The sequence below is a fragment of the Pholcus phalangioides genome, unplaced genomic scaffold (genome assembly GCF_987345545.1).
Source record: "Pholcus phalangioides strain wild (caught in Gottingen) unplaced genomic scaffold, Ppha-v1.0 ptg000003l_1, whole genome shotgun sequence".
Classification (NCBI taxonomy): Eukaryota; Metazoa; Arthropoda; class Arachnida; order Araneae; family Pholcidae; genus Pholcus; species Pholcus phalangioides.
Window position 1 is genome coordinate 33082288 of NW_028301596.1, and position 110817 is coordinate 33193104.

Below are 110817 nucleotides of genomic sequence, written 5' to 3' on the forward strand. Positions count from 1 at the left end.
TAATCGAAAAGATTATTCTATATATTCACCAAGATATCAGAAAAGAAAGGATTTGCCCAAGTAAATAATGGAGAAGGATTTGGTCACTCAGGGCACGGTCGCACAGAGCACGTCACCTTTAAGGTAGTGTCCCTGCTCTGTCCCAAGGGGGGTGGACGGAGACATCACCAATATCTTGGACAAGGGAGTAGCAGGGGGGGGGGGGGAGTTGAGGTTCTGGTCCGCCCCGGAATGTGAAAAAATGACCGAAAAAAGGGAAAAAGATGGCCAAATCTATTTTAATCACTTTGGTCCCCCCCCCCCGAATGAAATTTCTTGCTACGCCCCTGATTTTGGAGACGCTAATCAATGATCGTGAACACACAATCACTACATAGGGTGTCCTGTAAGTGCTTAGCACGGCCGGAAATTCGGTAAAACAGTTTTTCCGCATATTTAACGCTGTTCTTTTTCCTCCTTTTCCTCCTTTTTCGAATTTGAATATCTCTATGAATATTACACTTAGAAACATGTATTTTTTTTTGCGTTAGGGGAGGGACCGGGCAACAACTGTCTATGTAATTGGAAGTTAAGTCTAATTGGAGTACGGGGGGGGACCGTATAAAAATTTAGATTTTTCATTTTCTTGCACACTGTATTTTCATTCTCAAAACCGGTACGGGGTAATTTGTGAACACCTGTTGAGCATTTTTTAAACTGGCATCATACCACTACGACGGACGGTTGATGAGGTAAAGGCCGTGCTAGCACTTACAGGCCACCCTGTATAAACTTTTCTTCTCTATTATCAGTAAACGGTACTTACAAAGCCTTCTAGAACTAGTATTTAGGAGGCTTTGGTACTTATCGGTATAGGAGTACGCAGAATTTTATAAAAGGGGGGGGGGTTTCAATTTTTTTTTCTTCTCAGGGAGGGGGTTTACGTTTTTCCCTGCACTATAATCTCGGCTTGGGGAGGGCATTAGAACCACCCCCCCCCCGTTTGCGCACGCCAATGCTTATCGGTATGTGTGAAAAATACAATTTATATTATTAAACACTCACTATAGATAGGTAAAAAAAGGGGATTTGTTGTTATCGTACAGATTAACTCGAATGTATATTTTTAAAAACGAGGATTTAGAGGAACAAAATACTGTGCTGTAGAAAGCAGTAGTCCCAAACAAACAAGTGGGGGGGGGGGTCACCTTGAGATTTTCCAGAGCATTCTTTTGTCCCTTGTGGTACAGGTTACAGGTGAGGAATGTTTTTGTATTCCATAAGGGGAGGGGGAGCTAGATTATATGGCCTTTTTTATTTCGGTTGGGATGGTTCACTCTTTTTTCCCCCTATACGCTACGAGCGCTCTTTTTTTGTACCTCCAAGGAAGAAGGATACACACAATTGATTTTGGTTACTGATGTAAAGCGAAAGTGGGGGGGGGGGCATATATGCACTTAAATTCAGAATCATTTCTTCAGTGAAAAAGCTTTGATCTATCGATTTATACCAAACGGACCTTGAAGAAATAGCATCTAATCCACTTCAAAAATGTTACGTATTTGGACTGGAGCCATCTATAGAATGCCATGAATCCACTGCGGCTTTCAAATACTTCTCGATTTTACTATGTATTTTTACGAGTACAGATTAAATTACTGTCTAATCGCGCCATAATATCAAGTGATCAAATTGCTATGTGATTTGCCATAAATACAGTGAAACTCGGTTATAACGATCTTGGTTATCACAGCACTTCAAGTATAGGTACACTTTAATATCATACACATCCTGCAGCAGGGTCCCTGGCCAGACTTTTTAATGGTCTCCTTCTCTACAGTGAATTTATAGCGTGAAAAAAAAAAAAAAAATGACGAGACTCATCTCGGATCCCCAGGGCTAGAGCCGTGTCAGCCCTAACCTTGTGGGGAAGGGCGGTGCCCGGCCCAGTTTGGCTGATTCCATATTCTTATCCAACTCTCGAAGCAATTGAAAACAAATAGGGACTGCGTGTGGGACCTTAACACTTAAACGACCGCTCACGAGATTTCTCGTGTTTCAATGTTGAGATATGCTGAATATTTTAATTACTCTCAAATCTCCAACATATGGAGTTAAACATCGTTAAAGCCAAAATATCTACTCCAAGGTTCCCATACCAGGAGCTGGGGCGTAGGTGCTCCAGGCCCTGCAGAAGTAAGAATAAGAATTATTTTTTTGCCTTTATTTTACCAATTACTGGGGGGGGGTACACAAAAATGTACCCTTCTCTTATCAGAGTACAGTCTTGTTTCTGGTATTACGACCCCAGACCATGTGTGTTCTCCATGGCTTCCACATCCTGAAGCAAGGCCTCCAGGCTGGAGCTTTGGTGGGCCTCCATACCATACTTTTCACGGGCCCTTCTATAGTGAATTTATAACATGATAAAACAAAAAGTAATGGTGATTGTTCCGGGACAAATTGCTGGAATCCTGTCAGCCTCACCCTTGTGGGGGGGGGATACTGTTCCCTCCTCAAGTTTTCTCAAGATCTTCGTCGTCTTAAGAGAGTGATAGCACTGGTGTGTGATGTGAGAATTTTTATTATTAAAAAATTTGAAAATTTATGTGCCTGAACAGAAGCCTAGGCTGCCGTCCGGGTGCACCGCATCCCTCGAAGTCTTATTTATCCTAAAACCTAAAACCTCGGACAAATCGGCACGATTTCGTGGTCCGACGAATGCCATTATAACCGAATTCGACTATTATTCAAAAATGCTGAAAAAAAAAGTATAAGATGAGATAAGCACTTTTTTATCTTTCAACACCGAAAAAGTAAAAGGAAGAAAACAAAAAAAATATGGAGGAGTCATTTTCTTTTCGAAACGTGAACTTTCATATGGGATTTTTCTTTTCTTTGCGATGGCAGCAGATAATAATCTTGGGTCGCTCATATAATAATACAATCACTGACAACCTGTTACGCCAAAAAATAAGAAAATACAGATAAAAGAAAAAATGTATAGATATTGTATTATTATTATTATTGGGGGAAACTAAAGGTCCAAATGCAAGAGGAAAAAATATTTAAAAAAAAAAGCGTCGTTCATTTAATGAATACGCATGCGCGTGTATGCAGAGCTATACGTGAGACAAAGCTATACGCAGCCAGACAGGTGAGCTCACTTGCCCTGCCGAGCGTTGACGGAGGAGGAGGTGTTGTTTTTCCTCTTTTTCTTTCCACGCCGGTGTTTGTCGGTAGATAACCATTGGCAACGACTGATTCATCTGTGTTTGTGAGTTATGAGTCTTGTGAAAAGATCTTCCAGAAGATTCCCAATGACCACTGCCATCGCATTTCCGAACTGAAAAAAAGATTTGTGAAGTGACTCCTTTTTTTTTGAATTGATATTGTTTTTTTGTGATATTCCAACGTTGGAAATCATGGGCTGTCTTGGATGTTCCCTCGCTGCTTCGACTCTCACAGCTGTTGTGCTGGGACTGGTGAGTGTTTATCATGGACTTCTTCTTTTTAAGATTATGTTCATTTCTTCTAATTCAGCGTTTCTTTACTTTTTTTTCTCCCGTGACCCTCTCTGGACCATATTTCTTTCTCGTGGCTTCCACCATCATCAAGGAACGAGATTCTTCCTATTCGTTAACTTGATTTTTTTTTTGAGTAAATTTATTGAATGAAGTTCTTTTGATAAATAAGATCGACCTCCTGATCCCTAGGCTAGGAAGTTTAGTAAGCTTTTATGTTTTGAGGGGTCTATGCATGGCCGTCTCAACATCATAGGCTCCGGGCAAAATGATTTTCTGGGGCCTTGTGCTTTTCCTTTTAAACTGTGCACTGTCCAGGCCATAGGCGCCGGAACCTAGGAACTGAGGCCATTTGAGTCCTCAATAAATTTTGTAAAAGGGCTGAGCCGCCGCCCCTTCCCAATAATTCCTGAAAAACACAATGCAATACACCTTCCCTCTCTTGCATATGTGCTCGAGTCCCGTATATACGGAGCGAATAGCAAGTTTCAGCCCCCTCAATATGTTTTCTTCATGTTGGCGCTTCTGGTCCAGGCACTGTCAACAATTGACAATTTTAGTCATTGTCCCGTTTAAAGCAGGGCTTCACAAATCATGTTTTTGTTCACAAAGCATGGTTTTTGTTGAAGAACACGGACATTGGTCCTAAATAATGTTTTTTTGATTACTCCGGGACTAAATAACTTTTTCATGTTAAAAAACGTCCTGAAATGGAATTAGAAAATGTTGTGTCATCCTTAGGCTCCAATTTAGTGATGACACATTGAAAATTTTTTTGGTGCCCATACCGATTTTCTAGTCGCCATGACAACCTGACGCCTGGGATTTGTCGCACCCAGGTTTAAAGGGCCCGTACTTAGCTGGAGAAGTAACAGCTTGCATATTTACATACCTAGTCTCAAAAATCGTTGTTGCAGATCTAATTATGAGCTCCTTCCCCCAACCCCCCCCCCCCCCGCAACTCGGATACAACGTCACGGGCTATGTAGTAAAATCTAGTCTATGTTCTACACGGGATTCTTTCTAAAAATAATCACGCCATCATATACAGAAGTCCGTTACAACGAGTACGGCTTATAATTACAATCTCGATATAACGAGTTATTTGCTGGTGATTGTCAAAGAGCTAATGTTAAAAAAAATCTGTTTATAGCGAGAAGTCCGTTATAACGACAAATTTTTCCCGTGACTGTGAGCTGTCGTTACAACGGACTTCTACTGTATCAAGCTTTATTTCTTCACATGAGGGTTTTGCTCCCATAGCTTGTGGCTCTTGACTACTTGCCATAGCCCAACTTGCGTTTGATTTTAAACCATGCCCCTTATAATATCCCAGGACCGCGGGGGACTGTTTTTTTAAATAGAATAGGTATACGTTACAGTAAATGTGATAAATGAAATTATGCATACTTACCAGGCATTTTGGTAGGTTTGAAAATTTCCCTAACTTTATCACTTAACTTATTACCGGCGATTATGTGTGTGTAGTACCTACACAATCGTCGTTGGTAACTTTAATAAGTACATGCTAAAAAGTATCACTTTTCTACCGGTGATTATGCATAATACCCAAGTGTCACGTCGTTGCCAAACAAACATGATGTACAAAACAAACATGATATACTATACATGATAAATGATATATGCATTGTACATTATATCGGGGTCCGACTATTTATCACACATACTACATATACTCATTTTGATTTTTTCCCCTATTTATCAAATTCCCAAATTACATTAGGGTATTATGCATAATCACAGATAAAGGCGATAAATTTCAAGTATGTATTCATAAAATTTACCAACGACACTTGGTTATTATGTTAATTATGCGTAATCACCAATAGAAGTGATAATGTTTTAATTGTTTATCAAATTTACCAACGACGTTTGGTTATTACGCATATTTGCCGGCAAAAGTGATAAATTTATGAAACTTACCGAAATGATTGGTAAGTATCCATAACAACCGGTTATTATGGTTCATAATAACCGATTTATCACAATCATTATTACATATGCCCGAAACATACTGCAGAACAATCTGGAATAATTTTAAGAAAAGTGTAGAAAACACTATTATATATGGGAATTTTTATTGCAGAATATTTCCAGTAAGCCAAGGGCTCGTTGCAGAACAGTGAAAAACATTCTCGGCATCCATCGCAAATTGTTTTTATCAATGCTTTCGCGTAGGCTTTCACAGCTGGCGTCAAATTCAAAACAAGGACTTTTGACACGGTCCGTTTGACCGTGGTCTTCTAATCATTTCTAACGTTTCACCCGCAGTTGTGGTGGCGTCTTCAGAGTATTTTCACTTCTGAAGATGCGTGCCACAGCTGCGGGTGAAACGATAGAAATTATTAGAAGACACCGACCAAACAGCCCGGTTTGGTTTTTAGCAAAAACAGAGAGCTTGCAATGCTGATCCATGACCTTACCGATATTGCCTATTCTATCATATTTCATAAATTGGCTGCATTTACCGGCGTTGATAACGACCGAATCTGTGAAATAAGAGCAAAAACCTCTGCGAAAAAAAACCCATGACATTGTTAAACAAAAACATCTGTAAAATATTAGGGATGAAACAGATGTATGGAAAACACACAACGATGACGTTTCCTTGGCGTAATATATATCCAATTTTTTTTCCTCCTACAAGTTCTATGACGTAATAACATTATCGCTTTACGGTTAACGTGCGAGCAACAAGTATTTGACGTAGGTTTGAAGTACATTACCACAGGAATTATATTGATAAATATTATGTAACACTAAGCCATGTTTTAACATAGAAAAAGTGTTCATTACTCACACTTTCGCGAGACGTCAACAAAGTTACCTCAACATCCAGGGCCACCTTAACGTGGTCGAGTTTTTGGTCCTCTGAGTGGAATGGTTAACGGAAATTTCGCCTGCCCTAACCGTGTGAGTGACACAGTGTGTGGCTGAGTGACCATATGGGTGACTGTATGAGTGGCCAATTGAAGGGGTGAGTGACCATATGGGTGACTGTATGAGTGATCAAGTTAATGACCGTATGAGTGGACAATTGAAAGGGTGAGTGACCGTATGAGTGAATGGCTAAGTGAGTATGTGAGTGACTGCATTAGTAAATGACCATGTGAGTGGTTGAGTAATTGTATGAGTGCCGGAGGGAGTATGCTCACTCATACGGTTACTCAATCACTCACAGTCACTCACTTGATCATTCATATGGTCACTCAATTGGTCACTTATGTGATCATTCACGCACCCATACAATCACTTACTTGGTCACTCATACGTAAAACCCCTTGGTCACTGATGCGGCCACTCATCCAATCACGTGGTCACTCACATAATCAGTCATTTACTTGGTGACTCATACGGTCAAGGCAGGCGAAATTTCCGGGAGGAAGATACGTATTAGGGACGAAATGTCTGAGGCGCAATTTCCAGATTCCGAGTCGAATATAGGCGTAAATTTTTATTTTAGATGCTTATATATACTGTTTAAACATTTTTCTATCATCAAAAGGACCCTTTGGCCCACCCGGAAAGACGCCGCTGCCGTCACCCAATGCTATTCATGTATAAAAATATGGAATTTAGCCACTGTTGTGTAATCACGACGAATATCGAGCTACCGTCACCTGTCTACGCACACAAAGGAAAAAAAAAAGAACCACAATCTGGTCTATTTTTGTGTTTCCAGCTGCGCCCTGGAATGAGTCAGAGAGATGCATTCAAGTTGTACATAACCCATTCAAAATATTATTATTACTCTCTGTTTTCTTTTTATCTGCAATTTGAATGAGTTGATTCTCCCGAGAGGGAAAAAATAGAAAAGGGTGCAACTCTTTTTAGACAGTCAATAGAGGAATCGAAATGTAGTCCCGAAGGAACGCTTCTATGGAGAAATCTTTTAAGAAAAGTCAGTTTGAATGGCCGGTTTTCTTGCTGTTTCTATCTAATCCACCCATTCTGGTTGAAAATCTGGTCACTAGAGTGGCGTCTTGATTCGTTCAGGATGTTTCAGCCCCCCACGATAATTCAGCGCATTCCCAAACAAGTTTTTGTGTGCAATTAGTGGCATGTTAACGGGTACGCGAAATGGTGGAAGAATTTCTATTAATTATGAAGTCATTTCTTTTTCATCAATGTTCCAAAATGTCTTTTTTCTTCCGTTAATTCTTGAAATTCTTAAATGTTTCAACTAATTCTGAATTTTTATTAATTTTCAAATGATTTTTTATAATTATTTCTTTTACTTAATTTTGAAATTCTCTTCCTTTGAATTCTTAGTTTTTTTTCATGCTTTTTCACTCCTATGTCTTTCATTGATGCCTAAATTTTTTTAATAATTCTGGAATTATTTCTCATTCATTCCTAAATTCTTTCAATAGTTTTGAAAATCGATCATTGAATCACCCATAAATTCTAAAAAAATAATTTTCTCGAAGATTCTTAATGCTTTCATTAATTCCGAACTTATTTCTGCTATCAATTATGAACAATAATTTCTTTTATCAATTATGAACAATAATTTCTGCTATCAATTATGAACAATAATTTCTTTTATCAATTATGAACAATAATTTCTTTTATCAATTATGAACTTATTTCTTTTATCAATTATGAACTTATTTCTTTTATCAATTATGAACTTATTTCTTTTATCAATTATGAACTTATTTCTTTTATCAATTATGAACTTATTTCTTTTATCAATTATGAACTTATTTCTTTTATCAATTATGAACTTATTTCTTTTATTAATTATGAACTTATTTCTTTCATTAATTCTAAAACTATTTCACGAGAATTCCGTAATCATATTTCATGTATTAATTCCTAAATTTTTCTCTTTTATTAACTTCTAAATTTTTTCTTCCATCAGTTCTCAAGCCATTTCTTTCATTAATTCTGAATTCTCGTTCCCCTCTGAATTTTCATCATTGGCGAAATCCCTTCTTTCGTGAATCCTAAAATTATTACTTTATAAATATTTTTTTACTCATTTTTTTTCATTCCTTTCATTTATTCGTACATTTTTTAATTGAATCTAGAATTCTTCCTCTCATTAATTTCTAATTTTTGCTATTAATTCTTGAGTTTTTCGTGTCACTTATTCCTAAATTTTTTATTTATTCCGAAAATTTTCCTCTCTTATGAGATTAAATTTTTTTCAATAAATCTAAAACTCTCTCTTACTCATTTCTGATTTTTAAAATTTTTCCAAACTAATTCTGAGTTAATTCATCTGATTAATTTATAAATTTTTTTCATTAATTCTGAAGATTAATTATTATACCATGAAAACAAAAACTATTTCTTTCATTGATTCTTGAATGTTTCCATTAATTCTGAAATTATTTCTTTCATCGATTCATAAATTTTTCCTTTCACGAATTCATAATTTTTTTCCTTTCATCAATTTTTCAAATTATTTCTTTCATTATTTCCGAATTCTTATCATTTCTGAGTTTTTATCATTGGCACAAAAGCATTTCACTCATTAGTTCTGAATTTTCTTTTTTTTTTCCCCAATAAGGTTAACTATGGTTTAACTAAGGTTTAACTCCTGAAATTATACTTGTTTTTAATTTTTAATTATTTCTTTCGTGAGTTCTGAATTTTCGTTATTTCTAAAACTATTTAACCTTCATTAAAATTATGGAACTCTGATATTTCTAATATTATTTTGATATAAAATTATACGATTTATTTCTAATTGCTATTAAAATTATTTATTTCTAATAATCTTTCTTCCATTTCTTCTGTAATTTTTTATTGCTCAAATTATTTCTTTCATTGATTCCAAAATTTTATTTTTCAAATTATTTCTTTCATTATTTTTCAAATTATTTCTTTCATTATTATTCAAATTATTTCTTTCATTATTTTTCAAATTATTTCTTTCATTATTATTCAAATTATTTCTTTCATTATTTTTCAAATTATTTCTTTCATTAATTTCCAAATGTTGTTATTTTTCAAATTATTTCTTTCATTATTTTTCAAATTATTTCTTTCATTATTTCTGAAAATGTTTAATTTTTAAAACTTTTTAATTTCTAAAATTATTTTTTTCACTATTTTTTATTCATTGCGCTCAATTTGTTTTTGGAGGAATATGGATCAGCGTGTTTCAAAAGGCTATTATTTTCCAGCATTTCTGTACATTCAGTAATTATGCACGCCTTCTTTTAGGTGCCGACCTTTTCCTCCAAAAATATTCGAACTAGGCCGTATTTGAAATGGATTAAAAGTGCTTGAAGACGGAAGTTTCACTCAATTGATTGCCGATGAGACGCACTAATAGAAATCCCAAATACAGGACAGCATGGGTGGTCGCGCATTCTTATGTAAATCAGGCAATATTTCTCGCATGGTCAGAAAGGTGTTCGTTCCTCATATCGTCCAAAAACATCGTTCTTTGGAATTGTTGACAGAATATTTCTCCTGTTTACGAGACATTTCTGTAGACACTCGAGGAATATTTGCGCCTTGAAATACTTACCCGGGTGTCTGTTTTTAGATGTGACGTCCTTTAACGACCGTTCATCGGATGAGCCGCTTGACTTATTTACAATAATCGTTGGAATGCTACTAAACGATGAAACGACACGCTTTTTTTAATCCCCTCCTCCTCATCTTTCTCCCTTAATTATGTGACTCCTGAACCAGAAATGGTTTTTGAAACGATAAGTACAAATTATCTTATAAGCTGGTACGTTCATACCGTTCCGTCAAAAACAAGATAATCCGTTGAAAAAAAATGATAACTTTTTTTTTATTTACCAAACATGACCGAATATGGGAACCGCGTAATGCGCTTGAAATTGCACCGAACGTAGTAATATGACTGATTCTCAATTACTGTGTAACACTGCTTCATGGTGTCGCACAATAGCCTTGAAAACATGGGAGGAATTCCACGAAACATCTCATTCTCAAGTGTGAGAATTTGTGCCCATATATCTCTTTCAGACCAGAGCATTCATTTTTTGGAATTCACAAGATGTTTTTGCATTTTTGCATATAATTGCATACTAAACAAAAACATTAAAACCATAATGCAAATATTGTTATTACATGTTTTTTCAAAATTAATTATAAATAATTTTTGTGAAAAGTAAATATATATAATTTTGTGGGAAGCAAAACAGTCTAGTTAGTTTTGTACAAAACAATGGAATTTCAAATTAGTTTCGGTAATTTGTATTTTGTGAAGGGTCCGAATTCAGAACTTCGTTAAGGGTCCATTTTTCATATTCAGAATTTTGTGAAGGGTCCGGAAAATGGACCCGAAGTTTCGCTAGACCCTTGAAATGGTACAAGAAATTTCTAATTCGAAACTTAAATTAGTTCATAATTTAAAATTAGTTCATAACTGCACAAGTAGAAGAATAATCAATGATCAATAATCTATAGTAAAACCTCCCTATAACGGCCATCTCCCAATAGCGACCACATTTTCACGGTCCCATTAGTGGCCGTTCTTGGGAGGTTTTACTGTATATTATTGATCATTGATCTGAGATTATTCTTGTGCTTGTGCAGTTATGAACTAATTGCGAATTAGAAATTTCTTGTACCATTTCAGGGATTAAGAGATTATAGCACATGAAAAGACGATCCATTCTGTAACTGATTATGATAGTTATATAATTGATTATTTTAAAACTTGATTAGGAATATATTTTGATAATACAAATTTGATAATTTATTAGATTAATCGATCTACAGCACTATTATGACATCCTAAAATTCGGGCTTGCAGTGCTCAAGTAGAACACAACAAGTGAGAAAAACTGATATGGGCCAAGACGGTGTGTACCAGCAACCCCAAATGGCTCTTTGTTTACACTGGACTTTCAACTAGACCCTCTTTTCCAGGGCGTTCCTAAGTTCAATCCGATAGCTGAAGACATAGGCGCTGATATACATTCTTGTTAAAAAAAATATTGACATATTCCCTCTCCAAAAATTAATGCCCTGGACATTTCTCTATTCCTATATACGAGCATAATTTTTTAGATTTTTTTTAATTTCTCCACAATCTTCTTTTAATACCACGACTCAACTCACCGGTTGAAGATGGCTGGATGGACCTGCAAAAGATAGGCTACTATCATTAATTCTCATTTTATCTAATTTCTTGCCAATCTTGTCATTCTTTTAATTTCCCACCAATTTTGCCATTTTTATTTCTTGCCAATTTTTATTTCTTTCCATTCTAGACTTCTTTTATTTCCTGTCAATTTTGCCAATCTTGCCAGTTTTTGATTTCTTGTCAATCTTGCCATTTTTTTTCATTTCTCCCCAATCTTCTTTTAATACCACGGCTCACCAGTTGAAGATGGCTGGATTAATAGACACCGAACTGTGACAATGCAACCTGCAACAGATACTATCATTAATTCTCATTTTATCTAATTTCTTGCCAATCTTGTGATTTTTTTAAATTTCCCACCAATTTTGCCATTTTTTTTATTTCTTGCCCATCTTGCCAATTTTCATTTCTTGCCATTCTAGACTTTTTTTACTTCCTGTCAATTTTGCCGTTTTTAAATTTTTTGCCAATTTTGCCAGTTGTTTTCATTTCTCCCCCAATTTTCTTTTAATACCACGGCTCCCCGGTTGAAGATGGCTGGATTAATAGACACCGAATTCGTTTGAGGTACTTTCAATAACAGTATTCATCGGTAAAATGGCCCTCGAAAAAAGAAGAAACAATTTGTGTAAGTGTATAAAGGGGGGTCATCCCTCCAAACAACATTTTCAGGGTCGTTCCTACGTGGATTTTTTCATTCAATTTCTCGTTATTTTTTTTGTTACATAACACGATTTTGGCGGAGGAAAGATTTTAGTCTGTCTTTTCTGTGACATTTTTTTTCCCCCTGGGAGAAATAAAACAAAAACAATCTACCATTGTTCTTCAGACGTCGCTTTTTTTTCTTCTCTTCCTCATGGTGGAAAAATGAAGAAAAATCATGTGGTGCCATCATCTACGGGCATTATCATGAGTAGCTACTTGTATGCCTATAACTTCAGATTTCTCAAGTACTAGTTATTTTGAAAAAAAAAAACAGTTTTCTTTTTTCATTTTCCTCTCAGTTGCGTAGATATGACGTGATTACGTGTGCGAGTCCTTATTTTTTCTTCTTTTTTACGCTAATGGAAACTATGCTATGAGAATTTCGTGAAATTCGAGTATATATATATATATATATATATATATATATATATATATATATATATATATATATAATTATTGTTTTTTCCCCTTAAAATTCAATTTCAAGTACATAATTTAGCAGACAGAGAGCCATTTATCATTCTTTCCTGAATAAATACACACCTTCCCCCTAAATGACATGCTGTGGTTAAATTTTAATCCATTAGAGGAGATTCTTAATTTTCAATCTGCAGGGAAAAGCGACCTGGAAAATCAAAGGAAATGCAGTCTACGGCACTTAGTGTGATCTCATTGGGACTCGGGGTTTCTGATAACATTAAACAAATGATATCTATATCCAAAAGTTCTGTTTACAATTACAGTGACCCTACATCCCGTTTGGTCAAACTAGAGATGTAAAATTCTCGAGAAAAATTTTAAGGAGAATTTTCTTGAGAATATTCTCTCTCATAGAGGGGAATATTCTCTGGAAGGACTATTATTATAAATAACTTGAGAATATTCTTATTATTATTGATGAGAATATTCTTATTATTATTGATGAGTATATTCTTATTATTATTGATGAGAATATTCTTATTATTATTGATGAGAATATTCTCCTGTTATTTATAATATATATAATGTCCTTGAAAATATTCTTTGGAAGGACTATTTTCACAAATTACTGGGGAATATACTCATCGAAAATAACAAGAATTATTCTGAAGTTATTTGTAACAGTCCTTCCCGAAAATATTCTCGAGTATTCTCCTCGATGAGGATATTCTTCAATTATTTATAATAGTAGTCCTTCCAGAGAGTATTCTCAAGAATATTTGTAATAACGTGTTATAATAAATAATTTCTATGAATAACTTGAGAATAATTCTTATTATTTTCGATAAGAATATTCTCTAGTAATTTATAATAGGAGTCCTTTGAGAATATCATTGAGAATGTTCTCTGTCCCCGTCAAGAAGACGGGAACATTGAAGTTTGCAGCCCACAATATTAAAGTTTAAAAGCAAGAAAAAATGAAACACGCATGGCTGTATTGCACAACTTGCAAAAAAATGTGAGTGATACAGAATTCAAGTGTATGTACGTTGAAGAAAACAATAGTTCAGTCCTTTGTCAATCAACTGTGGTTTAATGTCTTTTGTTGTGAACTTATTTCTGAAAATTTATCTAATTTTGAAATAATTTTTTAAAGTTTTAATCTAAATGTTTCTAAAATCTTTATAACCGAACTTTTAAAACCTCTCAGACCTGGAGAATATTCTGACAATATTCTCGTTCTCTGAGAATATTCTCACCTCACATCTCTAGGTCAAACGGGACGAATGGTAAAAGGGTATTGGTTAAAAATGGGACAACTGTTTTTCTTTCCCACATTATTGGTTCCAAAGTGTTCGATCGTTTCCATTTTTTTTTAAAATTGTATTCTAAAACGGGACTTCTTTTTCCCTCTCCCCTTTTAGCTAGGCATTCTGCATTTCTGTTATTCAGGCATTATGAGGAGTTAAAATGGAACCGTCTAAAATGTTTCTTACAAGTTACGATATTTTTTTTAATGTACATAATATATTTCGTAGATAGATCCATTGAGAAAGTCTCCGGAGCGGGGGGGGGGGGGAAAGAATTAATTTGGTCAATTGAAAGAAACTGATCAAGAACTGCAGGAAAGCGCTTTTTGTTTTCGTCATACATTTGCCTTCACACATAGGAAGGCCATTGCAAAGGCAACTCCACACGTTGAATCACAGCGAATACTATATAGTGATTACGACATTGAGTACAGAAATGTTTGTCAGTAATAGGGGGGTAAATAGGGGGTTTTTTCCTGTAAACGATGATTTACAGGAAAAAAATTATGTTTGCTTAAACCTTTGCTTCATAATGCGGGGAAAAAAACTTTCGACGGAAAAAGACAACATTATCCGAATTCTCGATAACTGTAAACGGGTTTTCCCCATGTTAATTGAGTAATTGAGTAATGAGGTCTAAAAAATCCACTCAGTCAAACTGGACTCGAAAGTCATTGCTACTTTAAGGGGGTTGGTGTACGATCTTGGCTTCCCATATTTTCCTATGGGAAAAATCTCCTTCCTTTAACAATGGTTTCTCGACTGCAACAATCATTTCGGGATTGACACTGTTCCCAAATAACACACGGAAAAGGGAAAGACAATTTACTAATATTACCGACACATACGCGTCAAATCTCCAAGTGTGGAGAAAATCCGGCCTGCTACTAGTACACGGAGAGGTCCACTGCATAATTTAAAAATTAAACACACCTATAATGTTAGACATTATACAGTTGGACAAAGTGATGCATGTTTTCATAAACCAATACCGTATTTCCTGTTGTTATCGGTCTACAAATGCGGCTGATGCGGCTAACATTTCAATAGTAGAGAATATACGGAAATTTTTCGATATACAGTATTTACATTCACTGATGCTTAAATTTAAGCCCGGAAATTACTCTCGTATTTTATTCGGGACGCTTCAGTTGAGTAGTGGCGTATGAGACATCGTGCGAGAGTGGAACTTTTCCACGAGGTAATTGAAAAAAATTTCCATGTAATGATGACCAAAGTGCACGAATCACATTGATTTGCATTGCAAATCACCGATACGATTCCATGACAATAGACAGAGGGAAAAAGTTACACACACACACACACACACAGAAGGAAAAAAAATGAAAACAGCAGAAACCTGTCTGAAAAGAGTTTTCATCGAATTTTCATCCAATTTCTATGGAAATGAATCTTCCAAAAGCAAAGAAAAAGCAAGAAATTGATCATTTTTTGAGGGTCGGTGACCGAAACCACGAATCGAAAAAAAAAAAATTCACTTTTTTTTTTATTGCTCTGGAAAGACTAAAATCAATTCATTTAGTCGCGTTCAACGAATGCGTGTGTTTACGGATGACTTCGTTTTTTTTCTCACCAAATTATTCATGGAATGCTTAAGTTTTCGCAAAAGAAGACGAAACGTGTTTCATTTCACCATCAATCCATCACGAATTACTGGAAAAGCTACCGCGTTAGCATTACACATGATGGATTATTACTGAAGTACGCCCTTCAAATTTTGAGTCTCCATATTCTCTTCATTTTTTTCCCCTTTTCTTTTCCATGATAGGGGTTCGCTCTGTTAAGAGATGCAATACAGTGAAAACCTCTGACAGGGCCACTTTTTTTGTGTGACCCAGCATTTTCCCCCCGTATAAATTAGAAAAGGGACTGTGTACGTTCAGGAGTTCTTAACTTTTTAGCCACGCCCTAAAATAAACAATATGATCAATTTTGCTACGCATTCAACTGTTTTCTGTTTCAAAATTTAGTGAAGCCAGTGACGCAATAAGTGCATTTATAACAAGACTGTAAGCGGATTTCTACGACCCATCTCGGAAGCCATGTGACCCAAATTTGGATCGCGATTCAAAGGTTAAAAACACTCGCATTAATTCCCCTCTATTCCAGGGTTCCTTAGAAAGGAAATGGTAGTCCTCTCAAAGAGGATTTTAAGGTTTTAATATGAAGTATACCCCCCCCCCCCCCAAAGCAGAATGGTTGGCGTTGTTCTGCAACGAACCTTCAACTGACTGGAAATGTTCTGCGATAAAAATTCTCATGTCGACGATTACGGCATATTCTGCTTCTATATCATTAGATGGACGCACTGCTCGCAAAACCTGTCATCAAATCCGCGGGTTAATTGCACTGGGACCCCCCCCCCCCTCCATAAGATGGTTAGTTGCACCGGCGAGGGGGTAGATAATTTTCACCGAAAGTTATTCTCTTATCTATAGTAAATGCTATTGGAAGTAGTGTGTATTTAGGGTGAACATAAGTCCCGTTTGTCCCGGGAAAATCCCGTATTTTTACGTATTTTCAACAAAGCCTATTCGAATTTTTATTCCGTCGAAGTTATTCTTCAACTCGTAAATTGTTGATAATTACAAATATATATAAGTAATGATATTCATCTCACATACCTGCCATGTTTACGAACGTTTCATTTCGTGGAATTCATGGGAATTCTCTGTAATTTGCAATAGTGCTTCATTTCCCGCTATAACCAAGGAGGTTATTGTTCCCCCTCTGCACTTCTAATGTAGTTAATTTAATGTAATAATGTAGTTTTCCAACCTCCTTTGCCAGCGCCAGTCCTAAACCTGGTATAAAGCGTGAAGAAAAATGATGCGTAGAGGCGGGAGGCATCTATCAACAATCGGCAACAGCAGGAAAGGGAGGGGGGGGGGGTGGAGGGCGTCTAGTGAAATTCGGACATGGATAACAAGAGTGAAGCAGTGCAATTCGGTAGCCACGTCTACTTTACAATGCATTGAACATTGAAGGACCGGACGCACCCCGCTTCCCATCTCAAGGAGATATCAAAGCGTTCTCGAAAGATGGGTGCATCCGGAATTTTATTAAATATGTATATATATATATATATATATATATAAATTTGTGTAACAGAATAACAAGTCCAATTACAGAAGTATAAATCAACGGAATAATTATGATAAATCGTGATCTAAGAATCGAAATCTAAATTGATATTATAATGTCCTTGGCACGTCCGGACTCGATAATCAAATTCCGTTGGTGGCGGTCCGTCCGCGTTCGTTGGATGTCACTAGTCGTGTAGGCCGTACAACGACGAATCGATGTCATGTTTGCGTCACATGCATGGTCCAAGTGTCCAAGTCAGCCAATGTTCGGACACCCAGATGTTTTAGCTCATTCTAGGCAGACATTCCTGTTCCATAAGCATCCTACGTCTTAATTCTCCTGGGCAATTAGGAGATTTTCATCATTCCCGAAGCTACATCAGCGGTAAAAATCCCCACAAAATAGTTTTTCCTGCCCTTTTTCTTAAAATTCTTCCAGCACTGCAGTAGAACTAATTCTCTCTGTGACGTACGTCGAAGATTTCGGCATGTTCTGCTTTTGGGGGTGTCCGAGATCTGAAGAGAATTGCATCCTTTAGTTTCTTGTATTAGCCTGAGATTTTCATCCGTTAATAATGAGTCTTGTGTTTGATTTAGAGCTTATCTAGTATGCGGCTTTTCTCATAGGCTGAGTTTGGGAGAAACATAATTGGGCATGCTTCAAGAAGCATGGGGAAAAAATGTTTTCTTCCCTCATGGCGTTTGACACCAGTCCGTGCTGCTAGAGCTCCGTGAAATAGTAGGCTGACTCATCCGCCGCATTTGAGTGAAAGCGTGACGTCAGTATCATCACCATATCTTATCTCTGTTCTCTATCTTGCTTTTCTTCAACAATTCTGAGCGCTAAGAAGGTGCAGCGCTCAAAAATGGACGGTCTCCGCTTTCCGTTATAGGTGCGTTATGTGCGGCCATTATATCGGGGTGGGGGGCAAGGAGGCCAAAACATTGATTCACTGCAATTAGTGTTTTTCGATTTTCCAACTTTAAGGCATGAATGCGTTAGACCTGATCCTGATACATTTTGGGAAGTAAATCGGCAGTGATTCGCATTAGGGTGGGGCTCAATCGAATATTTTATCAGGAAGATTCAAAGTAAATTAAAATTATTTCTGCAGAATATTAGGCATCATGTAAATAGTCCCATAAATTCGGAAAGTGAAAGGACGTGGGTTCGATTCCCCGCAGGGGCCGCTGAATTTTCTCTCTTTCCAAAATATATCTTCGCAACAGCCAGTTGTTAAAAACCTTCGTATGGTAGCGGAGAGTGACGTCATCCTTGTATAAGTAGCCATCTGGTGGCAGCGTCAGCAGTTGTGAGCTTGGCCTGAGTCTGGTCCGGCCGTCCATCTACGGTCCCTTTCAGTGTACACGAGCTCCAAGGAAAGATTGAAAGATTCGGTGCCTCTGTAGTCTAGTGGTCTAGGGCGTGGGTTCGATTCCCCGCAGGGACCGCTGAATTTTCTCTCTTTCCAAAATATATCTTCGCAACAGCCAGTTGTTGAAAACCTTCGAATTCGTAAATAGATTAAAAGCTCATGAAAATGTAAGGAATTTGTATATTTAAATGTGGTTTGCGATTATTCTCAACGAAGGCGGATTTTTTTCGTATTAAAAAGAAATCTGGTTCAGATTTTTGTTGATAGAGAGTGCTGTAAACCAGTCCGACAGGAGTGACTGAACTTGAAACTTTCTTCAATCTATCCTGTGTCCGAAACGCTCATAAACCTTCAGCCGGTGATTCATGGTCGAGGTAAAACAACTGCACCAACAGTGTGCGTTATCCACCAATGCCAACATCACAATGAAATGAATCCTTATGTTTGCGGCAGTTTCAGGAAAATTCACAGAAATAGTAATCGCACACTATTTTTTATAGGACTCTGATTCTCTCATATTTTCAGTGATTTGCTTTCGTGCAGATCCCTCTACCGACAAAAATTCCTTTACGAAAAAAAAAAAAGTTCACTTACAGACAATTTTTCATCGTAAACTGAACGTTTGTAAGAAACGATTCATTAGTTGGAAAAAAAAAACGTCTTCTGTTAGTGCATTTAATATTATTATTTTCAATTCGCGTAGATGGTGGTGGGCGATGAACGACCGGGGGAACCAGTTTCGTGAGGAAGTTTCCATACCAAATGGGGAGAATAATGCGTGCGAATGTATATAGAGTACGCCATGCACGAATGAGGTTCCGAGTATAAAATCGTTTTCAATTAAGAGTTTAATGATAGATCATCAAACTAAAAATTCACGAGGAAAGAAATGAGTTATATAGGAAGCGTGTTTGTGTGTTGTGTGTGATTGCGGAATGGAAGTATGATTTGATGATGCTACGCTTGGTGGTTGAAGGAAAAAAAAAAAGGCGTTTTTCTCCTCTCATTAGTTTACTTAATAGCACCATAAGAGAAATATACATCAAATGAAATAATGGTAATAAACCAGTTTATATGACTGATGCTATCAGCGGTTGCGGACGTGATGCTCTTCTATGATACGATCGAAAAATGGTGGAATACAAAATGGATTTTTCCTCCAAGCATGTGTGTTGATGTGCTGGGTAGCTGCTGAGTAGAGTAACATCACGCGTGCCTACGTCGATCAGGGATCAGATTCATTGGAGTACATCATCGATGTTCAGTTTGATAGCAAAAATGTGTTTTCTTTAAAAAAAAAAATGTTCAAGATTATTTATACTGGAGGAATAGTTCGCATGATTATGACAGTGAAACCTCGTTACGACGACACTCGATATAATGATAAATCACTCTACAACGATGTTTTTTTAAATCTTGTTTGGAAATGCCTGTACTGTAGTTCTCAATGTTTCCAAGCCCGCGGCCCGGTTTCATTCATTTTTGTGAGTCGAAGTCCCGGTCAAACACACGACCAACGGAAAATGAATGAGGAAAAATAAAACGGCTAATCACTATCGGCAGCCCGGTATGAATGATATCAGGTACCGGTCCGCGGCCCGCGGTTGGGAAACACTGCTCTAATATGTTAAATCGCTGCTTCTCGACTGTCTTTCTACCACGATATTTTTTCGTGGTCCACAGAGTATCGTTTTATATCGAGGTTTCACCGTATAAATAATTGCAAAGACTGAAGCAAAAACTACCAAGTGTTGGTATTTATGCAATGTTATATAACGACATAATCAAAGTTATAATTACCATAATACTATCTCGAATCGAGTATAAGTTAGTACAAATATTACATTTTCACTGGGGAAAAAAATATAGAAGTTATTTACTTTCCATATAAGCACGAATACACTATGTTACCAAAAGTATTGAAACCACCTTTTGGTGACTGACTGTGCTCGAGTGTTCGGAGTCCGCTTGTTTTTCCATTTTGAAAGGACTTGAAAAATAAGAAGAAAGAGAAATCAACCAGATGGTTAAAAGACTCATACTATCTATCCTAGCCTACCACCACAGAGCACTGAGACGATTTACTACCATTTTATATCCGCAGAAGTGATTGTTGGAATTAATTATATGGAAAATATAACTTTGCGGTGTTCTTCCCGTGATCTTGTGGTGCTGCCATCTGGCTTGCGTATTGTGAAGTGAAAATTGCAGTTGCCTGAATTTTTGTGTTATTTAAGTATCGTGTTGAAGGTCTGCTCTCAGCTGAGAGATTTTTTCGAATGGGAGTCAGACTTACAATCGCACCTCGAAGTTGGAAATCGAATCACTGTTGAACCCTACATAGTATAAGGAATATTTGTTCCCTGAAATTTCCTTGTGCGAAGCGCGGCTGGCTCTAAATCGGGATTCGAGGCTCAATTGTGCAATGATGATACCCTGGTTTTTCATCCTAAATTTTTTTTCCCCTTAGGATTTCGGATAACAAATGTTGTAGCTGATATGGAAACCAATAGTGGGCTTGACTATGTATTGCATTTTCTTTAATACAGTTCTCTCTTCCAATAGGCTCGAATACTTTCGGGAAGTTTATATGCATAGAAGAAACATCTGATATGCACCGTAAAAGCTTCTTATTTCGTTCTAAAAAACATCAGGTCCTCCCACACTAATATTACGATTCTAGTTTTCGACAGATTATTATGTATAGTCGCTCGGAATCCAATAAAAAAAGGCTACATATTTTACAAAAAAAAAAAAAAGAGAGGAAGAAATATCTCTTCATGCGTAGGAATCCCTCCATTACGTCTTGTCTGCTTATCTGTACATGCAAAGGTGTTTATTATAACAAAGGATTGCGTGAGTGGTGATTGATAATGAAATATTCAAAGGGAAACAACAAAAAAAAAAAAAAACAAAGACGGCATTAGGTCAGCCTTGAGGAAAACAGGTCATTTGAAGACAGGAAAGTTGACTTTTTTTTTCTTTTACTTCATCTTATTAAAATGAAATAGTTATTTTGTGCGTTGAGTTTCTTTAAATCTCATTCCAAATGTTTCTAAATTTCGCTTCGCGGAAATGTGCATCGTATTCGTCTGAAGGTCGGTCCCGTGCTCCAAATTGTGAATCGCTCCACCGCGAGAGTGATTGACTTGCATGCACATGCCCATGAGCAGAATGTCTAGATACGATGGGAAAAAAAAAGGCGTGGTATCAAGGCTAAATCCGACCATTTTCAGATGTTTGCCATGGGCTAATAGTGAAGGTTATGTAGTAAGTCACGATACTGTTTTCTGTTATTGGCCATTGTGAAGTACTCCGAACGAATTCGATTTAATAGATAGATGAAGGCTGTGGAGAAAATAAACCTAATCCATAGCTGCCTCAATGACCTAAAAACTATATATTTTTTTCATTTAAATATCTCAGTGAATGCATTTCTTGTGAATTTGATCTTAAAACGACTCGCGTGTTGAATATTGAGTATTTTCCATACTACATCTGAATGAATGATGAGGTACCTCGGATTATTGGTATTTCGTTGAATGGAGACTATTAAGATACACGTTAATGCAAGACTAAATTTCAGTGATGGAGCCCATAGTAAAGGAAGATATCTTGGTTAACAACGAATGGTTCCTAAATAACGACACGAAACTGAACCTGAGTAAAAACCAAATATATTCATTTCAGCCGAATGGGAAATGAAAATTTCTATTACGAACTAAAATCACATTCAGCAAACAGTACTCATCAAAGTTGTAATTACGAATTTTTTCAACAAATGGCCGCTGCGACGATGAATTTAAGAAAGAGAGAAAATTCAACTGCCCTTGCGGGCAATCGAACCCCCGTTCTTTTCTCACTTGCCGGATGAGCGCACTACAGAGGCAAAGATTCTCAATCTTTCTTTTCGTTGCGTGCTCACCCGGAGGACATGGGTTCGGTTCCCCTCAAGGGTAGTTGAATTTTCTCTCTTTCCTAAATTAATCTTCGCATCAGCCAGCTGTACCTTCGTATGGATGGCGAAGAGTGGCATCATCCTTGGAAAAGTTATAACTGCCCTACTTTAGATAAAGTCTCATCGTGGAAATAAATACCTCATAATTCATGTTGATTAAAATTTGAAATGAAAAATCCATATTCCACACATCTAACTAAAAACTCAAATATTTTCTATATTAGCATTCTAGGTGCTTCAGGGAGCACCGTGGTGCTCGCGAGCAACGGGTTGAAGATGCCTGCTATAGTATATTAAATCACGATTTTTCAACGATGATCACCTCAGAGAGAGAGAGAGAGAGAATTGAGATCCAATATATATATTAAACATTTCAAATATTGAAGCTTATTTTAGATATGAATTTTATTGCAGATTTTTAGAACTCGTATTTTTTTCTTGGCGGGTCTGAAAATCACTTTTTTTATGTGCATCATTTTCACATTTTGCGTAACACATGAACCCGCTTCGGTTGTTGTCTGGTCGTATTTCCATTCTGATATTTTTTGTTTTTTCTCCAACTTAAAATACTGTTTTACATTACATACATTTATGTTTATATTACTATGTTTATTTTTGATATATCATAGAAAAATTTCCGGTCGGAAATCTAATTCTTCCGATTTTTTGTATCTTCATCGAAAAATCCCTAAAAAAGTCTTCAAATTGAGTTATGTTTGAATGGAAAATCCCTTAGGAAATACTCTTTCAGTCCTTGCAATTTCAGGCTGACCCCGTTTTCTCGGGGAAAATATGGTGAATCAGGATTTTAAGTATGACAAATTGGTAGTTGTCGCCAAATATGATACCAAACGCAAGCAAAGTGGCTAATTATAACTACGGAATTATTAACGAATTCATTGGGCCGGTTCTATAAGAATCACTCTATATAAACTTCTGTGCGCAGACATGCACACACGTTGACATGCTTTTCTCTTCTATACTAGAAGAAAACTCACCTAAAAACACCGGATTACTAGGCGAGACGGACTAGAGCACGACGGATTATCGAGAGTCAACCGAACATGGAATACAAAAGAAAATGATAATGGTAATTTGTAAAATATAAAATATCCACCGGAGCGAACCATCTCGTTTAACACCTTATAGGTAAGCAAGTTAAGAATTGCTAATTTCTGGGGTAGAAGCCAGCATCAGTTTTATTGGGTTGAGCTCACTCGCTATGGAGGATCAGGTGAAAATATTGAAAATATAAAATTTTGCTGTGTGCTGGAATACTGCATATACACAATTTGGGACCACCCGTGCCATCTCGCTTAGCACCTTCATTTCGGTTAACATTATACGACGGCATGAGTACGCACGCGTGTTGTAGACATGAAATGCTTAAAGATTGAAAAGAAAAATATTTATATATGTGTATGGGGGAGAGGGTCACTCTCATCAGATTGGACAAAGAAAAAAAAAAATTGGATCGTGGCTGAAGAAAGGTTAAGAACCCCTGTCATATACTATTTTACGGTACCCACCAGTTGAAAAAACGATTGCTTCAGAGTGAGATGAGAAAACGTATAAAAATGAGAGAGTTGTCGCTTCTCTCTCATACCGAATTTATTTTATTGATGGGAACGCACGCATTCGCAATACCAACTTATACTGGATATATACATGCATATCACATCGCAAACAGCACACGCGTGCGAATTCCTCATAAAAGTCCGATGACCTTCGAAAGGAGCAGAAAATTTTCATGTTTGCCCTTGGAACAACCCTTTTGCCTTTTTTTTTTGTTAAAAAAAAGCTTTTACCCCCCTTCTAATTCATCAAGAGGAAGAGCCCAGTGTGTAAATAAAAACCGAATAGAAAATGCAATTTTTTTTATATTTTAGTTCGTCTCTCTCTCTCATGTGGTTACAAGAAATACTTACATGGACTGGTGCTAGGTGTTGGAGGTGGTGCATTTACCTCTGAGTGTTGTTGTGGGAGATAGAGAGATAGAGATCTATGATTTTTTTCAATATATTTTCCGGTTCGGCGATCTCATTCATTTCTGTAACTTCGGATGGATCTTTGAGAGGGGATTATGTGTTTGCCGCTGATGTTTCTTTTATATATATCTTCGGGGCTTTTCTAATATTTTTATTTATTTATTTCGTCTAATAATTCCCACCATTTTCCGAAGACATTTCAGAACGTCACGAATGAACTCGGATCATTCACCCGGTGAAAGTTGGATTTTACTCCGATTTTGTTTGACCTGGTTGTGACCAGGATCATATTTGCATATAACAGAGACTTTACAGCGTCCTGTTGCCATAGTGACTAAAAAATTGATATTGATGCCTGTGAATTTTATATGAAAGACTACTAAGACTACTGAACTGAAGTTCAAAGATAACACAATTTTTTTACATTTATGTTAGCATACCTGCTAAAAAAAAGAAAACAAAAAAAACGCTCAATAAGTCAGAAACAAATCTACAGTTTTAGACTGATAGTAGCCAAATTTTGCAAGGAACAGCACCCGGATTTACCGATAGGCTACTTTAAAAGTCCGTCAGAAGTGGGCAAATGCCCGAAATGCGCAGCAAAAAAAAAAATCTTGCAACAATGGTTTTTCTACAATGACTTTTAGAATGTTTACTTTGTTTACCGTGGTTCCCAAACAATGCGTTTCAGATATGTTTACTACCTTACAATGGTTTGTAACTTCTTTAATGCTATCAGTCTATAGAAAAATTCCGGGCAGCACCGGGTGTTATAGTTAGAATTTGCATGTAACCGGGACTATAGAAAAATCACCGGCGTTATGATGCCGTAATCCGGGGCACAGCGCCCGTTTCTCGTAAGCGTAAACGAGGCATTTGCCCATTGCCCACAAATTTTATGGGTTCCCAAAACTCTGAACTTAAGAGTTTGGTTCTGCACATTTACTTCCTCATCTTCTTGAATTTTTCCTGATGTAGATGCAAAGTTGCAAATATAATAGCATATTGAATTTGTTTTAATAGCAATTAGGCCTATGCTACTCCGTAACTATGCCCCAAAGAAAGGAAATTTCATGGAAATATAAGGAAATTTCATGATAAAGGAATTCCAGGTTTTTGCATTGTTCCCATGTAAATTTATCTGGAGAGATTAAGGTGTTTCGTTTAAACGAGATTTTCGCTATAACGGATACGTTAAAATGGGATTCAACTATGTATATAGAAAATTTCTATCTCCACCGTCCTGCCTATGCCAATAACAAATTTTTCACTGTGCTCGTGGTGCTGTTCCAAATCTAATGATTAAGAGACTGGCACTATAGACTGGCACTCGACACGTTTTCAAACCGATGATAATGGCCCGCACTCTCCTAAAGGATTCACACCCTTGATTTTTATAGGACTACTCTGATTTGCTTATTTCCAGTGATTTGCTTTCGCGCAGCGTCCCTCTATCGACAAAGATTTGAACTATTCTTTTCAATATAGAAAAAAAATACCCCTTTTTCATGAGGATAACTTTTTTCGCAAACCGCATTAAAATAAATCAATTCCTTCAATTTTTTTTATGAATTTTTAAACTTTTTGAGAATTTACGGGACACCCTGTTTTATGGTTCCGTAGTAAAGTCCTCACGCTTCTAAATCTAGAAAGCCTAATTCTACCAAAATGTCGTCTGTACTGTATATTATGATGAATGCATACGCGTAATGTCAACAGGAAACTGCAAATCACTCGAGGCAGAGCAGTTAAGTTCCACTTATCAGTTTATTTACTCGCGGAGAAATAATTTTATTTACACGCAACAACATGGAGCCATACGCCATTGAAAATGTAGGAACCGCACTCGAAAATAATGTCTGCTTGCCATTAGTATTTTTGTTTGAAAAATTGTATTTGTTCGAGAGATATTTCAGTCTGCGGCAGGCAGACGGGATCTCATAGATATAAAAGATAAACATGAGATAAACAGACATGCGTCGAATAAATATCCAGCGGATTCACATATTATGGGGTAATGATCGATGTGATGTTTGCGTGAAGTTGAATCAAAATGATTTTCGAGAAATGTCTAGGGCTATATTTCAAATTAAATGCGGAGGATGATTATTTTTGTTTGGATTTTTATTTCAATTTATTAAACACGTCTGAATTTGTTTTTTTTAAATATGCATTTATCTTTTTTAGTCTCGTTGGAATTATTATAACAGTTTGTTTCCCTTTATCTTTTTCTCCCTTTCTTTCTATAACCCGAATTTCGAATGTATGTAGTATATATTTTCTATATATACTCGCCATGAGTTTACTATATGTACTCGACACCCTTTAAGTGGCATTGACTATATATCTCGTCTCCTTAAAGGCTTCTTATTTTAGCATCGACGAGCCTAGCTATTTTGTAAAGAGGATTTGTGGATGGAACACTTTTCCCTATGTCCCTGACTTACAGTTGCTGAAAATCAAGAGAACGCCTGTTCAATTGGAAAGAAGATGTGGCATTCTATGGGGGGGGGGGGGGTTCAGTGATTTCTGATGTGCTGCTTAAAGAGTTAATCAAGCAATCATGTCTTAATTAACATGTGTTTGTTAACAATTGATTTTTGGAGCAAATCCTTAATCTGATAATAGCTTTTCAGACCATTTTTTTGTCCCTTTCTTTCTAACAATGGCTTTTAAGACCACACTTCTGTCCCTTTCTTTTTAAGAATGACTTTTCAGACCATTTTTCTGTCCCTTTCTTTCTAACAATGGCTTTTAAGACCACACTTCTGTCCCTTTCTTTTTAAGAATGACTTTTAAGACCACATTTCTGTCCCTTTCTTTCTAACAATGGCTTTTAAAACCAGTCTTCTGTCTCTTTTTTTCTGAAAATGGCTTTCAAGACAATTTTGTCTCTTTCTCTTTGTTTGGTTCCCGATTGGGAACCATCGGGGGAATGTGTAAATAAATTACGTAAAAATAAAAATTGTAATTAATTTTATGTGCAAATATAATATTGTGTTATGATTTGACGAAAATTGTGCTTGAGACGACATCTGTCGACAGGAGTATGGTATGTAGATGGTATTGTTATCGCATCACATTTATTAGTACCGGACATAATGTCCTTCACTATTCGAGAAAATTTTTGATGATAGATGGCTGTAGTTTCTGCTGGTATAAATGGGGGTCCATGCACCAATATTTCTGGGGATCCACGACTGAAAGTCGGGGAGGGAAGGAGAGTCCATGGCACAAACACCAGGATTTCCGAGAAATCCACGACTAAAAGTATTTGAGAACCGCTGCGCTCTATAACAATGGTTTGCCTCTTTCTAACAATGGTTTGCCTCTTTCTAACAATGGTTTGCCTCTTTCTAACAATGGTTTGCCTCTTTCTAACAATGGTTTGCCTCTTTCTAACAATGGTTTGCCTCTTTCTAACAATGGTTTGCCTCTTTCTAACAATGGTTTGCCTCTTTCTAACAATGGTGTATTTCTGTCTCTAACAATGGTGTTTAGAGATTTCCTAACAATTTTTCAAGTTAATGTAACGCAAATATGTTTCTGGTGATTGAAATAATTTCTTAATTTTTAAAATATTCGAATTTTTTTTTCTAAAAACCTCTAAATGGAAAATAATCCTAAATTAGTCCATAATAATTTCCTTATACGAATAAGATTTTCTCGGGATGATCCCCCCAGTAGATTTTCCCGATATTGCTCACACCAAATTAGAAGCTAAAACATTGCGATTCCAGTGAATCGGTGTCCCTAATACTAGAGACAGCAGTAAAATATGCATTTTCATGTAGCTTTCCACGTAGAATATAAAGACCATCTTATTGTGTTCGAAGTCAAATATAAATAACGAGAAAATTGGACCAAGAAAACCGAAGAAAAAAAGATAGGTATGATGGTTGATCTTATTTTTCGAGACGTGGGCCTATACTTACTCTCTTTTGTTTTCAAATAGTTGTGGGCCGGGCCAGCAGTGAATGGGTTTTTCGTGGTCTGGAAAAAAAAAAAGTGAAAGTAGGAAAGTGGATCAAATCCACTTTTTACCTTTCGTTTTATATAAAGGCTATTTATTTACTTATTCATTCTTTTTTATTTTTGACCCATGCCTGCTGTTATTTCATAGGGACACATTCCCACGATTCCTTTTGATCTCTATCTTCGTGGGCGAAAATGATCGGTTATTTACGTCCAGGAAGAGATTTCATGGTTTTAAATGTGAATTTTTTTTTTTAATCTACGAATAATCGTGAGATGAAAAACCTGCTGTGATTTCTATTTACTGTCGATGCTGCTTTTAACGTTTTTCAAGAAACCGTAACTAAAAACATTATAAGACACAGTTTTACACCGACCATAGCTTCTTTTTTATGTCCTTTTTAATTTATTAACAAACATTACGGTATACACACAGATTTAATAAGAAGTAATTATTTTTTATAACAAACTATAACAGTCTGCTAGATGGCTTTTTCTCAGCCCAAGATATCGAGGAAACATTTTATTTTCTGGATATTATGCTGAGGTGAACTCGGAAAGAAAAGTCCCAGAGGAGATAAGATGTGACTGTTGGATCATCATTGCTTTGAAAATCTCTGTTCTAGAGCGTCAGGTTTTTTTTCTGGGTCCTTCGAAAATTAACCCTGGAAAGGTTTCTTCTGTATTTCAGTAATTTTTGATGTACTGCCAACTGGCAGTGTTGTCATCTCAAAAAATAATTTTGAGGAGTAATTTCACTTTTCTCTGAAATTTTAAGGGGTTGTTTTGTAAAAAGAGGGTGTGACGGGGGTCGGTGGTATGTATACGAAGAGATGAGCATGGTGAATTCGTTTATTCTTCAATACAGAACACCTCTACGTTAACATACAAAACCGACAACTCTTCGCCATGAAGGTTAAAATCGAACTCTCTCTAGAATGCCTTCGTCTCTCGATAAAAACTTAATCCTTAAGTACTACTGTACGTCCTTGTCAAAAGATTGCCTGTTACAAGGGGTATTTTTTTTTAAATGAACACAGAGGGAAAATAACTCTGTTAAAAAAATCTCTTAAAATTTGAAGGAGTGTTTTCACTCCTCAGTGGAATTTAGAGTAAAATTGAATTTTGATGCGTGAATCATGCGTCCAGTATTGCAAGCCCTGCTGCCAACGATTTCAGACACTTCCCATGAAATTTTGTGAACAATATATTGGACAATTCATATACAGTAGGACAATATAGAAGACCAGATGACTTTTCTTTGCGAGTTCAACTCGGCATAATATCCGGAAAATATCTGTGTCCTTAATTAATATAGTATGTATTGCATGAATATGGCTGGAAAAGCATTTTGCAAAAGTAAATAAAAAAAGACAACAAAAACAATGGATCTAATTTTGCATCGAAATTCAAAATGGACAAAATAATTGTGGGGCAATTAAAATTCTGGCCATAATTGTTAATTACCCCATGGTAGTCATGTCCCCATGTAGTCACGGGTTACATTACAAACATTTCAAGAAACATTGAACGTTCCATTAAATTTACTAGTAATAAGTGTTGTATACACAGTGAGTATAATTAAAGTTCCCGTATTCTGAGTAGTTTTTCTCAAAAACTGCTTATCTGAATACAACCAAATTTTTAGAATATCTTAATGAGACCAGGAGAGAGATATGTATGAAATAAAAAAATTCAATTTTCGACCACCAGGTGAAAAAGTGGCGCTTTTTATTGAATTTTACTTTTTCCCGTGGACAATATAGCGTATTCAGTTTCAATGGAATACGTCCTCCAGAACGGGCACTATATAGGTTTTAGTAGTTTCAGTATACTGACACTGCACAGACCAATGTAGCACCCGTTAGTATACAGACACTATTTCAACTTATGTAGCGCCCGTTTTGGAGGACGTATTCTATTGAAACGTGGTATGTATACGCTATATGGGCCATAGGGAAAAAGAAAATTAAATAAAAAGCTCCACTTTTTTCACCTGGTGGTCGAAAATTAAGCTATTTTTTTATTTTATAAATTTCTCTGCCATGGTCTCATTAAGATATACTAAACATTTGGCTGTATTCGAATTAGCAGTTTTTGAGAAAAACTACTTAGAGTACGGGAACTTTCATTGTAATCACCCTGTATATAATTTTGATTTTATTTGATTTTAATTAACAAGAAATCTTACTTTACTTTGAACTTTTTTTGTGACAACCAATATACGTGCGATCTTTGATCTCCTTGGTTGTTTCTCTTTACATGTTTATATATTATACTGTACAAAAAAAAATGAAAAAGATAAATTAATTCATAAATAAGGATATTCTTTATTGTTATTCTACAAGACATTGAAAATTGAGTGATGTATATATATATATATATAATAGTATTTTTTGGGTATTTTCCTTCCTGGAAACGGTATGAAAATTTCACATCTGAATGGAAAATCTTTTTTTTACTGGATTTAATAGTGAAATTCGTAAGCAAAATATCAAAAATGTTCAGAAAAACGTGGAAATTGTACATTGAGCCACCCATTGTTTCAACCATAACCAAAAAAAAAAAAGAGAGAAGAGAATGTTTCTTTTACAATTTTTCTTACTCTTCCCTTCTTTTTTTGTTTCTTTCCTTGGAAGAAACACGAATCTCTACCACAATTTTGTCGGAGAAAATTGAGGAAAAAGGTAGAAAGCTAGAGACTAGGGAAGAAAAACAGTGTGCGTGTGTGTGCTTATGATTCCAAGGGTCACTTGCTGACCTAGCTGTGGAAGAAGATGATGATAATGATGACGAAGCTTCTTTTTTCTTTTCTTAAAATATTTTTTAATAGTATATACTGTATCTATAAAAAAAACCACTTTCCCTTGATAAATGGCTGTGATAAAATAGCTTTACCCTGGTTGGTTGGTTGGTTTCTTCTTTTAAAAATTTCTGTCATGTGTATTTTGTAGAATGCGGAAGGGACGGATAGTAACGATGGCTTCCAAAGCAATTTTAAAAATAATAAATTATGGGTGTTTGGATCCTATTTTTCCGTACCTTCGTCACGTTTAGTTTTTTCTCTTCTTCTTTTTCCATTTTTTAAAATTTGTTTGGAAAATGCTTTCGCAAAATATCTATCATTGGCTTCTTGAAAGTTATTGTACTTTTGACACATTTTTTGTCTTAATGATAAAAATTTCATGACGATGATCTTGGAAATGGATTTTGAAAATGTTCTAGTCAAAAATATTGTCAAAAATTAGTTAATTAAAATTGTTTTTAATTTAGTGATTTGGTGGAAGAGTTTCGAAAATTTGAGATAAGTGATGAAATTTGTTTCAAGATGATCTGCCTCACAGGAGCTTTTCTACTCTATGAATTTTTTGATGGATTTTTATACATTACCAATGTTTTGATGAAGTTTTCTACATCACACCTTTTTCAAAGGACTTTTCCGCATCACAAATTTTTTGATGGCTTTTTCTTCATTACGTATTTTTTAATGGGTTTTTCTACATTACGTATTATTTGATGGTTTTCTATGTTACGAATTTTTTGAGATATGTATCTATATCTTTCATTTCTTTTGATGCATTTTTCTGCATTACATATTTCATGATGGATAGCACAAATGGCTTCCAAAGCAATTTTAAAAATAATAAATTATGGGTGTTTTCGGATACTGCGTGTCTTACCTTCGTTACGTTTAGTCTTTTTCCTTTTCCAATTTTTTTAAAGTTTGTTGTGGAAAATGCCTTCAGAAATTCTACGTTCTCGAAATAGATATCATTATATTCGTCGGCTTCTTGAAAGTCATTGTGTTTTTGACTGTTTATTCCAAATGATGGATTTTTTGGTAACTTTGAATTTGGAAATGGTCACAGATTTTGAAAATGTTCGAGCCAAAAATTAAAATTAATTGAAATTGTTTTTAATTTAATGATTTGGTGGAAGAATAAATGTAAAAAAAACCGAGTAAATGATATAATTTGTTTTATGCACCTTGCTGGAGTTTTTCTTCTTTATGAACTTTTTGATGTTGAATGTTTTGATGGAGCTTTTTCAACAACGCATGTTTTTGAAAAATTTTCCTACGTCAGTTTTTGAAAACTTTTCTACGTTACATATTTTTTGACGGTGTGTTCTATATCACGTATTTTTTCATGGATTTTTCAGCATTAAATATTTTAGATAAATTTTTCTAAATCACATTTTTTTATCGATTTTTCTATGCGGAGAAAACATAAAGTGAATGTTTTAATGCATTTTTCCTATTTCCGATGAGCTTTTCAGTACATAGAAAAAAAAAATCATTATGATCGATCATTGATCATTTTTGTTCTACCACTGTCATTTTCTGAACACGAGGGCTACTTAAACCGACACCTACAATTTATTTTCGATTCCGAAAGGCAGCCTTTTTTTTAATACTCACCGAGAGGTTGGCGCTCTAACCCCTGGATGTGGGACTCCCGGCGGTAGTAATCTTTTTCTGTGATCATATGTCGCCGTTTCTGCTGTACCCCCTGGAAAAAATGCCCATTATGAGATAATATTTATTATGCATTTGCGGGTTATAGAAATAGGAATGAGTATTTACAGAAATTGAGTAAAGTAACTGCACAAATAACTTTTATTTAACGACTTGTTTATTTTCCTATGCAACAAACATTTTACTCTGGCACGATCATTCATTTTCGTTATCGTATTTTCCTGCGTATAATCTGCAGATGCGAATTTTGCTACTTTGAGAGGAAAAATAACATCGTACGGTCCGCAGCGACGTATAAATTCTCATGCGAAAATTTCATTCACATCAATAATTAAATCTTGAGGAATTTAAAGGGTCGTTATTCATGTTTTTATTGGATAAATGTTGATTTCTATACTCACAACAATACATCATCTATAAATCTTTGAAAAGAATTTTTTTTCCTTTACAAATTAATTTCGAAAAAATATATTTATTTCTATTCTAACCTCATAAAAACCTTCTGATAAGAGACGCAGTGGGAAATAATTCGCACTAAGAAATTTCCGATGTTTTAACACATAATTTCCACGGATAAAACGCAAGAAAATACAGTATATCAAATGCTTTGCACTGGAAATGATTTTTCTGCAACAAAATTTTGGGAGAGAAAAAAAAGAAAAGAAAAGACATCGTTATATGTGAAGACTCGACGTACAATCAAACAAAATACATTTACGGTGAACACCAGAAGGCACCATAACAATTACCGTCCGTCCCTATTATGTTCGTTTCAATAGGATTTACAATCGATCAGACCTAGGAGACGTGCATCGAATTGTAATGAGTAACTCAAATAATGCACCGTGTTCCATGAATGACACCAACGCAGATTTTCCGAAGTATCTCATACAAATAGGAATTATAATGATGTTGCATGATTTTGCTTCTTTTTTTCGTGTATGTTTACTAATTGATCGAAGACAAGAGAAGAAAACAGGGGTCGATATTTCGTATTGAAATTTATTCACGGAGCGATAAAGAACCTTCTTTTTCAAATGCAGATGTTGAGGTTCGAGGAACGAATCCCAAACGATATTTCACCATTCGTTCTGTGTTTATGTCCCGAAGAGAATAAACAAGCTGGTATTTTGTCACGTCAAACTGATGAAGGGCGGGGATATATTCAGTTGATTCTAATTAACCAGAGCAGGCTATGAAAGATTTCTTTTGCTTGTATTTTTCTCTCTCTCCCTGTAAATATGTTGCATGCCTTGAGCTAAACCGGTAGAATGTCTGTATGACAAGGACAGCTCTTATTCCGAGTTAGTATATCGTACGAAGAGTTCAGATCTTGTATATCTACTGAAGACCCATTTTGTTATGGCAATAGGAATGAATACCAAGGGCAATAAAAAAATTTTGGTAAAGGTAATCGTATCAAATTTTCACACATGTGCACACAGAGGCGGATTTATAGTTTTCCAGTTGTGGGCCTACACAAATTCTGACGCCCTTCTCCCATTAGGTCTAAATTTCTTGATCACTCATTTCCCAAATTTTCCGCCCAGAGCAATAGTCCACTAAGCCGCCGCCCCCCGCCCCGTAAATACGATTTTGTTTCTAAGTCTTTTTTTTGTGGTCACTCACATGCTTGCACACTTTCTTGGGGCATGCTTTTCGTCACTCACTAACTTGCTCTCTCACTCTGTAAGCCTGAATGCGCCCGAGTTCCACGGTGGTAAGATGCTCGTCTATCACAGTGAAGGTTGCCGTTAGGTCTCAGGTTCGAACCGCGGGAAAAAAATGGATATTTTCCTCCAACGAGCTTGAGGTGACCACCAACTGTGCGCCTTCATTTCCAAACCAACTCGTTAACGGCAGTAAACTGAAGTATTAGCGATATGGCTGGAGTTTGTGAAGTAGTGGTAGTCAGTCTTTTGATCACTCACTGATTTGGTCCATCACTCTCGAGGTCATTTACATGGTCGCGCACTGTTTTGGTCACTGACATGCTTGCGCAAGCTCTAGATCACTCTTTTGTTTGCTCACGGACCTGGTCCTCGCTGTCTTTGTTACTCTTGGTTCGCTCAACAACCTGGTCTTTTACGCTCTAGGTCACTCTCATGCTTGCAAACTCTCTTGATCACTCGTTTGTTAACCAACTGACCTAATCTTTCGCAGTCTAGCCAGAGACTTTCATGATTCTATCGCCTGTTGGTTATAAAACATTTTCCTCAAATTTGCCACCCCGCCCGACTTGCCGCATTGATATATAGCCTGGAAGCTCCCCCTCCCTCGTAAATACGGCTCTCACTCACAAATATAAGTAGCCCCGGTGAATATTTTCTTGCACACCATTGTCAAAATCAGGAGTTGATGCTATAAATAATTTTTGATGATCAATGTTGCATGTGCTATGTCACTGCCTTCTTGCATTTAAAAACATAATTGATGTCTACTTAGTCTGGCGCCTGCTATCTGAGCTAAATTCGGCCATTAGTTCAACATTGAGTATCAACGGATATATATCAACCGGTCATTGTTGCACGCAAGCCTCCCCGCAAGGAGAAATTCATCATGAGAAAAAGAAAATGCCTTTTTTTTATAAGATGAAAACAGGGGCCTCAGCAAATCCCGACCACTATTTATTTACTTACGTGTCGTCCCAGTATACTTGCCACCATAGTGTTTTCTCGTCTCTACGAGCTGCCAAGATTTAGAGATCACTTTGACAATCACGTATTCTGTGACTGTTCCTACGAAGAAGGGAGAGATATGCTGTGGGACTTCGTGCAAGTATTTGATAATTTCTCGTGCGCACGTTAAAAGGCTGGGTAAAAAAACACAATAACAAGCGAGACCTCAAAGCTTCGATGGCCCGAATCACATACGAAATTGATCCTTGCTGCAATATTTTGACATTGAACTTGGGAACTGGTTTAAATCTTCATCGCTGGGGGCTACGATGAACGGGTCTTCCTGCTTGTCACAGGATGTATATATATATTTTTTCATCAACTTGAAATAACAAGATCTTGTCCTGCATGTGCCAAATCGAGTCTTCAGTTTTCGGGGGCACACGAAAGCACGCGGGTAATTAACTCCCATCATTACATTTTATTTTTTTTGAAGCTTCCCAACCTCCAGGCGAAATTTCAGAAGAAATGTCTCTTGTCTTCATTCTTAAATTGCGCTCCACCCACAGCAAGAAGAAAAAGTTCTTAACCGGAGGCAGCTTTCTTTCATTGTATGTAATCATTTGGATTCGCTCGGTCGAGCAGTGAGCGTGTGTGCGCGCTCGCCCCATTCAAAATCTTCACCCCGCTTTCTCGAAATTCGTGGATGGCGAACGTTCCCGTCACCCGTGTTCAGTGGCGTGACGCCTCCTAAACGTCATTTTAAATACTGTCACGTGTTCGGTTCGTCGGAAGTGCGATTTTTTTAATTCTTTTTTTTTTTTTTGTTACGTTACTTTTCATGCTCGTGGGCAATGAATGACATTGTTGTTTTTCCAATGGGTGGGTAGAGGAAACGATTGTCTATCGAAATTCTTCATGATCAGTGGCGTAGCGTGAATCAACGCATATTCACGTGCACGTATAATATCTATCCCTTTGTAATCCCACTGGGGATCAGGCATCTTCAACTTGTTGTTCGCGGTGACCGTGGTGCTCATTGAAGCACCCAAGAATGCCTTTAGTGCTCGCGAAGCCCTTAAAATTTCATAAATTTGTCCTTGTATCAAACTGATATTGATAAACTTTCCGATTCATAAACTTTGATCAACATTCCGATTGCATTTGAAATGGGAGCCTACGAAACTCTGTCGGACGTATTTTAATTTGTTTCAAGTTCAGCGGGTCGTAGAAGCCAATTGGAAAGTAGTAAAATGAGAGTTTTGTGGTTCACATAAAAGCTTTATCACATGTACACGAACATATTGCCATTATTATTATATAGTATTACTACTACTACTTCCCCGCTTAGTTACGCTGCTGATTGTTAACGGAGGAAAAACAGGAACACAAAATACAAGAGCGCGATTCAGAAAATGACGTAACGTTACTGATGTGTGTTTACTTTTTATTATGTTATTTTTACGAAATCCTTGTTCGTAGAAAAATTTCGTGGCCGAAGTGTTGCTGTTGTTTGTTCCTGCTCGTCTCCGTGACCTGCATTCGGCCCCGCTCATCTTTTGCGCAGGGATGTTCGAAAAATTGCGAAATTAATAAAACAAAATATGTTGCTTGTGTTTTCTGTGTGGCGTTTTGTTACGCCGCCGTGAACGTTCCTTTTGAGAGATAGCACAGAGTCCGGCCTTGACATCAAGGTGTGGGCAGCACCATTAGCTCTTCTTTGTGGTTTTCTTCGCAGTCATTTCATTGGAAATTTGATTTACCAATAGCATCATTGAATTGAGCACAAGAGCTTAAATTTCAAGTTTAATGAAATGTTTTCTTCCGATGAGGCATCTCATCGTTTGAATCATAGCCCTCAATTAGGCACAACGTTAATGTCGGTTATTTAGGCAATTAATAACATTATTCGTTTGGGAAGGAAGATGTAATCACACTGCCTCAAAGTTCGAAATTTATGAATGGTATGTGTTTACGAGACTACACTAGGTTTTCCGAACAACAGTCTTAGAAAAAAAAAAAATGCTCTCAGCACTTTTCTAAGCCAAGCCGTATGACAGCCACATTCAAGCTATTGCTCACGAGCACCATTGTGCTCCGCTAAAGCACCAAGAGTGTTTAATGCTCGTGTCCGATTGCTCGTGATCGCGAGCACTTGATCAACTCTTCAATTAAACAACCTGTAAAAATTGCAGTCAAGAATTAAAACTGTACAGATTTCAGGCACATGTATGCTAACGTTGCCGTAAAGGCGCTCTTCTTTTGATGATGAGTATAGGCAGTGCTCGCTACTGAAGAAAGAAAAGGTTGAAGATCTCTGCAGTATATATATATAAGTAGGCTCCTATTAATTATGGGAGAGGGAATGGGATGAACCGAGACGTGTGGTAAGCTTACCTATGTTCAGTGAAACTTCGATATAACGATGCCCTTTGGGCTAAGAAAAAATATCGTTGTAGAGATATTATCGCGTTATATAGAGAGGTAGTATTGCCATCAATCACCACCAAATTTATGCGGTTACTGGCATCTCTTCTGAATTGGCGCGTTGCGTGTGTATTAGTATTACTACAAAATACATCTACAAGTATTTATTCGCGACAAAAGATTATAATTGATTTATTGATTGATAAAATTCAGTTAGTTGTTTCACACTGTAAAGTGGTTTATTGAGTGGCCCGCGGCACATTCTCAGATCATTTAAGTGACCAGCGGCATATTTACAGATCAATTGTGTAACCCCCGGCACATTTAAAAATCACTTCAGCAGCCCGCGACACGCTTTCAAACGGACAAAGTGGCCCACACTTTTCCAAAAGTTTAGCACCCTTGATTGATAAGGGCAACACCTTTAACTGTTTTGGAAATACTGACATAGATCGTTGATGTCAATACAATTCCATGTTCATAGAACACACTGCCACGTTCGCAACTGAATTAACTCACGACTAATTGGGGACTTAATGAAATATTTTGCAATTGTCCACCATTAGAAATCAAGCTCTCCACAGAAGTGGTTCCCCCCACCTTAATAGTGATAAAATAATGTGGGAAAAAAATCCCATACTCCTTGAAAGGTGAACTTTATCGGGAGGCGCACCTTCCAAGAGATTTCGCTGTAATTATAAGAAATGTCACACAGAGTATTTGATGAAAAAATTGGCATTCTTTGCATTTTCGTAAGCACTTTCTGGATGTAAATTTATTTGGTGGTAATCTTTCCTTACTGAAGTATCATATATATATGTTTTTCAAGACGAAGAATGAAATTACTAGCATTCTAGATGTCTGGGCATAACACGCACACATGTCACTGTTTCTCTCTTATCAGCTGTTTCATATTTCTCAAATGTACATAGATAATAACAACACTCTGCTTGTTATTTTGCTCTTATCGTTGTACATTTACCTATCTTCGTTGATATAAATATCTAAGAAAATGTGAAAATACGTCTTCGCAGTCGTTAAAATTATTTTATATGTTATATATTATAAGCACTGGCGATGTAAATTATTTGTATTGGCGCAGAATTGCTGTTAAAAAAGGCTACAAAAAGAAGATTGAGGAGTCGGAAGGGTTGCAGGTCGATTGCCCTCAACTCTGAATAGTTTTCCGGAGAAAATAAGTCGATTACCCTTACCCCGAGTTGGCAAAAAACTCGGGTATTTTCAGAAAAAACCCAACCCACTGGTTTTTTTTTCAGGGTTTTTTCGTGTCCATGATACTGGTGCATGAAGAAAACAAGTTATATATGCTGTAGCGTACATGAATATAATATATCTAGTAATATATGACAATTATTTATGTAATTATTATATCAGTGTTGTGGCTCATCATAGAAAATTCTGTAGTGGGAGGCCACCAAAATTGTTTTGCATCTTATGATAAATGGGCTTGTAACATGGGTTTTTTCAAGGGTTTTTCTCTAACCCCTATAATCTAACTAGCATTGAATACATAGATGTATTAATGTATTTCTCTTTAGATAAAGTATGACTCTATAGAGTATGATAAACCTTACTGTTTTGTGGTAGGTGTAGTTTTCGGTAGTTTTTTTACGGGATAGTATAATAAATAATTTTTTACTCTCTAGCTCCTATAACAGGGTTGGACAAATTGAAAAAAAAATCTAGGCGCCAAAACAATATTCATCCGAAGAAAAAGATCCAAAATAATGCTTGTTTTGACTTTTTCAGGGCATAGTGGCCCTCTTTCATGTTGGCAGATATGCTGTTATAAATTCCACACATTTTGTGCTGTTCTCAGTCTGAAATTTAGTATAACTACGCAAAGACAATTTTAGGCGTTTGTCACCAATTTCTCTTGCATCTGGGATTTCCAGCCCTTCCCCTATATAATCTAAAAAAGCATTGAACACATAGATTTATTAATGTATTTCCCTTTAGATACAGTGTGGCAGTGCAATAACTCCATAGAAACATTACTGTTTGCTAGTAGCAGTTTTAAAGTGTAGTTTTTGGTGGTTTTTTTATGTGTTTCTTCGGGTTGGGGGAAAATCAGAGACCAACCCTACCTCAGAAAGATAAGTCGTTTTCCCTCACCACCTGATTTCTTAACATGGCAGATAAGCACTTCATCTAAATTATCATTAGACACATTACCCTTACTCGGAGAGCAAGCGGGATGCCGTTCATCCCTCTTTTTCTTGTTATAATATGCGACAGTTGATAAAGGTGACCTCGAAACAAATTTTTCATCAGAGATATTTTCTAGTTGTTTCATGCAGTTTTGCTTATACCATTGAGAACATGTTGCGTTCTTATTAATCTCCGTTTCTGTGAACCTGGAGTTCGTTTCCAGTAAGCACGGACAAAAATAAATTAATGCTCTATTTTGAATTAGAAATTTATAAACATCTCAATGCATTGAATTGAAGATGTACGAATGGAAAGTTCACGCCGGTGAAACTTGTACAACAAATTTACGATTCGGAATTAGCTCACGACCCGGAAAATAATCTCAGGAGACAAATAATATACAAAGACGCTAATAGAAAAGCGGTGGAAATCGGAAAGTATTTTTGGGAAATCATCAAAGCAGAAATCAATGCGAGAAGCATTGATTCCGAAAGTCATTCCGAAAATACCACCGTTAAAGATTAGGGAAAATTTATGTGTCGGACGTATAGGCATATAAAAGAATGTGTGCCAGACCAAAACTTTCTACATTGCATGTCGGGCAATACATTTGTCCAGTCTAGTTCCTGCATTCAAAACATAATGAATAAGCACTAAAAGAAATATATTTGGAACGGGCATCAAGATTTTTTACGTTATTTGAATGTGGTTAAGGCTTATGAAGGAAGACAATAAATCGTATTAACCGATATATTTCACTATATCCGATTTTTAAAATACATTTATAAAAATTAATGAATATTTCCACTAGAGCATATAGTTTTTACTGCTTTTTCTTCTGTCCATATTAAAAGTTATGACGACCCCCTTAAAACACTAGAACAGCGGTTCTCAACATTTTTTGACTCGTGGAGCCCTTTTTAGTAAAAATATTCTATGGCGGATCCCTGTAGGCCCATTTTTAATTATTCATTAAAGTTACTGATTTATTTTTACTATTTAAAAATATTTATATCTATTTTTTTCAATTTTAATGTTTTTTTTAATTTTCCTAGAGCGGCCGCGGAGCCCCTGGAGAGTGCACAAGGAGCCCCAAGGGCTCCGCGGAGAACCAGTTGAGAACCGCTGCACTAGAACTACCGAACTACCGAAGTGGTCTTTTTGACAGATATTGCAAAAATTCGTGATATTGCTGTAAATGTCGATGTATTTTTAGATTAAACCAAGTGGCATAAGAACTAGGGTTGCCTGTTTTGAAATATGGTCATATGGGGGCTTTCAGGGAAATGGGGAGGGGCCCTCCTGGGGTACTAATTTCTTGAAAAAATATTATGTTCGTATCTTTTCGAATTTACATTGAGTATTATTCATTGATTTCAAAATTTCGGAATGTAAGTTGCTCCACGATAATGAAGTGACATCCCATCCAACTCAAGTATTCCGATAAGGCAAAACAATGAAGGGTTACCAGGGATGTCAGGCTTTTCATACATAAGGAATTCGATAAAACACTTGGAGTGGGGGGGGTGGGGGGAGGTTACGTGCATTGCTTTGTGAGATCATGAATTATTGAGGGCGCGCTTCACAAAAAAAAATAACAATAATAATAATATTAATTCTCGGGGATCAAGTGACCTGAATCCTTGGGGTTCCGAAGCTCTCCCCATCCCAACCGGAGCAGTCAAGAGATTTCATGTTTGAAGCTAATTTTCAGTTTACCAGCAGAAAGAACGTGAAATGTTTTGTCGTCGCAATTCTGTTGCTGTTGTTTGCAAGTTGTTTGCAAAAGGCGAACAATTTTATCATTTCTCATATAATTGCATAACATAGGTGGAGATTGACTTGGAAGTCTGGGGGGAGGGGCCAAGGTCATTGTTGCTGGGGGGGGGCCCCCCACGATGATGATGATGATGATGTCAGCTCATATATACATATATACATTAGATCAGTCGACTCCACCTTTGACGCTGGGGGGGGGGGGCAATGCCCCCTCCACGCCCACCCGTATTTGATGCCCACCCCCATGTTGTATAATGATGTCAGAGCAGATTGTTGTGTTATAAACATGTAAAGACACATTATTTGAATGCATTCCACCGCCTTTTACAAATTAGTCCATTTTTTTTAAACACCCTGTATGTTTGCTTACGCTTGAACCGTAACGATGCACAGGCGATTTGATACTCTATTTTTTAGAGGAGAAAAATAAATAATAATTTTTTTTTATTTCCTATATGAAAAATGCATTCATAATGTATTTAAAATGGGGATAAAAACGAAATTTCCAATTGCGGTCACAAAATGACCGCTCGGTAAACAATAAGATGAGGAAAACCGAAGCCACATTCAAGGTCAAGAAATTTACCTTGTCTTATTCACATAAATAATATTTTTATACCTTGTATATAGACACCGAAATACCGAAATGCGTCTTCAACATTATTAAGATGATTGACGCTTGAAAATCAAATTTTCTTTATTAGGCTATATCATAACTTTTTGTTTTACATGAATGAAGTGTGTACCGGGAATGGAAAGGCTTCACATCCCTACCCTAAGTAAATCCAGGTTAACGGTGAGAAAACGCAGCAGGCGGAAATTTCGTGCACTAACTGAAGTATGTCTTATTTATATGCTTCACCATCCGTACATTCGGCGTCTGGCGAAAAAAGGAACTGGAATTCTGCCCATTCAGGCGTGGATATTTTATGCACATTTAGCGGTGAGAAGAAGAGAATGTAATTTTTCAAAGTGGAATACTGTGTATATACATTTATTTGCATGTAACAAAGGCCTCCATTTTTCCATCCGCTCTTGTTATTTATTTCCTTGAAGAAGCCATTGTCTTCGACACCTGCTGCCATCTCTCTCTCTCTCTCTATGCTCTGGTTGATGCACGCCACTCAATGTTATAGGTATATCCATACACTTGTTGTATCTTTCATTATGCATATGCATTTTATTATTTGCTGCCGGTTGTTCCTCATAAATTCACATGAGAGAGGAAATGAGTGTTCCAGACATGTTTTCTTTCGCTTTTATATTCGTGTTTTTCTTTCCTTTTCTAAAAATTCAACGATTCAGCTCAGGTACAAAAGGCAAAAATTCAGTCGAACCCCGGATATAGCGCTAGGCAATTTCAGTGAACAAATCTATGTACAAGGTGTGGTCAAAAAGTTCGGTGAATGGTCTAATATTCAAAGAACAACGTGGGTTGGAAACGTGCGCCCACGCATAGAAATGTGTATGAGGTGCATGTACTTAGTACTTAGTAGTAAGCATCCAGTCCATGCGGGATTTTTAACGTATCGGTGCATGCCGGAATATGCGTATGTGTGCCCCCCTCCCCTCTTCTAACTAATTTATGTTGTCAGTATTGCGACTTCATGCTTGCTGAGTTCGGTAGTGCTTTAAAAGTGTGTGACGTAACAATTCCCCAAACAATGAAGAGGGTTTCTTCCCTCCCAAGCTGCTCCGGATAGCGTTTGCTACGTTCCTATGTGATTTTGGATTGTTATACCATGCCTGAAGTGCTCTTTAAGTTTGCCAATATTTTTCTGAATCACCCTGTATAATATGCAAATACAAACATAAATTGCACAAAAATACACACATATGTTACCTGCACTATATAACCCCAAATGTCATATATTGCATTTAATATTAGGTTTTTCAATTGCCATAATTTCAGTGCCATCTATTCAAATAATCAAAGAAAGGAGCAACCCCACACTGCAAATTTAACATGTGCTCAAACTCAAATCAATACAATGAATGTGTCTGTAATGCTAATTGAGGGTCTCACAACGAAAGTCTCGTGCGATCGAAATCAGGCCCGAGTATTGAGTAGTACTCAATTTCGGTGATCACTGGGGAAGGACGAATCCCAGGCGCCTAGACCAGCCAAAAATGTTTGGAACTTGTAGCAGCATATCTTCCAACGTGAAAGAGGGTCACTCTCTCTCCCCTAAAAAAAAAACCAACCAACCACCATTATTTTTAGACCTTTTCCTTCAGGTTAAAATTTTTTTGGCGCCTAAAAAATTGTTCTGGTACTTAGATTTTTTTGCGATTTGTCCAGCCCTGGTGATCACCTTGGTGCTCGTGAAGCACACGTCGGAGATTTCTATGACTTATGTATATTTTTCATGCACTTTGCGTATTTGGCTATTTTTTACGCAATGGAGCGTTTTTCCTGATTTTCAGTAATTTTAATGACCTTCAGAATTTAAGACATATTTTCCTATGTTGGAGAATTGTTTTGCATATTTCAGCATGACAATGAAGAAGGTTTCTTCCCTCCCAAGCTCTGTTTTCCCTAGCTTCATTTCCCGCAATTGGCGATTTTAGCAGTAATTGGCAAATGTTACATCGTTTCTTTGACATCGTTTTCGGCGAAATTAGCCATTAGTTAATACCGCCTAGAGATACATCTCTAGGAGGCAAATGTATAAGCAGCTATTGACAATTTTGTTTGCATACGATTGGCATAATTTTTGACGATTGGTGATTTCCTGTATTTTTCTCGAGGAAATATGGTCAGCCCATTTATGTAAAAGGATATTTTTGGGTTATGTGGCATATTTTCAGGGTTTTTTTTTGGGCATAAATGCATTTTTTTATGGAGCATATTCTGACGGTTTCTAGGTCATAAAAATCCTAGTCTCCCCGTCATTGGAATAAAATTCGACTGTTCCGTATGACTGTTGAGTGTGGAGCAGCAAATAAGCATCATTGCAATCACATTATGATAATTTTTTTCCGACTGTTATATAATCTGTTTCCTTTGTTGTTTATATATTTTAATTCTTTGTAGGTCGAAAGTATAATTGGTATGGCATGGAACATTCTAGTGATCGTCGTCATCGAAATGCATCGTTCCACGAACGATTCGGCTGTAGACGGTAGGACTGAATACATTCTGGACGATCACGAACTTTTCGTGTACAATTCCACCAGCAACGTTTCCGATTGGGAAACGTTCAAGCACACCATTTCTTCTGCCAAAGCTCTCGAGGATGCCCGTACGTGTTATTATTGTTATTACTATTTTTGTATTATATTATCTGTGAAAAATATTCTTGTAGTTTTCAAATGCTTATCGTGCAGAGGCGTCTCAACGAGTTCGGGAGGCGTGAAGCCTTCTTGGGGGCCTGATTTGAGATTTTTGGTAGGAGAAAAGTTAGCATCCAAAAATATTATACATACTATCAAGGTGTACGTAAACCTCGGAAACATTTCTCTAGAGAATTTCTGATGAACTGGTACATGCTGGAACATGAGTCTTTGGGCGTATATCTGGCCCTAAATGCACAGTCCATCCCTGGTATAGCTCCCAGGTGAACGAATCTTTCCCACGTAAGCACGGTTTACATGTGCAGTAATGCGATAGCATTGAGAGTTTTGGCCAAGCGATTAACGACCCCTCCTAGGGAAAAGAGGAGGAAATATTTAAACTATTCTATGCTTGAATATATCAATATTACATTGGGAATGCACAGATGTGGGGAAAAATACCTACCAAAAATAAATAGATAAATAATAAAAAAATACTGTGTTGAATAAGTGATCAATAATTTAGTGGGGGGGGGGGGGAGAGCCTTGGTTCATTCGTTAAAACGCAACTGTCATTTCGGCGTCTTTAAATACTGAGAATATCATGTTAACTTCTCTGTGCGTAATTGATCAATCATTGATTCCTAGTCACTGATTCAATTTCATTGTCGGCAAAGAGAGTAATTGGTTAGTGCGTGAAAAATTAAGGAACAAGCACCGAGCACTCTTGATTGATTGATTCAAAGAAGCATTCCGGTGCTTGTGATATTAAATCAAGTTCAAGATTCCCAGAGATACATCAGATTTCAGTTAATCCAGGATTGAAGTATCCAAATTTCTGGATGTGAGTAAACACTCGGAATAAAACATAATTTTCGTAAAAATATAGTAGGAAACGGGATATCAGTTCTTTTTTTTTAAGATTCTACTGAACGGAAAAGGAAAGGTTAATGAACTGGAGCTGAAGAGTCTTTCAAACACCATGTCCTTACATCTGTCGCGGTTGCAAACTTTCATCGAGTTGTTTGTATGTATTTCAACGGGTCACGATGTTTATAACACGAGTAAAAACAACTCGCTACCGTTATTGTGATCTAGGGATTTCGCAGAAATTTTCTCCCTGTTGCGTGGAAGAGAATTGATCAAAAGGAAGAAAAATATCTCATATTTGGATCTCTCTCTCTCTTTCATTGCAGTTCTGTGAAAAAAAAAGAGATGAAATTTTACATACGCTTCTTCCTGAACCAAATACTTACGGGACACGGATTGCTTGCAGAGCATCAAAACTAAGCTTCGGAAAACCCCTGATATGTGTTTTCTGTGAGTGTCAACCGAATGCGACGTACACCATCGAATATATTGGATGAGCATGAGAAATCAAATAAATTTGAGGAACGAGACCGTAAACCTACCAGCATTACTGGAAAAACAACGCCACAACACAGTTTATGATTAAAATATTGCAAGAGGCCACAGCAATATATACACTGAAGTGCCGAAAGTTATGGGATACCTCTCAATATTGCTGCACTTCGCCGGGTAAAAGGAGGTCCCCACACGATATTAAGAGGTATCCCATGCCTTTTGGCACTTCGGCACTGAAGTCATGGGATAACTCAGTGCCGATAGTTTGAATGACGTTTATGGCAACACGTGCGGAGGCCTTCTATCTCTAGGAGGTGCTGGTTGTGCTCGGTTACAAAGTAAGAAAGAAAGGGACAGGCTGGTATTACACTATAAAACTTTCATAATAATTCTTTTATAAAACTTTAAAAATGTAACCAATAAACACATCTGTTACATTCGAGCGAACTTAACTAATCCGCCTATTGGTTGAATTTTTCAAGTTTTATAAATGAACTTTTATAAAACTTTTAGAGTGTAATCCCGGCCCAAGTGCGTAGAAAAAGTTAGGAAACCCCGCCTTATTGCTATATTCTTTGCCAATATTTTTCGATGAGAAATTTGCATACGTTCTTCATCAACTTGGTGTTAGACAGTAAAACAGTCCGAAATGACTCACCGTTTCCTAATTCATTTTGAAATCAATTTCGCGAGTGACTGATTATGTCTGCACCCTCCCATTCTGATCTCCGTAAAAGAAAAAAAAGATAGATCCATTCGATCTCTTACATAACACGTCACCTTTTCTTGTTAATGATCTTATGACACTCTCTCCTCGATTAGAGAAATGACCCTATTGAGGTTTCTGTGCTCTCTTAATTATCCCTGCATGATATTTCTTATATACGTATTGCGTGCATACGCATCGCAAATAAGGTTTATCCAGTCGGAAGCTCTGAATAGAATTGAATATAATATTAAGCTACACACACACACGCTCTTGCTTTCCACCGATTTGGTAGCATTCCAAGTTACAAAACATGTCATAGTTTTATTTTATTTTTCTTTTCTAAGCGGATAGCGTAGTAATGACACGATGATGAAGGGGTCCATTAACTTTTTTGTCTATTTGTTTGAATACAGATGTATTTGTTACTTGATCCCTTAAAAGATTCCGTCTGGTTCGAGAATCGGTGCATAGGGTGTGTCGACTTCTCTAGGGGTTAATGTATGCTTCTGCACGTAGTGTATGTCGCTATTTGCATCCTGTACGAAGATATATCATTCATTCCCTTGGGTATACTAATACCACCAGAAATATATATTCCTTGACATGGCCCTGGCAATCGGATTAGGGGCCGTATTTTTTTTTTTCTATAGCGTTGCTAATGTAATAATGACGCGATTGCTCAAGTGGGGGGGGGGGGGGGATCTGGGTTGACTTTCGAATAGGCTCTGAAACAGCACTAAATACAGGGTGTCTCATAAATTTGGGCGAATTAGAAAAAAAAAATCAGAGGGCGCGATTTCGTGGCCCGTGGGCCAAATATGACCAGTGATTTCAAACCGAATTTTCAATTTTGTAAGAAAATGACCTAAGTGGCACATTTCGAGTTCACTTAAGTGATCCGCAGGGCAGTTCCATATCATTTGAATGGCCGGTGACATATTCTCAGATCCTTCAGGTGGCCCGCGGCGCATTTACAGATCACTTAAGCGATTCATGGTGCAGTTCCACATCACTTAAGTAGCCTTCGTGCATCACAGATCATTACCGTTTCATATTTATCGATTATTTGAGCGACCGACGGAACAGTTCTAGAACACCTGAATAGCCTGCGTCACGTTTTCATATCACTCAAGTGACCCGTAGCATACTTTCCAATCCTTCAAGCGGCCCACGGCACATTTTCAGATCACCTAAGTGTCCTGTAGCATATTTACAGATCACCGCAACACAGTTCCAGCGACCCGTGGCATAGTTCCAGATCATCCAAGCGGCTCACGGCACATTTAGAGATCACTTAAGTATCCCGTGGCACATTCTCATATCAGTTAAGTGACCCGTACCATATTCCCAGATCACTTGAACGACCCGCGGCGTATTCACAAATCGTTGAGTGACCAGTGGCACACTTCCAGATCACTCAAGCAGCTCGCAGCGCATTTACAGATCACTTAAGCAAACCGCGACACATTCACAGATCACTTAAGCAAACCGCGACACATTCACAGATCACTTAAGCAAACCGCGACACATTCACAGATCACTTAAGCAAACCGCGACACATTCACAGATCACTTAAGCAAACCGCGACACATTCACAGATCACTTAAGCAAACCGCGACACATTCACAGATCACAGTTAACTGGCCCGCAACACTTTTCCAAATCGATAAAGTGTCTCGCGCTCCCCTGAACTTAATTCTTTTGCGGCACCGGCCGTGGCCAGCGGTCGAAGAGCAATGATATATAAATGTTTTTTCCATGTACAGTATTTTGTTTACGTGGCACCAAGTAGAGCCACCTATCAGAAAGAATTCGAACTATGTTTTCTTTCTTGTCTTGTGTCGCAAAAAAAAAATCTGACTCCTCTCGACATGTCTGAGGGCGTGAACCCAACTGAAATGGCTTTTGTCATCGATGATCACGGCTGTTCCCAACTCGTTGACCTCTGACAAGAGACTCGTTCAACAGCATCGTTTACAGCCTCTAAAAGCGATGGCAATCGTTCGTACTCCGAAATTAATTAACCCCCCCCCCCTCTCTCTCGCCGACATATCTCCACTCGAAATTTAATTACCTAGTTCATTAGTAGGAGCCTGCCACAAAACGGCCTCGCGCACCATTGCACAGTGGCATCGCTGCAGGCCCGTTGCGTAATGAGCCTAGCAATGAAACAATTAAGAAACCAAAAAAAAATCTCTCTTTTTTCCCCCCCCCCCCCTCTTTAATACCAGCCGGTGGATTTGTGGAACAAATGTGAACTTTCAGGAGCTGTTTTTCTTTTTTCTGCTCCACATTGTGGAGTGAATGGAAGAGAAAAAAAGAGTGAAATTGAGTAATGCGTAAATATACGATGTACGAATGAGCCTGCTTTTTCTTATTTTACTGACCAGTTTAATTTAAAAAAATGAATTGGACGTTTATTGGCCACAATGACAGACACCAAAGTCCCAATTAACTTTCCATTTCTTTGCCGTTTATCTCTCCCTTGTTGCTCTTTTCTTCGAGAGATGGCGAAATTTCCAGTCAATGGTTTTCCAATACAATGTCCTCCGTTATTTTTCTTGGTATCACTTTTTTTATGATGAAATATTGGGATATTGTCAGAGAGGCGGATTTATGGTTCTGCAGGCTATGGGCTACACGAATTCCTCCTCCCCTCTCCCATTCTCGTCCGATTTTCGTGACCATTCATCCCTCGAATTCGCCTCCCTATGCTATAACCCGCTTATTCCCCATCCCCTATAGGTCTAAATTCACCTGTGTTTCTAAGTCACTATTTTTTGGTTACTCCCACACTTACACACACCCTCTAGGTCACTCGTTCGATCATGCACATAGTTTTGGGCACTTACGTGCTTGCACGCAGTTTTAGGCAGTCACATGCTTACACATTGTTTTGACACTCACATGCTTGCACGCTGTTTTAGGCAGTCCCATGCTTACACATTGTTTTGGGCACTCACATGCTTGCACATGCTGTAGATCAGTGCTTCTCAACCCCTTTTCAAGCCCGCGGCCCGGTTTCATTCATTTTTGTGAGTCGAAGGCCCGGTCAAACACACAACCAATGGAAAATGAATGAGGAAAAAATGAAACGGCTAATCACTCGCGGCCCGGTATGAATGATATCATGGTCCGGCGGTTGAGAAGCACCGCTATAGATTACCCTTTTGGTCATTTACACTGTTTAAGTCACTCACGTGCTCGCTCACGCTTTAGGCCATGCTCTACTAGCTGCGGAATCTACAAATTTTGCGACCACTCAGCACTTCAGATTTGCGGCCCTGGACTATAGCCCGCTAAAAAAAAGCCACTTGCTGTAAATACGCCACCGGATATTGTGTGTGACGATGCAAATCGAGAATTTCACTACAAATTTTTTTTTTTTGTGTCCAGATGCTGATGATAATCTACAAGGGTTCCCATCGACTTGAAAATTCAGGGAAAAAGTAAAATATTTGGCAAAAGTCAGGGGAAGTATGGTAATGTTTGATAAAAGCCAGGGAAAAATTTTGTGGGGGGGAAGGGTGGAACTGAAAAAACATTTGGAAGGTTAAGATTTTTTTCCTTCTCTCTTCAGGAGTTTTGGTCACAAAAAGTCAGGGAAATTTTTGGGGTTTGGTCAGACAAAGTTAGGGAAATGAACAGATTTTGTTGAGAAACTTGTCTACGTTTTTTCATGAATACAGTAAAACCCGTCTTAATGATCACGGCCAAATACTAATAATTTCCCTGGTCTTTTTGAAACATTTTATGCATTTCAAACCCCTGCTTAAGGACGAATTGTTTTGTCCCTCCGAATGGTGTTGAGAATTATGCTGTCCGAAAAAGAGTGGTTTATATTCTGTAATACATATCTTTTAATTGAACTAAATTATTTTGTATTTTGTTTATTTTTATACATAGATATCTTCGAACTGTCTGTGACGGCTCTGGTCCTGAACTCTTTCTGGTTGATATCAACTCTTGCACTAGCCGTTGGAAATGCTGTAAGTATTGTATAGTGCCGTCTTAACGCCTGCGCACGGGCCCGGGGGCCTTACAAAAATCATTTATTTTTCAAGGCCCCCGAAATTTTCAAGATTAATTTGCCAGGTAGGGCCTCAGAAAAATCACTAATCCTGGGGGCCCATGATAGACTAGAGACCATGACGTTTGCCCATACAGTTGCATGCATACATACTATTGAATTTTTGAATTTTTCATGTTTTCCAGGAAAAATGCAGGGACATGTTGAAACCTTGGATCGTAACTACTGGGGTCATAACGATAGCCGATACTGCCGCCACTATATATTTCATATTCAAAGCTGTGGTAAGTTGAACTTGACATTCTTTCTAACTGACTTTGCATCGTAATGCATTGTACCGATCAAAAATATATGCTTTGTCAAGGTTCCGACACAGTCCCACCCCTTAACAGGGACAATGGCTAAAATTGGCGTAAATAAATAGAGTTCGGTTAAAAGAAAGGTTTGAAAGGAAGAAATAGAGAGGGCTTGTGTGGTACATTGGCAGTCTGGGGGCTTTCATTTTTTTGAGCTGGAGCCCTGTCAGCTCGGGAATATGACTTACAAAGGAAATGGTTTTAAGGTGTCTCTTCAAATAACAGTGAGAGAAAGAAAAAAAAATGCGGCGGAATGCAATTGTTGACGCCGTAAAAAATTATTAAAAACCTAACTGTTGGCTACTCATCGCCGCTAGCGCTTCTTAGCGATATCTATAACATAGGTGCCAATGCTTCCGATTTACCCAGAAGCCTTCCTATTTTTCAGCCTTATTAAAATTTTCCGGTTGGAAATTTAATTCTTTCGATTTTTTTTGTATCTTCATAGAAAAATCTCTAAAAGTTTTCAAATTGAGCTTTGTTTGAATGGAAAATCCCTGGGACAATACTCTTTCAGTCCTTGCAATTTCAGGCTGACCCTGTTTTCTCAGGGAAAATATGAGGAATCAGGATTTCAAGTACGAAAAATCGGTAGTTGTCGCCAAATATGACACCAAAAGCAAGCAAAGTGGCTAATTATAGCTAAAAAAATTGACACAGCGAAAAATGTGTCCCGGAAAAACCGGACTTATAAATGGTAACCCGTTGAAATTTCAAAAAAGTGTCCAAATTTTCCCTTTTATTTGTTTGGCATGTTTTCTTTGATGCGGAATGTGTCATCACGTGATAAACTACAGATCCGTTATTTTCGTTCTTTTCCTCCAGCTTTTCCGTTCTAGGAAACTAGTTACTGTATTTCTCTCTCCCCCCCCCCCCCCCCCGATGTCATTCTAACACAATAGGGTTGCGGGATTTTTAAAGCCATTCTTGGCCTTTGTTGGCGTAAAAATATTAATATTTACGATTCTTCTTTTTAAGTGACATAGTAATCCCGCCGGATTTTTCCACATTTTTGTGCATATTTCAATGAATAGAATTAGTGGTAATTTTTTTAGAGCTCTTGAAGACGTCACCTTGGGACCCTTTTCTTCATAGTCAATAGGCACCACTGTTCAAGTTATGACATAATCGCATACAAATGATTCCAGTGCTTGCGCAGTATCACGTGAACTGAGTATTGCTTTTTTTTTTTTGGTTATTTTGCAGAAAGATACCTCTGAATACGCCGAGGTCGACGTGCCACGTTTATTTATTGCAAATATCTTTGTCATTCTTGCTACTCTCTTCTCAAGGGGTGGTCCGATAGTCTGGATTGTGAATGTAAGTAAAGCCGTTTCTTTTTGCTATGAATCTCCTTGGACAACATTAAAAAATATCGTAATTATATAATTTATTGAATTTTTTTTATTGCATTTCAGATCGCTCTTTGCATTTTCGTTGCTCAAAGAATCAAGCAGATAGAAGTCATGAAAAAGAAGAGAATGGTTTGTTAATTACTGTTCATTACATATATGCTTAACCCATGACCCGTGGGCCAAATGTGGCCTTCGGAGTCACCTGATGTTTCCCGCGTCGTCAAACCTACATTTGTAAAAATCAACTAAGCGGCACAATACCAGATCAGTTAATTGTCCCGCAATGCCGTTCCACATCACTTCAGTGGCCCGTGAGATATTCACAGATCACACAAGTTACTCGTGGTACAGATCATTTAAGCGATCCATAGCATATTTACAAACCACTCAAGTGGCCTGGCATGCTGTTCCAGATCACTTAAGTGGTCGGTGGCACATTTTCACTTCAATTAAGTGACCCACAGCAAATTTAAATTTCACGGGGTACATCCACAGGTTACCTAAATGACACACGGTGCATTTCCACATCACTTAAATTGTCCGCAGCACATCCTCAGATTACCTAAGTGAACCCACGGCCAATTTACAGTTCGCTCAATTTACCTGGGGTGCTGTTCCAGATCACCTTAGTGGCCTGCAGCACAATCTCGCCTATATTAAATGGTCCGCGGCTCATTTCCCAGATCACTTAAGTGTGGCCCACACGTTTTCAAACCAATGAAGTGGCCGCACTTTCCAAAAAGGTTGAGCATCCTTGACTTATTGCTTGTATATTCAATCAAATAATGTAATATTGTTTAAAACGTGTTTGACTAAAATTCCTGGACTAGAGCATACGTACGTTTGTACGTATTGCAAATATATATAAGCTCTCGAAATGGAGTGTCAATCACCGACTGTTTCAGCGCACGGCCGCATGTTTCAAAGGAAACAAATCTTAAAGCGCATATTTACTTGGGTGTAGTCGAGTGTGAAAGTAGTCACAAGTTTTTCGATCATGGTTTATGGGATCAAGAATTTCTGCTTTCGGAACGATAGTCCGTTGTAAGGTGACAAATTTTATTTTCCTGCTGGTATATCCTTATATCCTCATACATTTTTGTGGGAATTGCTATATTTAGCAAAAAACTGTCAAGTTGCTGTTTCGCATGGGCCAGGGGTTCATAGACCTCCCCCCCCCCCCCCGGAAAGATTTCATGGGAGTTATGAGGCTTGGATAAGGAAAATTTTAGTGTTTTTTCATTTTTATATGCTGATACCATTTTGCAAGGCTTTCATTTCATTGACACAGTAGGTTCAGTGGCTTTCATCTCGTCACAAACGGTCTACGGAACACAAAACGTTAAGTACCCCTGCTATAGACCGCATTAAAGGTCATATAGTGCCATAAAATTCCAATTTATAGTGATCTTAAGTAAGTTCGATGCTGCAGAAAGCAGAACCCCCTCCCAGGGCAGACTCTTTCCAATACCGGGATGCTCATATTCCCACGTATTAGTTTACCCAGGGACTATTTTTGGAACTCCGAGCACAAGGGAGAGCATTGCTTCGATTGTCTCTTCATAGTTAGATACCTGGCAGAGAACATTTTCAAAATGCCGCCCCTATGAACATTCTTGAATTTTCGAAGTTTGGCTGAAAAAGTTCTTGAAACAAAATCTACCTGTTCTCTCTCTCACACTTTCAGTCTTCGACGTGCGACGCTTCTTTGCTCACAAACATTTTAGAACATTTTTATTAGTGAAAATATTTAAGGAGGGGGGGGGGGGAAATACAGCAAGGAAACTTTTTGCGCAGACGATAAATACAGGGTGTCCCAGAAATTCATAAACAGTTTGTTAATACATATAGAAATGTCCTATCCACTTGTCAATACAAGATTCATTGAGAAACTGGTTATTTGTGGAGATGAAGATTACAAGGAAGAAAATTCATCACTCGAACCCCGGCAAGCGAGACCGGGGTTCGAGTCCCCGTGGGGGGCAGTGATGTATTTTCTTCCTTGTAATCTTCATCTCCACAAATAACCATTTCTCAATGAATCTTGTAGTTTATTAATAGTTTAAACTTTTTCTCATGAACCTCGTTGGGCATTTTGCCTGTTATGGCGTTGTTTTTGTATTTGCATTAAAAATTTATAAGAACTAAAGGGATTTGCATATTTGAATGCGGTTTGCGAAAAAGTTTTACTCACAAAAGGGATTTTCTTTGGTACAGAAAAAAAAAATTAGTTCAAATTTTTGTCGATGGAGGACACTACAAAGCAAATCACTGGATATATGCGTAAATCACATAGAGCAATAAGTTAACACTTAAGTGTTAATAATTTATGTTAATATAAATTAACAACTCACTTCAGAATTTTTCTGTTACTTACACTTATATAAGGTTTTTACTGTGATGTTGGCATTGGTGGATAAAGCATTATTGATAAAGTTGTTTTACCTCAGCCACGAATCACCGGCTGAAGTTTCGCGAATGTTTCGGCTGCAGAAGAGGTTGAAAAAAGCTTCAGGTCCAACCACTTCTGTCAATATTTCGTGCAGCGTCCTCTATTGTAAAAAAAATTTTTTTCTGTACCAAAAACGTGAGAATAACTTTTCCTCTCATTTTTTCTGTACCAAAAAAAAGTCTTTCGTGAGAATAACTTTTCCCCTCAAACCTCATTCCCAAAATATATATATATATACCAATTCCTTCAATTCTTATAAAATTTTAAACGTCTTACGAATTTATGGGGGCGCCTTGTTTTTATCTGATGAAATATGTGTCCCACGTGCGTGTATTTGATAGCGTTTTTTTTTTCCAGCCATTCGATTCCGACTTGCGAGTGCCGCCGTACGCACTGCATTCCCCTTACGAAGCGTACGAATCGGACAGCTACAGGTGCGAGAAGAATTTCCGTCCCAGCACGCCCCCGCCGGACTACGGGGAGCACAGGGGCTTCTACCACAAGAAACCCAGCAGCAGCAGCCACGGCAGGAAGCATTCCTCCCCGCCATCGGATTGCGAAAACTCGACCCTGCCAGTGAGTTTGCGAAGCGGCAGCTCGTTGCACCGACCACTGAGTGGAGCTTACCATTACGATGACCAGGTGGAGATGCAGCACAGGGCGTCACTCGCCGCCGAAACGCACCATTATCATCACGTGTACGACAACAAGGGACTGGACACCGATTCCGCCGAAGGATGGATGGGTTAGTATTTCGTCTTCTGTGCAGTCTGAAAAAAATTCAGTTTTTGCTATTGCTTTTACCATGATTTTGAATACATAATTCACGCCGTCATTGAATATTTGCCATGGTTTTGGGTTGCATCTTGAACATGTTGCTCGCGAGCACCACTAACATTCAAGTACAGTACGCGAAGCTCAATGGAATCACACCTGGACTCTGGGTTTCTGATGACATTATGATTGATAACTATTTCCGAACGAAATCCATAAGTGAATACCATGCCCATACGTCCCGTTTAATCGGACGGGACGTATGGAAACAGGACAACAGAGTTTTTCTTCACTAATACATTTCACGCAGCTCAATGTGATCACATCGGGACTCGTGAATTCTGATAATAATGGCCGAATGATAACATTACATACTTTTTCGCAATACATTTGCCTTCACTATAGGAAGACCATTGCAAAATAAGCTCCTCATGGATCACAGCGAATACTACGGACCGATTGCGACATTAAGTACGGAAATGTTTGTCAACAAAGAAGTGGAGCGGGAGAACACCTTCTAGCCTCCTACACAGTCGTTTAGTCTGATAACGATAACTTACAGAGAAAAAAAAAGTTTCATTGAACCTTTGATTCAGAATGCGCAAAAAAAAACAACTTTTGATAGAAAAAAACTTGATAACGTTATTAGAAGTCCCGATAACTTTTAACGATTTTTTGCCCATGTTATGATATTGGTCCGTTCCGTTCTGTGCAAAAGTTATAACAATACGCAAGTGACAACATTATCCGTGACTCTAATATAATCGTTGACTGTAAAACTGCTTGCAAAAAAAATATGTTCCCTATTGTTCTAAAACAGGATTATATTTACTTTGGGCTATACATATAAAAATCCGTCTTTTTCCTTTTCTTCACAGCGGAACCCCGTTTATACGAATTTCATTAGGCTCTCGGTCAAAACGTAGCATGAATGCGAAAGTGACAAAACTGAAATATATTTAGAAAAATGGCCCCTCCCTTCCAACAGACACACAAAATATTACTAAATTAAATGTATTTGATTGTATCGAATTCTCGAATTATTATTCGAATTCTCCAATATTTCTCCAATTATGTTAAGAAATCATCTCAATCATACTTGAGGTGAAAAATATATTTAATTTTTTTAATAATAACGTGATCAGCACGTATTCCCAAGGGATCAGCATGATCCGTCCAGGGAATTTGTTAGTAGTAAACATCCATGCCCGAACCGGGATTCGAATCCAGACCTGCACAGTGAGCGGCTAGCTCCCTAACCGCTCGAATAAAAGGCGGCAAGGCAAATTTTAAATCGCTTCGAGAAATAAAATTACCAGAACATTACTTTTGCTTCGATTATTCATATAGCATTTCTTTGAAGATAAAAGAAAAAAAATCATTAACGTTTTTTTTTGACGCACGGAGCCAGCAAGCAAAGCACAGCAACGGAAATTTCACTGGAAATGATTGAAAGGACTGATACTGTGTCTGTGCCGTATATGTATCTTTTTTTGACAATGTACTCAGTGCCGTTTCACCGCCTGGGCCAACCCGGGGGTCTCAAGCGCATAAGGTGCCCTCGTGATAATGAGATTTGGTGTTATTATTTCCGAAAGAAAGCATAGAAATTAATAAGCTGGCACTTTCGGCTAGTTTGCGACCTTAGAATATCATTTTTCCCGAAGGCCCGCGTGGTGTTGTTAAGACGGCCCTGCCCGTACCCTCTCTGAATGCTTATATAGAATGGACTTTCCCCAACTTCAACCATTTCAGTTCCAATACACATTCCAGAAAAAAGAAAAGATATAAATTTTTTTGTAATAGCGTCACCTGCTGTTGCTTTAATACACTAATTTTTGAATTGATGTATATTTTAGCAGTGCGTTAGCCTGATTCGTTGAGCAAATTAATGTTATTAGCTATTATTTTGATAAAATTTATGACAGCTGAATTTAAGTGTAGAAAAATTTGTGGCAGTCAAATATCGGTTGATATACTTTTATTTTAATTTTTTTTTAATTAAAAAAAACAAATACATAAAAAAGTCAACTTCATAAAAAACGTGATAGTGTGGTATATGTGAGAGGGTTCTCTCTCTGGTGCCACTGAATATAATTTTTGATTCAATTCAATTTCAGTGCCCGTGTTTGTGCCTATTAATAAGTTCGTTTCGTTTACAGGAGTCTCTCATCCATCTTTGACATTAAATGCTACATTTTAATTTCACGCGTATAAATTTTGGGCATATTCTTTCGCTTTCCATCGTTTTTTTTAATCCGAGAAATAAATTTTTCTAAAGTTTACGGAATACTCTATTATTTCGATAAGTTGTGCCCACTTATAAAGTAATCGGTTACAGTGAAATATCGGTTAATACGACGTTTCTTCTGCCTTCATGACCCTGAACGATTAAAATATAACATTACAAAAAAATCTTGATTTTTTTTTTTTCTCAAATGTGCTTATTTATTATGTTTTGAAAGTAAGAACTAGATCTGTGATGCTGTCCAAATCTATTCCTCCTGTTCACGCAAAATTTTGGTCTGGGACCCCCCTTTGAGATTACCTACTTAGGGGAGTCTCGCTACAGGACCTGTTATCATTGGAGGGAATATAAATTAATAACAACGTCACTGCGAGCAGTGCGAAATACTCATCAGCTTGCAGAAAGGGGTCTTCAATATTTTTTTAGTCTCGAGTGCCGTTTATAAGCCAGCATCATAAAAGGAGCACCCATTTTGAAATTTCAGACAACCATCCTGCACTCTCGGATGTCATTTAAGAATTATCATGAGCCCCCCCCCCCTCCCCCCAATGAAAGATACTTCGGAGGGGGGCAACTTGGTTCGAAAACAAACCTTAAATTTACATATTTATTTTCGAGAGAAATAGTGTCATATTTCATAATCATTAGTCCTCTCTATATATACCTTAGATTCCCGGCACTTGAATTTGACATCTCTACTTGCCTTTGACAATTTTTTGGCTGTAATTGGCAACTCTACTTGCATTTGAATTTTTTTTTTTTTTTTTTTTTTTGCGACAATTGGTGATAATCCATATGGATCCCGTATTTTTATGAAATAAATATGGTCAACTTATGCATTTATCTCGTGTTGTGCTCGCACACACATTAATACATTTCTACTGGAACACCTTTCGGAGGCCACATAGAACCTACCTCTTGACGGGCCGAAGGTCGTACACCCATGCTGTTCAGAATAAACGCGGTTTCCTATAATACGCTAATTTGCCCAACTCACGTGGAGATCTATGTACGAATAAAACACATTATGTCACATTTTGATGGGGAGACCTTGAGAGAAATGATGGCCGAATGCGTGCTTGATGGACGTGCAATTACTCGGTGAAAGTTGCAAAATTCATTACTGATGTAATAGCTGGTGTATTCAGGTAAAAAATCGTTAGATCCGTAGCCGAAATAACGGTGATTCCTACAGTCCAGAGAAGATAAATATTATGAGGGTTTTTTTTCTCTCTCTCTCGAGGCCGTCATCAGGTGAGAGGGCAGGGTCCCAGACCTTGAGAGAGTCTTTTTCTCATCATGTTCAACAAGGGCCATGAATGTTTTCCCGCTTTCACTTTCTACCACTCTTCTATTTTTAATACCGCTGAAGGATATTGTATTTGACGGATGACATGTTTATTCCTTTGCCAAACACGCCAACAGCTGCAGGCGGCGGTTGTTTTTCCTGCTACTGAAATTTACAATAAGGTGATGATTAGAAAAAGAACATTTGAATATGGTGCGTAGATATAAACATCTGGACAGATCCGGTTTTTAAACGATCATTTATCACTTTTTTAAAGGATATGACTCATTTCCCAACGAATCTCACATTATACATGGGAATGAAACGCCATACGTGAAAACAAAATTATAGATGATTAGCCAAGAGCAAGAATAAATTCACTTTTTGTTCTCGCATCATCAACATACAGTGGAACCTTTCGATGATGGGACACCCATGAGATCAAGAATTTTCTCCATGTTACTGCCAAATCCCGAAATTGGCCATTTCACGACGGGAAGGGCCAGTGATCCCTGGCCAAAGTTCGATAACAAAAGATATGATACGGGATCATCGTCAAGTTGGCGTATTTTTTCGTGATAATCATGCCCACGTTAGTTATAGCAACCCATCAAACCGCATTCACGATGCGGTAATCACTTTTTTCCCCCCTACAAAGCTTATAAACTGAAGAGCCAAAAAAAAACTGGTACAGGCATGCGTATGCAAATAAAGAGATATGGAACCAATCAGAGTATGGCGCTGCGGTCGGCAACGCCTGTATAACACAACAAGTGTCTGGCATAGTTGTTAGATCGGTTACTGCTGCTACAATGGCAGGTTATCGAGATTTAAGTGAGTTTGAACGTGGTGTTATAGTCGGCGCACGAGAGACGGGACATAGCATCACCGAGGTAGCGATGAAATTTGGATTTTCACGCACGACCATTTCACGAGTGTACCGTGAATATCGGGAATCTGATAAAAAATTAAATCTACGACATCGCTGCGGCCGGAAAAAGATCATGCAAGAACGGGACTGGCGAGAATCATTAAACGTGACAGACGTGCAACCCTTCCGCAAATTGCTGCAGATTTCAATGCTGGGCCATCAACAAGTGTCAGCGCGCGAACCATTCAACGAAGGCCCACTCGTGTACCCTTGATGACTGCACGACACAAAGCTTTACGCCTCGCCTGGGCCCGACAACACCGACATTGGACTGTTGAGGACTGGAAACACGTTGCCTGGTCTCGGTTCCAATTATTTCGAGCTGATGGACGTGTACGGGTATGGAGAAAACCTCATGAATCCAAGGACCCTACATGTCAACAGGGGACTGTTCAAGCTGGTGGAGGCTCTGTGATGGTATGGGGCGTGTGCAGTTGGCGTGATATTGGACTCTTGATACGTCTAGATACGACTCTGACAGGTGACAGGTACGTAAGCATCCTGTCTGATCACCTGCACCCATTCATGTCCATTGTGCATTCCAACGGACTTGGACAATTTCAGCAGGACAATGACGACAAGTGGGACAAAACCCCACACGTCCAGAATTGCTACAAAGTGGCTCCAGGAACACTCTTCTGACTTTAGACACTTCCGCTGGCCACCAAAATCCCCAGACATGAACATTATTGAACATATCTGGGATGCCTTGCAACGTGCTGTTCAGAAGAGATCTCCACCCCCCTCTTACTCCTACGGATTTATGGACAGCCCTGCAGGATTCATGGTGTCAATTACCTCCAGCACTACTTCAGACATTAGTCGAGTCCATGCCACGTCGTGTTGCGGCACTTCTGCGTGCTCGCGGGGGCCCTACACGATATTAGGCAGGTGGGCCAGTTTTTTTGGCTCTTCAGTGTATATGCCTTTTATATAATTATTTTTATAGTTTTTTCTCTCAAATTGCACTTTTTTTTTTCTCTCTCGTCACATGGAGCTAATCGAATACAGCTGCTATATATCGACATGTATCAAATGTTGACGATTGAAAAAAATGAATTTGGCTCCTACTACCGGGCCGCCTTACATCAGCACATCGAGCTTTAGTCAGGGATCTCCGACCACTTCGCGAAATGGCCGGCTAAAGCCCGAATCATTTCTACATTCGGACTTTGGCCAATTCGCGAAGTGGCCGGTCTCGTCACGAATTCGAGCTGCTTTAGCAGTAACATCCACAAACGAGAGGATCCTCTGATAGTTTTAGAGCCTTTTGCTTGCTTATTTCGACCATTTTTAGTGCCCAAACTTCCGGGCTCTAATAATCACCTATCGCCTTGATATACAAATACAAATACAAGTAGTATATATATATAAAAGAAGTTTTATTAAATTTTTCACTACATCTATATATATCACTTTCACTGGCGATTATGCATAATTCCCAAATGAAGTTGGAAAGTCGGATAAATATGGAGAAATTTTTAATCTTTTTTTCTCTTCATTAAACGAATTAATTATTTTTACCAGTACATGATATTTGCGCTACACATATTTTGGAATAAAAATTAAACTACAAATAAGTGTGAAGAAGATATGAACATTCATAACAACATTACCAGTTTAGTAATGTTAGCTTTTTTCGCATATCAACAAACAAAACTAGCGCATTACAATTCGAATTCCCCATCCTGGACTCAACTTATGTTCAGTTACTTAAATAATTAATTGATGATTTATCATATTTACCAACACGAGCTTGGGATTAAACATAATCTTAGTTGAAAATTCTTGGTTTAAGACCAAAACTAATAAATTAGTCTGCCTGATTATATTGTCTGCTATCGGGAGTTTCCGTTAACGGGGGATAAAATACATTAAAGCCATGTTTTACAGTATCAGGGATCAGGAAAGTGTCCGTTAATGAAGGTTCCACTGTATGTGGTAATATGCTGATAACTCAATTCTTACAGAATAAAAAAAATGTTTCTCGATTACAATCTAATTACATGTAAATGATCATTTTATTCTCACATTGTTTGTAACAGGTATCCCAAGGCCAACACTGAGGATCACTCGATAGTCCACGAGACTGGAAAAAAAAATTGAATGAGATAAACTTTGCGACAACAAAAGATGGATTCCAAGGAAGTGAAGGTTACTGTGTTGTTTTTGCTTTGTTTTGGATGTTTGTTGGTTTTAATCATGTTTGGATGAGACATGAAAAGCAGAACTATGATGGAATCCGCTTGCAAGAAGGTTCCAGTGTGTGTGTGTGTGTGTGTGTGAGTGCAAGCTCTTTTAACCTCAAAGTGCTTACTTATACCCATCTAAATATGAGACCGAAGAGGGGGAAAAACTATTTGTATTACTTTCAAAAGCTGCCAAGGCTAGGTACATCCCATTGGACCTAATTTTATATATTGTGGACATTTTGTTGTACATGTCTTGTGTTGTCTCATAGCTGAAATGACTAAGTTATATCAAGTGTTAAAATGAAAGACTACCTTCAAATCAGAACATCATTGTATGACGGCAATATATATATTTTTTTCGTTCCATCATATTCAGAACTTTAAAATGATAAATATCCTGAATCATTGGTTTGAAAGTGCTCTGTAATTGATTAAGCTGCGTAATTATATAAAATATGAATTTGTATCACGTTATGAATATCAGTTGTGAAATTAAAACGGAAAAATTTTACAGTTGATACATATTATACCTTACAGAAACAGTTCTCTTTATGCATTAATGGAAAAGATAAATTGAGTGCTTTTGTGTTTGACATTTGCCGTTTTTATTTGCTACCAAAGAGCTTTAACACATGCAAAAATGATTTCAAACCCACTTGTAAATAAATGCTTCGCTGATAAATATTGTCTATTAATTGCTTCGTCATTGAAGAATGTTTTTTTTTGTGTGTGTGTTCTATTCTACGTTTGTATCATTTAATTTGACCAGTTTTGATGTACAATAGCATATCATATGGTTGAAACATCTCAGATGTTGAAGTGCCTTGCAAGAGGTGAAAAATCATGTACTAATGAATGATAATAAAATTATACACAATGACAAGTTTTATTTATTCAATACTGTAGATTTTTTATTTTACTACATACACAAACAAAATTACACTGGGAAACAAGATCACAATCATATCAACAGACTCATAATAACTTGATATCAACTAGAAGCCACAAGCTTTCGCTTCCTTACCAAATTTGATAAAATTTAAAGGTTTTTGTAGTTGTGTAGCCGTGTGTGCAGTGCAACTTTTTTTTCATTTGATCATTTTTGCCTTACCATGTAAACATCTTTGACACTGCTAATTACACAAAACTTACATCTTAAAGGCAGCTATAATAACAGTTACCTTTTTACACATCACTCAGAGTCATGCGGAGATTGTCAAATTAAGCATTACTGTCTGGCATCATGCACAATTTTTGATATTTTTTTCATGACACATATTCAAAATCTCACTGATTATTATGGACATTAAGAATCTATAAATTGATTACATATAAAATTATGTAAAGTGATCATTAAATTTGCCTTTCTTTCAGACCTGTGGGGGGGGGGGGGCATTAGCTCTGGGGCAGTGCCCCAGCCTAGTTACAGGCATGCTTTCTAACATGGATGTATCACAGTGACAACATGATTGGAAGCATTACGATATTCTTTCTCTTAAATAGTGTAGCAGAAATTGCATGATATGCATTAAATTAATTTTTGTACTCTCTCTCTGGTTTATACATTTTACAATTTTTTTTCATAAACTACAGCAGAACCCTGCTAAACCAAACTAATTGAGACTGGGACTGTTTGGATTAGCAAAAAAAATAATAATTAGGATAAGTTGGGAAAAAAAGGGGGAGGGTGAGGTCTCCTTTTTTAAACATTTAGTGTTAGTGGGTACGTTGGGCAAGAATTCCATTTAAATGACAGAAAGTTGATTCAGCCACATATACCCAGGGCCGGAGCTAGAGGTTGGGGCCACCTACCCCGGGCGGCAGTTTTAGGTAGAATACCATAATAGAATTATCAAATTTTAAAGTTGTGTGGTGGGGGGACGGACAAAAATCTTAGTTATGGCCCTGCGTATACCAGATAGGAAAGTGGAAACATGACACAAGAGCACAATTCTAATGATAGCATGTAACTGCAATAAAGATATAATGTGGGCAGCCGGGGCTACAACTAGATGTTTGGTCAGCTATGGGGGTTGCACATATTTTGGTATCCCCCTTGTAATGTAGAAGGATGAAATTTGTGTACCCTCGTCTGGTCCGGCGCAGCAGACCCGCCTGCTCTCCCTTCCTCCTAGTTGTGGCCCTGTGAAGAGCTTGGAGAAGCTTCTGAGATGGCCCTTTTGGGTGGACCAATGCAATACCCCCAAGATCATACATGCTCAACCTATGGTCCGCGCTCCAAATGTGGCCCTCTGAGTCATCTCTGATGTGGCCCGCAACAAATAACCAAACCACCCTCGAAAGGCCCACTGAAGATTATCAAATCACCCAAGTCAATTTCTATGACACATTTGCAGATCTTTAACACTGTCAAAGGTGCTTATTTAGATCACTGAAGCAACGTCTCGTTAAGCACATTTCCAAATCACTTGGGCAACCCGTGACACACTTCTCACACCTCCAGTTCACTTAAAAATGGTTCATACATTTTCAGATGACTCAAGTAGTTGACAGCACACTTCCAGGTGACTCGAGTAGCCTGTTGCAGGGTTTCAGATGACTTAAATGGCTCACAACATACAGATCATTTAAGCGGTTTGTGATGCTTTTACAGTTCGATTTAGCGACCTGCAGCATTTTTTAAGATAATTTTATTGGCTCTTGGTACATTTCCAGATGACTTATACTTCTAGCGACACCCTTCAAGACCACTTTAGCTGGCCAATGGCATGCCTTCAGATCACCTGAATGACTTGAGGTACATTTCCAAACCAATGAATTGACCTCACTCCCCAAAAGGTTGAGCATCCTTGTTGTAAATATTATGTCTAAGCCAGTGGTTCCTAAACTTCTGTCACATATGGCTCCCCTTTGCCCTATCCAAAGTTCCTGTGTGGCACCCCAGAATATTAGGTATAGATATTGTCCTCTATAAAAGAACCCCTTCAAAGCATAAATAGGCACATCCATTAGTATTTCGAGCTTGTCGCGACATCCCACACGAAAGTTGGTGATACCCCCTTGGAGACACCACACACATTTTAAGGAAACACTGGTCTAAGCTATCTGGGCAGTATTGGCTAGGGTAGGGTTCATTCCTTCCCATTATTTTCTGAGCTTTGTTCAGGCAAATGGAGTTCTACTGTTTTTACAGGCGGAGATTCAGGTGTCTCACTGCACGGCAAATCAGTTGCAACACAACAATTTCAAGCAGCTGTAAATCACAACCTCCATGAAAACTCAAATGATATGAATAAAATATCAATGTTGATACATATAATGAAAGGTCCACACACATACAAAAAAACACGCAATTGAAGTAAAACAAAATGACTTACTTAAAAAAAATATGTCGCAGTAAAATAAAAAATACAATAAAATTGATTGATATAAGCGAAATAAAAAAAGTCATGACCGATACAACCAATAAAGGAAAATTGCATTTACATACTAGCATTTGTAAATACATGACACAAAACAAATCGAAACATATACATAAAAAAAGACATTGCATGGAAATATTTGCTATTTCATTGGACGGAATGGTAATTGGATCACAAAATTTTGTAATGAAGCTCATACGGATGCTGTGATAGATCCATGCGGCGTTGATGCCCTTGAATGAGGACCTCTGAACATATCCACAGAATAATGTGACAGGCTGTGTGATGTTGTGTTTAGGCTACTCAGAGTTCCGGTCTGGAAGAAAATTCATGCAAATTTGTGAATAAATTCATTGGGAACGAAAATAAACATTCAATGAAAAAAATCACGATTTGAAAGAAAATACATGCATAAGCGAATATTTCTGTTAAAAAGTCTGCGTGATACTCAATGTAACAGTACCTTGATAAATGTCTCTTGCCATGGCTAATCCAAGATACAAGAAAATAACTACTAATAATTAGGGCTGGTCTGATTAATCGAGTCGTTCAATCAATCGATCAATTTTAAACATTTTAGTTGAGTCAATTGACTTGATCAATCCAATTAAAATTTACAGAAAAAAATTTGTAATTTAGTTCCATTTATTTTACGAAACCAATTTTCGATGTCTTAAATTATGTTCCCATTACATAAGATTTTTCCACACACAACACTTACATTCATACACTTTTTCACCTCACATCAAACTCATGTAGATACCATCACCTACGGAGCCATACCCATTACCTCCTACAAAGTCCCATTTCAGTTAGTCAGTCAACATGAAAAATTCAAGCATTTCCATCTTTACTTTAGAAAATGGAAGACAGATGGCAGCATGAACACGAAACAAGTGCAATTCAACAACATAAATACGTTAGTGCCACTTATACACTCAGAACACACATTCTCTTTTCGGCATGTGCCGCATTTGTTAGAACTTCCGTAGAGGAATGTGTACGAAGTGTATGTACGGTTTAGTAGTAGTAGTAGTGGGTCATTCAAAGTCAGCCCTAATAATATTGCACCAACTGTTCAAGTTTTTACAAGGGAATGCCCAACAAGCAAGAAATATACAAGAAAAAATTGTAACTACGCCGAATAACAAGCTAAGGCTTGGAAATAGTCAGAGCCAATCATGTTTAGTGTAGTGAATAGCATTATATTTATATTGCAAAACTTTTACTCTGTATAAAAGTACACCATGTTGACTGATTTCGTATTTTTAAGGTGAATCAATTAACGAGATTCACATTATGAAATAGATATATGTATGAAATATACATGAAATCACGATTTAGGATATGTTTATGTTAAGGTTTCATGAAAAAATATATAATGTTGTATATTTTAGTATCAACAATATTGCCTCTAAGTTGTGTACATGTGTGTTTTGCATGCCAAATGGTCCTGAGCATACAGAATCATCATATAATACAATCGGTTGTATATAATTACTCATATACAATTATATACTGTCAATGCTCATTTCTATGAACTTGTACAGACTTGAAAAAATTATTGTTAGTAAATTATTATTGTGTTGGTTCATTAAATTGTGCGTCGACTGTATAGTAGAACTTCACTAAACTGTCATACATACACAAACGACAGGTCTGCAAGGTAAAAAGATGGCAATTTAAAGAAATTGTTGGAGATTACTGTCTGTACGCTATTCCCAGCGCTGGACTTAGGCAGGTGCGAAAGGTGCAATCGCACTATGCCGCAAATGGAATAAAAATACTTTGATTATATTGAGTAACATTTTGACTCCTTAACAAAACAAATAGCTTAAAATTCTGTCAAAGACAGGAAATCCACAAATCTAGGGTTTCCACAGACCACCCCCCCCCCCGCCTTAAGCCAGGGCCTTAAGTTTGGGTCCAGGGCAAATATGAAATATTGGAGCCCCCTTGTATAGAGTTTTTTCAAGCAGAAGTGTGGGGGAAGTTCCTTTGTTTTAATGCAAAAGGCAGCCGATTTCATAGCCCAGAAAATTTGTGGGCCCTGGACATTACCCCATTTCCCATGAAAGAAATTGGCCCTGCTCCAAGGCAAGAGAATACATGCCCTGGGGGCTGGACCAGAAAAAAGCGGTGAATTTTCCCTTTAACAACATATTTAAAACTATGGGGGGGGGGGGCAAAATAAATGCTTGCCCCAGCTGAAAGCATATTTAGTTGCAGTTCTAAATAGATAAGGATTCACCACCCTAGCCTCCACAGCCCTTCCACTGTGCACATATATTGTAGACATGCCCCTCCCCTTCCCCTGCATCTTGCAGCAGAGGGAGGTCCCTAGTCAGTGATCTTTGGAAGGAGAGATTTTTCTTATGTGCGCCTCTATAGTACTATAGTATACTTATAAGGTGAAGAAACAAAAAATTAATAATCATTCCATTTCCCCGGGTTGGAGTCCTATCAGCCCCACCCTCTTGGGGAGGGGGGGGGGGGCATGATTATACAGTAGTGGTTCTCCACCTGGGGGGCATACCTACAATTCTTCTCCTTGGGTGATAGGCCCAAATTTATTGCCAAATGACTTTTTTTTTGCCATAAAAACAGTAGTAGTACTTAGTTTGTGTGATAGTCATTCTCTTGGTTAATATAAACCTGGTGTGAGCTAGGATTGAGCACACTGGAGGATCGGAAAAAATAATTTTAGAGGGCCGCAAAACAGTTTCCTCAACACGCCACAAAATACCTAACGCCATCCATCCCTGGCAATTTTTCATATTATATATTCTTTAAATATGATTCAAATTATTTATGAAAAAGCTTATTATTCTAGAAAAAATCAATGAGGAAATTTGCTTATTAATTTATTTTTCAAAATTAAAACTTGTTTAAAATGAGAGAATTATACAGGGTGTCCCTGAACTCATGGGCCAAACTAAGGGAAGGTAGAATACACATAAAGAAGTATTTTTTGTATAGCAATGTGGGGTCGGAAATAAAAAATGTTGGTAGAAAAGCCGATGAGAGTAAAACACATTGCAAAACTTTCAGTCACTGTTCCAACTGTTCATGAAACCCTGACATCTTCGAAAGGGTACGCCAATCACTTATTAGGTGCTGCCAGGTCTGTATCGACATTGGTGGTGCACATTTGAGCACTTACTGCAATTATTAATGTAAATAAAAAGCTTTTTCATTTCGTGTTTTTCTGCCAACACTTTTTATTTCCGACCCCACATTGCTACACAAAAAATGCTTCTTTATGTGTATTTTACCTTTCTGCTTAAAGTTTCGTCAAGGTGAGTTCAGGTGACAACCCGTAGTAAAACAGGAAAGCAACTTACTTTCAACCTAGCCATATCTTCGAGCCTGGTAATGTCTTCCAGCTCTTGATAATTTGAATAGACTACCAAGATGAAGAAAACCTATATAATCGAGATTCATAAATCAATATAGCTCAACAAGCTTATTTTCATCAACATCAATGCATTTACTAATGTTCCATGCTATAGGAATACCATGATTCCTGAAAGTTCAGGTAATAAATATAGAGAGGCTATAATACCCAGGCCCCACATGATGTTCTATCCTGAGACCCCTGTACCTCACAGGATAGGATTCTAGTAACTCACCCACTTTTAATATTCATAAAAAAAGAAAGAAAAAGAAATGCTGTGTTTGAATTAAAATAGATTAATTGAAAGTAATGAGTTGTGGAGTACTCACATTCAAAGCTATGAGAACAGCCCATAATACTAGCATAGCTTGATGGTAACTGTAGTATAAATCCTGGAACGAGAAAAAGTATTTTAAACACATTGAAAACTAACAGCTGTTAAATCATAATTTAAAATTTCTTCAAATTAAAGACTAAACTAAAATTTCTTTTAAATATGAAGTATACAATCTAAGAGATAACATATTTGTCTTGGAATTACTTTATAATTAATGCTCAGTGAAGTTGCCTATAACATACCCCTCCCTTGATGATTTGGGAAGTGTATGTTATAAAGAACGTGTATGTTATAAGTACAGTTCGCTGATTATATGTAAATGGATATGTTGGCCTTTGTTAGCATTAATGCATAAAATCAAAGAATTTTCAGAATACGTGCACATTTTTCGAAGATTTATTAAAGTTTGATCAATTTCTTAAAAAATTGTTCCCCCCCCCCCCACATGAGTGGAATTTAGTGAATAAATGGAGATGTTTACCATATTTTCTAAATACCAACTATTTAATTTAAGGCTATTTTTAGAAATATGTCAACAGTATTTTTTCAGAAATAGCATCAAAATTATTTTGCTACTGGTATTTTGTTAAGGAGCAGCTACAATAGGACTCACTAGAAATTAAAAATACCTAGAGGAAATATGCAGAGTTATTTGCATATGAAGTATATGCATATGTGGGTATATTTTATTGTAAATAAATATGCACTAAGAAATAGAAAATATGCATTTTAAAAACATATCTGCTTTTTTTTGAATGGTGATTACACAGATTTTTTCTCATTTTTGGTGCAGACTTTGGAATTTTTAACTCTTCTTTAGGATCTTTCAGTGCATATTTTGACATTTTTAAGTGTCTATTCGCATATCTTTGAGCATATTTTTTAGAGCCACTTTTTAGTGCATATAATATGGGCTTCAGTTATAAGCAAGGTCTTGATATTGATTGTATATTATATGCAAGAAGTTTATTATTGAGATTGTCCTGAGTAAAATCAGCTCAAGTAGCATGTAACTAAATTTAGTATATAATGAATGTAGTTTTTGGTTGGTATCTCCTAAGGAATTTTGAAATTTTAATTGGAGTACAGTACATATAAGGGCATATAGAACATATGTACAATTTTTTCTTAATTTAAATGATTTAATTCATATTATTTGGGTTTATATGATAATGGCTTTAATTCAAGGTTGCCAGCATTTATACAATAAATTAAAAAAAAAAGCAACTAATATTCATGAATTTTACTTTTCATCAATCAACATGCTTTTATACAGTCTTTCAATAGGTAAAAACTTGATGCTATTAAAGCAGTGCGGATTTCTGCTTTTATTGATCACAACAATTGTTTATCACTGCCATCTACCAAGTGATACAAAAGTAACAGAAAAAAATTGAGATTTCATCACTTGAAGAGCATTTTCAACTAAGTTCTCACAGAAATGAAAAGTGACATAGAATTTGTTAAAATAACACATAATTTCACTGTTAGAATAGTTATATTCTTTACTAACAGGTGGCACTGTTTAGTCAAAGACCATTACAGTGCTAATGTAATTATTTGCAGTTGATGTTATTATTTTGACTATGAATTTTTGGTTAGTATAAAAATTCCCATGGATTTCTGTAAAAAAACAACAACATCAGGAGGATATTAACTGCATGCAATACATTTTGCACATATAAGTCAATTTCAACTTCATTCTTTCACGATTTTGTCAGCAATATGTTATATTCAAATTATTTTCTAGGTTAAGAGAGTGTTTTTGGTGTGTTATAAACATATCCAAAGTGTATGCTTTACATGCCATGGTTGACATAATACTAAATGGGGAGAAACCTCTTTAACTCGACACAAGATGGCAAAACCTGCTTAAGTAGACCAAGATTTGTACTGTGTTATCACAACTTATTTCTTGATATTTCCTGTGAATTGGCTGATTAATAAATGTTCAAGACATTTCTCTTGCATATTTTTACAATTCTTCATTGGTTTTTTTTTATCGTTTGCTGGTCAAAAATTCTTTTTCATACCTTGTGGGTAGAATCACTTCACACTTTTTGAAAACTTGACCACTGTGGATTTATGAAAATCATATATAACCACAGATGATATCTGAAATTTTTGAGCAAGAGATAAGCTCAGAATAAGCTAGATCAAAATTTTTAAGATGAAAAAGTGAAAATTTTTCTAATTTTTGGCAATCCCACTGCTCATCTGCAAATAATAGATATTTCAATACACTTATGTTTTTTTCACTGTAATTCAAGATTATTTGTAAACTTTTCATAGAAAACTGCAGATATTTTTTTCTTAATTTGTGTGAAATGGAACTGTTCAACTACATTTAAGTGCATGTACATGGCATCGATGAAATTAAGAAATTGTGAGGGCGAGAACAAATGAAACCTTGTTAACTTGAAATCTACTTAAGTTGGGACGTTTATCGTTACTCTTGGGGTGTCGAGTTATTAAAGTTCAACTGTAGATGTATCGAGACAAAAAAAAAGGGGGTATTTTTTAACTCCAGTAATTTAAACATCACATTGTTTTTTGAACATGTACAGTCATACTTTGATTCAAGAATAATTTATGTTACAAACCAGAAATAAGGATTCGAATGCTTCAACTTACAAACATACAAGAAAAAGCTCATCTAACACACAGAAACTAAGGTGATGATTTGAATACATCTAAGCCCACAGAGGTTGTGTTTCTATTTTGAGCATGTGAGCAAAACTACTGTTTTTTTACATAAAATACATAGCACCTTATCAAGAAAATTGATTTTTGTACAAGTAATAATACACTGGGAAAGTGGAACAGATTGAAGACATTTTCTACAAGTATGTCTTACAACTATTACTGTCTTCCTGCAATTCAAGGCACTACTGTAATAACAAGTGATAGTTTCAATTTTTTTTGGTGCAGGGACCAATTAGATGATAGTTTCCCACACATTTTGTTCCATTGACCCCCTCCTCCCAACTCAACCCATAGGATCCTAAACTAAAAATATACCCTGGACCCTTCCATTGCCCCCTGGAGGATATTATTGCCCAGTTTGGGAAACACTGAATTAGGTGAAGCTGCGCCAAAGCAAATTAAAAATAAAATTAAATGACAGCAACTGATTGCACATCATAAATAAAACTAAGTGTATAATATAAGAACAATGATGTGTGACGTGTATTACCGTGTATTATGAATTGTTTCTGATTATGTTTTCATCTCTGCATTCAGAAAAATAAAAAACCGTAATTTGCCTCAAAATTTAAAATAAATTTTTTATGAATATATATATTTTGCAGTGAAATAGAAATTAAAGTAGAAAAATAAAACATACATAAAAAAAACATTTCCTAAATGAAATCACATATTACATTTATAATACTGTGCCAGCGCAATGACAGATAATATATATTCAAAGAGTAGATTTAGAAGAGACAAAGGCAACTTACATTTGCTATGGAACGGAATAATATTGAAAAAAGACTCCAAGATGTGTATATGCTGGCAGCAATTAACCATGGACGGAATCTTTTCTCTTGCTCCTATAACCAAAATATTTTGATATTAGCCTCAGCGAATGCAATGCGATACTGACAAATGAGATTGCAGCAATGTATATATTATGGTAAATGTGATAAATGCACAGGCCCATCATTTGGGGGGAGGTGGGGGCACCCCTAAAAGATGGAAAATACACTTGAAATAGTATAAATATATACACAAATATATATACCTACATTGAGTACACGTTCTTCCCCCCCCCCCCAGGAAAAGTTGAAATGACGGCCTTGTAAATGTAGTTGTTATACACAATAAATTGAATGTTATGCATACTTACCAATAGTCTTAGTAAATTTGATAAATTTATCACTTTTACCAGCGATTATGCATAATACCCAAGTGTTGTTGGTAAATTTTATAAATATGAAAAAGTTTTTGAATGAGTCTAGTATGTGTGATGAATATAGTCGAAACACTGATACAATGATAACAAATTTTATTACTATACCCCTAATATCATGGTAAATTTTACACCTGTGATCCGATGTAATGATACAAAAAAATGTATGAATTATCATGTATATCATACTAGCTGTAATACCTGACACTGCACAGGTTTTCCCCATATACTGTCAGCATATTAAAGAAGTAACAAACCATTGTAAAGGTATAAACATGTCTAAAACACATTGTTAGGGAACCATGGTAACCAAAGTAAACATTCTGAAAGCTATTGGTGAGGATGAGAAATCGCTGTGTTGCACAGCTCTGACAAACTTTTAAAATAGCCTAATGTTTGTCAGGTCTTGTTTGGTGTGTACACAAGATTTAGCGATGATCGGTCAAAATTTGTAGTTTTGTAAAGAGAACATCTCTCTCTCTCTCTCATTTACTCACATACAGAGTCAATTATATAGTATGATTTATCATGTTTATCAATGGAGTGATGTTTGGGTATTATGCATAATCACTGGTAAAAGTGATTAATTTAAGAACATTTATCAGGTTTGCTAATAATGTTTGGGTACTATTCATGATTGCCAGTAAAAGAGATTAATTTAGGAAAATTGATCAAATTTACCAACCAGGCTTGGGTACAATGCATAATCACCGGTAAAAGTGAGAAATTTAGGGAAATTTATCAAATTTGTCAAAATGCTTGGTAAATACGCATACTAACCATTATTATGTATAACAACCACGTTTACCATAACATATACATCTCAAATAAACAACAACAGAAAGATTCCTTTATAATAAAACTACCTGCTTAAAAATAATTTTTAATGATCTAACATTTGGGGATAAAAGAATTTGATAACTAGATCCAAAAGTCACCCAGAATTATGTATTGCTTCCATGAACTTTTTACCATGTTGTTGAACTTTTACCTGTTTTCCACCTTGATAATGGCATAGACTGTCAGAACATATGTGGGTGTGTTATAAATTGTTATTTGTCCTCATTGCATTGTGAATACTTGCTATAATTTCGGGCAAAGTGATTCTTTTGATTAATCTATATATATAAAATTGATTTTCTCTCTCTCTCTCTCTCTCTCTCTGTGTGTATTTGTGTTCTCTATAAAAATCTACAATTTTAGATCTATCATTGCTAAATTTTACATACATTTATATACCAAATGGGACCCAACTTCAGCGATAGGCTACTTTAAAAGTTCGGCAAATACCTGAAATAGGCAAAAAACTGTTGCGCAACAATGGTTTTTGGGCCTGAACGATCACTTTTGGAACGTTTACTTTGATTACCGTGGTTCCCTAGCAATGCGTTTCAGACATGCATATGCCTTCATAATGGTTTGCCATTTCTTTAATGCTGCCAGTATTATGCATGATAGTTCATGCCTTTGTAATGGTTTGCCACTTTTTCAATCCTCATCCTCTCAGTAATTGAAGAAAACCCAGGCAGCGCCAGTTATTATAGCTAGTAATATAATATAGTTCAGACTTTTCACAGACACATGGATCATTAAATGACTTATTGAATATGAACAGCTAGGCTGGATGAGGTCCTTGTTCCATTAGCACCATTATCTTCCATTGTGGGCATACTTTATCCTCTGCGAGACTTAACTTTGATGCTTCAATGTATCTTTGTGCTGCAACTGGTTCCATCTGACTTGCCATAAGGCCTATCTGAGTTTTCATATACCTTTGAGTGTCACTCCTGGGTAAAGACATCATAGTTTTGGGCAAATGGTGTATGGCTTCTTTGGCTAACTTGTAAGCTTCTGCCCTGCCGCTGACTCCGAGATGGACCTTTACCCAAGAGATCTTTATGAAGATACATCCATCCACAGAGTATAGATCTAATACAGCGAACTATTCGATGCTGACTCCTGACATCTTTTATAGCTGGCAGTGCTGAGAAACTGTCTGTGAATATTCTTGCTGATAGACCCATCTATCAACAAGTTCCCCTATTATTTTCTTCATGTCGGTGCCTCTGATTAATGGATTAACTAAACATTCCTGACAAAACTGAGGGGGGGGGGAACCCCTAATAGGCTATGTGCTTTACACATGGTTTCCATAGGCGGAATGTGCAGTTGCATAAGGAGCAGGAAGTGGAAATTTTCAAAAAATGTTTTTGAAGTTGGATATTTCACTGCATATTAGGGCTGGACAAATCTATTGCCTGACATGCCTCAGGCAGGGCCGTCTCAAAGAGCATCATGGGCCAAATGATTTTTCTGAGGCCCTACCAAGCAAATTGTCGAATATCTGAACAAGATCATTTTTGTGAGGCCAATTTTTCTCTTGAGGCCCCAGGCCGTGCCCGGGTCAGCCCATGCCTTAAGACAACATTGGCCTCAGGCACATACTATTTCAAGTTGGGGATGCAAATGTTTGGAAATTTGTCCAGCTCCACTGTATAACTATTTAGACCATAAACATATAGACCTGCTTGAACATTCATAATATTGAGATGCAAAATGCACGTAAAAGGTTAAAACAAATTAAGAAAACAATCACTGAATCATCAAACAAAGTTTTTCTACCACATACAGATACATCGCTGATCTCAACTCAAAACATTATAAGGAAAGGATATATTAGCATGCGTGAGTGTGTGTGTGTAAACAAAACAGCACTAATACGATACCTTCCTCAGAGCCCTCATGAGAATCACAGAAACAACAAGCATATAGACTCCCATGATAAATGAAACTATGGCGCACAACATCAATGCATTCCGAACTAAAAAGAAAATCCATAAAATTATTTAAAAAATTTTCAATACCCATTAGAACAATCAATCAATGCAATAACTTCTGATGACTACTAACAAAGTCACAAAATTTCAATCGTGATATATTCATTGAATATTACGTCAAATATCTCACATATATACTACTACTATAACTAAGATGGCCACCATATTTATCGCCTATACATCTAATACAGATTTCAAATTTATTGCCAACAGCTTGTACGTGAAGGGGCAAGTGGAAGACCAGCTCGTATTTGCATGTATTTATATTTTACAATATATATTCATATATTTATATATAAATACAGTATATTTCATAAATTTATAAAAAAATATAAGGAAATTGTATATTTGAATGTCATTTGTGGGGTTTTTTTTGGCACAGAAAAGTTTCATTTTTTGTCAATAGAGGGTGCTGTACGAAAGCAAGCCACAGAATTCTGGACCTTGACCTTTCTTTAATCTCTCCTGTCTTTAAAACAATTGTATTGCTTATTGCAATTCATGGCTAAGGTAGAACTCCTCCACCAATAGTGCTTTATCCACCAATATTAACATATACAAATACAACATCCCAACAGGCGAAATGCCCAACAAGATGGCTGAAAATCTGTAGCTTTCCTGTAGGTGGGTCTGAACCCATGCACCTTGAACTCTTTCCATCTCTGACTTCATGACTTACCAACCCACCATGACATCACGATGAAAACCTTATGGAAGTGCAAATAAAAGGAATGAGCTATATTAATCTCACACTCTGCATTTTATGAAACTGACTTACATATTTTCAGTGATTTGCTTTCCCTCAGTGCCATCTATCACCGAAAATTTGAATTATTTTTTGTACAAAAAAAATCTCTCCGTGAGAATAACTTTTTCACATACCACATTCAAATATACCGCTTCCTTTAATTCCTATGATTTTCTAAACTATTTACAAATTTATGGTACACCCTGTATTTGCTTGATAGGTGAAGGAAAATTACCTAATGGACCAGTTTTTGCAACTAACGCCCAAAAAATAAAAGGCTTTGCCAAGTACTAGAAATGGCACTACAGAGCCCAGGTAAAAAATATTTTGTCTGAGGCACATCATTAATTGCTGCTTCTTTTTGCCATAATGAAATCATGGATCATCACCATCAATGAAATCATTGCTAGCAAAGGATGTAACTTGCATTTACTCTAGAGGGATAATTTCTCTGTATATATTTAGTTTCCCTTCGTTACCTTGAAACACCATTAGAGAAATGAGGAATATTTCTTTGTTACATCATCATGAGAGGGAGGAGTGCCCACATTTATATTGGTGCATACAGGATGTCATGAAAAGTGCGAAAAAAGTCTGTATCACATGCTACCATTTATAGCATAGGCGGAGATAGACTTGGAAGTCTGGGGGGGGGGGCATGATGATGATGATGATGTCAGTTTATATATGTGCACATACATTAGATCAGTAGGCTCTGCCTTTGATGCTGGGGGGGGGGGGCAATACCTCCTGCCCCAGTATCTCCGCAAATGATTTACAGAGATATAAATATAGGCAAACATAAATGCTGACTTAAGGTATGACTCAATATTTTCATATTTGGGACAGTGATGTTTTTATCCATGGTCCTCCCCACAACGATGGGCAGGGAGCTGACAAAGTTCCAGCCTGGGGCAATTATTATTTTTTTTACATTATAAATTACCAATATAGATGCTTGTGAAAAGTTTGGTCAGTTGGCCAACTAAAGAACCCAGTCTAAGGCCCCTGCTGCAGGATGTGGTGTCCATGCCTGTGGCACGGGTAGGCCGGGTTGCGTGATGGGAAATTTTGGGTTTAGCGAAATACAGTGAGCAATGGTGGAAGAAACCACGTAAAGCAATAAAATTGAGTGAACTTTCAAGGGAATGCATACATTCTATGTATTTCTAAACAGAAGCAAGCCTTCCATATACGTTTTTGGGGTATGCAACCTTTTGAGCATATTTGAAGACTATACATGTCTTTTAAGCACTGCTACTACTTAACTTTTCACCAACTCCGGTTACATTATCGCTATTCTGCAATTTACTGCCATTGAGGAATTGGGTTGGAAATGAAGGTGGCATCTCTCGGTGCTTGCCTTAAGCTCATCAGGGAAAATATTGTTACCTATATTCTACCCACAGATCGAACCTGGGACCTGATGGCAACCTTTACTTGGTGGCAGACAAGCATCTTACCACCACGCCACTCAGGTGCTATGTAATCCTCCAAAGCATTTTGAAGTGGACACATGTATTTATGTATTTCTAGTCATACGTGATACTCTATTCTTAGACTAAAGATAACGATCTGTGGTAATCATTGGCAGTTGGATGCAAGGAGACGCCCCTCTCCACCTTGAGCTAAGATTATAAGATTATTTTGCAGGAAAAACTTAAACCACACCCCCCAGGAAAAAAAATTTGGACCCCTGAGAAAATCCTGTGTATGCACATATGCCGATAATTCTCCTGCACCTTTTCTAGGAAAGAGGTATTGTATTCTTCTATGCATTGGTGGGGGGGGGGGGGGTTCTATAGAGAAACATTACGAATGACTAATCTAAGAGATAGGCATTCTAAACTTATGGGTCATGATCAAAACTTGGATCCCACGGGCTTCTGAGATGAGCCATATAAATGCGTATATAATCCAGGTTATAAATAAATTTGTTCTGCCACTGGTTTAAAGGGAGTCTGAATGGTTTCTATAGCTGCAGCGACTCAGACATTTTTTGGGCTATCTTGTGGTATGATTTTATAGTTTATACACTTTATATTTTTTTATATACTTTTGACGACCTGAAAAAAAGTTGATGACCTATGAGGAAGAGGCTCTTCAATGCATGGCTTGTGGGCCAAATTTAGCATTTTATTGCTGTCTGGAATTGGCAATAAATTGTAGATTCTGGTCTAATTAATCCCTCATGTGCAGAAAATTACAGTGGTACAACAAAAATGAACAAATGTTGGGCAAGTTGCCTCTGCATTTGTAGTATGCATATAGTATGCATATGCTTGTAGTTGAATGCATATTTGGTGTTCTGCTCACAGTGACAATACTTTTCCGAAGTGGATGCCAACTCACAATGACACCTCTAAACCGATCACACAACGCAGACCATAATAACTCAAAAGAACAAAAATGTGTCATATTGGATGATTGGGTTCATATTGTGCCGTTAACAAGAAAGTTCCACGCCCATACACTATGATTTTTTTTGTGTCGAAAATAGAGAAGCAGTCATCTCTAAATTTCGACACAGCAGGTTGGTGGCACTCCATGTTGGAACAACGTTCCAAGTTGAAAGCAAAACACTTTCGCAAACCAAAATACTGATATTCCATTCCAAGAAATAATAAGTACTCGAGTAAAAAGAATACATGTATTGCAAATCTGATTCTACGTAATTTCATGGACATACAGGAGCACCAAGTAATTGTGCGTGTATGCAACCTTTCACATCTACAAGTTGTCTGCCTCATCCATGCAAACCAATACATTTTATCTTGGCACCAACAAGAGTTTAGCCATTCCGGATAGTCAATACTATCCATACAACTTGCTCGCTTTCCACTTCAGTAATAAAACTCCTCTTGAAGTCTACTAATCAATTGCTTGAGCGTCTATTCGACCTGTGTGGCCCTACTGGTTGCCAAATTATGAGTAAGGGATAAAAATAATTGCAGAAAAACAAGATAACCAATGATTATATGTCGGTTTAGGAAGAAGCGGAGCTCAGGGTAAAATTTTAATGACTAAAAATCGCTTGTTTTTCACAATATTACTTATGAAGGACATTTCTTGGTAATTTTACTGGTGCAGCTTATACATTGGAGTGTTGTCCCTAGTGCAGCTCGTGATGCTGCAACTGACCATTATGTTGGTCCTTGAACAGTGAGACGTTGTCCAACCCAGATATAAAGGAGATCCTGTGTTTCAGGGCTTCAAAAATTAAATTTATTTGAGGGGTTAATCACATTTGTCCAAAGGAATACCCTTGGGAAGGGTACTCCTCAGTTTCTTAACTCTTTAAACAGCATTGATGGGATATCTCATCTTCTTTTGAAGGTCTCTTATCTCAGCATTGACAAGCCCAGATATTTTATAAAGTTGATTTCTCAATAGAATATATTTCCCTATACACCTTGGTCTGCACCTGCTGAAAATCGGAAGAACACCTTTATAAATTATAAAAACTATATGACATTTTATAGAGGATTTTGTGATTTCTGCTGTTTCACTTAAAGGGTAAAGACCCATAAAGCAGTGTTCGGAAATCACAGTTTGCGAATAGCAGTAATTAAAGTGATGCAATTTAATATTCAACAAAGAACACTTACCATGCTTATTACCACTATAAACAAATAGGAAATTAATCCCGTAGTATCTGTAATGTGTCGTGCCAGGACTAGCTTCAATCAAGCAGTATACATCAAATATACATAGAACTTGACTGAGTATGCTCTGGAACTGTAAGAAAAAAAGATAAACAGCCATCACCAAAAAAACTGGTACATAAATTACAATCATTGCTTCACACTTCAAACAACAGAGGCTATTCAGGATCAACTTAGCCCAGGGGTCAGGTTTGGGTCACAGGGGCATCCGAGATTGGTCTTTCAAATCCACTACAGCCAGGAGTATCTTCAGCTGTGGATCAAGATCCAAATTTGATTCATGGGGTCTTCCAAGAAGGGTCAAACAAATCCACTTACAGCCAGGGATTCTTGAGCTATGGGTCATGTTTGAACTCAATTTGCAGGGACTTCTGCAAAGGGTCGTCAAATCCACTGAGAGCCAGGGGCTTGTCAGCTATGCATCCCGACCCAAATTTGATTCACAAGGGCTTCTGAGAACGGTGAAACAAATTCACTTACAGCCTCAGGATTCTTGACCTTCGAACAACATGGTTCGAACTTGATTCGCAGGGTCTTCCGAAAAAGGATTGTAAGAATTCTCAGGGGCTTTCTAAATGAGTTGTATAAAACCCACCTGCAGTAGTGTAATAAAAAATATCACTAATTTCATAAAACAAACTTCCCATGGGTCATGAAGCTGATCATGTAGTTGGTTTTGGGTTATGGCTGAAAAAAGTCAAGAACCCCTGCCTTAGCCTGAAGTAGTTCAGAGGACACCAAGTTTTGGATCACCTTATATTGTGCTTCTGGGAAAAATGTCATTTCTTTTTTTAAAAATAATGAAGTATGTATTCAGGATCCTTCACTGCGAGAGCCCCCTCAGCCTACCCCTTTGTGAGAGAGGGTAAAGAACATAAACCAGAGAAAAAAGCGCTGTCCATTAGTTTTTGTTGCTGTTCTTTCCCAACTTTCCTTAAGATTTTCAAATTAAAATATCTCAGCGAATATCGCACTTTGAAGCTTGGAACTTTTTTTGCTGACCTCAGGAGAGACAGGGTAAAAACTTTCTGATTGGGGTTTCAGGACGGGGTGTCCATATAAAGATTTAGATTTTTTCTATTTTGTGACGCACTGTGTTTTTTCACTAACTGGTACAATCACGGGGGGTCAAAAATCACGAAGTTTGGCGGAACACAGTTTGAGAACCCCTGACTTAGACATGTTTTTTGGATATACACTAATTACCAAGTCCACATGCCTTCATTAATTTCTTTTTTGCCGATTTCCCGCATTTTTAAGAACGAAATATGGTCAGCATAGGCTTCCATTGTGTTGTATGCGTATTGATAATTTTCTACCGAACTTCTTGGCAGGCCGCATTTGGCCCGCGGGCTGGAGATTGTGCGCCCCTGATTTAGTAGTCCTTTTTTTTTCTGTATGGTAATAACAGCAACTGTTTTCGATTCTATAAGAAGGATTTTCGTCGAAATTTCTATCACGTCTATTTCTCAGAAGAACCCTCTGGTTCCGAAACGCCGACAATATAATGACAAGGTTGAGGACAAGTATGAATGAATGAATGATACTTTGATGGAACGTCAGGGTGACCTTGGAAGCGTGTTGTACCGAAAATGTTGCAGCGGTCGATGGACTCCGGTCTGCGACCGACCATTATGTACTCTGCAAATAATAATAATAATGACGAAAAAAAAGAAAAGAAATCCCAGACAACAAACCGAGCAGGCCTTCCATAGACATCGCATCCGATGTGCAATTTTTAATGGTAAAAAAAAAAGAAGAGGCAAGGTCACACTTGCAAGTGATCCGTGAACGGTACATACCCCCCCCCCCCCCCTCCGATGCTTTTCCTATGAACCAACCGCGTGGCGAATCACTCCAATGTTACGTCATGTCGCTTCATACGCAAGCTGATCTCTTACGCTCCTGGAAAGTACGTAATTGTATCTTTGAACAGGTTTTTATTTTTACCTCTATTTTCCCACGAGGTTACCCCCCCCCCCCCCCCAATAATTTATAAGACTTCAAACGCGATCAGAAAAAAATTCCAATGTGATCGATCATTGTCAGCGTAATAGCTAGACGGGGTTCACAGAAATATTTTTACTGTTTTAATGATAACTTTATCATCATCACCACCACATTATGATGCTGATTCGTAGATCTTACGATTCACTTCAAAATTTTGTTCATCCACCTATTCACAGATTGTGTGGTTCCCAAAGTAATTTAAAATACGATCGTCATCGAAATGAGAAATTTTCAGAGCTCCTATGGAAATGTACAGGGTGTCCCATGAATTCGTAAAGTGTAAAAATTCCTAAAAATTGAAGGAATTGGTATATTTGAATGCGGTTTGTGAGGAAAGATTATTCTCACGAAGGGGGAGTTTTCGGTACAGAAATTTAGTTCAAAATATTTGTCGACAGAGAGGGCCCTGCACGAACGCAAATCCCTGGAAATATGCAACTCAGATCTCCATAAAATGCAGGGTGAACGATTAACAGCTCATTTGTGAATTTTTCTGGCGCTCGCATAAGGTTTTCCATTGTGATGTTGACATTGGTGGCGAATCGCCGGATGCAGTTTTACGAACGTTTCGGACACAGATGAGATTGAAAAAAACGTTCAGACCCAATTACCCGTAGCTTAACTTCTTTTTCTCTGTATCAAGAAAAAAAGTCCCCTCTTCGTGAAAATGAATTTCTCGCAAACCGCACATTCAAATATACTAATTTTTCCAATTTTATGAATTTTAAAGTGTTTATGAATTCATGGGAACACTCTGTACAGTTGTCCGTCAGTATTCGCGGGGGGTTACGTTCCATGCCGTGACCGCGAATACGGAAAATCCAAGAATAACTCAAACTCAAAAATTTTGTTCTTTAGGCATCTCATTTTTACAGTAGGGCAGAACGGGTTATATATTCCAAACGTTCTGTATGAAAGCGCCGCCAAATCGAAATCTAGCAGTTGAATACGAGATCTCGTGTATGTTAAAGAAGCCGCCTTCACCGAGCTGTCTATTTTATAGCGTTTCGCTGCTGCTATTTAGTGTGTGAACAGTTGTTAGGAAAACAAATTTTAGAGACGTCCTGAATTGAATCTCGGTTCGTGCTTTGAATTTCAAGGACTTGTGCCGAGATTACCCGGAACAATACAAAATACTAGGAGATGCGATTTATTCTTTTCACCCTCACCTTACGAATTTGTAAATTAAATAATGACGGCTATAGTGTACAATACAAGGATGACGTCACTCTTTGTTACCATATGAGGTTTTTAACAATCGGCTGTTGCGAAGATGGATTTTTGGAAAGAGAAAATTCAACTGCTTTTGCGGGGAATCGAACCCACGTCCTTTCACTTTCCGGGTGAACGCCCTAGACTACAAAGGCAACGAATCTCTCAATCTTTCCTTGTAGCCCGTGTGCACTGAAAGGGACCGTACATGGACGGCCGGACCTGACTCAGGCCAAGATCACAACTGCTGACGCTGCCACCAGATGGCGTCTTATACAATGGCCGGCCGTCCGTCCATGTACGGTACCTTTCAGTGCATACGAGCTAGAAGGAAAGATTGCGAGATTCGTTGCCTTTGTGGTCTAGTGCGTTCATTCGGAAATTTAAAAGGACGTGGGTTCGATTCCCCGCAAATGCAGTGAATTTTCTCTCTTTCCAAAAATTCATCTTCGCAATAGCCAGTTGTTAAAAACCTTCGTATAGTGTACAAGTTATGCAATACATAATATTCGTCACCATGAGCAGCAAAACCAGTTTCTACTTCAATGATATAGGATGATGAGTCCATCCTCCTTTCTCGTAGTCATTCATCTGAGGAATTTCTAACGATTCGGTGCATGCCGGAACGTATTACCTATGAGTATATGTAATTGGACATATTTTTTTTTATGCTGTCAGACTTACCCGCGTTTCTTGTTCAAGTGGTGCCACTTGAACACGAAGTGAAAATGACAGATACCCGAATTTTTTCGTGTTATGTATAAGTCAGGGCTTGACAAATCCCAGGCACTCGGTCCACCATGACAGTTAAAAAAAAATCTGTATTGGCGTCAAGAAACTTTCAAGAGCGCTTAGAATACCCCCATCACTAAGGACGAGATTACACTATAAAAGTTTGATAAAGGTTCTTTTGTAAAACTTGAAAAATGCCACAAATAAGCGCATTGGTTACATTGGAGCGAATGTAATTGATACGATTATTGGCAGTTTTTTCTAAGTTTTATAAAGAGACTTTTATCGAACTTTTATAGTGTAATCCCAGACCTAATTGAAGTTCAAGGACAACATAAATTTTTCAGATTTCAGCTCGTCCATCAACACAAAAAGGCATCACTAAGTCGGGGGTTCGTACTCTGGACTCCGTTAAGACAACAAATGGGGGTTTTTTTTTATTAGAGTTCAGTGAGCATCACTTTGGAAGGGGGGAGTCTCTTGACAAATAGGGCAATAGTATTTCATCTCTGGCCCATAGATGGGATGTGGCGGGAAAATTGTTCTCTCACCTGTCTTTGCGATTGCTACGTGTGTGGTACTTGCTCCCTTGTGGCGATGCTGTCGGCAAGAGTGTGTAGGTGTTGGTTTCGAATAGCATAAATCTGCCAACACCTCGTTATGTGCGCGCGCCTTTTCTTAGCCTCTCTTCCGCTTTTTGGCAGAGAAGGCTTTGGTTTCTTGCAGAGTAGAGATGTCTTTTGACTGTGTGTCCGTGTATTATTATTTCGTATATATGTGTTAACGTGCCGTGTGTTTCTTCTAATTAATAAACCGTATATTTAACCGTATCTAGAATTGAACAGTCCTAGTGGAGTCAAATAAAATTTAACTATGGATAAATAGCTACTTCAATTTAAATGTCATTATCACCTCCGGCAACTACATATGGTGTCCACAAACTGGTGACTCAGGACTATCGGATTCGTGACAACGAATCATGAATACCTCTCTGCAATGTGGATTTTAATTTCAGTTTCGTGGTGAGTGAATATTTCTCTCTTTCGTAGGACTATTGCCGTCTTCATTCTTTCGCTATGGCAAATCCGCAAGCAACTGCTAGTCAGACTGAACTTTCCCTTTCGGGAACCGAAGTCTCACGTGTTTCATTCCGTGCGCCTCCATTTTGGGAAGCCGACGTTGATTTATGGTTCCTTCAAGTGGAATCCCAGTTTATCACGGCAGGCATTACCGCGGATAAGACGAAGTTTCATTCGGTGATTTCCGTTCTCGACACAAAAATCTTGTCTTACGTGAGTGATTTAGTACGTAATCCTCCCTCACACGATTTATATGAGACTCTAAAGAAACGTATTCTTTCCCGATTTGCTCAATCTGAAACTGCTCGCTTGAAATCTCTTTTTCATGAGTGCGAGCTAGGCGACAAAAAACCGTCCCAGCTACTTTGTGAGATGCGAAACTTGTCGAATAACACAATCAGTGATGATGTTTTGAGCACATTATGGCAGCAAAGATTACCCGTCAGTGTTCAACAAATTTTGTCGATTTGTCGGGATCCTCTTGACTCTTTAGCTCAGATAGCTGATCGCATATTAGAAGCTTCGAGTTTCAACGCTGTCGTTTCTCAGGTGTCTCAACCTCCTCTGCCTTCTTCAGAGTTGCATGAGCTTAAAAAAGAAATTGCATCGCTCGCTACACGAGTCGAAGAGCTCTCTCGTTCTCGAAACCAATACAGAGGTCGGTCGCGAAACAATTCGAAAACTCGTGAGCGGAAAAAATCTTCAGATCGCTCCGATCGACGCAAATTGTGCTGGTATCATGCTCGATATGGTGAAAAAGCACATCGTTGCATTTCACCTTGCCAACACTCGGAAAACTAGTGGGCAATCCTGTTACAGCGGCGGCCGGAGATTGCCACTTTCAAAGTCGCTTATTCATTTGTGATAGAAAATCGAAAATTCGTTTTCTTGTTGACAGTGGTGCAGCTGTGAGCTGTTTTCCTAAATCACTTGCCAAAGTTTCCAAGCCTGACGACCTTTCGTTATATGCGGCTAATGGCACTAAAATTCACACATATGGAACTAAGCATTTTGAACTTGATCTCGGACTGAGGAGAATATTCTCATTCAATTTCTTAGTGGCCGACGTCACAAGTCCTATTTTGGGTGCCGATTTCTTGGAGAGATTCGGTTTACTTGTTGATGTCAAGAATCGCCGGTTGGTTGATAATTTGACAACTCTATACTCTCTTGGTGTCGTTACCACTGGTCCTTCTCTCGGTCTAACTACAGTTTCTGGTGCCACTACATACCATAAAATTTTGACCAAGTTCCCAAATCTCACTGGTTCGGTCTTAAATTCTCAACCCAAACCACATGCCATTATCCACTTCATCGAAACATCAGGGCCTCCCGTCTTCGCAAAGGCTAGACGTCTTTCTCCTGAAAAACTTTTTGCCGTCAAGAAAGAATTTAACTTGCTTTTGAAGCAAGGCATCATTCGTCCTAGCAAAAGCCCTTGGGCTAGTCCTATCCACCTAGTCCCAAAAAAGACAGGTGGTTGGCGCATATGTGGTGATTTTCGTCGGTTGAATGCCGTAACTACTCCTGATCGTTATCCTATTCCCAATATTCAAGACTTTTCTTTCGGTCTGGCTGGAAAAAGAATATTTTCTAAACTCGATCTTGTAAAGGCATACCACCAGATTCCTGTGAAAGAAAGTGATATTCCCAAGACGGCTGTGATTACACCGCACGGTCTCTTTGAGTATGTTTTCATGACCTTTGGGCTCAGGAACGCCGCACAAACATTTCAACGATTCGTTGACAGCATCCTCTCGGATCTCGACTTCTGCTATGTTTACTTAGACGACATTCTTGTTGCGTCAGCTGATGAGAAGTCGCATGAACAAGATCTCGATGTGTTGTTCAAGAGACTAAGCGAATATGGTTTAGTTCTCAATCCTGACAAATGCCAATTTGGACTCAAAGAAATTCAGTTTTTAGGTCATCTTGTGTCAGAAAAGGGCATTTCCCCGTTGCCGGATCGTGTTACCGCACTTTTGGACTATCCATTGCCCAACACAATCGATGAGCTGCGACGTTTTCTGGCACTAATAAATTTTTATCATCGTTTCATGAAAAACGCTGCCTCTACGCAAGCATGTTTACATGATCTAGTTAAAGGCAAACAAAAACGGGATAAAACAAAAATCGTCTGGTCTGAGGAAGCAAAATCTGCATTCGAGTCATGCAAGGAAATGATTTCCAATGCTGCTCTATTGGCTCATCCTATTTCAAGTGCGCATCTCCTTCTAGCTGTCGACGCGTCTGATTTCGCGATTGGCGGAGTTTTGAATCAAGCAGTTAATGATCAAACTCAGCCATTAGGATTCTTCTCGCGTAAGCTAACTTCAGCTGAACGCAGATACAGTGCGTACGATCGAGAATTGCTAGCGATATATTCAGCAATTAAATATTTTCGACATATGCTGGAGGGATCTGACTTCGAAATTCTCACAGACCACAAACCATTGGTCTATGCATTTTCCCAAAAAAGTGAAAAATGTTCACCTAGGCAGATTCGTCATCTAGAATTCATTAGTCAATTTTCAACCCGTATCAAGCACATTTCAGGCGATCGAAATGCAGTAGCCGATGCATTTTCAAGAATATCGGAAATTGAAATACCTCCTAGTATCGATTTCGCCGAGATGGCTCGCGCTCAGGATGAGGAAGAATTGCGATTACTTCGTGAAATGGACTCAGGTCTCGAGTTAAAACCAATGACTTTCGGTTCTCCTGAAGTCACTCTACAGTGTGATGTTTCCACTGGTTCAATTAGACCTTACGTACCGTCAACGTTTCGCCGCGCTATTTTTGATGCAGTGCACAACCTCTCCCACCCTGGTGCCAAAGCTACTACTGAAATGGTTCGCAGACGATTCATCTGGAAATTTTTAGAAAGGGACTGCAAAGAGTGGTGCAAAACTTGCATCCATTGCCAGCGATCCAAAGTTGGTCGTCACACACATTCTCCTATTGGTGCATTCGGATTACCTTCCGCAAGGTTCTCGCATGTCCATATTGACATCGTGGGTCCACTTCCACCAAGTAAAGGAAATCGCTACGTTGTGACTTGCAGTGACCGATTCACCAGATGGCCGGAAGCTATTCCTGTACCCGATCAGACTGCTGAAACTGTGGCATTCACTTTCCTGTCGAATTGGATCTCCCGTTTTGGCGTTCCAGAACGCATTACTACGGACAGGGGTTCTCAGTTTGAATCTGAACTCTTCCGATCTCTTGCGAAGTTGCTGGGTGTGGACAGGGTGCGTACTACCGCTTACCACCCACAAAGCAATGGAGCCATCGAGAGATTCCACAGGGACTTGAAAGCTGCCATCATGTGTCACGCCACTGAAAGATGGGTTGACGTTCTTCCTACCATTCTACTCGGGATACGCTCAAGTTTCAAACCTGATTTTGGTGCTACGCCGGCGGACATGGTCTACGGAACATCTCTGAGGTTACCAGGAGACTTCTTCAAAGATTCCGGTAAGCACACCTCAAAATCTGATTATGTCACGAACTTGCGTATGACTATGTCAAAGCTTCGTCCTTCGCCTTTGTCCAATCATTCCTCAAAAAACATTTTTGTGCACAAGGACTTGGCCAGATCCACACACGTTTTTGTGAGGGTTGACACTGTAAGGCGTTCGCTACAGCAGCCTTACCAAGGACCTTATGAAGTTTTGAATAGGACTGATAAATTTTTTACTTTGCGTATCAATAATGAATCTAAGTGTATTTCTATTGATCGTTTAAAACCTGCATTTTTGTTTAATTCTCTCGAATGCAAAGAATCTAATGTTCGCAAATCATCTATATGTAATGCCCCAGCCTCGCCACAGGGCTTCGTCACGAGGTCCGGACGGAAAGTCCGTTTTGTAACACCTTATCAAGCTTAACGTCCTTCGGACTCGTGGGGGAGTACTGTGGCGATGCTGTCGGCAAGAGTGTGTAGGTGTTGGTTTCGAATAGCATAAATCTGCCAACACCTCGTTATGTGCGCGCGCCTTTTCTTAGCCTCTCTTCCGCTTTTTGGCAGAGAAGGCTTTGGTTTCTTGCAGAGTAGAGATGTCTTTTGACTGTGTGTCCGTGTATTATTATTTCGTATATATGTGTTAACGTGCCGTGTGTTTCTTCTAATTAATAAACCGTATATTTAACCGTATCTAGAATTGAACAGTCTTAGTGGAGTCAAATAAAATTTAACTATGGATAAATAGCTACTTCAATTTAAATGTCATTATCACCTCCGGCAACTACATATGGTGTCCACACCCTCACTATTACATTGTAATTTTTTTTTTTCGATCCTTACAAATGGGAAAGTGGCGGGAAAATTCCTCTCTCGTACCTTTATTTTTTTTTTTCTGCCTCTTCCGTTGTGGGGAGGGGGGGGGGGATTGCATACACAATCCATCATGAAAGAAGTCGGAAGATCGAGTCGAGGATACCGTGGGCGAAACAGACGTCAGAGAGTGAGACACACAAAATGCCTCACCTGCCCATTCAGAAATCGGGCGCAGGTCACAATCTTTCCACTAAATCACCACAAACACACGAACACATTATATAATACATCAAGCACGAACAGCTTTCGCGTCCATTAAAATCACTCCTACGCCATAATAACTTCGAAATTCGAACAATCACCGGACGGCAAACAACAATAAAAATAACAACTAAATAGTTCCAATACTTTGGCTATCTTGTCCCACAAAAACAACAAATATTTCCAAAAAAGGCAAGAAAGATATATCAGGTAATCACGAGAAACAAGTAGAGAATACCAATCCTCTGGTATAGTTTCTTGTAATTCACCTTCTGAGCGGAATTTTTTTAGAATACATTCTAAGAAAAGACAGTGGTAACCTACATCAAGCCAAGCGACAAGAAGTAGTTGTGGATGAAATACCAGACAAAAAAGAAAGAAAGAAAAGGACCATCAGAAAGAATGGTTCTTCTTTGTAATACAAGACCATCGTTAGCAGTTCATCTTCTTCTCACAAGTTCTTATTTATTTCATTTGAATAAAGACTACTAGCCTAATAATGTAACGACCTGAAAAAAGATAATTCTTTTCTTCGAATTATGCAGGTTTTTCTTTCTTTAATCTTATTTGGCAGTAAAAAGTAAAATGCAATGACAGATAGCAGAGCTGTGTGATAGGTCAATACCTTCTAGAAGGTCTACTCTAGAAGGTATTGGATAGGAACAACCGCACTGGGCCCGGTTCTCGAAGTAATAGAAACAAAAAGAATATTGCCTATATGTATTTCACCAAAATCCAAATGATTAGCCCCCCCCCCCCAAAAAAAAAGCACTGGAATTAGATTAACTTATTCGTCTTACGAACTAAGGTCCCCTAACGATGAGGTGGCCAAGGGCTTCGACAGTTTTGCAGGAACCTTTGAGCCCAATTTTATGTATAAATTTTTTTAGGTGCCCTCAATCAACATTATTGGCGGGGGGGGGGAGGGGGTTTAACATTATTAAAGAATGTACAGGAGCGCTGAGGAATATCTAAAAAATATGAATGCACAATTATTTATATGCAATACTGAAAAATTATTGAAAATTTGAAATTGTTGATGAAAAATTCGAAGTTAAAATGAAATAATGAATTCTTGAACAAATTAAAATTCAGAATTAATGAGAGTTAATGAGAGATATAATTCAAAAATTGGATATAATTCCGGAATTAATGAAAGTTTTATAAGAAATAATTGTTAAGCAGTGAGAGAACTAATTGAAAATCCGTGAGGGGAAATTGAAAATTAATGAGAGAAATAATTCCGGAATTAATAAAAAAGTCAAATTTCATGGGAATTCAAAATTAATGAAAGAAACACGTAATTGAAAAATTAATGAGAAATAATTCCGGAATTGATAAAAATTACGAATTGACGAAAATCTAAAATTAGCGAGAAAACTGATGAAAGAAATAATTCCAGCATTAATAAAAAGTACGGAATATCGACGAAAATCTAAAATTAATAGAAGAAATAATTCCCGAACACTGTTTGAATGAAATACAAAACTTTCTAGAATTCAGAACTAACCAGAATTAACAAAAGAAATAATTTAAGAATTGGTGAAAGCCTTCAATAATTTGGAACCTGTTTGATTCGAGGCCCTGCGTTAGGGCTCAATTGACTTCAGGGCTCCCTCCCCATCAAGATGCCACCGGTATGTAAGGGCGCATGACAATCAAGAATATTCTGAAACCTTCCTTGCCCGCGAACTAACAATTGACAAAATTACACGCGAAATAAGTTAACGTTGTGCATGTAAAAAAATAAATAAAATATAGAAATGCGTATTTTACTCGTTATTTTTCTCCGTCGCAGAATATGTGTGATGTAAAGTGAAACCCGTACTTTGATTTACAGTGATAATAAATAAATAAATATTCTAGTACAAAAAAACACGTCAATCCAGAGAATAAAAAAGAAAAGAAATGCGGGAGAATGGCGTTTCATTTTCGAATGTTCGAGAACGAATTCTATAAATAGATCAGTAAAGGAAACCAAAACTAACAAGAAAAGTTCATTCACGTGTCATTCATACACATGCGGACTAGGATTACTTTTCTAAGAACGAACTCCTGAAAGAGAAAGGTATTTGGATACTACCTATTTTTTCGTCATTTTCATTTTTCGAACGCTCAATCTATTGCTTGCGGGCACCGAAGTGCTCCCTGAGGACTCAATAGCGTTCGATGACTGTACCCTATTTTTTTAATTTTTACACGGGAGCAATGTTATCCGAAAATATAATTTTGAAGATTCATTCTTCTCCACATTTTTAAGGCAGAGGTGCGCAACCTTTTCAGTCCGCGGGCCTGATATGCGGTAATTCTGCCGCTCGTGGGCCAGTGAGTACATATGAATCGTATTTCACGGTACATGCCCGTAATTTTGACCGTCCCAACATTCTCGAAAAATGTCTTGTTTTTCCCCATCATTTTCAACGACACTTTAGTTTTTCAAATAAAGAATTACTTTCATGACTTATAAATTAACGCCTTTCACAATTTTTTTAGTTGTAATTGGCAACTTTATTTGAATTTTTTTTTTGGCGACTACTTAAATACTTGCCTTCGAAAGTATTTTGGCTTTTACTTGCCTTTGAATTTTTTTGGTCAAATATGGCTAGAAAAGTTTTCGAAGACAACTTCACTTGCCTTTGACTATTTTTTTTTCTGTAATTGACAATTTTATTAAACCGTTTGACAAATTCTTTGGCTGAAATTGGGACCTGCCTTTTACAGTTTGTATTGCCTTAATTGGCAACCACACTTGTCTTTAACAATTTTTTTGGCTGTGATTGGCAAATGTAGTTGCATCGAGGTTGCATTCTAGGTCAAAGAATCAAAGGTCTAATCAAAGTTTTGTGACTTTTCGGGGGGGGGGGGGGGGAGAAGAGCCGCTGTGGTGGTCGAGTGGTCATAGTGACGGACTCGTATCACCCGGGTTCGAGCCCCACTGTCGCCACAATGGTGGTCGGCTGAAGTTGGTTTTCTGTGGTTCCTAATTTCGAGGAGCAAATGCGAGTCGATCTCCCCGTTAAAAAGTCTTGCCATAGAGACAGAGAGCAACAGGCCTACAAACGGTACAAATATTCAGTCACTACACATCACTCATTTCACTTCTGAGATATAGTTGGCAGCACTGAAAAATCATACACAACACAAGATACGCACTCAGACTGTTAGGTACACGCACTTACACTTCCGGCACAACTCACTAGGTAGTAAATTGCCTATGGCGATAGACCTGAGTTGTGCTCAGTTTGAAAAAAAGACAAACGTCCCGAAAAGTTTCAGTGTTAATAGATTTTCCAAGGATGACGTCACTCTCCGCTATCCATACGAATGTTTTTAACAGCTGGCTGATGTGCGAAGAAGAATTTATGAAAGAAAGAAAATCAACTGCTCTTGAGGGAATCGAACCCACGTCCACTCACTAGCCGGGTGAGCGCCTTATACGAGTGGTGCGCAAACCGTGGGTCGCGACCCCGTCGTGTCAATGAAATACCGGGATCGCGAGAGATTCTCCAAAATAAAAACTTCTGAATGAGAAATTCATTTTTATTTAAAAATATGCCAAAAGTAAAGAATGGCTTTATTGAGCTGAGCCAATTACCATGTATCAGACAATATAATTTTAACAAATTCTACATGTACAATAATCAATATTATCGGCTCCGTCATGCCAGAAGCACGAAAAAAGAACATGGGAAATGACGTTTGAATGTATACTCTACCTATGTAAGTATGTAAATATACGGGGGAAAATGTGTCTACGTTTTATGAACAATTTTTTTTAATGGTCGATTTGAAGTGTAGAATCATTTTGAAATCTGATGATTTTTTCTTAATCACCCTGTATACGAAAATCAAGGACCATACACCACGCTACACTTGCATCTTGTATCATGGACACTAAGTACATAAAAACAAAGTAGATATTTATAGGATATTTAAAAAAAATTAAATATCTTTGGAAGTCAATATCGCGTAATCAGAATTGAAACAAGCGTTCCGAAAAGGGCTTTCGGGACAGCACGTCTACTAGCAAAGAATTGGGATGTCCCGGTTCCGGCACATATGGCCATCACATGTAGGGGTTGCGGGACACATGGTCAGCCTAAGTAGAGGTCGCCGATAAATATTTTGGTCAAAAGGAAGCCGCACTTCAAAAAATTGGCGCACCACTGCCCTAGACTACAAAGGCAACGAATCAATCTTCTTTAGACCTCGTGTGCATTAAACCAGTGTTTCTTAACCTTTTTTTGCCCGTGGCCCCCTTTGAACCACTTTTTTTTCTCGTGGTCCCCTGCCTTACCCTGAGTCTTCAACTCCCATCTAGAAGCAAGATCCTTTGTACGTGTTGAAATAATTTTTTCATTGAATTTATACTGAACGAAAATTTTGCAAAGAAAATTGGCATCTAGACCACTGGCCTAGAATTTATTGATCTCCCCGCTAGTCCGAGTTCTATCAGAACCGTCTCAACGCCCCCCCCCCCTCAGGCAAAGTGATGCTATGTTAGTCTCATACTTAGCTGGAAATAAACAGCCTACACATTTCCTACTTATTTTCAAAATTTATTGTACCATACAAATATCATAACGTCTCTACCTTACTTATGGACATGAGGACCCCGGGCATGACCCCTCACAAGAGTGGGACAGTCAGAGCTGCAGCCCGGGGCCTGACATGGTTTTCATCATTTTTTTGTTTTTCACACTATAATTCAATATAGAGAAGGGGGTCTGTGAAAAATCTAGCCAGGGACCTGCGAAAAACTTCATCCTAGGGAACTTGTTGCAAAATGTAGGCGGCGAGGTCCGGGTAGGTCCATGCCCTAAGACGGCCCTGGTTTTATGGGTGGTTTTGTTGGATTCTGTAAGTGTATAGTCACTAATATAAAAGCTTTATTTCTTCACACCTTAATTTTTCTTCTCAGCGCTCTGAAGCCCTCCAAACCACACGCCATGGCCCCATTTTCCATTTTCTTTCATGGCCCCCTTGAGGTATCCCAGTACCACTAGGGGGCCATGTGGCCCCCGGTTGAGAACCACTGCACTAAACTACAGTAGTTGAATTTTATTTTATTTCCAAAAAATTCTTCGCATCAGCCAGCTGTTAATGATCTTCGTTTGGAAGCTTTTGCAATGAACATTCAAATTGGAAATGATTGATATTCGAGAAGAATCAATTTGAAAAATTTATATGTTTTTCGAAAAAACTTGGAAAAAATATTCACCATTCAGAAATTTCAATTGGTATCAGAATTTTAATTAGTATTATGTATTAAAAAACCCTATTAATATTTTATTACCGTCAACTTATTTTCCTACAACAAATAACACTTACAGTGGTGGGATAATTTTTCCTCGTGTTAAAAAAACATCAATTTTGTCGAATCCTCCCGTTATAAGGAACTCAAAGACACCGGAGAAATCACCTCGTAATAGCGAAATTTCGTTATAAAGGAATTCAAGATTTTTACATTGTTCTTATGCATACGCAAGGTCATCTTAAGAGCATCATGGGTCTCCGGGCCAAATGATTTTTCTGAAGCCCTACCTGGCAAATTCTCGAAAATTTGAATCGGTTCTCATTATTGTGAGGCCCCTCTTCTCTTGAGGCCCCCCGACAGTACTGGGCGTATGCAGAATTGTCTCGGGGGGGGGGGGCTCAATTTTTTTCCCTTCTGGCCGGAGTTACGTTTCTTCCTGCAAAATAACACTCTAATCTCGGTTGGGGGGGGGGGTTTAGAACCCCAAAATCCCTCCCACTTTGCGTACTCCAATGTACCTATCCACTTTTCTGGGGGATTGAAAAAGTTTTCGTTAAGACGAGTTTTCCGCTATAACGGTATTCGTTAAAACTGGAATTGACTGTATTTGCATTATCTAAAATCTACTAATCTGAGATTAGAAATCAGAACATATTTTGGCACTTTTGATCTATCTCAATTACTTCGATGGCAACTGGAGTTAATATCTCCGAGGGCAAGTGGAAATTTCGCCCAGGAGGAGGGGGGGGGGGCAATCATAATTTTGAGAAGTCAAAACTTGAAATTTAAGTTGAAAAACAAATTTTGGGTGATCCTAAGAGAGGACCCAAATAACAGGTTAAAATCGGGCAGCTTCCAAACAAGTGCGTTGACACATTTATAAGAACCACAGCCCAAGTTTGATAAACGTAATTTTATGTCTCTTCCCGGGATGCAGTGGCACCCGTTCAGGGAAAATCACAGATTTAATCATGCTTGAAGCATTTTAAGAATAATGAACCTCGTTATCCACTTCGCTCCAGAGACACACATACATGTGTTTAACTGGTTTTAAATGGCTTTTAATGATTCTTCTTTAAAGGTGAGGCCTGAGGTACGCATTTTTTGACGTACAATAAATACAAGTCAATCAGAAAGAAAATTTCTTTTAAGTTAGTTTTGGCTCAGGTATGAAGAGGTTTGGCGATCTTCATGGGATCGAAAATTTGATCCGTTATACAGTAATAAGCAGAGATAGGGGTGTGCGACAGGTGCGGTAGCACTGAGCCTAGCGGTTTGTCTCTCCGCCCACTTTAGGAGTGAAATTGAAAATGAAGCCCATATCAGGAGTGAAAAAATATGCATACAGTATATCCAACAAATGAATCTTCTTTCTCGGACTAAACAGGACTAACAACTTCTTTCTCTGAGCTTTAACTGATTTGATCATAGATTGATTTCATCGATTAAAAAATTATTTCTTTCATTAATTCTGAAATTTCATCGATTCTGGGATTTTTCCTTTCATTAATATCGTATTTTCATGAATATGGTGGGATTTTTCTTTCATTAACGCTGAATTTTCACTCAAAATTGTGGGATTTTTTCCCCTCTCTCTCGTTAATTTTTGGATTTTCATTAGTGAGTAGATATTTTTCAGCACTATTGTGTGTATTCTGTGATAATGCATGAATCTTCGGATGCCCGAGATTCTTCCCCCTCCCCAAAATATATAAAATCGGGACAAGGAGCCTAGAAATTATTTTCGCACGGGCTCCGCCTGTTACAACGGCAGGTACCGCTAACAAGTGATATTTCATAAAATATATTACACAGAATTATAGAACATTATTATATTACAGAGCAATCTCATAGAGAATTTGTATTTTCAAACAATTTTGACAAAACACCAGTGTTCCACAACAATGCCAACGAAATTTTGTGAGTGAATTTTTTTTTCTTCTTTCTGAACAATAACAGAACTCAATTCAACGCAACATGATTTTCAAACAATGAAATACAATGAGACGTGGCTCATCTACTCTTTCCCCACTCCTTAGGCCTTATACATGGGTGTACGCAGGGTCGACCTATCGATCTTATGGGGGGGGGGGGGAGTAATTTTGAGTTCCCAACTTTCAAAAAGCATTTAAATTGATAGAAATTACAAAAAAAGAAAGAAAATTTCTCTTTCAATAACGTACGCTTCTAATACATAGGCGGTGATAGACGTGAAAGTCTGGGGGGGGGGGCCCACGATGACGATGTCAATTCATATATACGCATACAGGTTAGATCAGTAGGCTCCACTTGAGGCTGCGGGGGGGGGGGCAATGCCATTCTCATGCCCTCCCGCAACTCCGCCCATGCTCTAATAAGACCCACCTGCTTCTTCCTGCGTGTAGAGCAGCGGTTCTCAACCTTTGAATGCCCGCGGCCCGGTAAATCTCTTTTGTGGTCGGCTGAAGTTGGTTTTCTGTGGTTCCCAACTTCAAGGCGCTAATGCGAGCCGATCTCCCCGTTAAAAAGTCTCGCCACAGAGAGCAACAGTCCTACAACCGTAAATCATTCAACCATAACACTTCACTCATAGTTAGTAAAACTGGGAGCAGATGACAGCACTACACATAACAAGCATTACACAGAAACACACTTTACGCGTCAGGTTGCACTACACGTACACGCACATTCCCGCATGTACCGATTCGTTGGGGGGGTTCCGCGGGGGGGGGTGCATGTGTGGTGTAGCAGTAGTAGGTAGGGGCTCGGGGATCCATGATGTTCTTAAGTCAGCCACCTCGTTGGGCAATTTGCCTGTTGTGGCGTTGTATTTGTATATTTGTAAGTGAAAGGCCCGGTTATACACACAACTAACGAGAAATTAACGGGAAAAATGAAACTGCGAATCACTCACGGCCCGGTGTGGATAGTGTTAAAGCCCGGGCCGCGGCCTGGCGGATGAGAAACACTGGTGTAGAGGCCCCTGTACGATCGCACGTGCAACTTCATGGAGTGAATTGCACAGGGCCTCTTCGTAGCAAGATTGGGAATTCCCCTGGGCTCAGGGCCGTCTTAAGAGCATCATGCCCCCCTCCCGGGCCAAGTGATTTTTCTGAGGCCCTACATTGTAAATTCTAGAAAATTTCAACCGGATCTAATTTTTTCGAGGCACCTGTTCCCTTGAGGTTCCCGGGCTGTGTCCGGGTGGGCCCATGCGTTAAGACGGCACTGCATGGGCTGAACACATTTCTTTACGTCATGACATAAGGTAATTATTGATGGATACAATTCATGGGCGAAGATACGGGGAGACGTGTGGGGTGGGGGGCAATGACCTCCCCAACGTCAAAAAGGGAGTGGGCAGATCTAATGTATATGCTGTGTATGAATTGACATCATCATCATCGTGCCCCCTCCCCCCAGACTTCCGAGTCTATCTCCGCCTATGATACAATTTTAAGCTGAAGCTGAAGTCACTCTGACAGTGAAAATTGAAGACTTGAATTGAATTCGGGCCACAACTATATACTTTGTCTGGTTTGTCACCAGGTGCAAGCACGCTTTTTTCCCCCCACCCCCGTGCAATATAAAAGGAGCATTTGAAGGACTAATTTAGCGCTCACTAGTTTACCAGACAGGGCTGTCTTAAGAGCATCCTGGGCCAAATGATTTTTCTGAGGCCCTACGTGGGAAACTCTCAAAAAATTCAACTACTTCTCATTTTTCCCAGGCGTCTTTTTTTTTAGGCCCTGGTGGGCCCCATGCAAAGGGCCGTCTTAAGAGCATCAGGGGGCCCTCCGGCCAAGTGATTTTTCTTAGGCCCTATCTGGCAAATTCTTGAAAAATTCAACTACTTCTCGTTTTTCCTGAGACATCCAGGCACCCATGCGTTAAGACGGCACAAGCACCAGACCCACCTGCTCCTATAGTTGCGGCCCTGATTGAAAATACGCATCGATGTATTTTGATCCCTTTTAGCGCGGCCTTGAATAGTTTTAGACATTTCTATTTATTCGGGATATTTGATAATTTTTTTAAAGTAGTTACTCACCAAAGTGAAGATGGACGCAATGTAACTGCCTCTTTGCAAATCGGTGAAGAAGGCGCTTCTTATCAAGGGTCTGTTTTTGGCCCAACTTTTCTTCTTTCCCAACAGATCGGCCGTCGATGATCGGGTCGTTCGTGTTATCGTCGACATGATGTTCGATTGGAAATCACTAATGAAAGTTACCGAAGAGATATGCGTATGAGAGCGACACAACACACGCAAAAAATTCGGGATGGTTCGTTAGCAAAACAATGGACGGCGCTGCAACATGGCGCGAAACCTCGATATAAGCCGGTTTTTCAACGTTAGCGAGATGAGTCGTGATTTTTTTTTTCTTTATTGTGCGGTTGCTTTGGCGGAATAGTAGCCACTGAGGTGAGTCAGGCAGGAACGGGGAAAAGAACAGCACAAATGACTGAACCGTGACGCAACTATTACTTTTCCTCGATGTTGTTTATTTGTACTAGATGGCAGCACCAAACTAAAGGATTTACAGACACACATTTGACTGACCATATTTTTTTGACAAAATCCGGTCATTAGTAAGCTGACCATGATTTTTTCGAAAGAAATACGGAAATTGGGATTATAAATTATACGTAGGCTGACCATATTTCCTCGAGAGAAATACGGGAAATCGAGGTTCCAAATATGGGAAAATACGTAACATCGCCAAAACCAAAAAAAAGTTGCCAAATATTGTTGAAATTACGGGAAAATCACAATGGCGGGAAATGAAGCATTACTGCAAATTGCAGTGGATTAAAATGAATTCCACGAAAAAAAAAACGTTCACCGAGACAAATGTGGTAGATTAATATTCTTATATATTGTTGTAATTATCATAATATACCATAATTGATGAGTTGAAAAATAATTTCAATCTTTGACTTCAATAAAGAATAAAAATTCAAGTGGGCTTCGTGTAAAATACGGGAAAAACCGGGACACATTTCCCAAAAAGTCAGGACGGTCAAAAAAAACAGAAAATACCGGGACTGTCCGGGAAATACGGGACGTACGGTCACCCTAATTCTACGGGAAATACAGGACATTGTTTATTTCTGGTGATAATAGGGGCTAAGTTGCCAAATACTGATAAAATTTCGGAAAAATCACAATGGAGGGGAAATCAAGCATTAAATGCAAATCACACTGGATTAAAATGGATTCCACGAAATAAATCGTTCTCCAAATGAAATGTGAGAGATTAATATTCTTATTTATAGTTGTAATTATCATAATGTAATTTCAATCTTTGACTTCAATAAAGAATGAAAATTAAAGTGGGCTTCATGTAAAAAACGGGAAAAGCCGGGACGGCCAGAAAAAGAAAAGAAAACCCAGGATTGTCCCGTGGAGTACGGGACGTATGTATGATAACATAATTAATTTATCAGGATCTCAAATACTATGCCATATTTACCAGACAAAAATACAGGACACTGGTCTTCAAATTACTGAGCAAAAGAAGACGCACAAAAGCTCAAAAAAAGCTTTCTCAAAAATGATGCCAAAAGTAAGCAAAGTTGCCGACTATTGCAAGAATCACTGTAAAGTCGTTGATGGTGAGGGAAATGAAGCACAATGGCAAAATGCAGTCAATTAAAATGAATTCTACAAAATAAAACGTATACAAAAAAGCATGACACTATTGTGAGATGAGTATCCTTTTTATAATCGCAATTATGGTAATGTAATTTACGAGTTGGGAAGATGATGATTTTGAAAGTTGATTTCAATGAAAAATAAAAAATCATGCTGGCTTCGTTTGAAATATGTGAAAAACGGGACATTTTTTTGCAAAAAAAAAATAAGTCGGTTTTTCCAAAATTACATGAAAATACTGGAACGACCCAGAAAATTCTGGATGTGAGGTCGATCTATCGAAAACTCGAAATTGTCAACATTCGCATAAATTAATCCTAAAGGTGAGCAAAATCAATGCTACTACGTATAGGTCCCGTAGCTTTTGTCAGAGGAGGGAACCCGAAAATACCAGTATGAAGCGGGATTGGAATAATGAGGAAAAAAAAAAAAAAAAAATTTTATCGAAAATCATGAAATATGCAAAATATGGCTTAAAATTTTTTGAAAAAATATGCTCTATCACGTATAGCCCTAGTAATTATTTATTCTTTAGAGCTGTACAGTTCTCTGTTCGAATCCCAGTTCGGGGGGGGCACGTGTGTCTACATACACCAACAAAATGAACTTTTTCTACGCCTAAATATCCTACCCTTTACTCAGGCTGACCATATTTCTCGACAGAAATACGGGACATTGGGATTCCAAATACGGGAATATACGGGACATCTCCAATTGTCACCAAAAATTACGCCAAAACCAAACAAAGTTGCCAAATATTGTTGAAATTACGGAAAAATCATAATGGCGAGAAATGATGCATTACTATTATTCACAAATTGCAGGTGGATTAAAATGTATTCCACGAAAAAGAAAACGTTCACCAAGGCAAATGTGGGAGATTAATATTCTCATATATAGTTGCAATTGTCATAAAATAATCTATTAGTTGAAAAATGATGTCAATCTTTGACTTCAATAAAGAATAAAAATTCAAGCATGCTTCGTGTAAAATACGGGAAAAACCGGGACACTTTTGCCAAAAAGTCGGGACAGCCAAATAAACAGAAAATATCGGGGCTGTCCCGGGAAATACGGCACGTATGGTCACCCTATCCATACTTATAATCAATAAAAAACAGTTCGCTTTACCTTTGAATTCGTCACGAACATCCAATAGACATAATTTCATATACTCTCTGCCTTTAGTTCATTAAAATTATCTCAAAAAACATTTTAGCTTCCTCATTCCTAAATTTTATATTAGCCTTCCAAATGAACTTTTACATCCATCCACATTTTCGACTTTCAAGAAAAACTTCTTAAACAATATTTATTTCAAATAGTCAATATTGAAAACTACTTTTGATTTCATCCTCAAATTCGCACTCCCCTTTTTTTCTATAGATTGACTTCCCGCTCCAACTGGTTAATTTCTCATTTAAAATTCCTTTTTGTTGTCAGCTCTGCTGTACTACACTGGTGAAATAGCCAGATCTCCAGACCTTAACCCTATAGAGCATGTCTGGGACGTTCTGGGGAGGGCAATTGCAACTCGCAACCCCCCTCCGGGAACCATCCAGGGAATGAAAACAGCGTTGCTGAACGACTGGGACCAATTGCCACAGGAAATGATAAACTGCCTTATTTCAAGTATGAAATCACGCTGCGAGACCTGCATATCTGTAAGAGGGGACCATACTCCCTATTAACCCATCTATTAACACATTTTTTTGTTTATTCTGCAACCGCTGTTTCATACCTTCCAACTCCAACGAGTGTTACGCACGGCCATGCGTGTGTATTACAATTATTGAATGGTTATTTGTTTTGTATTGTATCAATGTATGCACATATCAAATTTCATTAAAATCGGTACAGTAGTTCTAGAGATAATCGACCAAGTCTGCAAATTCTCTTAATTTCTTACACCAGTGTAATTCAAATCATATTATATAAACTCATGTTGATTTATTTATCGATTTTTTTTATATAAGTAATAATGCACCCCCTGCCCGTTGCATCATTATATTGTATTTTATATGTAACTTATGTATTATATGTGTGTGAGTTTATTTTGATTTTTTCATTTCATTTTTTTTCTCCTCCAAAATTACTAAACACTGTAATTATATTTTATATTGTCAATTGTTAGTGTTTATAAATTAACTTCATTGTAACAACCAGTATGGGACCTAGGTGTCTCCTTGGTGGTTTTCATTAATCAAATGTAATACTTTTATTAACATTATATTAATTAATAAATTGATTTGATTTGAAAAAAAAAAAATTCCCTAGACAGATCATACGTGTCTTTCGGGGATACGAGTATCACGGATTATTAATATTACAAGAATAAAGATTATTTCACATGTATGCCATATTTTACGCTGCCCCATGAATTGCATTTCATTGCCCTGCGATTCGCAGTCGCACTTCATTTTCCACCATTCGGAGATTTTTTAGTGATTTCAGTTACTTTCCACTTATTTCCTTCTGTACTGGCATTTCAGCTTGTTTGAAGAAAAAAAACTCAGACAGGGCAAAGTTTCTGATTGGAATTTTTAGGACAGGTTGTCCGTGTAAAAATGTAACTTTGGTTATTTCAATAAATATACAGCCCGTCCCCTGACTGTAAAGAAAAACCGTCCCTTGCAATATAAATGACTGTACAGGAGATCTACAAATCTGCAAGTTATTTAGTTCCTTTTTAATTGGAAGTATGCCTCTACGATCAACGGTTCACCAGTAATTTGCGGCGGGGAAGGTGGGGGGGGGGGGGACTTAGCTATGCAAGCTGTATAACAAAGCTTGCGTATATATTCCTTACTCTATCGAAGGCAAAAAAAAACCATAATTTTTCGGAAATATTAAATATTTCCCTTTAACAAAAGAACAAGTGTTTAAAGTTTTTAATTCAACTTTAACCACGCACAGTCGACCGCGCTTAATCGGATATCAGCGATTCTAGTACACAATATCCGATTGCGCGGCGAATAATTTAATTGTCATTTTAACAATTTTATTTTACAATTAGTCATTTTAACTACAACGTTGGTATAGTTTGTATATTGAAAACTGATGAAGTATCAATATTAATACAGCTTTTCGAATAAATCAAACATCAAAAATAAAAATTAGATTCAATTACGATGATGACACAAGGTTACCATACTCGAAAACTGAGAAAAGAGGACTTGCGCGCGTACGTCACTTTTCCTAATTTTCAGAACACACAGAGAGAGAGAGATGGCGCCAACAAAATAATTTTTCCCAACTAAATCGGAATTGCGAATAAAGGAAACAAAAAGAACAAATAATGTCTTTCTCCGCTTATAATGAATTGATCACTCGGTTTGGACAGTTTCATCACTTTGTCTGGAGCAAAGCGAGAGGTTTTCTTTTTCTACCCTTAGAAGGTTTTTTCTTTTCCTTTGTGAGTGTTGCTTTTTCCAGAGCGCAAAAAGGCAACTTCGGGTTCTCCTATTCCGCGAATTTCGACGATAATGGATCAAAGGGGTGTAAAAATTGAATCGAAAAAACAAAAATATGATAGAATGATGAAGATGATGTTTCAGAGTGAAAAAAAAATTCTCCAGGGAAAAAAGGAAAAATATTTCCTGAAATCTGAAAAGGAGGACAAAAGGACCAGTTTTCTAAAACGTAGGAGGACGCTTGAAATGACATCAAATAGAAGGACATGTCCTCCTTTTCTATGTAACCCTATGATCACAACACCTATAAGATTTCTAGGTATTTTTTAATACCTATACCTTAGTTTTCATTAGAAAAGTTGGCGCCTTCTATTGGCTCAACAGAGAACAAAAATAAAATAATTAAATGTAAGTATTGAAGACAACTTGAATACTTGGAGGCCAGTACCTACTCTCACCTATTCTCACCTTAGGCCAGTACCTACTTTTTTTTGGTAAGATGCTCGTCTTCCACTATGAAGCTTACCATCACGGTCCACGGGATGAAATCCGGGCAAGAACATCAGAAACATATTCTTTACCTACCGAGACGAAGGCGACCACAGATAAATCCTCTCTTTCCCACTCAATTCCACTGGTTGGAAATTGCCGTAGGGCGTGTATGACCGGAGTTGGTGTACGGTAAAGTAGTACCTACTCTCAAATGTATTTTTGTTACCTTGCTTTAGTAACATATTTTCCATTAATTCCAAATGTTTCATTCAATAAAACATTATGTGTATAGTGGCTGATGTGTGTAAACAGTTGACGTATAAAGCGTAATATTCCATTAAGTGGAGAAAAGTCGTTGAAATTATCATAGTAAGCGGGGAACTTTAACATTGTCTCTATGGGAGAAATTTTGGTGCCGGAGGATTTTATCCATTTAAGTGGATATTATATCCGTTATCCGATTAAGCGGGACTGTATGTTTTCCTCTTTCACTTCATAAGGAAAAATATTGAAATAAAACCCCATATATTTAGATACACGTATTTTCAGCTCACTGCGACAAGATTTTTCTGACAAGAATGTCAGTTTGCATTCTTTCCACGAAGTTGGAAAATGACAGAAAACTAACTTCCACCGACCAAGACGGGGGATGGGATTGAAGAAACTTGTTTCGAGAAAAAGATGAACTGTATTTGACTAGATACATGGGGAAGTACCTCACTAAGAAGGATAAAAAAAAAATTCAAAGAAGGAATATACTCACCGAGAGTATTTCTTGACAAATAAAAGGAGGAAAAACTTCATTCCAAATACATATGTACCTACTAAAATAGGATACGTATTCTATTCGTAGAAACTATATCTTCTCGGGAGTGGGCGGAGAGAGGGAGGAGCACCTAAATACATCTGAAATAACAGTACCAAAGTTCCTAGATACTACAATGAGGCTTTGAAAGTGCTCATATGTACAGCTCTCTTCCATTTCTATTCACTCGCATGATGAAAAATTTAATCAAACAAATGTGAAATGGGATATGCAAGGTTGAATCGAAAAATGTGATTCTATAAACTCAGAATATTTCTTCCATATACTTCTTCCATTACAAACATGCTTTGTTTGCAATATAATTCTTATATATAATTAGAGCCCGGATTATATTCACTAAAAAGTAGCGAAATATGCTCTAAAATATGCATTTACAAATGCCAAAGAATGTACTTACAAATGCTAAACCATGCACTTAAAAACCTTCAAAATAAGTCATGCACTAAAAAATCCTGAAAAAGTTAAAACTGCCAAAATGTGTACCAAAAATGAGAAAAAAGAAAGCAGATATGTTATTAAAATGCGTATTTTCTATCTCTTGCATATTGATTTTCAGGAAAATATTCCCACATACTTCTACTGCTACATAACTTCTACTTTTATTAGAATAATTTCTAGCTAATTTCTAGAAAGAATTTCGACACTGATTCTAAAAAAAGACTTGAATGCCTTTGACATATCTCCAGAAATAACCTTGCAAACACGTTGACATTAAAAAAAAACCTCAATATTACAAGCATCTCTTTTGAGTAGGGGGGGGGGACCCCCATTATTATGAAAATATTAGGAGCAATATTAATATTTAGGTCAAACAAACTTTCAAAAATAGGCACTTATTCTGAAAACTCTTTGGTTTTATTCATCTGCATTAATTCTAAAAAAATGGAAAAAAATATGTACATGAATATGCACATTTGCATTTTATCCGGACTCTACTTATAATGTTTAGCCATGTTTTTCAAGGTTGTCATCTCGAATTCTTGCCTGTTGAGATTTTATGCAAAAATAAGAGCATCGTATTAGTTTGGTGAAGCCGTAAGTGCCGCAAAATCTGGAACATCGTGCAATATAATATGTTTTTAAGGTATTATTTTATCAGAATCATCTCTAGACAAACCCGCGCATGAAGATGGGTCTCCTCCAGAAAATCGTAAGATAATGGTCTCGGGGTCCCGTCACTTGATTTTTATGACGTGGTTAACAAGCCGTCGTGTGAAGCAACATTTTCTTTAGTACGAAACATAAAAATGTTCGGCCCACGCTCAGTCTATTATCATTGTCTGCGGCACGTGATGTCCATCGACCACCATTTCAAGTGTGAAGCATGTGTTTCTGCTCTCTCGGAGCGATATCTTTTATGAAGCCATATTTCGCAACGTTGGATGGATTGAAGACCTTTAATATACACGCTCTGAGTGCTCACTGAAATGTGTCCACCTACGTCAGTAATTTCCGAAGTGCGCAATATCGCTCTCTGAGGGGGGCAATAGGATAGTATGGGGGGTGCAATAGAAGCTATGGGTTGGTTTGAGTTGAGGGGGTGGGCGGAACAATGAGAAAGAAAATTTTTTGATGAAAAGGGTGACGGAACAAAAAGTTTGAGAAACTATAACCTACGAAGTACACCACTTAATTGTTAAACCTTTATAGAATGGCATGGTATAGATCCGAACTGTGTCACCTATGGGTGATATTTTTGGTTATGCATGCTGACGTGAATGAAACTCAATTCGGGGATGTCTACCAACCTTTTGACGAAAAGTTTAGAACTACAATGTCATAGGTGATGATAGACATGAAAGGCTGGGGAGGGGGGTGCATGATAATGAAGATGATACCAATTCATATTGTTGCATATACATCATATATTTTCATATACATATATTTGATCAGTCGACTCCTTCATTGACGCTGGTCCTCCCCCTCCTCTCATGTTCCATGTGTGTAACATACCTAACATTTTCATGGTTTTTAGGTGCTCGGAACTGGAGAAACTACCACACACCCAGACTCTGTCGCAAGAAGCAACGTAAGCACTTTGGCCCCCGTGGGGAGGAGGGTACCCGGGCATCTATGGCAAAACCATAATTTATTGATACGTCAAAGATTACATATTGTTATATCTACATATTCCAAATCCTGATGAAACCCGGGAAAATAGCTAATTCACAATTGAAAATCGGGACATCTTTGAGAAAAAAAATTCAGAGGGCATTATACTGTATATAGTGTTGAATTGCAAGGCAACGGATGAAATTACCTACTGGCACCAAAAAGCCTGGACCTTGTACGGTTTTGTGCAGTGTTCATAAAACTTTTCCTCATTCCAGGACCGCTGAAAATAAGTGAACATTTTCGTGAACCGGCATTAATCGGGAGAAACAATTTGCGAACCATCGGAAAAAAAAATATTATTAAGAAAACTTCTAACTTCTTCTGATTTATTATATGTCAAAGTATTATACGTTGCTATTACAAATACGAGAAATCGTTTCAAGCTAGGACTCCTTTGGGGGGGGGGGGACTGTCTGTTGTAGTGCTTGAAATAGAATGATTGTTTGTTCTATACCAGTGGTTCTCAACCTTTTTTGACTCGCGGAGCCCTTTTCAGTATATAATTTCTATGGCGGAGCCCTGTTTGAATCGAGGAGCCCTTGTTTGTGTAAATGTTTTATGGTGGGAAATCCTGTAGTTCTCTTTTTTTTATTTATCTACCACATTTATTGATTTATTTCATTTTCCCCGAGTCGCCGCGGATCCCCTGGGAAGTGCACACGGAGCCCCAACGGCTTCGCGGAGCACCGGTTGAGAACCGCTGTTCTGTACCGATGTGCAGTTTGAAAACACACAATATTATAATGATATGGAGCCATGTATTTCTTATTTTTATACTGCATACGGGCATACGTTTTATGCGTATAATGTTGGCCAATGTTAACACGTAAACGACAGCTCACGAGATTTCTCGTGTTTCAATGCTGAGACGTAAAAGACTGGCAACGAGATTTCTTGATTTTTAATTTCCTATATGCATTTGTTTTTCATTTCCAAACGAGAAAATCGCCAGTTTTTAGAGTAAGCCTACGGGAAATAATATGCGGTCATTTAAGTGTTAATATACCAATTTACAGACAGACAGAATTTAATTTTTCTCGTCGCTGCCCAGCCCAAAGGGGCTGCCTGGCGACTTACAGACTGCTCTTGCTAGCTATGAAGGGGGTTATAGACAAGTTTGTGCGTGTTTGTGTAGATGTGAAGTGCTTGTAAGTTAATAGGAAAAAAAAACAAAAACATACAGTCCGATAAATGCTACCATCAGAATAGTAAAATGCACAAAGATCAGCCAAACTTCATCAAAATGTTACTCTATGCAATAGAGTTGATCTCTGCAATAGAGTTGATCAGCAAAATCAATAGTAGTAAAAAAAATATATATATATATATACTGTATACATATACATACACACATACATATACACATTGTGCGATAAATGTATATTATAATGGACACAAAAATGAAATCACCCATGTACAATTCACCAAAATGCTACATAATGCACTAATGAGAAAATAATAATAAAAAATAAATCTAACATACAAAAGAAGTAATAGAAAAACAAGTGTGTTAGCCGAAATTATACAAATTGGTGCAGTGCAAGATCAGTCATGTACATCAAACCACAATGCCACTCTATGCGATAGAGTTGATCGATAATTTCGATAGCAAATTAAAAGTACAAAAATATTATTGTAATATAAAATATTATTGTAATAATAATTGTAATATTATTATTGGTAATATACCAATTTCCGCGCCGTTCACAAAGTAATTTTAAGGGAAACTTCAAAACATAGTAATCGGTTATTTGGCGCATAAATTTTACACAGTTGTGCAACGTAAAAGGAATTATACTTTCATACCACATGTTGTTCATTTTCATTCTGTACATTGATTTAAAACCAACAACCATTTTATATTGTAGGAATTATATTAGATAGTTTTATTTTCATTCAATAGGTGGCAGTCCCAACGCGAAGTTTATTTCAATTATGCGCGATATTTTTTTCAATACAAAATCTTTTTATCGGTACGAGAAAGCGAATAGAATTCGAACTCATTCACCGATGTTCAAGGCAACGTAATTTAAGAAAAGAGATTTGTATCCTCCTCTTCTCTCGGAGTAGACAAATCACTTTTCTTTCCAAATATTAGTTTCGGCGTAACATCCAGAAAATTCAATTTCTCAATATAGGATGGAATATCACTAAATTTTTCCAAAAAATGCAATTTTCTAATGACTTACAAAGTCGCTGAAGGGCTACTACAAATCACAGTAAACATTATGTATTTCACAGAAAAAATATTCAAATGTGACCATATTTCAATTTTTTAAACTGGGAACTTAAACAAGCTAAAATACGGGACATTACCAATTGTGATAA

The 110817-nt window shown here is 37.7% G+C and overlaps 2 protein-coding genes across 2 annotated transcripts; one reads left to right on the plus strand and one right to left on the minus strand.

Annotated features, from left to right (window-relative positions):
• Window positions 1-3138: 3138 nt before the first annotated feature.
• LOC149088439 (uncharacterized) lies at window positions 3139-63796 on the plus strand. The gene is made up of 8 exons (XM_089247531.1): window positions 3139-3464; window positions 44960-45167; window positions 51179-51261; window positions 51488-51586; window positions 52865-52978; window positions 53077-53142; window positions 55823-56210; window positions 62752-63796. Exons 1-8 carry the CDS (start codon window positions 3405-3407, stop codon window positions 62784-62786), a joined length of 1053 nt encoding a protein of 350 aa, XP_089103657.1. The 5' UTR covers window positions 3139-3404; the 3' UTR covers window positions 62787-63796.
• LOC149088440 (uncharacterized) lies at window positions 63772-100437 on the minus strand. Its single transcript, XM_089247532.1, has 7 exons — window positions 100039-100437; window positions 81122-81251; window positions 76655-76749; window positions 73477-73569; window positions 70008-70070; window positions 69626-69706; window positions 63772-66597 (listed from the first exon to the last, which is right to left on the minus strand). The coding sequence occupies exons 1-7, from the start codon at window positions 100183-100185 to the stop codon at window positions 66475-66477; spliced, it is 732 nt and encodes a 243-aa protein (XP_089103658.1). The 5' UTR covers window positions 100186-100437; the 3' UTR covers window positions 63772-66474.
• Window positions 100438-110817: the final 10380 nt, after the last annotated feature.

What these genes read in the sequence shown, in the direction of transcription:
- LOC149088439 (XM_089247531.1), top strand. Translation starts at nt 3,405, where the DNA reads ATGGGCTGTCTTGGATGTTCCCTCGCTGCTTCGACTCTCACAGCTGTT. An exon ending in CAAAGCTCTCGAGGATGCCC is followed by an intron (nt 45,168 to 51,178) that starts GTACGTGTTATT and finishes TTTTATACATAG; the next exon opens with ATATCTTCGAACTGTCTGTG. An exon ending in CGATAGTCTGGATTGTGAAT is followed by an intron (nt 52,979 to 53,076) that starts GTAAGTAAAGCC and finishes ATTGCATTTCAG; the next exon opens with ATCGCTCTTTGCATTTTCGT.
- LOC149088440 (XM_089247532.1), bottom strand. Translation starts at nt 100,185, where the DNA reads ATGTCGACGATAACACGAACGACCCGATCATCGACGGCCGATCTGTTG. An exon ending in TTATAGTGGTAATAAGCATG is followed by an intron (nt 76,750 to 81,121) that starts GTAAGTGTTCTT and finishes TTTTCTTTTTAG; the next exon opens with TTCGGAATGCATTGATGTTG. An exon ending in TATTCCGTTCCATAGCAAAT is followed by an intron (nt 70,071 to 73,476) that starts GTAAGTTGCCTT and finishes TTCTCGTTCCAG; the next exon opens with GATTTATACTACAGTTACCA.